Source organism: Callospermophilus lateralis, chromosome 1, assembly GCF_048772815.1.
Source record: "Callospermophilus lateralis isolate mCalLat2 chromosome 1, mCalLat2.hap1, whole genome shotgun sequence".
Taxonomy (NCBI): Eukaryota; Metazoa; Chordata; class Mammalia; order Rodentia; family Sciuridae; genus Callospermophilus; species Callospermophilus lateralis.
Window position 1 is genome coordinate 196,058,319 of NC_135305.1, and position 144,179 is coordinate 196,202,497.

General features: G+C 38.4%; 2 protein-coding genes across 2 annotated transcripts; both read right to left on the bottom strand.

Annotated features, from left to right (window-relative positions):
* Positions 1-10,007: 10,007 nt before the first annotated feature.
* Positions 10,008-32,061, bottom strand: Cmtm6 (CKLF like MARVEL transmembrane domain containing 6). The gene is made up of 4 exons (XM_076868798.1): positions 31,872-32,061; positions 21,015-21,191; positions 17,606-17,704; positions 10,008-13,101 (listed from the first exon to the last, which is right to left on the bottom strand). Exons 1-4 carry the CDS (start codon positions 32,007-32,009, stop codon positions 12,964-12,966), a joined length of 552 nt encoding a protein of 183 aa, XP_076724913.1. The 5' UTR covers positions 32,010-32,061; the 3' UTR covers positions 10,008-12,963.
* Positions 32,062-48,537: 16,476 nt separating this feature from the next.
* On the bottom strand, positions 48,538-81,974 carry Dync1li1 (dynein cytoplasmic 1 light intermediate chain 1). Its single transcript, XM_076868809.1, has 13 exons — positions 81,778-81,974; positions 81,495-81,568; positions 66,737-66,853; positions 65,513-65,743; positions 62,627-62,796; positions 59,600-59,693; positions 56,156-56,291; positions 55,521-55,632; positions 52,907-52,966; positions 52,734-52,778; positions 51,911-52,031; positions 50,890-51,042; positions 48,538-49,439 (listed from the first exon to the last, which is right to left on the bottom strand). The coding sequence occupies exons 1-13, from the start codon at positions 81,921-81,923 to the stop codon at positions 49,327-49,329; spliced, it is 1,572 nt and encodes a 523-aa protein (XP_076724924.1). The 5' UTR covers positions 81,924-81,974; the 3' UTR covers positions 48,538-49,326.
* Between the last annotated feature and the right edge of the window lie 62,205 nt (positions 81,975-144,179).

The following is a 144,179-nucleotide window of genomic DNA, read 5'->3' on the forward strand; positions in this document are numbered from 1 at the left end:
TGCCATTTTTTTTTTTTAATCACCCTGGGGAATGAGAAATTAGTTTGGCACAGCCTACTAAGTACACTCTTATTATCCTAAATTCTCCAGTGACAACAGCATCAATGGGCAGGGCAAACCTAGCACAAGGTGAACTATTGGTGGAAGTGCAGGCATTTACACAATGGTTGCACCCAGAATGCAGCCTCCACAGTGTCACTCAAGCATAGCTAATGACAGATGACCCTGAACAAGGACAAAATCTCAGTGTCCTGCCTTCCAAGTGACCATCTTGGGAGCTATGCCACAGCTCAAAGAGATATTTCATAATCAAATGAGGTAAAACTCGGTAGTACCATCAACTATAGAAAACGTGGTCCCACAGCAAAACTGGCTGCTACTGAACATAGTATACCCCAAACCTGGGACTATCCACACAGCCTCCACCCCAACTAATCAGACATGGTCAACCTGAGTGAGGGCCATAATCACAAATTATCTTATCAGTAGTCCAGGCAGCGTAAACAGCCTTGCTCTAGACCTTCTATTTCCTTCAGGTGTCTGTGACTGGTTGCATAGCTCATTAGGGTCTGGCAGAAGGTCTTTCTGGGTCCTTGAGCCATTGCCTCTCCTGTCCTGAGAGGCAACTGCTAACAAACTAAGTCCAAATCTAAACAGTTTAACTTGACATCTTCTTGTCCTGACTTCTTTCAGGATATGCCATTTCTCCTGCAATTCGGAACTGAATTCCACAGATGAGACAAGTTCCAGGAAGTCTCATCATGACAGGAAATGGATCTTCCAATGATGGGTTAAACTCAGCCCCTGTGAGTTTAACCTTCTTCACAAACAAGTAGTTAGTTGCCCATACATTAGGCAGAAAAAGAGTCCTTCCCATTGTTTTACCCAAACTATTGGTTTAATAAAGGTCTTACCTGCAAAATAAACCACCTGACAAGAAACTATCAATGAAAAAGCCCACTTCCTCCAAGATGAGAATGTTCTTTGGAAGGCTCCAGCCATCCAGTAATGGTGAACAGCGGGTGGCCCACAGCAGTGAACACTCTGTATGCAAACTGAGCTTCACATAGGATTCCTAGCCAAAGAATGTCTTGCCCTAATATCTACTGAAAAATATCTCATGAGTTGTCACTAATTACCTAGCTGTATGTTCAGCTCTTTGGGCCAACCAGGACTGGACTAGAAGAGACATACCATCTATTAGGTGTCCCTCAATATGGGAACACTTAACGATTTAATTGTAAACTCAGTATCTGTTATATATATGGAAATAGGAAGCAATCTCAATAGATAAAACTATTTAAACTAAAAATTCAATCAAACATATATGGCCTGATTATCTCTACTACAGACAAATGAACCCATGCTCAAATTCACCATAACTGTGAAACCACCATAAAGGATTGAGATGTCCAATGAGAAATTATGGAAGCCACTCTTTTTTTTTTTAATATTTACTTTTAGTTTTAGGTGGATACAATATCTTTATTTTATTTTTACATGGTGCTGAGAAGAGAACCCAGTGCCTCCTGCATGCTAGGCGAGCACACTACCACTTGAGCCACATCCTCAGTCCCATGGAAGCCACTCTTAACTGCAAAGATTGTTATCATCTGCCAGATGTCAGGCTCTTTAATGGTGACTTCTACAGGGCCAGCTGGTTTATCTTCATCTATTTACAAATTGCACAAGCTAATAATCCCCTCTGCTTATCAGAGCTCCTTGGCTTTTGTACCTGCTTTGATATCAACAGATTAACAGATGGATGGTTGATTTTGTTCAGATCTACGTAGATAAACTTGAACACAATTTAGGATGGATGTTGTCTGGACACATTTCTTTGCCTGTGATCTCCTTAGGATGACAAAATGTCAACTCCTGGGTCCAGAAAAAAAAAAAAAAAAAAAAAGGATAATCCAGCTCATTACTAAGGGGATGGCAGATCTCAACTGGTTAGGTATGAACATGTCTGACCCTGAGGAGTGCATGGAGGCCAAGGGGAAGTGAATAACTCTTTTGTTTTATTATAGATATGAACAAGTGGCCCCAAGTGCCCCCTCTTTTTTTTTAATAAGGTCACTTCCCCTACCAGTGCACTTTCATTTTTATAAAGTTGCATGATTACTGTACGGCTTCCTCCAACTTCCCCATAAAACAAGTGTAGTATCCTGGGCCTTCGATCCCTCTCTGCCTGTAGTCCTTTCACATCCAGCACAAATTACAGGATGTTGAAAGTTTAGGGACCTCTGCTTGTTTCTCCCCATTAAATTTTTCCTCTGTACCATGAAGACACAAAGTCCTATTTTTTTAATATTTATTTTTCAGTTTTCTGCAGACACAACATCTTTATTTTTATTTTATGTGGTGCTGAGGATCAAACCCAGGGCCCCGCGCATGCCACGCGAGCGCTTTACCACTTGAGCCACATCCCCAGCCCCACAAAGTCCTATTAAATTGGACAGCTTTCCATATCAACAGAAGACTTCTAGATTCCCCTGTTGATTCATAACTTAGATCAATTAGAAGATGCCCACCGATGGCAGGAGCTACCACTCTTGATTATGACTTGTGCTCAAGGAGGTTGAGGGGTGGGGAGGATGTAAGAATGAGTGCATGGCTGGCCCCAATTCTTCCCCCTGCCCTTTACCATGCTCTTGGCCCAGCAGAGGCACCGCCGTTCTTCTTCCACCTGACTCTGGGTGTGAGAATGCTAGCAAGGGGGATCAAAGAAGCCTGACAAACACTTAGACTTTGGGGGCTTGTCTGTCTTCCTCCTTTGCCACTGCAAAAAAAAAAAAAAAAAAAAAATTCCCGTGCCCATCTGAGAGAGAGGAGAGAGGAAGAGGACCAATTTTCCTAATGACTAAGAGCTTCCAGGCCTTGGCAAGCCTGTGCCCGTAAATATACGCTAGGCCTGCTAAGAGCAGAAGAGCCCTGTGGCCTGAACTCTGACCTTTAGGTTCGAGAGCTAAATAAATAGCCTCATTTAAGCCACTGAGTTTGGGGGTGACTTAGGCATCATTGTTTATGATGACAGACACAGGAGGCACCAAGGCACCAAGGATGGCTTAAAACACCGTCCATCACCTACTGTACAGAGGCTGTTTTTACTAAAAGCTGGTTTCTTCCCCTATTGCCCATGTAGACTTTTGGTTCAGTCCAATTTAAGATGATTCCAAAGACAGGAGCAATGGGTTAACATTGGTTTGTCTGGTGCAAACAGCAGGTCCCAAACTGCTTCTGGGAGAGCGATCTTCCTGCAGGTGCTAAATACAGATAAATGCTCCAAGTACAGATGAGAGGAGGGAATAGGTAGCTGGGTGAGGTGTCCAGACACAAGACCAAATAAAAAAGACTGAGCCATTGGAAACTTAGAGCTCATGCTCACAAATGATAAGATAGAATCACCATGAAGAGGATTCAATAAATGCAAATTCTGTGAATCTCCACAGGAAACTGGCACCCAAACGACTTAAGATTTTAATAGAATATTTGGAAAGAAAATGAGTAAATGAAGTTAGAAACTCAATGGACCTGCTAAAGAGTAAATAAGGGTTAAAGTTCAATAAATTGGTTAAATATGTCTTAAGAAAAATTAGTGCATACCTTCTAGAATGTAGCACCAAGAGACAGAATATAAAGTAGAGGTTAACAGTTCAAAGCCAAGTTGGGCATGGTGGTGCACACCTGTAATTCCAGCAGTTTGGGAGGCTGAGGCAGGAGGATCTCGAGTTCAAAGCAAGCCTCAGTAACTCAAAGAGAGCCCATCTCTAAATAAAAAATATTTTAAAAGGGCTGGGAGGTAGCTCAATGGTTAAGCATCCCTGGGTTCACCTCCAGTTCAAAGGAAGGAAGGAAGGGAGGGAAGAAGGAAGAAAGGAAAAAAGAAAGTAAGTAAGTAGAGGTTAAATCTTACAGAAGATGAAATGAGAAGGTCCCACATACATCTATTAGGGGATCTAGAACTAGAGAGATAATAAGGAAACACAATCTCAAGATGCAAACAGATGAGAATTTTCCAGATATTAAGAACATCAATCCTCAAACGAAAACAGCACTCCACATCCTCGGCAACTTTTTTTTTTTCCCCTCGGCAACTTAAAATAAATTCACCTAGATATTTCTAGTGAAACTCAACACCAAATACAAAGATAAAACCTTAAATAAACATATTACCTACTATAAATGTAAACAGACAGCAACATCAGAGGCCAGATGACAATGGAATAATATCTTTGAAGTTATAAGGAAAAATAATATTAATCTAGAATTCTATACCCTTAGCTGCTTTTAAGAATCCAGGCAAATTAAACTCCTTTCCAAACTCTTGCTGAAAGAACGACCCACACTTGAGTTAGAAGAAAACAATTCCAAAATAAGGAGTAGGTTGGAAAGAAGCAATGGTGAATGAAAATGAAAACATGCTGGTAAATCGAAAACAGCAATGACTGCATAAAAGAACCACACCAATAGATCTTCTGAGGAAGGTATTAAGACAGATTTAAAATAGTGGGCAGTAATAACAGTAGATGGGAAAACTGATGGGCCATTAATTTGTAGGGTCTTAATATTGTCCAAGAGATGGGTAGATGCTGATCATAAGAGCAATATTGAAGAATTCTAGCTAAATAAAGGTGGTAGGGCCGGGCACAGTGGCGCATGCCTATAATCCCAGTGGCTTGGGAGGCCGAGACAGGAGGATCGCGAGTTCAAAGCCAGCCTCTGCAAAATCGACGCACTAAGCAACTCAGTGAGACCCTGTCTCTCTAAATAAAATATAAAATAGGGCTGGGGATGTGACTCAGTGGTTGAGTGCCCCTGAGTTCAATCCCAGGTACCTCTCCCCACCAAGAAAAAGAGTGGTAGGAGTAAGAGAATTGTGAAGTTGCCAATCAGGATCCCTTACAAAATAACAGATTTAGGTAAGAGCTATGGATGGAAGCTTTTAGTTAAAAAGTGGGAACTTTACAGTGGGAGGATCAGATTGCAGTCCCCAAATCTGCTGAACACATGGGCATTAAGTGTGGTATGACCAGAGCACACACCTGCTGATGAAGGATGCCAAATCACATACAGGAAAGACTTGAAAAATGAACTGACTACCCAGAGTTCATGGAGGTCTTCAGAGCTATCTTTTAGTTTACAGGAAATGCTGGGGATAGAGGAACAAGTTAAGTCACCACGTAACATAAACAGATAAACCCAGAATGTGAGGATTCTGACAAGAAGTCACAGAAAAACTATCACAGTAACACAGAAGATGTCAGCAGCGTTATGGAAAACAATTCAATGATCAAAATTCAACTGCATTCCTACTCCAATATACTAATCAGAACATGTAATTTTTTAAATTAAGATTACATTTGGAGTAGCTTCAAAAATAAGGTATCCAGAATAAATCCAACAGATGAATAAGACCTTTATGAAGAAACCCATAAAATCTTCCTGAAAAATAATAAGTTAATTAAATCAGTATTCTATGTTCGTGAAAGTGAAGTTCAAGTAGTCAGATGTTATTTTCTTCCCCAAATTAATCTTTAAATTCAAGGCAATTTTTAAAGAAAATTCTTTAAAGATGGGAACTTATCAAACCCATCCTTAAAATTATAACAAAAAGTAAAGTAGAATAGAACAGAACTATTTTGGGCTGGGGTCATGGCTCAGAGGTAGAGCACTCTCCTAGCTAGTATCTGTGGGACACTGGGTTCGATTCTCAGCACCACATAAAAATAAAGATATGTGTCCACCTATAACTAAAAAATAAATATTAAAAAAAAGAACAGAACAATTTTGAACTTGCCCTCTCAGCTATTAAGATTTTATCAAGGGGCTGGGGATATGGCTCAAGCGGTAGTGCGCTCGCCTGGCATGCGTGCGGCCTGGGTTCGATCCTCAGCACCACATACCAACGAAGATGTTGTGTCTGCAGAGAACTAAAAATAAATAAATAAATATTAAAAAAAAAAAAAGATTTTATCAAATTAATAGTATTTTAAGTTTATCTGATACATAAAACTGCAGTTCTTTTATATTTTTTGCATGCTGGGGAAAGATCTCAGGGCCTCACAAATGCTCTATCACTGAGTCATATCCCCAGCCCTGGTTCATTTTGAAAATGCTATTTGATATTCTTTTGTATGATAATGAAACAATTTACATACCCTCTGTTGCAACTTTTTTTCTTTTTCTGGTACCAGGGATTGAACTCAGGGGCACTCAACCACTGAGCCACATCCCCAGCCCTATTTTGTATTTTATTTAGAGACAGGGTCTCACTGAGTTGCTTAGTGCCTCGATTTTGCTGAGGCTGGCTTTGAACTCATAATCCTCCTGCCTCAGCCTCCTGAGCCGAACCCAGATGAAAGAAAACTTTTAACGTGGTTTTCAGCTTTTGACCATTTCAATATTACAATGAACAAACATACATGAATGTCTCCATGTGAGTTTATATGTGGGGGCAAGGACTTAGAAGCTAAATCTCTGGGGTCAAAGGTATACATCATTTTGGGAACTGGGATATAGCTCAGTGGCAAAGCTCTTGTCTTGCATTTGCAAATCCCTGGGTTCGAACCCCATTTCAAAAAAAAAAAAAAAAAGGATGCATCATTTTAACATGGCTAAATATTTTCAAGTGGGTTCCCCATCAGCAGGGCTAAGGGCGCTGTTTCCCTACTCTTGTTCTGAACTTGATGTTTGTTGAACTAACATTTTTGCTGGTCTGAGACTGAGATGATGCCTCATCCTATCTCATATTTCCAATGAATTTGATCATTTTCATTTGTTTTTGGTTCCACATTTCTGTGAGTTGTTTGTTTACATCCTGTGTCTTCCCTTTGAGTTTTTTCCTTCATTTCAGAGTTCTTGGCATACTTGAATATTATCCTTAGTTAAAAATCTGCCTTGGAGGGCTGGGGTTGTGGCTCAGCAGTAGAGAGCTTGCCTAGCACGCCTAGCACATACGAGGCCCTGGGTTCGATCAGCACCACATAAAAATAAATAATTAAATAGAGTAAAGGTATTGTGTCCACCTACAACTAAAAAAATAATTTTTTTGAAAAAATCTGTCTTGCAAATATTTTCTTACAGTCTATGGTTTATATTTTGTTTCTGTGGTAACCTCAAAGTCATAAATGTTCTCCTTTGTTTCTGAAATGTTTAAAGATTTGCCTTTTATATTTTATACTGATTCTACATTGATTTTTGTGATCTCGTTTATTTAAATGAGCAACTTTCTTTGGTACACAAGATTACCTCTCTTGTTTACCAAATGTTTATATGGGTCTGATGCTGGCTTTCTTGGGCTATTTTTCTATATCCATGTTATTTCAATGTATATTCCTATGCATATTTGGTACAGACAATAAAAACAGAGAAGGATGGAGATCTACCAAATTTAATATAATGTTTACCCTTAAAAAAGGAAGAATAGGGGCTGGGTTGTGGCTCAGTGGTAAAGTGCTCGCCTAGTATGCCTGAAGCACTGGGTTCCATCCTCAGCACCACATAAAAATAAAATAAAGATACTGTGTTCATCTAAATCTAAAAAATAAATATTTCAAAAACAAAAAGGAAGAATATGATTAGAGGTAGTACATATTAATTATATATAATAATGGGCTTCAACGTAGTAGTACTTTACAACTTTTTCACTGGGCATGGTGGCATAGGCCTGCAATTCCAGTGGCTCAGGAGGCTGAGGCAGGAGAATCACAAGTTGAGGACAGCCTCAGCAACTCAGTGAGACCCTCTCTCAAAATAAGAAATAAAAAAAAGGGATAGGGATGTGACTCGGTAGTTAAGCACCTCTAGTTAGGTTCAATTCCTGATACTAAAAACAAAAACAAACAACAACAACAAAACACAATAACAAAAAGCACACACACACACACACACACAAAAAAAAAAAAAAAAAACTTTTCCTTTTTTTGGCAGTACTAGGAAATGAACTCTTGCATGCTAGGCAAACACTCTTCCACTGAGCTACATCACCAACTCCTTAGTTGTTGTTGTTTTGAGACAAGGTCAAACTAAGCTGCCCTTGGATTTGCAATCCTCCTGCCTCAGCTCTGGAGTCACTGGGATTCAGTGTGCACCACCATGCCTGGCTAAAATTCTTTTTTGTTTCAACAAAGGATCTTAGAGCAGATATAGCAAAATGTTAAAATCTACTTAAGCTGGGTATTGTCTCCAAGTGTTATTCTCTGTACATTTTAGTGACTGAAATATTAAAAAAAAAAAAAAAAAAAAAACTAAAAAGTAGGGCATGTACCACCACACCCAGCTGAAAAGAAACATCTTGAGAGATACAGGAGAATAAATAATTCCTTTTCTTCTTAGATACCACTGTGTAGATGTCTTGTTACACCATAAAGGCTCAACCCTGAGCCAGGCCTGTACTCCCAACAACTAGGGAAGCTGAGGGAGGAGGATCTCAAGTTCAAGGTCAGCCTGGTCAATTCAGCAAGACCCCATCTCAAAATTAAATAAAATGGGTAGTGGTAGGGAATGTAGCTCAGTAATAGAACACTTAGTGTTTGCAAAGCCCTGATTTCAACCCCCAGCACTGCCCTCCTCCCCCAAGGTTCAACTTTAAGGACAAAACTCACAGCACAAGATGGATGGTCAGAAAATCACGGAAAAGGACTTGGGTCCATGACGACACAGCTGAAATACTGAATTTACAAGGCTGGTCTCAAACTCCTGTGCTCAAGTGATCCTCCTACCTGTCCCTCCTGTGTAGGTAGCTGAGCCTGCAGGCTACCTACAGGCCTGCACCACCAAGACCTACCCAACTTTCTTGTAAAGTTTTTCTTACCATTTAAGACACATTTGATTATATTTTCTGCTCCTTGCAGCTTACAGCATATTGATAAAATGTTCTTTATCAAAACCAAACAATAAACTTTGAAGAATGTATGAATTCCAGTGAGTTCTTGATGACTATAAAGACCTTGTTATTCTCATACAGACTGGAGGCAGGAATTTTGCAAACTACACAAATAGTTGTAGATTTACCAGAACCACCCTACTTTTCCTTTGCACTTTCCCAATTGTTAAACAGTCACAAACAGAATATGCCTTTTTTTTTTTTTTTTAATTTTTTATTTTTTTTTTTAATTTTTTTAATTTATTTTTTCTTTTCTTATCTACATTTTTATTGGTGCATTTTAGTTGTCTGTAATGATGAGATTTGTTGTTAATTAGCATAGGCACACAGTATAACAATATAAATTGGCCAACTTCGGTCCCGGCACTTCCCCTTCCTTCCTTTCTCCCACTTCCCGGTCACTTTCCCCTATTCTACTGATCTCCCTTTGCTCTTCATGGGATCACCTGCCACCTTTCTTTTCCTTTTTCCTCTTTAGTTTCCATATATGAGAGAAAACATGCAACCCTGACCTTCTGAGTAGGAATTATTTCATTTAACATGATGGTCTCAAGCTCCATCCATTTTATTGCAAATGACATAATTTCATTTTCTTTATGACTGAATAAAACTCTATGGCATATATACAGATCACATTTTCTTTATTCATTTCTCTGTTGATGGGCACCTAAGCTGGTTTCCACAGTTTGGCTGTTATGAACTGTGCTGCTATAAGCATGGGTATGCATGAATCTCCATATGCCTGTCTTTTTAAGCACTGTTAGCCACATCTAGAAATGTGATATAGGGCCCAAATTTGCTTCTATAAAGGCATTTAATCTGTAACACTATTTTATAACTTTTCACCCCTAAAAATGTTTAAATGTGTATTTTAACTTTTCATCAAGAGGAACAGTTCAGGTATAGGAAATGGACTGGCTTCTTTCCTAGCCTCACCTCTTGCCCCTGGATAGTGCACACTCTAGTATTCTACACAGGTACTCAACAAGGTTTGAGCCAACTCCCACAACTAGGGAGAAACCGTTCAACAAACTATCATGCTCCTATAATGAACAACTACAAAGGTGTGAACATTTTAATTAAATGGATTTATTTAAAAAGAAGACTATAAAATTTGACATTGAGAGAGATAAAAAAGACCCACAGGATTTACATTGACAAATACAAAAATGATTGGCTATAAACAATGTAAAAATACATTTCCCAGTCCCCAAATAAAGCATAATTTAATAATTACAAAATTTTTGTACTATAAGTACCTTTCCCTTATAATTCTTAAAAACCATTTTAAACAGTTTTTATAAAATACAAATTTGCCATAGCTGTTAATATAAAATTATTTTAAATTTGAATTTACTGAGGTTGCCCTTTTCTATACATAACAGCAGTTTCTGGTTCCAAGTTCTCCTTGAACTTATTTACTACCATGATCTTTTTACTCGTTTCCTTCCAGGCGAGAGAATCTAACTAATAATGGGTTCCATAAAAAAAATAATGTGAAAGAAGATTCTAAGAGTGGCCAAAAATACAAGTGAACAAATTATCTTTCTGAAAAAGAAAAGATTAAGTGGCCTACTAAGCAGCCCACTTCTGCACCAATGAAACAATGGAGGTAAAACTTCAGAATAAGCAGAGTTACAATCAATCCCAACATGCTGAATGAGTGAAGCCAACTGGGAAGAAGTGTCAATTCTAACTAAGCCCAAAGCATGGTTGGTGCCATAATTTATACCTAGAATGTTCCCCAAAGGCTCAGGCATTGCTGGCTTGTTCTCTAGAATGGCACTATTTAAGAAGTGCTGGAAATTTTAGAGGTTGGGCTTAATGGGAGATTGGGGGGGGGGGGCGGTGCCCTTGAAGAGGACTATAGGACTTCTGTCTTTGCTGCTCTCTTTTTTCCTTTTTGCTTCCCAGCTGCCATAAGGTGAGCAGCTTGTTCTACCATACATTCCTCAGTGCGATGTTCTACCTCACCAGAGACCCCAAAGCAACAGGGTCAACTGACCATGGACTGAAACCTCCAAAACTGTAATCCCAAATAACCATTTCTTCTTTTTCAGTTTATTTTCTCAGGTATTTTGTTATAGTAACAGAAAGATGACTAACACAGGTGGTAAAACTGAGGTAGCCCAGTCAATTTGCTGTGAATTCTATATGGGTACAGATGACATTTAAAATGACAAGAGTACACAGTGTGATCTGAAATTCTACAACTGCCTACCATAAATTTTTTATCTTTGAATCAGTCATCATTCTTGGACCTAAGACCCAGCTATTTCTCCTCTTTTAGATGACATACCCAATAAAAACAGAATCCATGATTGATTTCGTTATCTCCCAAGTAGGTAGTAGTATTATCATCACTAACACTAGCATCTAAAATAGGATACAGATGAATAAGAAACTGACCTTATAACAGAGCAGAGGCTGTATCTGCCCAGTCTAACCAATTTTTGAGAACCACAATAGCCACGTGCATGCAATTAAAACCTATCTACAACATTCAAATGGCAGCTGAGAAACTAAAAAGAATGTGGTCATTAACTGAATCACTGGAAACATGATTCCACTGCTGTAGAGAGAAAACCTAGCCTAGGAATCCTCCACCAAAATATGAAAGGATGTGACTTCTGGGTTCATGACCTTAATACTGGAGTCTCTGGTGGAGAACAAGAAAGGTCTACTCTGTATGACTTGGGCAGAAAGAACTGATCTCAACAAAGTCCTATCTCAAGTGCCCTGTGTGTATGACTATAAGACAGCGAGCAAAAGACAATTCTTTCAAATTATCAGAACCGAAATCTCTTGAGAATGGTTTGACTACTCCCTTACGTCATCGACAGTATTCACCTGGTCAAGTTCCTGGACATTCACTTTCTTAAGATATCTTCTTCTACAAGAAGCTAGAGCAATGCCAGTGTGGGAACGAGGACCCTAAGGCTCCCGCTACACACTTTCACACCTAAAGAAAACTAACAAGGAAGAGGCCCACCTCTGTCAGATGATGAAGCAGCATGTGGACCATTCTGATAAGACAGAAAAGGAAGCATCTCAAACAGATGAAAAATCAAAGGCTGGGGTTTTAAAAAGAAAACTTGCTCAAAGTGATCTTAAAAGGACCCACAGAGCTGCATGAAATAGAAATGATCACATGCCAACAGGGTAACAACCCTTTTTTCTAACCCATAGTATAAATTAACTTCTTCACATACATAGGAAGTGGTTGAAGCCTGTTTTTATAATTATTGTACTAAGTAAAAAATCTACCTTTCTTTTCTTTGGTCCTTAGGTATAATATCAGTTTCTTCAATTTTTCTGTGTTACATAACAATCATTTTTTTTTAAACCTGATCTCAACAAAGTGCAGTTTAAACATGAGGCTGCTGCTGCTTTTACACATAAAATACCAACAGCTCCCAGATATTTTATATTAAGCTATACAAAGGTCTCAGAAAGAGTTAATAATTATCCTAAAATGTTACCATATAATTTTAAGGCTGAGTGAGATAGAGTAAAGCCAAGTATTACATAGTAAAGAAAAAACCTAGACCAACATTTAAAATATTGGTCTATTAAAATATACATTAAATTTCCATTAACAGAACATAATCTAATAAAAATATTAATATCTAAGCAAATTAATTTAAGAATGAAACAATTTCTAAATAAATGAATATAATCATGCTGTTTATACAGCTATAAAGCATAATTTGGAAGCTAAGACTAATAAGAGAATGCCCTGTAACAGAAGGACAGAATCATTTATCCTCAGTTGAGCTGTGTGATTTAAACAACGGTCCTTCTCCTCAAAAAAAAGACAAACTCCATAACACAAGTTTTAAGGTTTTTTTTTTTTTTTTTTTTTTTTTTAACAATTAAAAATAAAAAACCCTCTACTCTAGACTGTGGTGACTGAAAACACAGCCTAATATTGATAAATCTGCCTTCCTGCTATTCCCCCAATTCTCCAAAGAAGTGGTTTAAGCAATTACACAAATTCTACAGGACCTTCTGCCAGAGCTCAGGCATCACCACCAAGAGTCACCATCTTGTGTAACACCTGCTCCCCAGAGTCTTTAGGCATTAAGGGGTTCAGTGAGGGCTTCTGCTCGAGTGGTATTCTCAGGTTTTCTCAGCTGGGACTCCTGTAGCTTTTCAAAAAGCATAGCACCAAAGTCAAACAGAAACATAAAACTTGCTAGAAATCCAAACGCCTGAGGAGAAAAAAGGAGAAAAGGTTATAATAAGAACTTGTGGAATACAATTTCACATTTCCCACATGATTCTGAGAGTGCTTCATATAAGCAAGATGATTTATCAATTTTAATCTTTTTTTTCAATTTTTTCTTATACCTACGACTTTTTAATGATAAAATAACTTTTTAAAGCTAACAAAAAATGGAAAGAATCCAGGCATGGTGGTGCACACCTGTAATCCCAGCAGCTTGGGAGGCTGACAGGACGATCATGAGTTCAAAGCCAGCATCAGCAATTTAGCAAAAGCCTAAGTAACTCAGCCTCTAAACAAAACATAAAAAGGGCTGGGGATGTGGTTCAGTGGTTAAGTGCCCTTGGTTCAATCAATCTGAGGTACCAAAAAAAGGAAAAAAAAAAAAAAAGGAAAGAAGTTACAAAAGAAGAATTTCCAGAATAACAGCTATTAGATAAAGTCCCACAAAATACAAATGCATGTCTTATATATGTATGTATATGGGTGGGGCAACAATCTATTAAACTAAGATGAGTAGAGGAACCCATAAAATAATACAAAATAGAGGATTATTAACAGTGTTTAGACTAACCCACATTCATGATTAGGGAAATATGTGAGTAGACAACTCAACTTAGGTAAAAATGGATAAAGTAATTAATATTAAAACAAATTTCATTTTGAAGATATGAGATTAAATTATCTAACTTCCAGTTAATTGTCCCATCATAAAATGACAACAACACATGATGCCACTACCTACTTCCTCTTCCTTAAAATCACTTCCTCATTGTACTCTTCTAACATATGATCAAACATTCTGAGAATTCTGTCAAGAGTCAGACCATGCTCAAATTTTGCTTCTTCCCTAGCAAAACCCTTATGGAAATAGGGGCCTAAAAGGAAAAGAGAAATTGCATTGGGTGATGGTTAATGTCTCCTGCAACTCTAACATTCCACCTCAGTAATTCTTAACATTTTGTTAACTATATGTTGCCGTCTCCTGACCCTCACCATCCTCAACCCCTCTCCACTCTGAAGAATATGCATTCTGGGCTGGGGTTGTGGCTCAGTGCAGATTGAATGCTTCACACATGTGAGGCACTGGGTTCTATCCATAGCACCACATAAAAATAAAAAATAAATAAATACATTGTGTTCATGTATAACTAAAAAAATTTTTTAAAAAAATGAATATGCATTCTGTCCCATTTCACCATATAGCAAATTATTAAACTCCAAATTAATTCACCTGGATATATCCAACATATTCAACCTAAATCTATTTATCAAAGCCAGGCATGGTGGTGCAAGCCTGTAATTCCAGCAACTCAGAAGGCTGAAGCAGGAGACTCATGTGTTTGAGGCCAGTCTCAAAAACTTATTGAGGCCCTAAACAATTTAGCAAGACCCAGTCTCAAAAAAAAAAAAAAAAAAAAAAAAGGGCTGGGGATGTAGCTCAATGGTTAAGCCCCTCTATTTTCAATTCCCAGTACAAAAAAAAAATTATCAACCCAACCCAACCCTCAATCCCAAGTCTTTCTCACTCTGAAGTCTTCATTTTTATTTCATAACATCTATTCCCTTACTTGCTTAGGAAACTTTTTGAATATTTCAAATGCATAAAGGATGTCCCCTTGTCTGTCAAACTATCTCTGACCACCTCAGAAAGCTCTAGTCCACAGAGGGGCCTCTATATTATGTAATCCAGACAAGTGATCTGCCAGCTCCTTTGTTCACAGAGTTCCCTTTTTTATTTTTAATGTCTCTCTCACTCATTTAAGTCTATTCATAACTTGAATAGTTGCAGAAGGGCCAGGAGATTATAGGAGTGACTACGCACACCTATAATCTTAATGACTTAGGAAGCTGAGGCAGGAGAATCACAAGTTCAAGGCCAGTCTTGGTTAACTGAACCAGACCCTGCCTTGAAAGAAATCAAAAAGAGCTGGAGACGTAGTTCAGTAGTAAAGCATCCCTGGGTTCAATCCTCAGTAACCCCTCCCCAAAATAATTGCAAAAGGTAACTTCAGTTTACTATAAATACTGACTTTTTAAACCAAGAGACACTATTAAATATGCCCAGTGAAATCTAACTACTGTAACATTCTAATGCATTATCTAAATAAAAAATAAACTTTTTTTAACCAGCTGAGGATTTTATGTCATGCTTTTTTTATATTCCCTTAGAACTCAAGTATTCCTCAACTTCATTTCACTTACCCCACAGAATTTTATGATTATATATATATATATATTTTAAATATTTATTTTTTAGTTTTAGTTGGACACAATACCTTTGTTTTATTTATTTATTTTTATGTGGTTCTGAGGATCGAACCCAGGGCCTCACACCTGCTAGGCGAGTATTCCACCGCTGAGCCACAACCTCAGCCGATAATATATTTTTATACTCATAAGTATATTATTAATCACCCTATCACACTCCTCTGCAATAACAATATGTATACAAACTAAAATTAACCATAAGACCCTATTAAAACTTTGGTTTTTCTCTCCAAATGGTTTGTGTATCCTTGGATAGATATTATTAATTGCTAGAATGACTCAAGGTTCAGCAATAATTTTATCTGTTTTGTTTTTATAGGTGTAAAGAGCTAAGAAATTATGATCACATGAACAGGTAGATATAGCCATACAATTCTTTGAAATCCTTTTCTACTGTTCTGTCATAAAAAGTGGTTTTAATGATCTATTAGCTGACAACTACTAATTGCAACTTCAATTTCATTAAAAACAAAGTACTAACTAGAAACTAGATGGCTTGCAAGAGGATTTATTATCCCATCATTAGTTGTTCACATGCACAACACTGGTACCAATTCAGGTCCATGATCCTTGATTTGCAATTCTGAAACCCCAAAAGCTACAAAAACTCAAAGCTTTCATGCTTCACTTGACTCAAAATTGACACATAATAAGATTATTCACAGTCTTTCTTACTCCTTTTATTGTAAATATTTATATTTTGCTTCAGAAATACTAATGTTGGATTATAGAGTGCTGTACTAGGCCCTCTAAAGGGTAACATAGTACAGGAGGAGTATTAACTTTCTAAAATCCAGAATATTCTGAATTCTTTAAACAAACCTACTCCCAATGATTTCAGATAAAAACTGAACCTTGCCAGGTGCAGTGACACCTGCCTGTAATCCCAGCAGCTTGGAAGGCTGAGGCAGGAGGATCCTAAGTTCAAAGCCAGCTTCAGAAACTTAGAGAAGCCCTAGGCAATTTAGTGAGACCCTGTCTTATAACAATTATAATAATAAAATATAAAAAAGGGCTGGGGATGTGGTTCAGTGGTTAAGCATCCCTGGGTTCAATACCCAGTACAAAAAAAAAAAACTAGATCTTTATTTTCAATCATCCCTTTGTTGTTCACAAAGGTTTTTTATTTATTTATTTTTTTGCTTGTTTTACAACTCAGGGCAATGTACCATAGAAACATTGGGGACAAGTACTTTTTTCTTTTGGAGTGGGGATGGTAACTGTAGAAGGGAAGGTAGAAAAGAACTGGGTAGTCTCTTCCAGAGATGAATTCTTATACATATTAGTTTTAAGAAAAATTACATGTGAAGGTTAAAATCCTAGTAACTGATTTCCTCAAAAACTATTCCTAACTTGTACTCCTCAGAAAGTTTTGCTAAATTTTTTTTTTTTTTAAAGAGAGAGTGAGAGAGTGAGAGAGGAGAGAGAGAGAGAATTTTTTTAATATTTATTTTTTAAATTATCGGCGGATACAACATCTTTGTTTGTATGTGGTGCTGAGGATGGAACCCGGGCCGCATGCATGCCAGGCGAGCGCGCTACTGCTTGAGCCACATCCCCAGCCCTGCTAAAATTTTAAGTACAGGCATAGTCCACTGAAGAGTACTGTCTAGATAAACTTCTATTGGTTCATTTAACATATTCTGTCACAATTTGTTTCCCTTTCTATTTCGTTTATTAGGCTGAACCTTTAAGTCATTTCTCCTGAGTGTTTTTCTACACCTAGAACAGCATCTGGAATGTAGTTATGGTTTTTTTAATTTTAATTTTGATTATTTTTTGTGATACTAGGAATTTAACCCAGGAGTACTCTACCACTGGGCTACACCCCCAGTCCTTTTTTATTCTGTATTTTGAGACAGGGTCTAAGGCTGACCTCAGACTTGCAATCCTCCTGCCTTAGCCCCCCAATTCATTTACGCTTCTGAAGAACTAAAGAGAGGTAAAATATGATAAAGTCAATTTTACCACTTCCATTAGCATAATATATTCATATGTGGAGTAGATGGAATTTTTTTTAACAAGACTCAATTAAATTCTAGGTTTTTAGGGCTCTCATGTTTATTTAATTTTAGATCTTCTATTCAAAATTATATTAAAAAATAAAGGACAAATTACTCTCACATATTGTAAAACCTGTCAAGTATTTTTTCAAACTTCTATATTTTTAAGGAAACAAAAAAAAAAAAAAGCAAAGTTAAAAAATACTAAATACTTACAATTGCAGCAATTTCAGCCGAGGTTCTGTCATGGGTAGAAACAAAAATGATAGATGCCAACAAAAATACACATCCTGTTCCCAATGTAATGTAAAAATCCTATGCATAAATATAAAACACATAAGGAAGACAACATAATTAGATTCATAAAAACAAAGTTCCTAAATTTTAATTCTCAAAAACCTGAATGACTTACTTTTTTCTTGACACGACCCAATTTACATACCCTAACTTATAACTTTCCAATAAACCTGGCATTCAAAACACCACCCACACTTTGAACTGGTCATACTGAAAGAGTACAGTAATCTTTTAATAGAAAGTTCCCCCCAAAATATAATCTTTTAACAGAAAGTCCCCCCAAAATAATCCTTTATTAGAAAGTTCCTTCAAAAACAATTATCACAATCAAAGAATTTGTTGCAATTTCATTTCATTTCCAGAAGAAAAAAAAATTCCTTCCTTTTAAAGTATTCTATGCTAGAATGACATCTCTCAAAGAACTTCAGTAACACTCTGGAAAAGAGAAAAATCAAAAGAACCATCTATCATTAATTAGATTTATGTCAATAGTGTTTTAGACACTGGAGCTTTTTGGAATAACATATTATCCTTAACTGTTCCAAGTGGGTAATCCAAAATAAGTGTGTGTGATGAGCTTATCTTCCACCTAAGAGCTTCCATATTTCATCATAACACCGCTTAGAACCATGAGGTGCTTCATGGGTTGCAAGGTGCTCTTTATGGCACTGCCTAAGAAAGCTCTCACTTGCCAACTGAAAACAGTGCTTGACAGAGAGGAAAACTGGTAATATGATAGTCACTCCAAAGGCATACTTTTCTGTAAAAAGGAAGAATTTTCAAAGAAAATTCTTAATTATAAGAATACAATTAGGGGCTGGGGTTGTGGCTCAGCGGTAGAGCGCTCGCCTAGCACGTGCAAGGCCCTGGGTTCAATCCTCAGCACCACATAAAAATAAATAAATAAAATAAAGGTATTGAATCCAACCACAACCAAAAAAATAAAAAAAGATACAATTAGGGCTGGGGCCAAAGCCCAGTGGCAGAGAACTTGCCTAGCATGTGTGAGGAATGGGGGTTCAATCTTTAGCACCACATAAAAATGAAAAAATAAAGACATGCTGTCCATCTACAACTATAAAAACTTTTAAAATAATTAATACAAATAATTATAATGAATACAATTAACAAAAATCCTAAGGTTTTGTCCGAAATTTTTCTTAATATGTATTTCATTTAAAAGTAGGTCTGTTGCCATTGTTATACAGAGATTCCTACAGTGATGGCATTTGCCATGACAGCCCTGAAGTTATCAGGACCTTGGTTCTAATAGGATTCTGCCTAGATCACACGAGAGAATATACAACATGAGAGCTTTCCCTGAGTTCAAATTCACTTCACTCTAGCTGTATTAACTTTAGACAGTTACTTAACCACTCTGAACCTAAATATCCTCAACATAAAAATGGAGCATCAAATAGAAGAATTCTAAATCATAGCACGTCAACTGCTGGACATGATTATAAAACAGTCATATATTGGTCATACCAAGAACTGTTAAGTATGGGTTAATCAAAAACTTGATTCAAAGTTATATTTAACTGTTTGACATCAACTTTTTCTAATTTTTTAACTTAATTTTTTTTTTTAAAAGGTAATGAATTCCTGGGCTGGGGCTGTAGCTCAATGGCAGAACACTTGCCTACCATGTGTAAGCACGGGGCTCAATCCTCAGCACCGCATAAAAATAAACATAAAATAAAGGCACGTGGTCCATCTACAACTACAAAAAGAGAAAAAATTTTTTAAAAAAGGTAACAGATTCCTAAAGCATAAAATTTCTTTATATAAAGGGTATACAAAAACCCCAGCACTGCAAAACAAAAAAGAAAAAAAAAAAGGTAAATATCTTAAGATAACCAATACATAACCCTGTGCTTGCTTCTCATTAATTTAAAACAATAGAATCTTGCTGCTTTCTTTTTACACCATTATCTCTTGACCTTAATAATTTAAAATATACCATAATTTTTAACTTTATCCTCAGAGATACATATCCTTTTATACCTCAACCCTGACATGCACAATTCTTCACAAACCCAAACATACTGAAGAAATAAATTTATCAATGATTTCTTTCTTAAATTCAGAACTTTCTGTAAACTATTTCATCTGTCATCCCACAAATACAAACTATACTCAAATAAAAACAAAGGATTAGTAGAGTGTCTAGAAAGTTAAGCACTTCCAATATTGGAAAACAAGACTTTCCCACTATAATTTTATTGTAAGGGTAATTTCTGAATAATGAATCAGTAAATTCACCCCCCTCTCTAGTGTACTAGAGATTAAACTCAGGGGTGCTCTACCACTGAGCTACATGTTGAGACAGACTCTCATTAAGTTGCCCAAGCTGGCCTCAAACCTGTGAACCTCCTGCCTCAGCCTCCTAAATCACTGGGATTACAGACGTGTGCCACAACACCCACCTTACAAACTCATTCTTAAATTCACTTACAATTTTCTTCATAATAAAATGAAAGCAAAATATAAACAGGATTATACATTAGAATGACAGTTTTAAATAAAATTTTACTTTATTTAAAAGCTCAAGAAATAAATTAGTTCATAACTCTAGCTCCACTGTTAGCATATGTCTGGAACATAACAGGCACACAATTCATAACTGTAAACAAATGAGTGACACTCTGAAATGTGGAAAATAAAGAGTGACAAATCTAGTTTTTTAAAAAAAAAAAGGCTGCCAGGTGTGGTGGCGCATGCCTATAATCCCAACGACTCGGGAAGCTGAGGCAGGAGGATCATGAGTTCAAAGTCAGCCTCAGCAACTTAGCGAAGCTCTAAACAATTTAGAGACCCTGACTCCAAATAAAAAACAAAAAGGGCTGGGGATGTGGCTCAATGGTTAAGCGCACCTGGGCTCAATCCCTGGTACAAAAAAAAAAGTCTACTGTAAATTAGATTAAACCACCAATAACTATAAAATACTGGCAATGTTTGTCACTGTCATTCTAATCCCTCTAATCCCACTTTCACTAACATTCCCTTGGCAGGAAAAATTGAGTTGCTTTAGAGACAGAGAGTTGGAATAATGCATAGTGTCTTTTCTTTTTTTTTTTTTTTTTAATATTTATTTTTTAAGTTTTAGGTGGACACAATATCTTTATTTTACATTTATGTGGTTCTGAGGATCAAACCCAGTGCCTCATGCATGCTAGGCAAGCACTCTACCACTGAGCCACACCCTCAGCCCCACACAGTGTCTTTTCATGGTGCTGAGTTTTAAAAGCACACCTACTTTGAACAACAAAACCAAGATCAAAACAGCTAAGCTCTTAATACAGGGATTTTATTTTTTCACACTTACCGATGATTTTACTTTTGTGTTATCAACTCTGTCATACACTGGAGTACAATACACAATCAGCAGAAGGAGACTCAGAAGGAAGGCACTGCAGCTTACAAATTCAAAAAAGTAAAGTCCTCCACACAATGTGCATTGTGATACAACTTCTTCACAGATGAATGCCAGCAGAGACAGCAACTACAAAAAAAGCAAAACATTCTACTTGTTTTTCAGAGAGCCCACTGCTAGTCAAAAAATACCATCTGTTTACTCAAGTATTTATAGAGACTATGGTAAATAAGATTACTGAGTGAACCTCATCTATACAGAACTTACGGCCTACTTGTCTTAAAGGTAATACAGGCAATTAACTACACTGAGCTAAATGTTAGAACAAGGAAATCAGGATATTGTTTTTATAAAAACACACAGGAAGGGATTCAGGAAAAAATAAGTTCAATTCTGGGTAAAAGATAGGAACTGAAGTTCCTGGCAGAGGAACACTACATAAAGACACAGAGATGAGAAAGCATGGCGCCGCCCCCACCAACACACACACATATCTCACCACCCCAAATGAACTGCGAAAGCCTGTCAACATAACTACAGTGTAGTTTGAGAGAAGGAAATGACAGAACAAAATTATATGAGACTAGAGACATAAGCAGAAACCAGATATAAGTTTCCTTATCAAGTAGTTTAAGGGATCTGGATTTTATGGGGTTTATAGCAAAAGGGTAAAATGATCAAGTTTGTACTTTCAGTGGTTCTTGCTAGCTCCATGGAGAAGGGACTGGAACTAGTGCAAAACTTGGAGCAGACATCCAGCAGGGAAGCTGAAGTAGGAAATCAGAGAACATGGTGACCAGAGGTAGCAGTAATGGAGAAAAGCGGCTAATCACTGAGGGATGCAATAGAAGTCCTTATCAGACAGGGTGAGTACAAATAATGTGAAGGAAATGACAGGCACAGTGGTGCACACCTGTAATCTCAGCAGCTCAGGAGGCTGAGGCGAGAGGATTGAGAGTTCAAATCCAGCCTCAGCAACTTAGTGAGGCCCTAAACAACTCTAAATAAAATATTTAAAAAGGCTAAGGATGTGGCTCAGTGGTTAAGTATCTCTGGGTTTGATTCCCAGTGCCAAAAAATAAAAAGTGTGTGTGTGTGTGTGTGTGTGTATAAAAAGTAGGCACAAGATAATACATATGTACACATTATTTTAATTAAAATAAAACGGCACGTTTATGGACTGGAGTTGTGACTCAGCAGTAGAGCACTCGCTTAGCACATGCAAGGTTCTGGGTTCGATACTCAGCACCACATAAAAATAAATAAAATAAAGGGTTTTATGTACAACTAAAAACTAAGTATTTTTAAAAAGGCACATTTATTCAATAAGACTGAGGGTAACGATCGTGGGGCTGGAATGCCTGGCACAGTGAATGGAGAACGAGTAATTCTGACTGACCCAGCAACTCAATTAAGTGCAGGTGGATTTTAATGGCACTCCCACTGTTGGATTTGTGGTATTAACACTCTGGTACCTCCCTGCAGAAAGAATCAGGATTTTTCTTTTTAAGAGGCAATGGTGCTGGAGAGAATTCCTTTTAAATGTGTTGTGACTGGGGAAGTCTGTAAGAGTTAGGTGGAGATATAATTTGGAAGCAAATGGATATATGCATCTGGAACTCAGAGGAAAGGTCCAGATGTAGATCAAGATGTGGAGGCTGCCAAGTGAAAGGATGAGATCACCCAGGATGAGGGAAGATGGCCTTATGCAGAACCCTGAGAAATCTCAAGATTTAAGGGAGCTGCAAAGGGAAGACCCCAACAAGAACTAGAAGCAGCAGCCCAAGAGACAGCAGGCAAGAAAAAAGTATTTCCACAGACAGTAATCATTAGCACTAAAAGCTACTTAGAGTCCAAGAGAGAACAACACTGAAACGCCTTCATTAGAATGAGTACCAGAAGGTTGCTGGTGACATCAGCAAGGAGATCCCAGTTAGGAAGTCTAGCCAAATAAAGAAGCTAGGTTGTAGCATGGTACATTAGGAAGTAAACAGAAGACAAGGCAGTGGAATAGAGACTGCAGTCAAGAAATATGGCTGGGAAAGAGTGGCCAGATAGGGATTCAATGGATGAGGTAAAAGGAAGAGAATTTTCAAGATTGGAGGGAACACACTGTGCATATTTTAATGCTTAGAAAACAATTATATGAGTCTGAACAGGTAGTGAAACTGGGCTTGATAGTGCATGCCTATAATCCTAGCCAGCTTGGAAGGCTGAGGCAGGAAGATTGAAAGTTCAAAGCCAGTCTCAGCAACTTAGTGAGGCCCTAAGCAACTCAAGCAAGGCCTTGTCTCAAAATATAAAAAGGATGGGGATATGGCTCAGAGGTTAAGCATCCCTGGGTTCAATCCCCAGTATCAAAAAATAAGACAGGGGGCTAGGGTTGTGGCTCAGCAGTTGAGTACTTGCCTAGCATAAGCAAGGTGCTGGATTCGATCCTCAGCACCAAACAAACAAATAAATAAAGGCATTGTGTCCAACTACAACTAAATTTTTTTAAAAAATAAATAAATAAGGGTAATGAAGAAATTCTTTCGAGATAGGATTCAGGGCTCACATCAGGACCAATCCTCAAGAAACTGGAGGGAAGAAAGTAAAGGGAAGTTCATTTGGGCAGTTTATGTGGGTTTTGTGGAAGCTGAGGGAGTTTCTTTCTGAGTGCCAAAACCATCAAAAAGACTCACCAGAGTTGAGCATTTGACTGGGCTCACCCAAGTCAAAGGCTAAAGGGAAATGCCACCTGACTTCAGTGAGGCCAACAGAAACAACCAGATATACTAATGGCAATAAGATTGCTACCAAAAATCAACAGATACACTTCACAGTACATAATAAACATCTTATCTTACATTTTCATTAAAAAGAAGTCAATGGTGCAGCCACTCTGAAAAACAGTTTAGCCATTTCTTCAAAAACTATCCATGAATCTCTTACAACCCAGCAACTGTACTCTTGGGATTTATTCTAGAGAAATGAAAATTTGTTTGTGCAAAAACCACTACATGAATTTTCATGACAATTTTATTCACAATAGCACCAAACTAGAACCAATCCAGATGTTGTCAATAGTTAAACTGTGGTAAATCCAATATTAATAAAAAGGAACAAACAATATACAAAATGACCTGATGTATCTCCAGAGAATAATGCAAAGTAAAAAAAAAAAAATCTAGTCTCAAAAGGTTATACACACTATTTACATAATATTCTTTAAACAATAAAAATTATCGAGAGGCAGAATAAATTAGTGGTAGCCAAGAAAAGGGGGAAGGCATGGCTATAACAGGATAGCCTGGAAGAAGCCCTGTGATGACCAGTTTTGCATCTCGACTAGGTTGATGACTATGGGAAGCTATACATGTGACAACATAGCACAGAACACCCCCATACACATTCACACCCACACATAAACAAGTACATGGGACCTCTCTAAATTTATTTTGTAATTTCTTATGAATGTATAAGTATTTCAAAATAAAAATCGAAAATAAAAAAAGGGGTCCAACCTAAATTAGTATGTAAGCCTCTACAGGATCCCCCCCCCCTTTACTGGCAATACAAAATTTATATATCCCCACAACTAAAAAGAACTTATATAAGGACACAAACAGCTCTCATTGTTCGAATTTACTGTAAATTAGCAAGGCATGAAATAGTCCCATCGCAAACAACTTCCTTGGACAGTAAGGCATTCTCAGTTATCATACAACAGGATTTAAAGTGGCACACACCTGTAATCCCAGCAATTTGGGAAGCTGAGGCAGGAGAATGGCAAGTTCAAGGCCAGCCTGGGAAACTGAGTGAGACTTTAAGCAATTTAGTGAGACTATGTCTCAAAATAAAAAATAAAAAAGAGACTGAGGATATAGCTCAGTGGTAAAGGGCCCTGGGCTCAAACCCAGTATCAAAAGAAAAAAAAAAAATCAAATGGCACAAGGTAAATTCCATGTCATCATGAATGTTATTGCCTTAATCTCCTGTATGTATAATTACAATGAATTTTTACAGGTCTATAGTATAACAATATTCTAAATGTCTAATGTTTTATTTGCTTTATTCTTGCTTCTATGTTAACTTTTTTCCAAGTTTTAAGAGTTTAAATTGGGAGTGGTGGCACATGCCTGTAATCTCAGTGGCTGGGAAGACTGAGGCAGGAGGATTTTGAGTTCAAAACCTGCCTCAGCAACTTAGCAAGACCCTGTCTCTAAGTTTAAAAAAATATATAAAAAAGAATTGGGGATGTGGCTCAGTGGTTAAGTGCCCTTGGGTTCAATCCCTAGTACAAGGAAAAAAAAAAAGTTTATGAGAAATTTGCAAAATATGACTCAGGTGTTTAAAAGTTAACTATTAGAAGACACCAGCCTAAAAAGTAATTGTTCAAGAATAGTTGCATTTATTTATTTATTTGATGGACAGCATGCCTTTATTTGCTTATTTTTATATGCAGTGCTAAGGATTGAACCTAGTGCCTCACACATGCTAGGTAAGCACTCTGCCACTGAGCCCCAGCCCCAGCCCCAACAGTTGCTTTTGAATCATTCTTATTGTAAAAATTAGATTATCAGGACCACTCATTTGTGAAGGCTACATGATAATAAAATCTTACATTTAGCATAGAAATACAGTTCTTATCTACTCTTGGTAAAAAAAAAAAAAAAAAAAAGGGAAGGGGGCAGGAGCCAGGCAGGATGGTGTACCCACCCCTGTAATGCCAACAGCTCAGCAGGCTAAGGCAGCTGCTACCATTAATCTTCCTTTAGAATCACCATAGCACTATTCAGTTTCCTGTACAAAGTGTGAATGAGGATTATGTATCCAATACTGTAACATATACATGAAGATGAAATGATGGAGTGACAAAATCAATGTATAAGAAATAATAAGAAAACAATGTTTTATGCGACATAATTGGGCATTCATTATATGTGAGTTCAGAATAGCAGGAGAAAGACTCAAAACCAAGGTTGAGTGACACAGATTGTGAACAGGAAGAGGATACTCCAGGTTAGAGAATAAAAAAGAACAGATTCATGAAGGCAAGAATTTGCATGGTAAATCCAAAAGGCTAATAAGGCAACTGACCTAACTGGATGTGGATGATGAGGAAAATGGTGAAGGCACGTTGGGTGCGGTCGTGTTATGACTGTGCAAGGGAATATGGATGAAGGCACCAGGGAAGAACTACACTTTACAGGAACCAGGGAACGCCTGCCTGGTTTTTTAGGTTAGTAGACAGGACAGGAGGGCACTGGGTGGGGCCTGAAGGAACTTGACAGTTCAAGAGTAGGAGGGAGGGCTGGAGTTGTGGCTCAGTGGTAGAGCACATGCCTAACATGTGTAAGGCACTGGGTTTGATTCTCAGCACCACATATAAATAAGTGAATAAAATAAAGGTCTATCAACAACTAAAAAAAAATTAAGAAAAAAAAAGAGTAGGAGGGAATACAGCACTGCCAAAAAAAAAAAAAAAAAAGAATAGGAAGGAAAAGAGCAACAGCACAGGATAAGCAAGTCAAGAAATGTTCAAAACAAAACAAAAACTTAGGAAAACTTACATAGCAAGTAAACATCCTCCACACTGTTAATCAAACAGTGATGCCTGTGAGTGTGAGGGGTGAGGGGTTAGGATGTGGATTATTTTTATTTCAATCATATTTTTAGTTGATTTTTTGAATAAGTGGTCCCTTTTTATATTAAAAAATGAAGAAGAAAGTGTAATGGTTTAGAGAAGGAATAATTTCAAGAAATGGTTGGTCAACAGCATTAAATATCAATTGTCAAGAACTAGAAGACAGAAAACATCACTCATATAGACAAGAAGTTAATGATGAAAAAAAAAAAAGTAGTTAATGATGAACATAACCCATAAGTAAAAAGGCTTAATTGCTATTTCATGGTATACAGTCTTGCTCCTAATAGCATGAAATCATAATGCTGAGTGAATATTAAATTAGGAATCTAACAATTATGCCCAATGTAGTTCCTTTTAATGATAAAATTTTACACAAATATAAACACAGGAATTATCAAGCTTTTAGAGTTGGGAGGGCCTCTGGAGAACATATAGTCCCTCAACCTCAAATTTATGATGAAACCAAGCTTCTGTGTTAGCCAGGCACAGACAAGAACCCAGGTCCCTTGGCTCTCACTTTATACTTGTCCCCTACTGCCTCCCCTGCAAAAAAGAAATCTATAAAGTTTATTTTATAATGATGTATGTTTGCATAGGTTTTCTCTAGAAGATTGGGTTTTTTGCTTTTTGCAGTGCTGGGGATTGAATATGTGGCCTCAAGTAGGCTAGGCAAGCACTTTACCATTGCAGCTATATGCCCAACCCTGCAAGACTGGGGTTTTGAAGATACTACCACCAGCTTTGTATATTTCCTTTTTTGCTATTAAATCTTATATTAAAAACAATTGGCCAAGTGTGGTGGCACATAACAATAATCCTAGCAATTCAGAAGGCTGAGGCAAGACGACTGCAAGTTTGAAGCCAGCTTCAGCAATTTAGTAGGCCCTAAACAATATAGGGAGACCCTATCTCTAAATAAAAAATAAAAAGGGCTAGGGATATAGCTCAGTGGTAAATTAGCCCTGGGTTCAATTCCCAGTACCTCCCCATCAAAAAAAAAAAATTGACTAGTCATTTGGGAAGTTTCACTCACTGACTAAAAGATGGTATTAACACAGCTCTGGTGATTTAAACATTCAGAAAATGACTACCCTAGATCTCCATTTCAATTTCACCATCTTTTCTGAAACTGAATCTTCCTTAAAACTCTGTTATTATGTTTAACACTAATTCTCTATCATTTATCTTTAAATTTTTTTTAGTTATAGATGGATATAATACCTGTATTTTATTTTTTATTTTTATGTGGTGCTGAGAATCAAACCCAGGGCTTTACACATGCTAGGCAAGCACTCTACTACTGAGCTACAACCTCAGCTCCTATCATTTATCTTGAACCCCTATTATTTATCTTTAACAGTCTACTAAAATTTTTTTTCTAAAATATTTTTTTGGGGGGAGGGGGTGGCATTATCAGGGATTGAACTCACCACTGAGCCACATCCCCAGCCCTATTTTGTATTTTATTTAGAGACAGGGTCTCACTGAGTTGCTTAGCACTTTGCTTTTGCTGAAGCTGGCTTTGAACTTACAATCCTCCTGTCTCAACCCCCCAAGCCACTGGGATTAAAAGCGTGTACCAATGGCCTGGCTTAAAAAGAACTTTTGAATGTTTTTCATTAATCATAAGACATCATGTATAAAATTCTATGAATTTATGAATTAACAAACATGTTACTAAAAACCTTGTAAGATTCCAATAAGAAATACTGTCAGGTCTCTCTTGCCTTAAGAAATATTTACTTACAAAAGCTTAATGAGTAATTGCTGACATTATAGATCTTCCTTGAGGTAAAAATACAGTATTCCAATTTAATACATATCAATTTTCACATTTAAATAATGAAAAGAACATCAATATAAGAAATTGCTTGTGAGTGATTTGCTTCTTGGTACTGACAGAATAACATTATAATTTAATAAGCTGAAATTACTGGTGAATCCTAAGACAAATTGCTTGCCTGAAGAATGACTATAATCCCAGTACTGTGCAGCCATCAGGATGTTCAACTGGTACCACAGACACAATGTGGAGCTTGTTGAAGAGAGAAAATTATACATATTTAGGTCACTGCACCAGCTAATTAGCAAGTAAGTAGGTTGCCAAAGTCGATTCTCCCCTAAAAAATAAAAACAACTCCCTCAAAAAGTAAAATAAAAAACTCACAAAATATGAGCATAAGAACAAATGTATGCATAAATTTAAGATTCCAGTAACTCCTCACCTTGATATTTCAATGAATCTCTAATTATCTCTGGAAGGGTGTGTGGCAGTTAGAGGATGCTTATGCTTTGGACAATCCTTTGACAAAATTCAGGTCATATCTGAATGACAAACATAGCTAGTTATATGACTCCAAAAGCTAGAAAAGGTATGCTCTTTTATCTCTAATCTCCTCCTACATGTGTGTAGGCTCCACCCTCTGCCCTTCAGAGCTCAGTTCTGTAACAGAAAACTCCATGGAGGCCAAGAGATTTGAAGAAATCTTAAATGTGCAAAGAATCTCAGAGGTAACTGAACTCAACATCCCTAGCACCCCAATGTAAGCATTTCCCAAGTACACAATGTCTAGTTTTTAATTTTAGAACAGGCTTCCTTTCTCTCTTGGGGTCTTTCAAAAACTGATAAGATTTATGGGTCCAGAAAAATGTACTCAAATATATAAATGGACATCATTTTGAAGTTTCCTTTTAAAAATACTGTAATTCCTTTTCTGATTATGGGTTTCTCCATTACAACTGTTTCCTTATGGGAGCTCTGCATTTCTTCCTCTCTCTTTTTTTTTTTTTTAAATAAATCATCAAAATAAGACAATCTAAAGGCAGAGTTTGAATAAAAGCAAAGAAGAATTTGTCTACTGCCCCAGCTAGGTGACAATTTCTACTGACTCCATCTATAACTTCCCTGGGACTTTCTGGGTAACTCCTGTAATACACTGCAATTATGAAGAAATAAAACATTACTGAAACAGACAAAGCAAGAACAAGAAAACAACCATCAAAGTGAAAGGCAATAATGAAACAATATTTTTAAAATCCCATACTAAAGAAAGCATTCTGTAACATTACAAATTCCCCATAAACAAATAAATGAATTCATGAAAAGGTATTAGTTTTTACCTTTCCTCATTTCTCCTTATGAACAGTCTGTTAGACTAACAGAATAGTCTAACAACACTTTCAAGGTAAACTGACCTACTCTTCTCACATCCAAGTAAAAAGTCTACCACCAGCAAAATTTCAAGTTGTGTTCTATTCTGAAGATATGGGATAACAGTTTACTAAACTGTAATAAGGTAATGAGAAATTCTACTTTAGCTCTGCCAGTTCTGATTAAAAAGGAAAACTAAAGGCAAATGAAAAAGATTTAACAGGCAGCAAATTAATATACATTATTTCTTTTGAGCAGCAAGAATGCTTCAGATGAATATCAATTCTCTTCTGAAGAGTTCCATTCACATAGAAACATTTATGCTCTACTGCAGAGAAGCATAGATAATATTTTAAAATCCCATGAGAGCAGATAAGAGAAAGAACAGGAGGAAGCACTTCTAGGCAGCAGGAACACCTAATGAAAAGGAACAGTGGCAAAAGGGAGCCTCTAATACCTGGTAAGAACTTAAAAGTGGCCCTGTGGGAGTACCTAAAGGGAGGCCAGAGAAACAGGATCACAACATCTTGAGTTCCATAGAGCAACATTATCACTTGTCTTCAAGTGATTTCCTAATCATCCACAGATAGTTTATTTTGGTTCTTTATAAAAGCAGTGCCAGAAGAGAATGCTTAAGTCCACACTCTGCTTAGGTAACATAGTAACAGCCTATCTCAAAATAAAAAATAAAAAGGGCTGAGGAATGTAGCTAAGTGGTAGAGCACTTCTGGGTTCAATCCCCAGTCAGAGGAAGAAGGAGAGGGGCACAGACAGACACACAGAGACAAAGACACAAACACACAGAGGCGCTGGGGGTGGGTGGGGAAGAAGCCCTGCCAGTTTCCTAACTGCTGTTTTTCTATTCAACAAAAGTAGGTCATTTGAGTTCTAAGAATTTAAATTCTGGTCATCTGTGTTATAACCCCCCACCAAGGGGGGTTATTTTTACTTGGAACAGTTAAAAATAAAAATAAATGAAACAAAACCCATAAACATTCTAAGCATTCTGATTTTTCCCAAAATGGTCCTGGTGCAGGAAACATAATGCCATTAGTGGTTGAAACAGCACAGGGGAGTTCAATATGAGTGTTAACTGAATTATAATTTAAACTTCAAAGATGCTTTGATATTTTCACTAATAGATCTATGACACTTTAACTGCCTAAAATACTCAATGAAAAACAAAGCATCCCACCTCCCAGTTCTGCTATCTGCATATACTTTTGATTTCCTACCTTGAACACACACATTGCTCGTTCAGAAATAATTATTTTCCAGTCAGTGCAAAATTTCTGGGAGCCTGGCAGGGAGGTAAATGTCTCTAATTCCAGCAACTAGAGAGGCTGAGGCAAGGGGATCCCAAGTTTGAGATCGGCCTCCGCCACTTAGCGAGACCCTGTCTCAAAAAACATGTAAAAATGTCTAGGGATGTAGCTCAGCAGTAAAGAAGAGCATCTGCATTCACTCCCCAGTACTAAATAAATAAATAACAACTTCTGGGAGACAATTTACTGGAGACACACACATCTCAGTGTCACATGCGGTGCCGTCCGACGGTGTTCAACAAGTTCAACTTGCCCCCATGGTCTAGCACCAGGAAAACCACAGGAACCAGAGAAAGATAAGCAGTACTACGTAGTCTAATCACAAGTAAATGGGGTATCCATGGAGTGTAGCAGCTGGGAGGAGAGAGAAAGGCCACCACAGAGGGCAAGTGAAAGACGTCGAAGTGGCTGACTTGGGTCTCCCACGACGCATTTCCTGGGCGCGCGGAACCATTCCGGGCCCGAATGGAGAGAGACTTGGGGATGAAGGATGGCCCCGGAGACAGCAGCGAGAAGCAGAAGGCAACGCCCCCTCCGCCAGGTGGAGAGGGAAGGAACTCAGGGTGTGGAAACGGCTGCTTCCTGAACAACCAGACTGAGCAGTGGCCGCCTGGCAGCCTCCCGCGCCCGCAGGTCATCGACCCCACGGGCCAGCCCCCAGTCCCCAGCCCCGGCTCGCCCTCCGCCGGCAGCGCACTCACCAGCTGCAAGCCTTTGAGAACCCGCCGATACCAAGGGAGCCGGGCCAGGGAGAAGTAGGCAGCGAGGCCGCTCCGGGCGCCCCTGGCGGGACCCGGGTCCTCCTCAGTGGTGGGGCTGTACACTGCTCCGTTCTCCATCGCCCAGAGTCAAGATCGCGGGAGCCGCGGCAGTTGCGTCTGACTCGGCCGGGTCCAGTAAAAGTCCCCGAGTAGCAAGGGGCGTCACTTCCTGGACTTCCACCCACGCTTCCGGCCGACTCCGCCCCGCCGCGACTCCGCCCTCGCCACGCCCCCTTCCCGCCACGCCCCCTCCCGCCCCAGGCCTAACCTTTTGCAAACGTGGTTATTGTTTGTGATTCTGGCTTTTGACCAAGAACTGGTTACTTTCTTTTTCTTCCTTCCTTCCTTCTTCCTTTCTTCCTTTCTTTTTTTTCAAGGATTGCACTCAGGGGCACTCAACCACTGAGCCACATCCGCAGCCCTATTTTGTATTTTATTTAGAGACAGGGTCTCACTGAGTTGCTTAGCACCTCACTTTTGCTGAGGCTGGCTTTGAACTCGTGATCCTCCTGCTTCAACCTCCCCAGCCTCTGGGATGACAGGCCTGCACCACCGCGCGGGCTGGAACTGGTTACTTTCAATGAACTTTTTTTTTTTTAGGTGTTGGGGATCGAACTGAAGGGGACCTCGCAGGTACTAGACAAGTGCTGTACCACTAAGCTACATCCCCAGCTCTTTTGATTGTTTGAGACACGGTCTGGCTAAATTGACGAGGCTGACCTCAAACTTGGAGTAGTTGCGATTACAGGCATGTGTCACATGTACCTACCGTAGATTTTAATACATTTTTCACTTCCCTCTATCTTCCAGACACTTGTTCATTTGTTCCTTCAATCAATACGTTTTGAGTGTGCAATGCACTTGGTTTTAGGTGTTGGGATTACAGCCATGTATCAACAGAAGATGCAAGATCCCTGCCCTATTCCAGTACAAAAGCCAGTAAACAAGTAAACAATACGAATTTCAGATAGTGATAAATGATGTGAAAATACTGATAGTCCTAACTTAATATGAAAGTTCAATTTAGGATATTTTTACCTTACAGTGGTGCAAAATGGATAGCTCTCAGTAGAAACCATACTTTTATTTTGAGTTTTGATCTTTTCAATAAATTATATGAGATATTCAATACTTTATTGTAAAATAGGCTTTATGTTAAATGATATTGCCTGAATGTGAACTAATGGAAGTGTTCTGAGCACGTTTAAGGCAGGCTAGGCTAAGGTATGATGTCTGGTGGGTTAGGTGTACTACAGTACACTAATTTAGTACACTAAATTAAAACCTGTGATATCTTCAGCCTAAAATGGGTTCATTGGAACATAACCCCATTGTAAATTGAGGAGAAACTGTCCTGTGAGGTTTGGGTACTGAACAGTTCAGAACTTAAATGAGTGGTCAGGGAAGGCATTTCATGAGAACCTTCATGTTTGTGCTGAATGAGACCCAATGGTTGAGAAGGAGCCAGGTCAAGATCTGGGGAGAGACTTTCATGCAGAGGGAACAGCAAATACAAGTGTCCTAAGGATCAAATGAGCTTGGCTAGATTTGTAGTTGGTGTGACTAGAAGCAAGTAAGGGAATAAGAGAAGAGATGGAGACAGAGACTAGATAATTTAGGGACCTTATAGATCTTGGAAGAATTTGGATTTCTTTTTCTTTCTTTCTTTCTTTTTTTCTTTCAGGGATTAGAGCTTTACCACTGAACTGCATCCCCAACCCTATTTATCTGTCTTTCTATCTATCTATGTATCTTTTGAGACAGGGTGTCAATAAATTGCTGAGGCTGACCTGGAACTTATGATGCTCCTGTCTCAACCTCCCGAGTAGCTGGGATTACAGGTATGTGCCACTGGGCTGGGGATGTAGCTCAGTAGGAGAGCACTTGCCTAGCATGCGTGTGGCCCTGGGTTCAATCACTAACTGCAAAAAAAAAAAAAAAAAAAAAGCCATAGTATTAGCCAGGTGTGGTGGCACATGTCTGTAATTCCAGTAGCTGGGGACACTGAGGCAGGAGGATCATGAGTTCAAAGCCAGCCTCTTACAACTTAGCTAGACCTTGTATCAAAATAAAATGCAAAAAAGGGGTGGGGATGTGGTTCAGTGTTTAAGTGCCCCTGGGTTCAGTCGTGACCAAACAAACAAATAAACAAACAAACAACAATGACAACAAAAATAGTCATGTGCCACTGTACCTGGCAAAGTTTTGGATTTCTATTTAAATAGAATAGGTTCCCTGGAAAGACTTTCAGGATTTTCCCTTCTTACTTTTCTCTGAATTCCCACTTCAGAATTCAGAATATCAACAGAAGCATTTACTCATTTTGTGTCTTTCTTATGCACCACTGCTGTAGTCACATAGTTTAATTTTGTGTAAAATATCCAGAAACATAATTTAGCAAAGAAAGTTATATTTTAGCAACGAAAGTTGATCTTGTTACATGTCAAGCTCACATATTTTCTCCACAACAATATAAAATAGTTACTATGATTACCTTCATTTTACAAACAAAAAAGCTGAGGTCAAGAGGCTGTGTATCAAATCCAGGGCTAAATAGGCAGGAGCAGCTGAAATGCAGTTCTGACCATTCTGACTTAAAACCTGGCTGCTCACCACTAATCCAGCAAACCACACCCTCTACTTCATCTCCCCGTTAAAGTCTCAAAGCCCACAGATGAGAGGAGGGTTCTGCTGCCATCGCTTCCACACTTATCTCTTATCCATGACCCCAAACCTCCTTTCTCCTTCCAGTAATAAAACAAAAGCTCTCATTCAGATGAATAGGGACACATAGATAGGACTGTGCGGGGATTGTCAGCAAAAAGCTATTCTTCCGTCTTTGATTAAATGTATTCTCCCAAGGCCTTGTCTAGCCAGCAAAAAAAACTATTCTTAACGTCTTTGATTAAATCTATTCTCCCAACCAATCACTAGTTATTTTTTCCCCCTTTGGTGCTGGTATTGAATACAGAGCTTCAGGGATGCTATTAAGTATGTGCTCTACCCCTGAATTTCGCCACCAGCCCATAGCCACTAATTCTATCCAATAAAAGTAGGCCACTGTATTCTCACCAGGATTCATAGCCCTGTTAGTCTTAAGTCTCAATTATCCCAAATTATACCCTATTGATATCTGAAATTTCCTTTGAAATCCATCCAAAAAATGATATGGGTTGATGACTAGAGAGAGATGTAAAAGGACAGACTCATCTTAAAGCAACTGCTGTAACATGTTAATGGTAGAATCTAAGAAAAGTGTTCTGGTATCCACCCTCCAGTGATTTCAACTTTTTTGTACATATGAACATTTTCTAAATAAAATACTGGTGGTGGGGGGAGTTACAGAGAAACAAGGACAGACTGTCTTTATTCTATTGGGTTGGTTAGAATGTACTAGGGATCTCTTTGCATTTAGAAAATAAGAATTTAGCCTGTGATGAGTAAATTTCAGGGTGCATAAGAAACATCTATAAAGTTTTAATCTAAAATAATAATATTGGAGATCCGGAACCAAAGATTCTGAGTTTGAGTGGAACTTGGAAGTATATGTTTGTAACAAGCTCTTCATGCAAATCTGGGAGGAAATCTGCCCACATGGAGGAACACTCCGTGAAAGCCATTATGTACTACAGTAGGTAACTTTGCCCTGATTTGGGGAGTTGCCCATGGTTTAGAGACTAATATCCCTCCCAGTTAGAGGTGTGTATCTTTTTTTTTTTTTTCCCCTAAAAAAACCCATGGGTGCTCTACCATTGAGCTACCTCTCTGGTCTTTTTATTTTATTTTTTTTTATTTTGAGACACGTTCTCCTTAAGTTGCTGAGGCTGACCTCAAACTTGTAATCTTCCTGCCTCAGCCTCTGAAGTAGCTAGGATTAAAGGCACACACCACTATGCCTGATCCTTTGTTTTCTTAATGAATTAGAGACCAATGAACATTTTAGAGTTTCATGAGCAAATTCTGTTTGGGGTCATACCTTTTTGATGGGTGCATCCACACAAAAAAACTCCGTCATTAATTAATAAATAAACACTGAACAGTCAAATGATGGGCCTCACCACAACTAAAGTGAGAAAAAATTATTCATGATGAAACAATACACCATTTAAAAAAATAGAAAAAGAAGACTGGGTGCAGCAGCCCATGCCTATAATCCCAGCAGCCTGGGAGAATGAAGCAGGAGGATCACAAGTTCAAAGCCAGCCTTAGCAAAAGCAAGGCACTAAGCAACTCAGTGAGACCCTGTCTCTAAATAAAATACAAAATAAGGCTGGGGATGTGGCTCAGTGCCCCTGAGTTCAATCCCTGGTACAAAAAAAAAAAAAAAAAAGAACTTAATAATCATTTAAGTGCTGAAGAATATTCAATTTTCTCTTTAATTTAATATTAAATATTTACTAAAAATTTTTGGCAGATTTTTTTGGAGAGGAAGGGAATGATGTCTTTCTCTGTCTCCCAGGCTCATTTCCAGTGTATAGACTCAAGTGATCTGCCTCAGCCTCTCAAGGAGCCAGGACTATAGACATGAGCCACCACACCCAGTTTCAGTATTTTTTTTTTTAAATGAAAGGAAACCATTCACAGAAGAGATAGATTGAGGAAACATGATTTGATGGAATGCTAGACACTCAAAAACTAATTTGGTATTACTTTTCTACTTGAGATTTTTTTTTTTTTTTCCCATAGCTCCTACTCAAAAAAAATGTCACCAGCTCTTTCATTTCTCTTAGCAGTTAGGCAATCCCATGGATACAAAGTTGAATAACAGATGCTGTTCTAACATGAGGCCATAGAAATAAATGTCCATAAAGGGCCAAGTAACAAAATAAGAATTCAGTATGTGCCATGAAAAAAAATTTTTTAAAAAAGATAAAAAGTAAACATGTTGGGAATTTGGAGCAGAGAGAAGTGAACTTCAACTAACAGAACCAGTACAGTGGAGCTTCAAACTGGGGTCAGACAACCTTGAGGTGAAAACATAGGACACCAGTGACATGGAAGACAGCAAAGAAAGTGCACATGGCCACCACGAGTGGAGGGGAAGAAAGAGGGAAGATACAGTTGAGGTCAAATTTGGCCACACAACTGGGCCTTCCCATTTTGGCCACTTCCCTGGGAAATGAGGACCCACCAAAGGATTTCGGTTAAGGGAGTGAAATGGCTGAAGCTTGTCTTTGGGGATATTTTTCTAGTTGCCTTGAGCAGATTAGATTGGTTATGAAGATCTGGTAGGGGCGATTGTACAAGTTCAAAACAGAGGGGACAGGGACTTTAACTCTAGTGGTAGTCATGGAAATCTTAGAGTGGATGGCTCCAAGAGAATGGAGGAGATGAAACCAGGGACATTTGGAGACAATTTTGTTTGGAAAATAAGATTTGGAACAAGGGCTGGGGATGTGGCTCAAGCGGTAGCGCGCTCACCTGGCATGCGTGCGGCCCGGGTTCGATCCTCAGCACCACATACCAACAAAGATGTTGTGTCTGCCAATAACTAAAAATAAATAAATAAAAAAAAAAAAAAAAAAAAAGATTTGGAACAAGTGCTAAGGTTTTAAGCTCATGAAACCAGGAGATAGAAGGAGGGTAATGGCAGAGACAAGTTTAGAAATCTCAGTATTTTATAATAAAACGGAAATGAACTTTTCATGACTTTGTGATGAGATGGCTCCCAATCTTAAAATGGAATTAGGCTGCGTTCATCAGAGGCCAGTGTCAGCAACTTAGCAAAGTCCTAAGCAACCTGTCTCAAAAATAAAAAGGGTTAGAGGTGATGTGGTTCAGTGGTAAAGTGCCCCTAGGTTCAATCTGTGGTTAAAAAAAAAAAAAAAAACTACACTGAGATTTCATCTCACTTCAGTTAGAATGGCAGCTATTAAGAGTATAAACAATAATGAATGCTAGAGAGAATGTGGAGAAAAGGGCACACTATTATACTATTGGTGGGGTCATAAATTAGTATAACTACAATGGAAATCAGCATGGAAGTTCCTCAAAAGACTAGGCATGGAACCACCATATGACTCAGCTATACCACTCCTTGGTATTTATTCTAAAGAATTAAAGTCAGCATACTATAGTGACACATGCTTACCCATGTTTATAGCAGCACAATTCACAATAACCAAACTATGGAACCAGCCCAGGTATATATGAATGGATGAATGGATAAAGAAAATGTGGTATATATACACAATGGAGTTTTATTCAGCCATTAAAAAAAATGAAATAATGTCATTTGCAGGAAAATAAATGGAACTTGAGAACATTATGCTGGTTGAAATAAACCAAACTCAGAAAATCAAGGATCATATGTTTTCTCTCACATGTGGAAGTTAGAGAGGAAAAAGGAAAAGAAAGGTGTGTGTGTGTGGGGGGGGTCTCATGAAAATTGAAGGGAGATCGATAGTGTAGAGAAAGACACAGGGGGAGGGAGGAGGGGAAGGAAAGGGCAAATGTTGGGGAATGATATTGGCCAAATTATATTGTTATCTTGTGTGCATGCACAAATGTGTAACAACAAATTCCACCATTATTTTCAACTATAATGCACCAATTTTTAAAAAGGAAGAAAAAAAATTAGATGACTTTCATACAAGCATATAATAAGCATACTTCAATATTTTATCTGCTTATTAGTAAAGGGAATATAAAACTGATTTAAAGAAGGATATGAGAGATAGGGCTGGGGTTGTGGCTCAGTGGTAGAGCACTCGCCTGGCACATCTGAGGCCCTGGGTTCAAACCTGAGCACCACATATAAATAAATAAAATAGACATATTGTGTCCAACTACACTAAAAAATAAATATTTTTTAAAAAAAGAAGGATATGAGAGAACATGGTATATGTGTGCATGCCTGCATGCTTATGTGTGTGACAGAATAAGAATGTTAGGTTAAATCCAAAGCTGGTTAATGGTCTACAGGACAATGAAATTGTTATTTTTCAAAAGAAATCATTTTTTAAATTTATTAAACAAAACTCACTTGCAATTTATCAGTCTTCTATAATTAATAACTATAGAATCTAGGCTCGACTTGATAATAAATAGTAACTCCCATAAAATTACCATTCCCTGAATCATCAGAGGACCTTAAGAAAGGTTTGGTAGATTATATCTAGTTCAGGGGCCTGCAAACTCTTTCTGTAAAGGGCCAGATACCATTTTTAAATACTTTAGGCTATGAGAATCATATGGTCTCTGTTATAATTTCTCATTTGTGTTGAGGAAAGCAGCCCTAGTTAATACATAAATGTTTGTGGTTGTGTTCCAATAAAACTTTATTTATTTATTTAGTTTTTGGTACCAGGGATTAAACCCAGGGGTGCTTAACCATTGAGCTACATCCCCAACCTTTTTAAAATATTTTCTTTAAAGACAGGATCTCTCTGAATTGCTTAGGGCCTCACTAAATTGCTGAGGTTGGCTTTGAACTCACAATCCTCCTGCCTCAGGCCTCAGAGCTGCTGGGATTACAGGTGTTCTCCCAACTCAATAAAATTTTATAAAAAATAGGCAGTGGGCTGGATTGACAAACCATACTTTGCTGACCACTCCCTGCTCTGGGTTCAGTAGTTTTCAAACATGAATGATCATCAGAATCACCTGGAAGTCTTATTACACCACAGATTTCTGTCCCACACCCCCAAGTTGCTGACTTAGCAGATCTTGGGTGGAACCTGAGAATCTATCTACATTTCTAACAAGTTCCCCCATGCTGCTGCTGCTGCTGATCTAGGAACTTTAACTTTGAGGACAACTGTTCTAGTGTGACATTGAAAATATACTCAGTAATCCTTTTGACTTATTTTCAGGGGTCCTCTGTTTCAATGAAGGGAGGATGAGAAATTCAGATTAGGGTGCACTGAGATGGAGGTGCCAGAGGGGCATCAAATGGAATTTGTAGTAGTTTCAAATATGAATCTGGAGCATTAGAGGAAATAAACCATATGAGGAATGCCCATAGAACTAAACAGTAGAGCCATAAAAATGTTAAAAGGATGAACGTATAGAAAGAGTTTTAGAGGGAGAGAAGGTAAAGAGGAGCCAGGGAAATAAAGGAGTGATTAGGGACCAGGGTAAGAACATAGGAAGAAGTGTCATGAAAGGTAAAGTCTGACATTTAATATTTGCCAATTCCACAACCTGGACAAGAAATTCAATTAAGCAAAAAAAAACTTGAATCTGAGATCTTCGAGAGATGATAGCATCAAAACTCTCCTAAAATAACCAGACTAGAGGATAAACATGCGGCATCCTCAACTGCCACATTTCATCTACACCAGCAGAGGGCCACAAAGGCACGGGAATGCTAATGATGCCTTTTGTTTTAAGGCTTCTACACTCACCAGTGCAGGAAGCTAAATCCTAAGTGATTTGGGGGGCTTTAGGGGGTGCCGCTGTATGTCCCTCAGCCTCCTTGCCCCCGTGACCATTCGGGAAACTTTAGTCCTGATCAGTTTAATCGTGTGAGTGGGAAATGTAATAGAGGTGGAAGCTTCTGAATATTCAGGGGGAAGGGAGAGGGAGGGGGTGGGTTCAGTTTTGGAATTTGGATTTGAGGGAGCGCCTGTTATTGCTAGGCAACCCAAGGCCTTGCCTCCAACTGAGTATTATTATAGATAGAAATCAGTCTTAGAGTTTTTCCTTATTACTGCTTAAATTTTATTTTTTTTTAATGTGAACCACTGATTAAGATTCCAGAAATAAAAACCTACAAAAAGATCCATTAGAGAAGTGTCAGTCAGCCTCTATTTGTTCCACCTCATTCCTGCCCAACCCTCCTTTTTTATGGGTGACAGATTTTGATAGTTTCTGGTTATCTTACCTGTGCTTCCTCAGTGGAGACAAATGCATATGTGTATGTGTCAGAGTGTATTATATATTTGTGTATATATATATATATATGTGTGTGTGTATAATAATGCATATATATATACACACACATACATGTGCACACACATATATTCTAGTACTTTTTATTTGCATTTATCAACATATCCTAGAAAATACACATATCAGTTCATAAAAATCAATTTCATTTTTTTAAAAATTGCATAGAGGACTGGGGTTTGTGGCTCAGTGTTAGAGCACTTGCCTGGTATGTGTGAGGCCCTAGGTTCGATCCTCAGCACCACATATAAATAAACAAATAAAGTGAAAAATCTATTGTCAACTAAAAAAATTTGAAAAAAATTGGATAGTACTACATTGTGTAGCTGCAGTTTATTCATTTTTCTGCATACAGGCATTTAAGTTTGTTCTCAATATTTTGAAATTACAAAATAATGCCACAACGTACAACTGTGTGGCTCTTATTTTCAGATTCTCAGATGCATATGTATCTTTGTTTTAGAGGGGGACAAGTTTATCTGGGGTCTCATGGTGTCAGAGGTCTCAGTCCATAGATGGCCAACTCCATAGCTCTGGGCCCCAGGTGAGGCAGAACATCAGGGCAGAAGGACATGGTGAAGGATAGCGGCTCAGGAAATGACCATCAAGAAGCAGAGAGAATGTATGTATCTTTAGGGTAAAGATACATGGTATGCGAATTTGTGGATGCAGTTTTGTTAAACATGGCAAAATTCCCTCACTAGCGGTTGTATTCTCATACAATCCCAGGAGCTGTGAATAAATGCCCCTATTTCTCCACCACCTGTCCAACAAGCTTTTGAATTTTTTTGTCAAGCTTTTGAATTTTTTTAATTTTGTATTTCAATACAGTATTAATTTGCATTTGTTTTGGGAGGAAAGCTGAATATATTTCAGCCGTCCATAGTATTTTTTACCTATATACATCTTTTGCTTATTTATCTATATTCTTTATAAGGGTCTTGGGTTTTCTACTTTTCTATTTTTGAGCATTCTTCATATATTAAGAAAATTAGCCCTTTATCTGTAACATCTTATAGTTGTCTTTTGACTTTGCTTTTGGTGCCTTTTGCCATCATGTTTCTTTCAACTTCGGGGTGGTTGGGTAGTAGGAATTAAGCCAAGGGCCTCATACATACTAGGCAAGTGGTAGAGGTACCACTGAACTATACCCCAAATTCTTTTTCATTTGTTTTTGAAACAGGATCTTGCTAAGTTGCAAAGGCTAATTTGGAACTTGTGATCCTACTGCCGCAGCCTCTGGAGTAGCTGGGATCACAGTGGGCACCCCCAGTTTCAACTATTTTTGTTAGTTGGATTTGCTGGGGATTGAACTCAAGAGCTTTGCGCATGCTAGGCAAGTGCTTTATCACTCAGTCATATCCCTGGCTGGTAGTTGAATTTAAATTCTTTCTTTTGTTGCATGTGGATTGAATTAAATTTAGAAAGTCTTTCTTGTTAAGGTATAAAATAATTTACTTTGTTTTTAGTACTTGTATGATTTCATATTTTACATTTAGTTCGGATATATTTGAAGTTTATTCTTGTGATTTTTGTCAGGTACAGATCCAGTTTTATCTGTACAAATAGCTAGCAATCGGTATAATAGTAACGTAAATATAACTTTTTCTCTATTTTTTTTTTTTTTTTGGTACTAAGGATTGAACCCAGGGTTTCTTAACCACTGAACCATCCTCAATCCTTTTTTAAATTTTTTATCTTGACACAAGGTCTCACTTAGTTGTTTAGGAGTTTGTTAAGTTACTAAGGCTGGCCTTGAATTTGCAATCCTCCTGCCTCAGCCTCCCAAGTTGCTCGCATTATAGGCAGGCACCACCATGCCCAGATACAACTTTTCTTTCTAGAAATAAGAATTAAGGGTAATAGGCTTTTCAGAAGTGGCCTGATTACAACAAAACATTTAGAGTAGATAGATAAACATGTGTGCTGAAATAATTTCTTCATGGCATGAGTATTTAAAAAACTTCTGAAAATTAAGATTCCTTCTGTGGTAGCTATAAAAGCTTGCATTTGCATAACACTTTATAGTTTAGGAAGCGCCCCCACATCCTCCATCTCACTTATCCTCATTTATCCTCTACACGTGTGCAGGTTATCTTCAGCACAGTGAAGATGATGAAACTTGGGAAATCACCAATTAATTTTAAAAAGATTGTGGTTATACAATGGGACAGGGCACTACTCTGCCCCAAACATATGTATTTATATTTCTCTCTCTCTCTCTCTCTCTCTCTCTCTCTCTCTCTCCCCCTTCCTGCATACACACATACACACACACATACAGTGTTCCACTTATAATCAGATGACTGTAGATGAGTCATACTTAATGGTGAAATATTAAAAGTTTTCCCTCTGAGATGGGAATAATTAACCATGTTTCTTCTCACCAGTTTTATACTTTTCTGTACTGGAGTACAGGCATAATAAAGCAAAGCATTAGAAAGAGGTAAAACTCAATGTTTGCATATGACACAACTATATGTAGAAAAATCCAAAATAAATTACAGATGAACTATGATGTTGGAACCTTCATATGTTACTGGTAGTGATGGAAATTCTGTTTGCTTTTGCTTATTTATTGATTGATACTGGGGATTGAACCCAGGATCAATAAATACTGGGTTCAATCCCCAGTATCAAAAAATTGAACCCAGGGGTGCTTTACCACTGAACCACATCCCAGCCCTTTTTATCTTTATCTTTGGAGACAGACCTGGCTAAGTGGCTTAGACCCTTTGCTAAGTTTCTAAGGCTGGCCTTGAATTTGGGATCCTTTTGCCTCAGCCTCCTGAATTGCTGGGATTACAGGCATGTGCTATATGGATGCCTGGCATCAAATTGTTTTCCAAAGCAGTTGTACCATTTTGCATTCCCATCAGCAATGTATGGGATCTAATTTCTCCATATCCTCACCAAACTTCCCATTTGTAATTTTAGCAATACTAGTGGCTGTTAATTGGTAACTCTTTGTGGGTTTTATTTACATAAACCCAATGACTAAAACTGTCAGACTTCATGTTCTTGTTTACCACTTACATAATTTCTTTGAAAAAAATATTTCTTCAAATCCTTTGCCCATTTAAAAATTTTTCAGTTGTTGATGAACCTTTATTTTATTCATTTATTTGTATGTGGTGGTGAGAATCGAACCAGTGCCTCACCCATGCCACCCCAGCCCTCCTTTGCCCATTTCTAATTTGAGTTATTTGTCTTATTGTTATACTCTTAAGAGTTTTTAAATGTATTCTGTATAGTAGGCCTTATCAGATGTTACTTGAAAATGTTTTCTCAAGAATATGAATTCTCATAACCACTCTGGAAAAACCTTTTAGCTTTATCTGCTAAAGCTGAATACACAATACCCTGTGGACCCAACAATCCACTCTACCATATACTGGTTGAGTATCTTTTATCCAAAATTCTTGGCACCAGAGGCATTTGAGATTTCAGATATTTTTAAAATGTTTACCAATACAATAATAAAATATCTTTGGGGTAGGACCAAGTTTAAACATAAAATTCATTTATGTTTTTCATATATACATTATACACAAAACCTGAATTTTTTTTTTTTTTGGCCAACCTTTTTAAAATTTTTTTATTTATTTTTCTATCTATCTATTTATTTATTGATTGATTGGCGCTGGGGATTGAACTCACAGCCTTGTGCATGCAAGCACTCTACCAACTGAGCTATATCCCCAGCCTGTTTTTTTAAAATATTTATTTTTTTAGTTATAGGTGGACACAATATTTTATTTTTATGTGGTGCTGAGGATCGAACCTGGTGTTCCACGCATGGTAGGCGAGCACTGTACCTCTAAACCACAACCCCAGCCCCGTTTTTTTTCGTTGTTGTTGTTCTTCTTTTTAGTTATACATGACAGTAGTCTATTTTGACATACTTATACAAACATGGTTTTTTTAAAATTTTGAGTTGCAGATAGATATAATACCTTTATTTATTTATTTATTTTATGTGATGCTGAAGTCTTAACCCAGTGCCTCATTCCATGTTAAGTGAGCACTATACCATTGAGCTACAAGACAAGGATTTAAAAAAAAATTTTTTTTTTTAGTTTTAGGTGGACACAATATTTTACATTTATGTGGTGTTAAGAATCGAATCCAGTGCTTCATGCATGGTAGGCGAGCACTCTACCACTGAGCCACAACCCCAGCCCCCAAGACAGGGTTTTGCTAAATTGCTTAAGTAGCTGAGGTTAGCTCTGAACTTGTGATTCTCCTGCCTCAGCCTCCCAAGTTGCTGGGATTCTAGGTGTGCACCACTACACTGGCCTGAAGGTAATCTTATACAGTATTTGAATATATTTGTTCATAAAATAAAGTTTCAGGGTGTGGAATTTTCCACTTGTAGTGTCTTATTGGTATGCAAAAAAATTCAGATTTGGCAGCACTTCAGATTTTGGATTTTCAGATTAAGGATGCTCAACCTGTGCACCCAAAAGAAATGAAAACATATTTTTCACAAGATATATTTAAGAGCATTCACAATAGCACTACTCTTTTTTCTTATTCTTTTTAAAAAATATTTTTAGTTGTAAATGGATGAAATGCCTTTACTTTATTTTTATGTGATGCTGAGGATCGAACCAATGTGCCTTATACCACTGAGCAAGCACTCTACCACTGAGCCACAACCAGCCCGCACTACTCTTAATAGCAACTTAAAAACTGAAAATTACCCAAACACCCTGTGGTAGGCTGAGAAACAGATCCCCAAAGCTATCCACATCCTAAAACCTTTGTCTGTTACCTGACTTAAAACCAAGGGACTTTGCAAATGTGATGAAGGATTTTGAGAGGTAGAGATAATCGGTCCACCCTAACAAGTATGGAGCTCAACAAACAGGAAGGACACAAACAACTCTTCTTAGGTCTTTCAAAGAAATCACAAGTACAGTCCTCCCAATCAGAGACAGGTACACAATCACAATTTACCAAAGACACTCCAAGGCAGAGGCCTTGATGGGAACCAGCGCAGGAATAAGAAATTTGAACATAACTGATGAATTGCTAGAGGCTCTATGTGACCAAGCCCAGTCATAAAGAGGGTCCCCAGAACCCTGTGGGTTCTACTCCAGGAGCTCTAGAAGGTTCACATAAGGAAAAACAGGGAAAATCCCCACCACTCTGATAGGAAGGGGAAAAGTACCCATTTTGAAATTCGCCAGAGCATTCTATTCCTCTTAACAAGGACTGCCTGCAGGAGAAACTATTTTACCAGAGCCTAACCAACCTGGTAACCAACCCCTCCAGCCATTACAAAGGGGTCGGGTAACAGAAGTTACTAAAACTGAGATCTAATCACAGGACTGTAGCATGAGTTCCTTTGCCCCCACATCTTACCACCACATCACTAAAGGCTTATTTACCAGAGTTCCTTTCACTATACATCATCTTCAGTTATTAATTTAAAAGCTGCAAGGCATACTAAAGGTGTAAAAAAAAAAAAAAAGTTTGAAGAAACAGAGCAAACATCAGACCTAGACTCAGATATGCAAAGGATGTTGGAATTCTCAGAACAAGTATTTAAAACAACTATGACTAATATGCTGACAAAAATGGAAAAAGTAAACATACAAGAATAGATGGATAATGCAAGCAGAGGTGGAAATTCTAAAAAAGCTTTAACATAAATGCTAGAGATAAGGAAAGAACAAAGAATGCCTTTGGTGGGCTCATTAGTAGATCAGACTGAGACTGAGGACATTTCTGAACTGGAGCATTTAACAATAGACACTTCCAAAACTGAAAGCAAAAAAAAATATTCAAACTGTGGGACGACTACAAAAGATATGGGTAATGGGTCTATCAGAAGAAAGAGAAAGAAACAGAATATCTGAAGCAGTGACTGAGAATTTCCCCAAATCACTGGACACCAAACGAAGAGATCTGGCATATTCAGAAAACATAAAGCAAAATTAATGCCCCCAAACTACACACAGGCATATATCACATGCAAACTGCAGAAAATAAAAAAATTAAATCCTCAAAGCAGTTAGAGGAACAAAGAATTTTATCTGACTTCTCTTCAGAAACCACACACACGAGTGAAGTGTACAGCGTTGGCCAGGCACAATGGCACACATCTGTAAGCCCAGCCACTCAGGAGGCTGAGGCAGGAAAATCCCCAGTTCAATACCAGCTTCAGCAATTTTGAGAGGCTCTAAGCAACTCAGAGTGGGTCTGTACCAAAATAAAAAGTGCTGGGGATGATGCTCAATGATAAGGTGTCCCTGGGTTCAATCCACAGTACCCAAATCAAAAACAAACAAAAAAATCTGTTAAAAGCACATTACAAATGTACGTTATATATGTAGACCCACTTGAAGAACTTGGGCCCTTATAAGAGAGAGGCAGAAGGGTTAGAGTTGAAAGAAATGTGGTGGCTGCCGACAGGTGAAGACACTATAGCTGATCCAGGAGTGATGGTGCATGCCTGTAATCCTGGCAATTTGGGAGACTAAAGCAGGAGAATCACAAGTTTGAGGCCAGCCTCAGCAATTTAACAAGACCCTGTCTCAAAAAGGACTGGGGAAGTAGCTCAGTGCTCCTGGGTTCAATCTCCAGTACCCTCTGCACCCTCCAAAAATTATTGCTGGCTTTGAAGATGGAGAAGGGGCCGAGAGCTATGGAATACAGGCTGCCTCTGGAAGCTGGGAAGAAAGGAAACAGATGCTTCTTTGGAGCCTCTAAAAGAAATGAACCCTGCTGACATCTTAACTTAGTGAGACTCATTTTGGACTGCTGACATCCTTTAGCAAGATTAGTTTGTATTAGGGCTGGGAATGTGGCTCAAGAGGTAGCACTCTCATCTGGGTGTGTGCAGCCCGGGTTCGATCCTCAGCACCACATACAAAGATGTGTGTCCGCTGAAAACTAAAAAAATAAATATTGAAATTCTCTCTCTCTTAAAAAAAAAAAAAAAAAAGATTAGCTTGTATTATTTTAAGCCACTAAATTTGGGGTAACTTTTTGTAGTAGCAATAAAAAAATAGTGCATACTCATTGATATAGCATAATAGACATATTTGGACAATGGACTATTATGCTGCAATGAGAATTTTTACCACTGCATGCACCAAAAAGAATGAATCACAGGGGCTATAGTTGTGGCTCAGTGGTAGAGCACTTGCCTAGCATGTGTGAGCACCACATATAAATAAATGAATAAAATATCTAAAAATATATATATTTTTTGTACCAGAGATTGAATCCAGAGGCGCTTAACTACTGAGCCACATCCCCAGCCTTTTTAAAAAATTTTATTTAGAGACAGGGTCTCTTTGAGTTGCTTAGGGCCTTGTTAAGTTGCTGAGGCTGGCTGTGAACAAGCAATCCTCTTGCCTCAGCCTCCTGTGCCACTGAGATTACAGGCTTGCAACACCGTGCCCAGCACATTTGCCAAATTTTTCTTCCCACTAAATAATGACAATGGTTGTATTTTCAGTCCCTGGGAATGTTGGCATAAGATTCTGTAGTTCAAAATGTATCTGTGGGACAAGATGTGTTGATCAAGGTAAAATCCCAAATTAAGGAAACTTAAAGGAGAATGAATCTCATATTAATTTATCTCTCAGAAAGATCAGAATACTCAGTAATTCTATAAGCCAAACATTTCAAATTACTAATGAATCTTATTCATTAGCTGACAAATTATATAAGAAAATACAAGTTATTTGAACACAAATGCAGAGAATAAATACTTTATTAACTGATTACAGTTGAAAGTCACAAACAAAAAAGGAGTATATTAAGGCAGAGCCATATATATATATATATGTATAGACAAATCCAAAGACTGTTACCTCTTTACATTTTCATAACCTCTGCATTTTTCTTTTACACATTTAGGCAGTGTGCTTTCTTTCCTTCTCAGTTTCAGAACATATCTTGGCCAATATCTAAATCATATTTTGATGACAACTTATAGGATCACTGATTTGAGTGATGACTAGTGTATCAAATGCTATCTGTTTTCTCAGCATATCCCAGGTGTTGGTACATTTATGTGATGTGCAAAATCTGACAATTTTCTTTTTCAGCAAAACACACAAATTTTTTAAAAATGATTTTAAATAGTCTTAACTAAAATAAGTTTGGACTTCCAAGTCAGTTAAATGTCCATATTGCATACTGTCTGCCCTTCTCTAAACCCTCCTATATAATAATTTAGCCTTTAAAATAAGATCACATGGTTGTATTTCAGATTTATAAATTTTGAGATTTTCAAAATCCAAAATTACTTCCCTATGCAAAATGGCAATGCAAACAGCAATTCTACATAATGTAGAATACTTTTTTTCTTCTGTATAGCTCCTTTTATAAAAATGGGCAGTCACAAAGAAAAAAAAAAAAAGACATAAATTTAGTCCATCAGTAAAAGCACTCCAGCTCCCTAATTCCACCTTCGAAGGAAAAGGCAGAGGCAAGTTTACATTATCCCAGAAAACTGAATAAATGGCTTTATTTGGTATCTTCAAGAAGCTTCTCCTTCCGTAGGAGATGTAGGTGTTGGAGGAGAAACTGAAACTGGTTTCCGGGTAATTCTGTCTAGTTCTGCATGAACATCTGACAGGACAGGCTTCTGGCCTACATTGAAGGAAAAGGAAAGAAATAAGATTTAGATACAGTTAAAGTATCTACACCAATGTCTCTTCACTTAAAATTGCCAACTCCTTCACTAATTTTATCAAACATGCTGAAGTTAAACATCCTTAATTTAAAAATAAATTATCTCATTTTAAATTGTGAGATCTGTTACTAAATGGAGGTAAAACTGGCACCTATGATTTAATCTCATAAAAGTTTTAAAAATATTAGGACAAAAAGAATAACAGCAAAAAATAAGAAAGTTATGCAGTCAGAAAGTACAAACTTAAAACAATAATAAAACAGCAACAAAATTTTGGAATCTGGAAGCAAGACGAATGAATTGTAACTATAAATGAACAATAACAAATGCTGAAGAGGGTATGAGAAACTGGAATCCTCATAACCTTTTGATGGGAGTGTAAAATGATGCAGCATTTTGAAAAACTTCATAGCAGGCCTTAAAAATTTTAAATAGAGTTGCTGCACCCACTGGCACTTGCCTGTAATTCCAGCAACTTGGGAGGCTGAGGCAGAAGGATTCCAAGTTTGAGACCAGCCTTAGCAACTTAGCAAGACTGTCTCAAAATAAAAGGGCTGGGGATATAACTCGGGGTAGAGAGCCCCTGGTTCAATCCCTAGTACCACAAAACAAAACAACAGAGTTACCATGTAACCTAGAATTCATAAGTATTTACCCAAGAGAATTAAAAATTTATGATCACATAAAAATGAATGCTCACAGTAGCATTATTCATAGTAGGTTTTTTTTTTTTAAAGGAAATAATCCAAAGATCTACCAACCAATGAATAGATAAAAAAAAAAGTGTGGCATATGTACACAATGGAATGTTATTCAGCAATAAAAAGAAATGAATTAATGATGCATGCTGGATGAACCTCAAAATATTATGTTAGCCAGGCGTGATGGCACATGCCTGTAATCCCAGCGACTCTGGAGGCTGAGGCAGGAGGATAACAAGTTCAAGGGCAGCCCCAGCAACTTAATGAGACCCTCAGCAACTTAGCAAGACTCTGTCTCAAAATAAAAAATAGAAAAAGGATGGGGATATAGTTCAGTGGTAAAGCATCCCTGGTTTCAATCCCCGGTACCAAATAACAACGACAACAAAAATTATGTTAAACAAGACATAATGTGTGTATGATTCCCATTTATGTGAAATGTCCAGACAGGGAAAACCATTGACACAGAAAACAGATAAGTGACTGCCTAGGACTAAGAAGCTAAGAGACAGGGAAGGTTTGAAGTTTCTTTTGGGGGAAATGAAAAATGTTCTAAAATGAAGTTATGGAGATGGTTTCCACAACTTTGTAAAAATACTAAAAATCAATGATCTGTACACTTTAAATGTGTGAATTTCATTGTAGGTAAATTATACCTCCATAAAGCTGTTTTCAAAGAAAAGTGACTTGCTCTAAGTAACTGTACCTGACTTTTTGGCAGACGGTGGTAAAACACTGCTTCCACCTCCAGCCCCACCTCCAGGGCTACCACTACCAGCAGGGCCTCCAGGAGAGCCAGTCTTTTTACTCAACAAACTATTGAAGAAATTTGCCAGGACACCTTCACTTGTAGCTCCAGCTATAAAACACAAATACATACCAAAAAATTTCAAAAAAGCTACTCAAAACATTAGATTTTTCCCATAAATTATTAGAGTAATCACACATAGAAAACAAATGAGACTTAAAAGTTTAAGAGCTATACTCAGGATATATTAGTTTGAGTTTTAGCTGAATAACTACTCATACTCTCCTCTCTAATACACTAATACATAAAACAAATGAGTAAACTGCAAGTGTAAGATAATTTAAGAATTAGAATGTTATTAAAAGGTCAAAAGCATTTCAAGTAACATTGAGAAATATTTGTCTTAGTATTACAAAAAGCTCCTCAATCCTATATGAAAACTAGAAGTTCTAAGAGATAAATGGGCAAAGGTTAGTAATAAGTGATTTCACAGAATAGAAATACCACTAGATGAGAAATGGTTCTTAGTATTTAAAATATAACAATTAGGTTGTGGTAAAACTGGAACACTGAATATTGATATAACATTAAATACTCCATTTGAAAGACATCAAAAGGTACGACCTACTAATCCCATTTATCACAATTATTCCTACACGAACAACTATTTTGCATATTTTTTCCTTATGGTAATTCAGATTACCAATTATAGTATAAAAATGAATTTCTCCAATGACCTACCATAGGAAAATGATTAAACATAATAAAAGTTTCATCATGTGCATAGTGATACACTAAAAATATACTGTAAATATACTGTAATGGTTTAGAATCTGATTAACTATGAGATTATGTTTACAGAGAGATTAGAGGGTATTGCACAAGAATGAAAATAAGTTATATTTAGGTGTGATGCTAAGTACATTTTTTTCCCCACTGTACAATGTATTGTGTTATTTACTCTAAGAAAGAGATATACCTTTCATGTTTGGATCAATTTTTTTTGACCCAGCAGGGATGGGTGACACACTGGCAACATTGGATGACACAGATCTGTTTGGTGTTCTAGGCGAGCCTCCAGGGACTCTTGGTGAGGCATCCTAGGTAAAAATAGGAAAACCATAAATACTAAAACCTAAAACTTTCAAATTCACAAATTACTTGCCATGATCCCCCATCTATTCTACTGCCTTTTATACTATCATCCATCAACAAAAACATTAGTAATCTTGTCCTCATTATTATAGAATATCAAAGGCCCACCACATTTTAGTATACTAATTTTTCCTTCAGTGGATAAGGGAGAATGTATAAAGAAATAAGGTGTGGTTATGAGATTAAGCCTGGAGTCAGTTCTGGGTTTCAATCTGGATTTATATCCTACCAGCTAAATAATCTCAGGCAAGCCACAATGTTCTCTAAAGCCCCTGATTCCCCATCAGCAAAATGGGGCTAATGAACAGTACCTGCTTCTCAAGGTTGTTGTGAGAATTTAGTAATGGACACGTAATAAAACATTGCAAAATACATCTTTATATGATTCGGATATTTTGAAAAAGACTTAAAGAAAGAACATTTCTTGGGCTGGGGTTGTAGTTCAGTGGTAGAGTGCTCGCCTAGGACGTGTGAGGCACTGGGTTCAATCCTCAGCACCATATAAAAATAAAGAAAAAACATTTTTTAAAAAATTTCACAACCAGAAGAATTATATTAAAGTAAACCCATCAGATGTGAATACAATTTAAAAAAGAAACAATAATGCACTGAATTTTAATAATTATGTCAAAATTTATAATACTGACCACAGGCCTTCCAGCTGCAGTTGGTGGCTGCTTTGCTAAAAGGGACTGAAAAACAAAAAACAAAAGAATCCTAGTTTAGACATTCATAGCATGTATCACTCTATTTTTAAAATACATAAAAGAATAGTTTATTCATTAACTATATTAAGTCTGCTTCTGATACAATTTCATACCTGTAACTTCATAAGAAATACTTGATCATCTTCTGCCATAATTTCCTTCTCATGCACAAACTGAAATGACAATACATAAATGAGCAAGTTTAATATATTTTGCTAAGACCATTAATAACTTATTCTCTGGGTACTATATTTACATTTACATGAGTGACCCTTATAGTAGGGCTGACCAATAACTATCTGTAATGATATATGTTCTATATCTGTGAAATTTCATACAGCAGTCACTAGCCACTAGTGGCTATTAAATACTTGAAATTGGCTAGTATGAGCAAGGAAGTGAGTTTTTTGATCTTTCTTTACATTTGAAAGCTACATGTGACTAATGACTACTATATTTTAACAGCACAGCCCTAGAGCCACATTCATGCTTATACAATTTATTGAATAACTGCTGGGTGTTTAAAAAGGGTCAGTAATATCCCAGTTGGGTTAAATGCAACTTGTCTCTGGTTTCCCTACAATTAAAAAAAAAGAAATAGATATATATGCTCTTCTATCTGCTGAATCATTAGAAATTAGAAATAAAATTGCAAAAGTCTCCTGCTTCTACTCTTGCTGTATAACACAGGCCCAGTCTATTTTCTTCTCAAGAGTCAAAAGGGTTCAATTAGATTACATCATGCCTCTGCTCAAACGCTCTCAACACTTTGCATCCTACTCAGAGTAAAATCCAAAGTCTTTACCACGGCCTAATGATAAAGTCCCAAAAGATCCTAACTCTGCCTTTCATCTCCCACCAGGTCTGTCCACCTCACAGCTCTTTGAGGTCTATCTTGCCCTCATATTTTTCCCTGGGAACACTTGTACTTTCATATTCCTCTTGCCTTCAACATTCTGCCCTTTTACAAGGGGGACCTTCTCTAAAACAGCATCCCTCAAGGCCCAGTCCCCTTATTCTCTGCACACCCTGCTTTATCTTCATAACCCTTATTCCCAACTCAATGGACGACCAATGAGTTAAGTTTATTGTTTGCATTCTCCTCCTTCCCAGTTAGTACCTAAACAGTGCCTGAGTTGGTGCTCAATAAGTATTTGAGGAATTAATAAAATAAAAAGAAATCTTAAAAAGTATAATTTGTTGGTAAGAGAATGGAAAACATTTTTGCTGGGTTATTTAATTCTGATGTATGCATTTCTTTTAATAGCTATCTAAACCTATTTAAAAATGTGTCAATTGAATTTTCATTTCAGCTCACTTTTCTTATTACTAATAACCCCAAAACAAAAGATAGATGCTCTACTTTGTGAATATTTGGATTTTTTTGTGGGGAGGAGGTACTAGGGATTGAACCCAGGGGTGCTTAACCACTGAGCCATATCCCCAGCCCTTTTTTAAATTTTGAGACAAGGTCTTGTTAATTTGCTTAGGGCCTCATTAAGTTGCTAAGGCTGGCTTTAAACTTGCAATCTCAGTTTAATCTGGCTTTAAACTTTAAACTGCCTCAGTCTCCTGAGCCACTTGGATTACAGGCGTGTGCCACTATGCCCAACAAATGTTTAGATTCTTAAGAACATTTTTTTCATATTTTTTATTGGTGCATTATACTTACACATGATGGTGAGATCTGTTGCTAAATATGCATACATACACATGATGTATAGCAATATAATCTGTCCAGTATCATTCCCCATTATTTAAATAGACAAATCTATATACCAACATTTCACCTTTCCCTCCCCTCCTTTAATAATCCTAATATGTACTGAATCAAAATAATTTTCCTCTAAAATACATGTCTAAATCAAAAGGAAGTCGGAGAAAAGTACTATATGTAAACATTGATTTTTTATACTTTTGAGAAACACCTACATCTGTATCTATCATGTATTGTTTAACATGAAATCAAGATGTATATGTGAGAACATTACCTGATTTAATAGCTATAGAATAACATGGTAGTCAAAATAAAATACAGAAAACTGGAAACTCTTGGATAGCTGTGGGTTAATGTAACTAGTAACTGTGGAAAAGATCTGAGATCTGTCTCAATAGGTAAAACTAAGAAAACTATCCTAGCAACCTTTTCTTGGCTTTTGGCTCAGCTGTAGACTGTAAAGTTCACAGATTCTACCTATTTAAAAAAAAAATTATGGGGGTGGGTATCAGGGAATGAACTTGGGCACTCAACCACAGAGCCACATCCCCAGTCCTATTTTTTGTATCTTATTTAGAGACAGGGTCTGAGTTATTTAGTGCCTCTCTTTTTGCTGAAACTGCTTTTAACTCAGATTCTCCTGTCTCAGTGTTGGTAGCTGCTGGGATTACAGGTATGTGCCTCTGCGCCCAGCTATTTAAATTATTTCAAGATCCACATATTCACTGTGCCACCCTTTGATTTCCAAAGCACTATATTAATATATTCAGCAATAATATTTGCTTATATAAATATGCCAAAGGCTAACAAGATTCAGTGACTGAATAGTTGATTCATACTTTGCTAAAACAAATCCTTATATGAACTGTACATTAGAAACACGCAAATTACACTTTGAAACTCCCCTGATTGTACAGGACATTCTTGCTTTTCTACCTACAACCTTAAAGTTATGGCCTACCTCTCAGTTTAAAAGCCGAAATATGGAAACTGTTTACTAAAATTGTTACCTTTCGGACAGGTGGTTTAGTTATGATGTCTTCAAAATTATCTTCTGCTTTCAATGTTTGAAAGTTTTCATGTAATATTCCTATTTTCTTATCATTATCCCACCCTGCTGGACTGTAAAAAAATGGATATGTAAATTCTCAAACATTTATAACAAATTTTTTTTCATTCAATCCACAATAATGCAAAAGGAGTATTTTAATGAAGTCAATTTGACCAATATGGAAAACTAATTAATTTTTATTATAATGTTCAATTTTTATTTCACTAATTTCTACTTAAAATGATTACCAAATTCCTTTTTTTTCTGGGGGAGAGGGAAATAATTATTACCTCTCAATTTTATTCAGGTTAACTCTCTAAAAGTATGTCAGATTACATATTTGGTCAATATGTATCATAATCAATTAAAAAAATAGTAGATATACTAATATAGGTACCCAATAGAAAGTTCAGCTAAATAGCAAAGGCCTTTCAAAACAACCAGCAATAAAACTAAGGCCAGGAAATAAATAAATAATCAAGGAACAGATTCTCACCTACTCATCATGGAGAAGTCTACTGGTCCCATCTCAAAACTGAAAATGGTGGCTCATCAAGTAGTAGCAATAATGCACACATTTAACAGTATACTTACATAAATACTGCATCCTTTTCCACAACAATAGCAGGAATCTTATAAGGAAATCCATATAGTTTCTGAACGATGTATTTATATACTAAGTCTATATTTTTATTTTCTTTTACTGAAGTGTAAATAAGTGCTGCACCATCTGAATAATACCATTAAAGAAAATTTTGGACAAATTCTATGAATAGTTTCCATAAAACTGTGCATTCTCAGCTTAACCTTTACATCTATATGCCTGTTAGTTTAAAAAAATAAATTCCAGGGACTGGGGTTGTGGCTTGGGAGTAGAGTGTTCACCTAGCACATCTGGGGCCCTGGGTCCGATCCTCAGCATCACATAAAAATAAATAAAATAAAGGTATTGTGTCCATATACAACTAAAAAATAAATATTTAAAAATAAATAAATAAATAAATTCCAAAGGTATTGGCATTCAAAAGGCCTGGGTTCGATCCCAGCACTGACAAAACAATATAAAATACTTACAAATGGGCTAGAATCTAAATAAAATGTTTACATAATTAATTTAATTTAGAAGGATAGAAGCCTCATTAAGCCAAGAAGTAAAGGTAAATTTAGTAATATGCATACAACTATTTAAAGGACATAAAGAGAGAATTTTGATTTTAACCTTCTTTAAACTTCATGAAGGAGGGGATATTTTTGTCAATAATTCTTTTGCCTTTTCAAAAAAATATTTCTTACAGTTTTTACTAATCCTAGGAATTAAGACTTGCAGAACAAAGCTCATGAGACTCAGCTCAAAGAGGACTCAGACAACCGAATATTGAGAAAAGGTGGAGTCAATTGTTACCAATGAAAAGTTTTCAAGATGACCCAAGGAAAACAGTAGATTTCATGGCTGTTATGGTTTGGATGTGAGGTGTCCCCCTAAAGCTCACGTGTGAGACAATGCAAGAAGGTTCAGAGGAGAAATAATTGGGTTGTGAAAGTCTTAACCCATTCAGTGAATTAATCCCAATAGGGATTAATTGAGTGTAACTGAAATGGTAGGGTGTGGCTGGAGGTGGGCATTGGGGGTGTGGCTTTGGGATATATATTTGCATCCATCAAGTGGAGATCGCTGTGTTTCCTGATCGTCATATGAGCTGCTTCTGCCATGATATTCTGCCACACTCTTCTGCCCTGATATTCTGCCTCACTTTGATCCTAAGGAACGGAGAAAGCCTTCGATGGACTAGGAATTCTGAAACCGTTAAGCCTCCAAATAAACTTTTACTCCTCTACAATTGTTCTGGTCAGATCTTTTAGTCACAGTAGGGAAAAAACTGACTACACAATGGCCCACACTTCAAACAATACCAATACACACAAGGATATATTAATCAAAGCAGATTCTATCTTTGATCTTTTTCTTAAAAAAAAATTTTTTTTAGTTGTAGGTAGACATAATACCTTTATTTAATTTATTTATTTTTAATGTGGTGCTGAGGATCGAACCCAGTGCCTCACATGTGCAAGGCAAGTGCTCAACCACCGAGCTACAATCCCAGACTACCTTTGACCTTTTATCTAAAAAAAAGACCAAGCAGCCTATAGAAAAAGATGCAATGTGACTATCGACAAATGATATATTCATAATGGCTAACATAAATTCTATAACTAACCCTTAGGATCACAATTTAGCACTGATCATTGTGTTCCCTAGAAAGAGATGGTGACTTAAGCCAACATGAAATGCTGGGAGTGGTCTAACTTCTGAACTGGTTACTCACATTTTCTAGGACATAGCCTGAAGTTTATGAATCTAAAAGTAGTACTGCTTAATTTAACTTATTAGAAAAAAAAACATTAAAACTTTAAGCAGAAGCTTAATTGTGTGAACTTTATATTAATGATCTTGTCCGTATTAAGAACTGAGATTTCTGCCAAGCACAGTGGCACACACCTGTAATCCCAACAGCTCAGGATGCTAAGGCAGGAGAATCAAAGTTGACACCAGCTTCAGCAACTTAGAGAAGCCCTAAGCAACTCAAGGAGACCCTGTCTCTAAATAAAATATAAAAAAGAGCAGGGGATATGGCTCAGTGGTTAAGCATCCCTGGGTTCAATCCCAGGTACCAAAAAAAAACCCCCTCAAAATTTCTATCTTAGACAAATCTGCATTGCAACTAAAAATTTTTAAATAAAAATGATTTTGAACAGTCACCTTCACTCATTGATAAACATATACCTCACTAACTTGAAGTGACTTCTCACATTTTGTATTCTTTTAAAAATCAAGTGGCTCTAAAAGTCTATTTTAGTGGACAGTTTCCCTCTTGATTACATTTTTACATTTACATTTTCAAGTACAGCATTAAAAAGTGTTTAAAGAGACTATTCTCAAATTTTCTATTTTTCAAAGATAATCAAAAGTCTCTAAGTGTCTATTTCAATTACTCCCATTTCTTGATAGTATGTAGACAAGCGCTATTTAATGCAATGCAACTCAACCATTAGGTGACATAAAAAAGAAAGGCCAATGAAGAGAGAAAGATCTGAAGAAAGAGGAAAGAGAAGCTGCCAGTGTCAGGTCATCTATCCAGCTAAGCTTTCTCTAAGTGCCTTCTAAACTAACTGTCCATTAATAAAATGATTTATAAACTGCACACATTTGGAACATGTGTGTATTGCTTATTATTATCTATCCCTAATAAAATTTCATTGCTTGTTACTATTCCTAATGTTATAATTTCATTACTCTTACACTCAAAAGATTTGGCTGTGGAATATAATTGTAAATATCTGATCCAACAGGGGCAGGAGGGAATAGCTAGCTCTCTTCAGTGTACTCAAGGTGTGACTGAGTTTCCAACTGTGAATTCTCTTGAAAACATTCACTGTAACTCTCATTTCCTCTTTCTCTTAGTAGTAAATGTTACTCACTGGCTCACTTAATCCCTACAATCTAGATTAAAAAGGCTCCCTATGACAGGTTTTCCAATCTTGTGGTCATAAATATAACACTTTAAAAAAGTACAGATTCTCCATTTACATTTTGTACTATTCCAATCCAATAGGTCTTAGCTAAACATATAGCCATATTTTGAAGCCCATAATTTAGACTCTTTATGGAGAAGATAACATATTAAACAAACTAAAAAAGAAAATACACAAACTTGAAGATTGATCTTGCCTCACACCACCCATCCCCAATAAGCAAATAGTTTTTAATCAGATATGTACACAATGCCTTTGCATTAGAATTTTCCATTAATTTTTCTTAAGAATAGTATTTTAAAAGTAGCATATCAAACTTACATATTAACACTTGTTTTCATACCTAAAAATGTTCACATATAAATGACTTGGGAACTAAAATTAAATTTCCAACCACATACAAGAAAAATAACATTTACAGAATTTCTAAAGCACATCAATTTCCTTTATTTTTAAAAACAAAATAGATAGGGTACACTGCATCCATAAATGTTATTAAAAGGATACACTGTAAACAAAACTTCCGGATGTGTGACTGGATAAAATCGAAATGTTCGTCTCTGTAGTCATGTTCTTTCTCCAATACACTAATGGCATCACACTGTTGAGTTAAAATTATTTAATCAAAATTAAATGTAATAATTTAAACAGTTCAATTCTGGATGAGGAACATCACAAACCTACCACTCTGCTACTGTGACTGAATAAAATAAACACGAGAATATAAGTTAATACTTTAAGCTGGAGTTTTAGTAACTTTCTTTAAAAAGCACTGACTTCTATGTTATGTTGCATCTGATCAGAACACCAAAGAGAAAGTTCTAGAACATGAAAGAATGAAGAATAACAAGCTGAGCTTATACTAAGTGGTCATGAAATAGGATAGGAAAGAAAAAATACAGAAGAAAGAGACAAAAGAAAAGACAAAAATGTAACTTTAATCTAAAAGCTTAAGTCCCACATACCTTTCCTCCCCAAGCCAATTTCTCTCCCAGGTCTGATACTCCCAAATTTCACTTATGAAAACTGTACTATTAATTACTCTATGTAATAAATAAAGCAAAGAGAGATATACTATTTCAAGAAACCTATAATATAGGGTACTTTCCAACTGACCAGATAATGAAGACCTTGTTAGCTTAAGGATTCCGAGAATGTCAGGCCACCATAAATCAGCTTGTGATCATCAGACTGATGTCATCCCCATACACCTTCCCATGCCCACTTTCTACCATTTTCCTTTTGAAAAAGAGCCTGAGAACCTAAAAGTGTCTCTTACTCTGAAGATGGCCGACATTCTCCCTTGAATGTGTCTTTGGTTTCCTAAATAAATCTGTCTGTGCCTTTAACTTATTTCTGCCACATCTGTCAAGAACCCCACTCTACCTTGAGTTGAGGTACCCCTCTCTAGAAACTCAAACCTGGTCCAATATCAGTCATACTTGCTAACTCGACTTTGAATTCTATAATAATTTTTTAATCTAAAATCTAATCCAGTTCTTTAAAACACATCAGTATAACCAGGGAGTCTTCACCTCTCACCAGTTCCTCTTTCATCCTATAATTCCCAACTGATTTTCATTTCTTTTCTGATGTTTTTATTCATGCTCACTACAATCTCACCAATAACAAAGGGAATTTCAGTTTATTTTTGAAATGCTACCTGTACAATTAGTGAAACAATTCTAAATTCAAATATTTTTTCCAAACCCTTCTGAAAGGTATGAAGTTTAAAAACTAAACTTTTAATAATGTTCACTATATCTTAGTTTGGGTTCAAATTTTATATGTAACTTCTTTGCTATACATATAAACATTATAGGACAGAATCTTCTTGCATCAGGTTTTTTTTTTGTTTTTTTTTGTTTTTTTTTTTTTTAAAAGATACTGGGGTTTGAACCCAGGTTGCTCTACCTCTAAGCTATATCCCCTCATCTTTTTTTATTTTTAATTTTGAGACTGGGTTTTGCTAAGTTACCAAAAGTGACTTCAAACTTGCAATCCTCCTGCTTTACTGTCCCAGGTTGCTGTGATTACAGGTGTCTACCAAAACACCCATTCCTTGTCTAATTGACTAGCACTTGTTAAGCTATTGAGAGTGATTTCAAATAATTAAAGATACTTTAATCTGTTGACTTAATGACACTTTTGCTGAAACATGGCAGTTTAATAAAGAGACTTAAACTGTAGCAATTGTAGAACACTTCTTTAGCATGCATGAGGCCCTGAGTTCAACAAAAACAAAAAGTTAACTAAATCAGAGCATGTGGACTTAAAACAAGAAACGTCGTCTCCCTGAATATCCATTTCCAGTCTTTTAAATGGAAGAAGCTGAACCACACACTTCCACACACATTCTCTGGTCCCGTTACACATTTAAAAGCTCATAAACTTAAGTATATCTAATGGTGTTTGAAGATTTTATAAAACACAGTAGATGCTATCTTCAGGCAAGAAAATTTTATGAATCATTCTATGGCTCTTTTGATAATGATTCAGGACCCTTTAAACTCAACATTTTTCTTTGGAAAATAAGACTGCTTTTTATGAGAAAAGTTGAGGCATAGAACAGGGAAATGTGCCAACAAATAGCTTGTTTGCTAAACAATACAAAAACAGACCACTGAGTCACTGGGATTATAGGCATGTGCCACTGTGCCTGGCTCTATCATCACCTTTTTAATATTTATTTTTTAGTTGTAGATGGTCACAATATCTTTATTTTATTTTTATGTGGTGCTGAGGATCGAACCCGGGGCCTCACATGTGCTGGGTGAGTGCTCTACCACTGAACCACAATCCCAGCCCCAATCACCTTTTTTTTAATAAGTAAGAAACCCTAGATAATTGCCTACCAACTTTATATCATAATAGGTGCTTCAAGATGTTTATAAGTCCATTTTAAGTATATTAATGTATCAAAATGTAATGTTTAAAAAAATTTTACAAAATTAATAAACTATCATTTCACCTGTAATTATGTATACTATACTGACTGTACAATGAAGTTTAATTGAAATTATGAAAATGAAATTCAATCACTAAGTATCTTAAGTAACACTTTCTTGAAAACAATTATGATCATGATCACAGAAGCTATAGCCAAGAAAAGGAAAAATGCATAACACTGAAGCAGCATAATGACTCTGTACCTTCCTTCCCTTCACACTGTCATCTGCTACACCAGAATTTTCTGGTGTGTGGGGATTAGAACTGAAAGATTTACTTTTACCTCTGCCCACTTTTTGCTATGGCCCTGAAAGCTACACTTCATCTTCTATTGACACAAGCAACTTAACTCTAGGGCAACATTTTTACAAGTGAAATGTCTAGAAAGACAATGAAATAATTTTTTTTTTTAAGTCACAAATTAACAAACATTTAAGCACCATTAAATATTTTAAAACTATTATTTCTATGTGATAAAAAAATTATCTACAAAAACGAATATAACTCCAAAACAACATGGAAAACAAAGTAGTTGTTTATTGTTTGGTGAGTATCAGTAGTAAAATCTGTAAGAAGCAAACTAACCTTTGTGCAAACAACAAGGACTGGAATGCCCAAGTTATGTGTAAGTGTATCTGCACCCAGAGGTAAAACTACACTGTCGTCTTTGTCTTCCTGCAATGCCGTGTTTCTTCTCTGAGGAGAGGCTGGGAAGTCTTCTCCTGGCTCTACATATTCTTGGAAGTCTCTAATCACTGAAAATAAAAGTAAACATAGTTATTTCTGCCATAGTTTAAATATATAGTTTAGTCGGGTTTATACTTAATTTTTATGTAAGAGAAAAAACAAAAAATTGTTTGAGAAATCTATTCTGGGCCCAGCATGGTGGCGCATGCCTGTAATCTTAGAGACTAGGGGGGCTAAGGCAGAAGGATTGCAAGTTCAAGGGCAGCCTGGGGAACTCAGCAATACCCTGTCTCAAAGAAATAAAAATAAAAAAGGCTAAGGGTATAGTTCATGACTCTGCACCTTCATCTGGCGAAGTGCCCCTGGATTTAATCCTCAGTATCAAAATTTAAAAAAAAAAATCTGTTTCATAGAAGAGTATGCAGGCACTGGAACCACAGTAATAATTTTGAGCCACAATACTGCACTGATAATTCCAAAGAGTAGAGCTCAATGTAGGTCTGATTCAGTCTGTGAAAAAAAGACTTTAGACAAGTTATACTATACCTTTGACTCTTTACCTTCTCTGAAAGGAAGAGTACTACAGAATAAAAAATAAATAAATGTGGGAGAAAAAACATCCTACAACTTAAAACACAGGATAAGTTGAACAGTGATGCACATCTGTAATCCAAGCAACTTGAGGCTGAGGCAAGAGGATCACAAGTTCAAGGCCAGCCTTGGTAACAGTGAGACCGTGTCTCAAAATAAAAAATGAAAAGGACTGGAGATGTAGCTCAGTAATAGAGCACCCTGGATTCAATCCCTGGTATTGCAATAAAATAAAAATTTAAATTTAAAAAAACCCACATTGCTAGATAACTTTTCTTTTTGTGGTAGCAGGAATTGAACTCAGGGGCACTTGGCCACTGAGCCACATCTCCAGCCCTATTTTGTGTTTTATTTAGAGACAGTATCTCAATGAATTTCTTAGCACCTTGCTGTTGCTGAGGCTGGCTTTGGACTCTAGATCCTCCTGTCTCAGCCTCCCGAGAGGCTAGGATTACAGGCATGAGTGCCCAGCTGCTAGATAACTTTTTCTAATATTATTTTTCTATATTTCTTTTTCTAAGCCCTTTATTCAGGTTTCCTTTTACATAAGCTCAATCTTGTACCAAGTTCATTCTTTAAACCTGATAAAAATTAATGAGCTATTACCAATGCAGATAAACTTTTTGAAATCATTTGCAAGACTGTCAAAATCATTTAAAAAATAAAGTAAATTAAAAAAAAAGTGAATATGTTGAAAGTCTTAATAATGTATGCTTGACTCAGTAATTTCCTTTCTAGGAATTCTCAAGGACACAATCAGGGAAGTACAAACACAGGAATTTCCATTTAACATTGTTTTTCATGTTTAAAAGCAAAACAACGTATCTGGAAAGAAATTTATCCACTACACAGAATTAAAAACAGAATGTGAGGAAATACTGTGCAGACCCATAAAATGTCAAGTTTTTAAATACTTAATGCTGTAAGAAAATAACATTAAGCGAGAGATAATGAAGAAAATCAAAAACTTCAGCTTAGAAATAAAAAGAATATCAGAAAAAATATACAAAGGCATATTTTGTGAAATCTAATACATGTAAGTATATCACTTACATAATTAGAGAAAAAAAGTTATTTTTTAAAGCAACTACGAGCTAGATTCTTTTTGGATTATGAATATTGACTCCTATGGAGGAAAACTTCTGAAATTACATGAGATTAAGGAATAGGGAATCCTGAACAGCTGAGTAGGAGTCCCCAGGAACACAGGGTCATGTTACATACCACTAGCAGCTCTTGTGGCTATTATCTTTAATAAAGATCAAAGGTTGAAATCTAACAGTTACTCTCAAATTTTATCATGTACTAGAATCACCCAAAGAGCTTGTTAAATCACAGATCACTGGATCCACCTTCAAGAGTTTCTCGTTCAGTACTCTGAGGTGAAAATTTCTTTCAGGTTCCCAGCTATACTGATATTGATGCTGTTGGTTCAGGGACCACAGGCTGAGCACTACTGCTCTAGTATAAATTAGATTCAGGGGTGGGGATGGGGTGGCAATGCCATAGGCCAAGGTCAACAGGGGAGGAAAAGTACAGATTAAAAGCATTAGACATCCTTTTCAATGACTTGACAAAAATTCCCTTTAAGTTTCTTCCCTTACATTTAAATTTACCCCTAAAAGTTATCACTGGCTAATGGACAATTTCATCTACATCTACATATTTCCTTAGGCAAAGTTCAACACTGGCAACTGAAGAACTCTCAGGTTTACAACCTGTTAGAAATAATCCTGTTTCATTTTCATAATCTCTATGAAAATTTCCAATTCATAAGAGCATGTGCAAAATGTATTATGTACTTTATAAATAATTCAATCATCTTAACATCTTTTTATTTATGTCATTAACATTTTTTCAAGCATATTTCATTTGAACAAAGTTAGTGAGATTACTATCAAGAAATAAAACTTCTGAAAATGAGCAGCTGAAGAAAGATTCCTATTTCTCCCCCTAAAAAATTACTTCTCAAAGTGAACACTCACAATCTTTTGGCAAGAAGAAAAGGCACCTTAGTCAAAGTTTACCATCATGTATGTCTCCAATTTAAAACTATATTAAAACCTAGCATGTCACCCAAATTAAATTTCAAAAACAGTAGTCAATTTTGTTTCCTTCATTAAACCTCATTCACAGTATAACATTTTAATTAACATATTTGGTATATGAAACCTATATTTCTAGATTACTCACGCTTTTGTTCCATTTCTTTCATCTCTTCAGGAGGGATTTTCAATTTGTCAACATGTTCTCTAACAACACTTGCCCACTTCTGTAAAGAATCCAAAGCAGTCCAAGGCTTTGACATATCAACGACAAACATAACTAGAGTGTCCTTCAGAGACATGGCATCCAGTGAAAATTTAAGGAGCCCTTTGTGATAAAGGTCTCCATCTAAGATCCATACATTACATCTTGTTTGATCTATAACAGAAAAAAGAAAGTTACCAAGGCAACAGTATTAAATCACTTCATCTAACTAACAATACTACTTGATATTTTAGGGCATCTCCACAGGAGATATCAACTAGCTTTGATAAAGTTCAACAAAATATTTAGGTCACATCTACAAATTTAGTAAAGGCCTAAAATGATTTAATGGCCCACCAGAGCACCAAAGCAACCTCTACTTCATGAATCTTAACCCAAAGCCAAGAGAGTACATAATGTGTTTTATTTATGTATATATATACATACGTGGTGCCGGGGATTGAACCCAGGGTCTCATACTCAGCAAAGGGCTCTACATTGTGGGCTGGTGAGCAATATAACCAGCCCAACATGTTAATATTTTTACTAAGAGCAGATAAAGCCATGAATACTAAAGATATCATATACAAAAATGAGAAGGCTAATGATTGATATAAGAAAAAAAAAGATTGACTAGATGAAAAAATCTAGAGAATAGATTATGTTATTATTAGAAAATGGGGAAAAGTGAAAAGGGAATCAGCAAAACAATCACTACCTGGGGGAAGATAAACTGAGAAATTAAAATTCTTCATGGACAGCCAGAAGGCTAACATCTATATATCAGAAAACCCTAAACTATTTAAAAATATCATTACATGACCCCCATTATACCCTAAGAGGCTTTAAAGTATCACTATGTGAACCCCAATCCCAGATCAATAAAGTATGCATAAACATAAGTACTTAACTGACCCGCATGATATCGCAGAGTCTAGTAAAAAATGATACACTAAGAAAAGTCAAGGGCTAGGGTGAGCAACAAAATGCCTCAGAACAGACTTCAGTAAACATATATTAAGAAATAAATTGGGCTGGGGCTGTAGTTCAGCAGTAGTGCACTTGCCTGGCATGTGTGAGGCACTGGGTTTGATTCTCAGCACCACATATAAATAAAGGTATATCAACAACTAAAAAAAATTTAAAAATAAATAAATTGACTCTCACCATCCCTGTCTTCATCATGTACATTTAAGTACAAATATTCCAATCCTCTTCCTTTCTTGTACTCCTCTATTCCCTGAATTTTTCTTATTAAGCTTGTTTTTCCAGCTCCATCTTCACCTAAATACATATTAAAAAAAAAAAGACATGGATTATTTAAAGACGCTTTCTGGTGCCATGTGAAAAGCCCAGCTGGAACTAGCTTCAACCAAAAAGGTAATCTGATAGAAGAAAACTGGGTAGCTACAGAATCAAAGATACAAACTCCATCACCACCAGGATTCTCTCTCCCAGTATTGCTGCTGCTCTTGTTAAGTCTTGTTATATCCTGTAACAAATGACATCGTCTGTAAGTAATTTTTCCAGGGGATGGGGAGACAATATAGAACACCACAGCTTCACATGCTAGGCAAGTATTCTACTACTGAGCTACACCCCCAGGCTTTTTATTTTTATTTTATTTTACTTTTTCTGTACTGAGGATTGAACCCTGGGGTTCTTAACCACTGAACTATATCTAGTCCTTTTTTATATTTTATTTAGAGACAGGGTCTCACTGAGTTGTTGCTAAGTGCCTCACTAAGTTGCTGAGGCTAGCTTTAAAATCACGATCCTCCTCCTCAGCCTCCCAAGGTGCTGAGATTACAGCATGTGCCACCATGCCTGGCCCTTTTAATTTTGAGACAGTGTTTCCCTACATCATCGAGGCTGTCCTGGAACTTATGATCCTTCTGCTTCAGCCTACTCAGTTGTCAGGTAGTGTGTCAGTACAAGCCAGCAATAACTAAGAGATAGGTTGATATTCCTTTTCTCTTGATTCTCTCTGAAAATACCATTCTGAGATTCTCTCTTCTGGAATTTAAATGATGTCAGTTATATTTAGCATTCAGCACCTTATAAATTCTTTTTTTAAAAATAAACTTTACAAAATAAAATTTGAAAAATAAAATATGTGGTCAAATAAATGTAATATGTTAAACATTAGTTTGAGACTTTTTCCCCCCCTTATGATTTCAAAATTCTTCATTTCTGTTAAAAAAATCAGAAGTGATCACATTGAGAATAAAGATTTCATAAACACAGCATCTGGGGTTATCAAAGACTTGAGCAAAATCTGATCTTCTTATAGATGAGGAAATTGAGGCCATGGCCACAAAGATTGGTAGAATGGTAAGAATTCAAGCCTCCCCAAAGCCAAGTCAACTTCCTTGGGAATGTAATTCCCTTGACTCCCTAATCCCAAGAATTTTCTAACAACCTAACCAGTGCTTGGCAAAGAGAAAGTTTCTCAAAATGTTTGAAGAAGCACTTTGCTTTAGTGAAACAAAATATGAGAGCAAAATTTTTAAGAACTACTTTTCTCTCATCTATCATCTGTCGACTCTAATAATACCTGGAAATTAGATGAAATCTACACTCATATTTTACAGATATTTTAAGCTCATTTCTTCTTTTCATAAGTCTTATGCCTCAATTATGATGACTTTTTTACAACTTTCACTTTATACCTAAATGCACTCTGACATGATTATCTTGATGGAAAATGTGTACACCTAAGAATAGAACTATTTCATGAAAAATCGAAAAAACCAATGAAGACAAAGATTCTTCAAAATCTTGGGTTTTTTATCTGAAATATCTGCAAAGATATCTTGTTCTACTATTTTATATAGCTTTCAATGATATTATTTGTCTTCTTTGTTGTCTTTAAGCAAAAAGCTTATTAACTCCTGGCCACCTCCCAGTTGTCTTCTCACTCTGTAAATATATCACTCAAAAGTAAGCATTAGCCTGGCACAGGGGTGCACACCAATAATCCCATCTACTCAGGAGGCTGAGGCAGGATTTCAAGTTTGAGGCCTGGCTGGGCAACTTAGCAAAACTGTGTCTCAAAAAGGGGAAGTGGGGAGAGCTAGAAGTATAAGTTCAGTGGTAGACTGCTTGCCTGACATGTGTGAGGCCCTAGGTTCAATCCCCAGTACCAAAACCAGAAACAAACCAAACAAAACAAATAAGCATTAAGTGTATGCCACACTTCATTTCCTGTCCTACAGGTAAGAGGTCTTCTCAAAGCAATCTTATCAGGCCATTCTCTCTTAAGATTGTTCAGGAATTCTGGTTAATGATATGTATGCAGAAGTATTTAGAGGGAAACCTCCTGATATTTACAACATATTTTGAAATAAATCAGGACACCTCTGATAAAGCAAATGTAGTTAAATGTTAATGGCAGAATCTAAGTTGGGATTAATTATAAAATTCCTTCTACTTTCTATGTTTGGAATTTTCATAAGATGTGAGAAAAACCCTTCAGGGTTTTCCCACGGCTCTTGCAGGTAAAAGACAAGACATAAAAGTCAACACTTCTTACAAAGTCCCCTTTACCTCTCCTGCCCACCTCTATCATATCCACCACCCCACCTGCAACATTAAGCTCTAGACATCTAGTTTCCAGCAACTTCTTCCAGTGCAGCAGAGAAGCATCACTCACTCCCAACTCTAAATCTTCACATAGGGTGTCACTTCTCTTTAGAATATTCTTCCTTTCCCCTCACTTGAGAAAACCCAAGCTTATCCTTCAGGTCTCTAGGAAGCTTTCTTTCTTTGACTCCTAAGTTTGGTTAAGCGCCCTCCTTTGTACTCCCAATAGCAGCCTGCACACTAAGGATATCACATAACGTCATGTGTTTCCTGCAGAGAATATCAAGTCTATCCCCTCATTCAACAAATAGTTTTTGGGCAGGTTCTCTTAACCATAGCAGGATATAAAGACCTAGCTTTTAAGAAGATTAAAGAGAAGAAAAACTGTCCTATTATTTCTTTTCTGTCCACTCCCCCCCCCCACCCCGTATTGGGAATTGAACCCAGGGACTCTGGGAATGTGAGTTACATTCCCAGACCTTTTTATTCTTTGAGACAGAGTCTCATTAAGTTGCTTAGGGCCTTGCTTATTTGCTGAGGCTGGCCTCAAACTCCTGTCTTCGACTCTGAATCGCTTAGAAGATGTCATATTATTTCCTAACAGACATTTCCTGCTTGCTCATCAAAAACAGAAATGTGTCCCATGTATAGACAATCCCTTACATTCTATTAAAATCCTTCATTATCCATACATACAAAACTCAATGGGTTATCTCATTCAGTAACCAGTCAATTAATAGTATAAGCTCATAATACATTCTTCCTTCACTAAATGTAGGAAAAAACTTCTCTCAGTCATTGTTGCTGGTTGGAAGCTACTTTGCCACAGCCAAGTTGGACTATGTTTAAAGATACTAAAAAGTCCATCCTGGGCTGGGGGTGTAGCTCTGTAGTACAGCACTTCCTAGCACACTTGAGACCCTGGGTTCAATCCCCAGTACCTCCAAAACAAAAATAATAAGCGTGAACCTTCTCCCTTTATTCTACTATGCAATTGCAACATTAAAAAAAAAAAAGTTAAAATTCAGGATGCCTATCCTTTGAAACTGATAGACACTTAAAATTATTATTAATTTTTATTTTTAGTTATACATGACAGTAGAATGTATTTTGGCAGAATATACATACATAAAGTATAACTTGTTCTATTAGGTTCTCACTCTTGTGAGGAGTTACCCTGGTTGTATAAAATACAAGGCTAGGAAAGTTATCTCCAATTAATTCTACTGTCTTTCCTATTCACCTCCCCTCCCCTTCCCTTCCCTTCCCTTCGTTACCCTTTGTCTAGACCAATCTATTTCTTATTATTCCCCTCCCCAACCTCCCTTGTTTTGGGTTAGCATCCACAAATCAGAGAGAACATTTGGACTTTAGTTTTTTGGGACTGGCTTATTTCACTTAGCATGATATTCTCTAGTTCCATCTACTTACTGGCAAATGCCATAATTTAATTCTTCTTTATGGCTGAGTAATATTCTACTGTATATATATATATACCACATTTTCTTTATCCATTCATCCATTGAAGGACAAACATGGATGTGACTGCATCACTGTAGTATGCTGATTTTAAGTCCTGTGGGTATAGACCAAGGAATGGGATAGCTGGGTCAAATGGTGGTTCCATTTCAAGTTTTCTAAGGAATCTACATACTGCTTTACATGGTGGCTGCATCAATTTGCAGTCCCACTGGCAATGTATGAGGGTACTTTTCTCCCCACATCCTCACCAACATTTATTGTTACTTGTATTCTTGATAATTGCCATTCTGACTGTAGTGAGATGAAATCTCAGTACACTTTTAGTTTGCATGTCTCTAATTTCTAGTGACACTGAACATTTTTCATATATATTTTGACCATTCCTATTTCTTCTTCTGTGGAAGTGTCTGTTCTGTTCCTTTGCCTATTTCTTGATTGGGTTATTAAAAATTATTTTTAAGGGCAAACTATTCAAAAAACATAAGTCTCTAAATTACAATATATTTTTGGAGAATATTTTATAGACTATTAGTTTGAGGAGTAAAATAAACAAAGTAGAAATAACTGCATATGTATTTTTTTCTTCATAAGTAATACTCTTTAAAAAAAATTTAATTGTACATGGATACAATTTATGTGGTGCTGAGGATCAAACCCAGTGGCTCACACATGGTAGGTGAGTACTCTGCCACTGAGCCACAACCCCAGCCCCCAAATAATATACTTTTAAAGTGGCAAGTACAGCAATGGGGCCTATGTAACTTCAGACAATGCTGAAAAATTAACCTATCTTCAGGTCCTTGGCCAGCAGCAGGCAGTGAAACAGACACACCAACTTTAAGTCTGCCAGCCAAATACTGATCTATACATACACTTATAAAAGCAGAGAGTTTCTGTTTAAACAGCACATATGAAAGCCCTCCTATAAAGTACAGAACATTTTACCTAAATTTTCATTTTGTATACTAGATTTTCTGTTGGAGGGCATATTTTGTTTTTTACTGGTGCATTATAGTTATACATGATGGTGGGATTTGTTGTTACATATTCATACAAGCACACAATATAATTTGGCCAATATTATTCCCCAGCACTTCTTCCTTTCTTTCCCTTGAAGAGCCTATGTTAAAGGTATTTTAAAAACCAAAACAATTCACAGATTAATATTATTATAATGGAGCTATTTTCATGTCCACAGGCAGAAGATTTTGTGTAAAGGACTAGACACTAAATATTTTAACAGGCCACTTGAGGTCTCTGTCATATATTTTCCTCCCATACTGCTTTAAAAATTGGTAAAACAAAAAGCCATCCTTAGCTTGCTGACCACTCAAACACAGACCATGGTCCAAACCCCATGGGACCATGGATGGACCAAAGGAGGACAGGTTTATTGATCGGACTAAAATGAAATTCTCCACAGCAAATAAGCCTGCATTACAAATTATTTGTCTATCTCCCATAAAAATAAGTTATTCTCTGTAAGTCAAGTATAAGATCCAAGCACTTTTACCACAAAGAAAACATGGCCATCAGTTCTCACTTCAGCTCAAATTTGAAAACCAAATTGACTACAAATCTCAAAATTCATACAAAGTTGCCCAAACCATAGAGATTTAAAGCCATGCTTATGACACTGTTTTACTTCCCTGACAGATCTCTAACAGGTAATGGATTAAACATCATTACTGTCATCCATTACTATTCTTTTTTTTTTTTTTTTTTTTTTTTAACAGTACTGGGGATTAAGCCAGGGCACTCTATCACGAAGCCACACCCATCCCTTTTTATTTTATTTTGAGACAAAGTCTAAGTTGCCAGGCTGACCTCAAAGTTTCAGTCCTCCAGTCATAGTCTTTCAAGTCACTCACTCATTCATTGCTTCTTGATCAGAGAGACACTAGAAATATAACTTCTTTGTAAGATACCAGCAGTGCATTAAAAAGATAACATGAAAATGAGTCATGTGAAAATGAGTAGTCATGCAAAACACTTAAGAACACATAACCCATTGACAACTGCTAACCTGAATACTTCCAAAGGATGCCACTGTTTGAAGTGATTTACCAACACTGCATATAATCCTTCCAATAATCCTAAAAGGTAAAGCAGTACTAGCTGAAGGATAAAAAGGGATGACAGAGGGTGAAATTAAGCAGTACACTGCCTCTTCTTTCTGAGTTTCCTCCCCTGGTGTAGACTGAAGCACTGTAATCTTTCTGAGTTGTGCCCGCTCATGTGCCAGACACCTGCTATCTCTGTAGAGATTTGATTCACATTTCCACACTGCTGTTAGAAGACACATTATGGTCCACAGCATCTTGATAATCAGTAGAGAAGGAATTTCAACCTATCGTATATCTGATTTGTCATATGTAAGAGAAAGTAACACTGGAAAATTGATATTTTTTTAAAAAATTGGCTTTGTGTGATATAAAATAAATCATCTGAAAACTCTGGTGACAAGAACTATGAGGGACCTCACTGAACTACTTTGGGTTCAGCTCTTCTGATATGGCCTTCTCTAGGTTATTTGGAGGACCCAGATGGGTGGGAGCTTTTAGTCTGCTCTCCATTTCACAGAGGGCATCTTTTCCCTCACCTCAGTGAATAAAAGCAGGGAGTCTACTCCCCACCTGCAGGACCTGGTGATTACAAGTTAACTTTTATGCATGTCTATTCAAGACTACACCTCTACAAAATACCAAGGAGTGAGCTATATAATAGAAAGACAACCCGATTTTGAAACCTAGCTAAGCCGGGGTTTAAAACTCTCTTTGGTAAAACAGTAAACATATTATATAATAAATTACCTAGCAGAACACCCAACACAAGTAACAGGCACAATACCTGATGGCTCCTATCCTTAAGCTGGCCAAGCCCTACCTTTGATTTCATCACTCAGCAATCCATGTTACATTAAAAATATAATTTATTCTTAATCATTTACCTTACTCCTGCTACTTATGAATTAAAATTATTTAGTTTGGGGCTGGGGTTATAGCTCAGTGGTACAGCGCTTGCCTCGCACTTGTGAGGTACTGGGTTTGATCCTCAGCACCACATATAAAATAAATAAAGATATTGTGTCCATCTTTTAAAAAATATCTTTAAAAAATCATTTAGTTTAATTCAATAAACATTTACTAAGACCAATAAATACTCAATGCTTATTAAAAGTTCTTCTGCTCCAGAAGACAAAATCCTACTAAAGCAATGGTTTTTATCAATAAATATGGTATACACAAGCAAAGATTAAAATAATAGTGTTGGCAATTATCCTGAACAAATACCCATATACCCATATACTGATGGTGGAAACGTAAAATGGTATAGCTTTCCTAGAAGACTGTTTGGCAATATATATAAAGATTTAAAAGATATGTACTTTTGACCTAACAATTCTGCTTCTAGCAACTGATCCCCAAGATAATACTGGGAAAAGTGGAAAATAAGGTCTAATAATAATGATCTATCAATCAGTTATAATTACAGTACAGTCACACATACTACTCAGTCAACAAAAGGGATAAATCCATATTTATTAACATGAAAATAAAATCATGTTTCTGGACTTCCAAGCTATCCTATGGATGTGGGCAGGAGGCCTCAGCAGAGACTCCATTCCACACCACTGGGCCTCTCCACAGGCTGCATGTCCCCATTCATGGCAGCTGGCCTTCTCCAAGTGCTGATTCAGGGTAGAGCGAGGACCCAAGGAAGAAACCAGAATCTCTCATAGCCCATACCATCCCCTATTAGTAACAGCCCAACCCTGTGGGCCCCACTCTGTGGGCAGGATTGCCCAAGGGTGTACATAGCAGGAGGGGGATTCCAAGGTCAAAGTTCTAGCAAGGAAAGGTAAGTGTTGTGAGAGACTGTGCCCATTTACAACATTCTCAGTATACCTGACTTTTTTTGAAAGCCTTGCAGAGTGTGACAGGGGCTGTGAAAATAGTGAACAGGGATGAAAGGATCCTATTCCACTTGTTCACTGAGTACAGCTTGGGGAAGACTTGCACCAGAAGTAATAATAGTGATTATCCTCAGGGATGGGAGAACAACTTTGTAATTGGGAGCTGTGTTTATGTGTATTGTTGTTGTTGTTATTACTGATGTTTTTCAAGCTGACTTTTTTGAGCATGTATAATTTTTAAAGTTAAAACAAAAACAACCACATTTCATGAAGCGAACCATAGTACATGAGGTGAAAAAAAATCTTGTTAGAAAATGATATATAAAGTATAAATCTATTTTTAAGAAAATAAATATACACATAGAAAAAATACTGATTGTCTCCAGGTGGTAGAATCATGGATTATTTTCATTTTTTATCTTCTATTTTTCTCTTTCTCTGATAAGAAACATGCATTATGTTTATAATTTAAGTAATGACTTCCAACTTTGAGATGTGTTACAGTTAATATCTTTTGGTTTCTTTAATCCAAGGAAGTATGAAATAATCTCACAGCTTCCAAAGACAGGAAGGGCTGAACTCCAGATCCTGGGCCTCTGGGTCCTTCTACCATGTCTGAACTGCCTCCGCCTTTTGCAGTATGAATTGGGTCCTTTTCACATGTTTCCTCAACCCAGTGTTTTCCTTCCCACCCTGCTTAACAAAATTTTACTCAGATATATATCACCTTTTCCATTCATAGTGACATATTTGGTTTTTACTACTTTGAATTTTTTTTCCCCAGTTTATAGGTTCTGGAGGGCAGGGACCAAGTCAGCCCTGTTTTCCACAGATGGCCCAGGAAAATGTTTTCTGCACAGCATACTTCTAATAAATGTTTGGTGAACAAATGAATATAGAGACAATCTGTGAGGTTTAACAGTCACTGCCCAGATATTACAAATAAAGTAAATAGATTATCCCATTTTTATTCCTTCATTAGTGACGGGATCCTATGTTGAATTTTGGAATTTTTTCCTAATTCAAGCTTTTTTTCTGTTTTTGCATATTCAAAGTGCTTTTGCTGACATTCTCTCTCATATGGACTTCACATCAGCTGAATAACCATTCTAGCAATCTTCATGTGTGATTCTTCCAGCTATTTTCTGTTTTTGTTTTGTTTTGTTTGGTACCAGGAATTGAACCCAGGGGTGCTTAATCACTGAACTACATCCCTAGCCCTTTTTTGTATTTATTTTGAGACAGGGTCTCACTGAGTTGCTTAGGGCCTTGCCAAGTTTCTGAGGCTAGCTTTGAACTCACGATCCTCCTGACTCAGTGTCCCAAACTGCTGGGAATATAAGTGTGCACCACTGCACCTGGCCAGTTTCTGGGTTTAAAAAAATATATATATTTTTTTGTAGTTATAGATGGACAAATACCTTTATGTTATTTGTCTATTTTTTTAATGCGGTCTAAGGATCAAACCCAGTGCCTCAAACATGCTAGGCAAGCGCTCTGCCACTGAGCTACAGCCCCAGACGGCCCCTCTTTTTTCTGTTTTCAACAACAGCACTGTGGGAAATATTTTATGAACTCCCCCTCAGTTCTTAAATCTATATTCAACTGTATCTCCACCTAGAATAACAATGATTCTTTAAGTAAAACCTTTTCATCATTCATCCAGTACATATTCACTGAGCACCTAATATGTACCAACTACCATATCCTACTAACCAGGAACCTCTATTAAGTGGCATCTTTGCTTATTGATAAAATTGATGACCACAATAACCTAAAGCAAAGATTCAGACTTCAGGCCCAAACTAATCTGCTGCTTGTTTCTGTAGTTAAAGTTTTATTGAAACACTGAAATGAATGCTCATTTCATTTATATGTCTGTGGCTGTTTGGGAACTACCAGAACAGAACTGAACACTTGCAACAGACACCATATGACTTTAAGAGCCTGCACTATTATCTGGCCCTGTACAGAAAAGTTTGCTGACACTAACCACTAAAATATGTCACCTGACTCTCACTTTATGTTTGCTATTTTAGTGGCAGTAACACATGATAAACACATAGAAATTTTATGTAATTCTTTGAAAATCACCAATTCAGTATTATATGAGAAATTCTATTCCTTACATTATATTCCCATAACCAATTATGCCAGAAAATACCATTAACGTACTTCAACTAATAAAAATCCATTTTTCCCACAAGTCATGGAATTTTGGTGATCTTTAATTCTATCTCTGCACAAGATTAATAGTTTCAGACTAAACATTCTTTATTACTTTTAAAATCAGTCCTCACATATTAAGCCTTGCACTCCCTCCATGGTTACAAGTTACTTCGTTACTTCTGAACAGCTCTTTAGCTCCACTGTGTATACCCTGAGATTTCCTACTTGCAGTAATTCAAGCATAATATAGGCTAGTTTTCTTCCTTATTTATGTTTAAAAAAAAAATTTCAAATATAATCCTTAATGATACTCAACATTTTGAGATTTTTTTTTTTTTTTTTGGGCTGCACAGCACCCTGGACTAATGCCTTCAAGAAACAATATAGAGACTCTAAACAACTTCTCTGAATAAAATTAAACAGTCCAATCTGCAAAGGAATACTTTTACTGATTTAAACCCAACTGTAATAGGCTTTAGAATACTTCTTTAAAAATAAACACAAGACTCAGAATTAAGAAAAAAAAATGTCAGACAAGTCTAAGGCTTTGGAGATCCCTAAATCCTAAGAGTTTAAAACTTGCAGATGAGAAAAATGAGGCTTAAATGACTTGCCAAAGGGCCAGGTAGCTCTTGGTAATTCACACTACCTACAAATCAAAAAAGTGATACAAATAACTAATAATAATAAAAAAAAAACCCAATAGATAAATTTTTTTAAAAAAGTGATACAGATCTCCTATCTATAAAGCCAGGCATTATAGATAGATATGGATATGGATACAGAATGTACAATTTCAAATCCTGATTTTTTGCCTTTCTGTGTTACCTTCTAGCAAGTTACTTAACAGATTTGTGTCTGTTTTCTGATCTTCATGGTGATAGAGAGTATGTAAACAATCCTTACAGGACTAGTACATTTAAGTGCCCCATGTTAGGTATTACTGTTATTTTCCTTAGGGAGTTTTCTTACTAAAATGTTGAGAACCATGATTACATATATATCTTGGTTGACAATGGTTTCAATGAATCTAAATCAATGAGACACTTTTGTGCTGAAACAGACACACTGAGGAATAGCAGATAAAATTTCTTTACTACTAAATACCCGCTTGCTTTTCCCACAAAGAAAGCTCTTTTCCTTTAGGGAGATAGGTTAGCATACAGATTAGCATTTTCAAACAAATCTCAATTTACCAAATTAGGAGTACTGGCTCTGGATCCATAATGTACAATTTCAAATCCTGACTTTTGCCTTTCTTTGTTACCTTCTAGCAAGTTACTTAATGGATTGTGTCTGTTTCCTGATCTTCATGGTGATAGAGTAAACAACCCTTACATGACTAGTACATTTAAGTGCTCCAAGTTAGGTATACTGCTATTTTCCTTAGGGAGTTTTCTTACTAAAACATGGGAAAGTAATCAAGATGTCGAGAAAATGCACTTAAAGTTAGCTAGAAAAATATAATTAATTATAGTAAAATTGATTAAATGTAAAACAAAGAGGAAAAATGGTTCTTAAATGGCAATTTATAACGAGTTAAACCTATTTAAAACACATACACAAGAAGTCCTACCTTTAATATTGACAATTTAGGGGCTGGGGATGTAGCTCAGTGGTAGATCACTTGCCTACATTCAACAGGCCCTGAGTTCAATCCCCAGCACTGTAAAAAAAAAAAATAAAAAAATAATAATAAAAAAATAAGCCAGGCCTGGTGGTACATGCCTGTAAAGTTACTAGGAAGACTGAGGCAGGAGGATACCACCTTCCAGGTCAGCCTGAGCAATTTAGTGAGACCCTGTCTCAAAATGGCTGCTGGGGATATAGCTCAGTAGTGAAACACCCCTGGATTCAATATCCAGTATGAAAGAAGAGAAAGAGATTAAACATAAATGTTAGTCTTCCTGGATTTTGGCGGGAATCAGGCCTAGGTAGATTGAATGACACTTAAACACAAGAGTCATGGCCATAGTTATTTTCTTCAGTAAGTTACATATATTTGGTCCAGCAGCTGGGGTTGTAAGCTCAGAGTTAGAGTACTTGCCTAGCACAAGTGAGGCGCTTGGTTTGGTCCTCAGCACCACATAAAAATAAATTTAAAAAAAGGTATCGTGACCATCTACAACTAAAAAAAAAAAAAAAAAGGATCTAAATATTTGGCTTTTCCATGACAATAATTACCAGTACTTTTGGTCAAGGATAGCAATACAGTAAGAAGAGTTTTGTACCTGGCACTCTCCCTGCAGACTTCTATCAAGCTGGAAAGTCATGCTAGAGTCACAAAACATATGAATTTTACAGCTGTATGATCTTGGAGAACCCTCTTACAAGTTATTATCTCATCTATAAACTGGTGATTACATTCACCTCCCAGATTGGGGAGGGGTAAGAGGGTAAATAGAGATTCATATGAAAATGTTTTGAGAATAGTTACGTACATACACATATTCTTAGTCTTGACTCCATTCTCCCCTTGGGAAGGGAGGTCATTTAGCAATCTAAGATAACTGCAACTTCTATGTGTGTGTGCGTGTACACATATGTGTGTATGTGTCTGTGTGCAAGGGGTGTTACATAGGCCTATATCATCTTTCCTACACTGGGCTACTTCTGGAAATGTAAAGTCTTATTATGGTCTCAGGTTGGATTTTTTATATATGGGACTCCAGAGTATGATCATTCATGAAAGACATATTAGGTCCAAGCATCTCCCTAATACCCTCAAACTCATTATAAAGAAAACTACAATCTCTACTTGCATATTTCTTTTCTCTATTACAACACCCTGAACACTGCCGTAAAGAGATTGTAAAATTTCTCTAAGAAATCTTGAGAGGTACTCTAGAAAACTAATGCTATTTGTGTAAACAGTTACTAGTGTCTTTCAAAGCTAAAAGGACTTTATGAAAATCCCAATGGTACTAGAAGAAAAATATTAAATTTCCAGTTCATATAACTTGATACAAGATGGAGCTTTCTGAACTATTTAGTTCATAAAAAGGAAATTTAATCTGTTCTAAGTATGGAGGAGTGGAGGAGGCTAGGACCTTTAAGTACACTAGGTCTTATGTATTGATTCAGTGTCAAAAGGGTCTTAGGGGAAGAAAGAAAAAAGAATAAAACCTCAGTGCAAATTAAGGGCACCAAGAAAACTGCTACTTTTGTTTCACCAAAAATAGAATCATCCCAGCCACCCTGTAATATCTAACATACAAGAATAACTAGAGGGAATTTATAAAATGAAAACAAAATTCTGGAATCTTATCTCTACAATGGCAGTATTTGAAAAGAAGTCTTATTTAACCTAAAGTAATTAAAATAAATTTCAATGAGGTCATCTGGTCTAAAATCTTTTAGTAATTAGTAATTTGTTTAAATTAGTAAACTTAAAATATTTTCTCATTTTTTTAAACTTTTGATCCTATCTCTGCCCTGTCAATATCACTTCATGTAGGCACCAATTAAGTTTTTGAAGAGTTCAAACAAATGTTTTCTAATTCAGTTAAAATAAGTCCATTACATTGGCATTGTGCTATCTTCACTTTACAAACATTATCTCATTTAATCCTCCCCACAATCCCAGGAGACAGACATTATTATTTCTACAACATCCATTTTAAAGATGAATAAACTGAGGTTTATAGGTAAGCAACCTGCTTAAAATCAAAGGACTTGTATATAATAAGGCCTTTATTCAATCCATGTCAATGTAACCTATGTGCTTTCAATCACATTAAAAACACAGGTAAAAAGATAATTTTTCAACTTGTATGTATTCTACATTGTAGTATTCATGAAAAATAAATCATTCTTTTCCTATCTAACAATTCATTAAACTGTGGACCCTGTCAAATAGCATTTCTTTGTTTCCTTTCCTGTTTTTAGATTTACATGACAAAAAGTATTGAGACACCAATACCAAAGTTTTAAAATTTAACCATCATCTTATAAACCAAACTTCAATACCTTTATTTTTAAAATATAGAAGAAATCTCTCCTGTAAAGGATGCAGGAGCTGAACCTGCAAAAATGTGAAACTGAGAATTGTTCTCCCTCAGTACTCTACCTCCACCCCCATTCAGTAAGGATGAAAATACATAACTCCAGAGAGCCAACGAGATACAGAACAATCAAGAAAATTGAGACATTGGGTCATTTCTCCTTAGTATATCCATTTAGCGGAAGGGACCGAACTGGAAAGGTGTTCTACTGCCCTTCGCTTATTTCAGCATTATTAAGTGACGGTTAAAAAAGCAACTGCAACACAAGCACACTGTACCCGAGAACGCTGAATCAAATAAGATCATTTATCACGACTACCAGTCTTAGTTCTAGCTTCTCTGTCAATTATACAAAGAATCGCCTATTAAATATTAATTGCATGCCATTTGCACTGGAGCTCTCACGGACAGCTTCCTGTTACCTACTTTTGTTAAGAAAGAAAAACTGTCTCTGTATACTAGGTAAACCCCACGCCACTAGAATCCCTCAGATGGGCGATCCATTCTCTTCCTCCCCGAGGAAGCTGACAGGGCCACCCCTACATCCCAGGGAGGAGGAGGGAGGGACTTGAGGGAGGGCGGGTCCCCGCGGGTCCTGGGCTGAGGACAGGGTTCCCCTACTTCCCAGCCGTCAGCGACAGGTCGGGAGGCGGGGCGCGGTCGATCTGAGCTGTCCGCACAAAGACAGTGAGCGAGCGGGTCCGCGCACTGGGACCCCGGCCGGGACGGGGTGGACCCTGAGGGGTGCGACGAGGCAGGGGACACTTACCTAGCAGCAGCACGTTCTTCCCGGCCGGGAGCTTGGAGCGCGAGCGGGTGGAGACCTCGCTGAGGATGCAGGACCTAACGGGAAGCAAGGCGCAGGCTGAGGCCAGGGACGAGGGGCCGGAGCCGCACCACCGGAGGGACGGCCGGGCCTCGGCGCGCCGGGGCGCGCTCCTCCGAAAGCTCAGTGGCCGGGGCCGGCGCCGAGCTCCGGCGGGCACGGGACCCCAAGGCGTCTGCCAGGCCGGGAAAGCCCGCGGGGACCCAGGGAGGGGTGGGATCGTTACCAAAGATTCTGCCCGTCCTCGTCGTCGCCGGCTGCAGCGCCGCCGTTGCCCGACGCGAGCTCGTTGGCCAAGGGGCCGCCGGTATAAGCCGAGGCTAATCCCGGTGGAGAGGAACCGAACGAGCCGACTCGCCCCACGGTCGCCATTTTGGTCGGGAACCACACCACTCCCGGTCAGGCTGAATGAGCGGGGCGGCAGCGGCGGGAACCCGGATATGGGGTGTTCAGCTCACGGGAGCGGGGCGGGGCCTGCGGGGGCGGGGCTCGGGCCGGGCCGCGACTGACCTAGAGTTAGGATGGACTGCGCGTGCGCCGCGGGCTGGCGGTTACCAAGGGGCTGCGCGTGCGTGTTGGGCCGGACCGATGTCCGCCGCAGTCTGTATTCCGCTGATTTCGCGGTGCTGAAGCGTATCCCGCGCGGAAAAGTGGGTTGGGTGTGTCAAATGAGCAGCGCTCCTTTCCACCCTTCAGTCGGGTCCATAAATCTCGCAACCGGGGCGGAATTCCACCAAAGTCATTAAGAGCCCATCGTTCATTCAGGCTCAGCTCCAGTTCCCAGCCTATACCTGTGCCAAGATAGAAATGGGCCGCCCTGCTGTTGCTGCAGCCGGGATTTGGAGTATTCCTGGGATCCTGGGTTTCTTCCCTCTCAAGTAGCAAGGAGTTCCTCAAACCGGACCCACATCAGGAGCAGATTCTCCCAGCCTCCAAGCCCCTGAGTGACAGAAAACTGTTTTGGAAAGGTCCTGATGTTTTGCGAGATTGTCCGCGTGAGATTGGAAAAGCTCCATTATATGAGTCATCTATCCAGTCACCACACGTTTATCCCACACTTAATGCAGTAGGCACAGAATAACTAAAGCAGCCCCCAAATAACTCCCTTTCTGTTAGAACTTTTACCGATTAAGTGTATTTGAATGTCTGAGCCCCACTTCCAAAAGAGATAATGGTTTTAAAGCTCTTGTAAGAGCAGTTGCTTAAAATAACCTGGCCTTTGTACACTTTCCATATCATTTAATATTTGAAGATGCTAACAACTTCACTTGCTAAAGTATGACCTGAACAAAGCTGTTATGCAAGTGAGAAAATTCACAGCTAAAGACGCTTTTTGCTATGTGTTGACATTGCACTTAGAAGTCTGGAAGGCTCCGGAGGCTGGCTAATCAAAGTTCAGGTCTAGTTTCACCAGTTTATTGGCTGTGTAACTTTAAACAACTCACTTAGCCTTTCTGAGTCTCTTTTATCTGTAAGAAGGTGTTAAAAAGGACCTAGAGTTATTATGAAGATTAAATGGGATGATTCATGTAAAATGGCTTAGAATAGTGACTAGAATAAATTTTACGTGCAGAATGTATGTTAATTATTGTTAATGACTAGTTTTTCCTTTATTTTTCAAACCATTACTATCTGGCCAACCCCTGGAATTGATGTACCTACTGAACTGCAGCTAAAATTCCTTATTTTGTTATGATTTGAGAAAGCACCAGAACACAATGCCAGTAGCAAGCACCAACACAATCCTATAGTAGCAAGCTGGATAGTGACTCCCAGTTGAAATTGAGTCTTTAGGTTACTGTTGTTTTTTAATATATATAAATTTTTTTGATATTTATTTTTTGGTTTTAGGTGTACACAATATCTTTATTTTTATGTGGAGCTGAGGATCGAACCCAGTGCCTCATGCATGCTAGGCAAGCACTGTACCACTGAGCCACATCCCCAGCCCTATTTTATACTTTATTTAGAGACAGGGTCTCACTGAGTTTGCTTAGTGCCTTACTGTTGCTGAGGTTGGCTTGAACTCATGATCCTCCTGCCTCAACCTCCTGAGCCACTGGAATTACAAGCGTGTTCCACCAAGCTGGTCTCCCCCTCAATTTTGTTTATGAATGCCTACTGTATGCCAGGCATTCAAGGTGTTGTGATTTGCCATCCTCATACTTTGAAATGGATAGAAAAATTAGGTAATAAATTTACCAGGTCACACAAATCAAAGGTTAATTGGTTATTTGAGATTTTGAATTTCTACCTTTCCACTCTGTCAAATGACCATAGTCAAATCATGTTAAAATAAATATCCTGACAACTCTAGATGCTGTTATGAAAAATACCTTCCATGAAAATCTCTACATTACAAACATAGGAAACTTACATATTATAAGAAAGTCTGTAAAAGAGAAGATTCAGCACTCCCTTGAAATTTTTGTTGCATAAATGCTGTGTATAATTAAGCTACTTTTTTGGGGGGGCAGAGTAACTGGGGATTGGACCCACGGGCACTTAACTACTGAGTTACATCCTCAGCCATTTTTTTTTTTTTAATTTTTTAATTTGACACAGGGTCTCACTAAGTTGTTTAGGGCCTCACTAATTTGCTGAGGCTGGCTCTGAACTTGTGATCCTCCTGCCTCTGCCTCCTGAGCTGCTGGGATTATAAGTGTGTGCCACCACGTCCGGCAAGCTCTTCTTATGCTACAATTATTTTTTCTTACATCTAAAATTAACAACCATCTTGGTTTTCTTTTACTTTGATTTCTATGCCCTTAACTCTAATTTAGTGTCAAATTCTTGTCCAAGTTGTACAAAATCCTTATTGGGTTTTCTAACAATTTCATCTTCTTGGGGCTATCTTTAAGAGCTTTCTGGCCTGCCCTAATATGAATTGGTTGTTCTGTATGTCAAGCTGTCATCCTATGGTCTCCTTTCACCATTACTCTAGGTTTTCCCTTTGCCTCAATCCCATGTCTTCTTTCTTAATTCCTTATTTCAGGAGAGAACTAAATTTTACACTTTGAATGCTAATGTAAATTTTTGGAGATGTGTTAGTAAAGGGATAGAGCACTGATCTCCCTTTTGCTACCCCTGGTCTTCTGCCAGTTTCTCCCACTTTGACAAAATCCAATCAGAAGATAGAGGACAAGAGAATCCAAGTAAGGTAATTCACACAGGTATGAATACCTTCCAGAGCACAAAGTGGGATAGAGAAGAATCTGGAGGGGCAAACAATATCCAGCACATTTTGTACATTTGAAAATGCACTTATGGGCTGCGGTTACAGCTCAGTGGTAGAGCGCTTGCCTTGCATGCGTGAGGCCCTGGGTTCAATCCTCAGCACCACATAAAAATAAAGATATTAAAAAAAAAAAAAAGAAAATGTATTTACTCTATCTTCACTAAATGTAGATTTTTAGGTTGCAAATGATCATCCCTTAGGTTTTTAAAGGCCTTGATTCCTTGTCTGTTGGATTGTAATACTGCCATGGAGAAATTCAAAGCCATTTTGATTCCTAATATTTTGTTTTATATTCTTTTTCTTTTTTTTCCCCCTTCCTCAGAAGACTTTACAACTTCTACAGATTCCCACTAGTGTATCTACTTAAGTAGTCTCCAGTTTCTGCACTTTTTTACTCTTCAGAAAGATAATCCATACTTTTGTACTAAAGCAATCTATGCAGTAGATCCAATCTCCTGTGCACAACTCAAGGATATTGTTCTGACAATGCTCCCCCCTTTCTCTATATAATCATTTTCTGATAATTGGATCATCCATGTTAGCATTACACATACTATTAATTCTATCTTAAAAAGAAATTTCTCTGAACCCCATTCCTTTACCAACTGTTGCTACATTTCTCTTTTCTCCTTAACAGCAAAACTCTTAAAGATTTTTTTATTTCCTGTCTTAAAAAGCCTCTTCCCTCTTACTCTTTTGATCTACTTTGATGAGATTTTAACCCCCGAGACTCCACAGAAACTGTTCTTCCTTTGTCAGTGACCTCCTTGTTGATCAGTGCAGTGGTGATTCTGCACCCTTGCCTCTCTGGACCCAGCAACAGCACGTGATACAACTGAGCATTCCTTCTAGATAGCCTTCGTAGTGTGGGTTCCAGGTCACCACATTCTCTTGGGTGGTATCCCCCTCACTAGTTGTTTCTTCTTGGTCTCCACTGTTACTTCCTCATTTTCCTGACTGCTAATGTTGGAGGACCCCACGGCTCAGTCTTTGTTCCTCTTCTCTATTTACACTCACTCCATTGGTGATACCATCCAGTCCCATTACTTTAAATTCCATCCCCAGTCACCCTCCATAGTTTCAGGGTCTGCTTCTGCAAATTTTCTTCCCCAAATTCAACTAACCACAGATCAAAAATATTTTTTAATTGCATCTGTACTAAACATACACAGATTTGTTTCTCTGTGTGTGTGTGTGTGTGTGTGTGTGTGATTATTCCCTAAACAATACAGTTGCCAACTTTATGTATGGCATTTACTGGGCCTTAGAAGCATACCTAGAGATGTTTAAAGTATATGGGAGGATGTGCATAGGTTTTATGCAAATACGGCACCATTTTATATAAGGGACTTGAGCATTCTCCGATATTGGATTCCAAAGGGGTCCTAGAACCTATCTCTCTGTACTGCTCCCCAACAATACTGAAAGATGTTTGTATATGGTAAAGACTTCTAAATTATCTTTCCAGCCCAGAACTCCATTTGGAACTCCAAATTAATACATTCAATTGCCTTTTCCACATCTCCACTTAGATGTTTAATAGGCCTCTCAAACTCAACATGCCCCAAAATAAATCTAATCTTTCCTTACAAAAGTTCCAGTACCCGTCTTCTTCATTAGGTAGCAACTCCTTTTTTCTCAGGCCAAAAACCTGAGTCATTCTTGACTTCTATGTCTCTCATACCACACATGGAATCCATGAGGAATCCTGTTGTCTCTACCTTCCCACATACCCATAATCCAACTTCTTATCACTCATCCACTGGTATCCCCTTAGTCTGAGCTATCATCAATTGACTGAATTACTGTTAAAGGTCTTAAATATGGCATCTAAAGTGATTCTTCAAAAATATGTCAGACTATGTCATCTTCTACCCCAAACCCCACAGTGACTCCTCATTTTAATCAGACTAAAAGTCAAATATTTTACAAGGACCCATAAGGCTATATAGGATCTGGCCCCCATTGCTTCTCTGACCCCCCATTCTGCCCTCCTCCTTAATTCCTCCTATCCACTCAGCTCGGCTGCTGTTCCTTGAACATGACACTCATCCCTTTGCTTTGAGGCCTGTATTCTACATGTTCTGTCTGCCTTAAAGTACCCACTTAATCTAACACAGCCCATATTCATTTTATAGAGGAGGAAAGAGGACAGACAGTGGGGAATGGTGGCACACACCTCTAATCCTAGCAGCTGGGGAGGTTGGGGATATGGCTCTGTGGTCCAATACCCCTGAGTTCAATCCCCAGTACCAAAAAAAAAAAAAAAAGAGGTGGGGAGCTATCCAAGCCAGAGCTTCCCCCAGAGAGTCATTTGGATAAGTTCCTCTCTTCCTGCCATGTGTTTGCTCAGTTCTCAACTTGATGAAGAGGTCTGCCCTGACCACAACATTCGGCATGGCAACCTGGCTTTCACCCCTGGAATTCCAGACTACCTTACTTGCCTTTTTTTTGTTGTTGTTGTTTTGTTTTGGGGGGTACTGAGGATTGAACTCAGGGGCACTCGACCACTGAGCCACATCCCAGCCCTATTTAGAGACAGGGTCTCACTGAGCTGCTTAGCACCTCACTTTTGCTGAGGCTGTCTTTGAACTCATGATCCTCCTGCCTCTGCCTCCCAAGCTGCTGGAAATACAGGCATGCACCACCTCGCCCGGCGCCATTTTGTTTTTTATAGCCCTCATTTTCCTCTAATATAAAGCCAAATTTACTTATCTACTGGAACTTGACCTCTGATTACAAGGAACTTTGTCTTGTTTTTCAGTTATAAACCCTAAGCACTTAGCACCTGGAAGAGGGCAAGCATTTGGTGAAGATTTGGTGAAGATATGAATAAAGGAACTAATCCACTGGTCATCAGGGTTCTAACATTTCAGGGTGTGTGTGTGGGGGGGTGGGTGTGTATGTGTGTGTGTGTGTGAGAGAGAGAGAGGAGAGATAAGAAAATGGGAGTAGAAATCCTTCATTCCAACACCTGAAAACAAGAGCTCTAATAATAATATCTTAACCACTTAAAAGATATATAAATCTGGGCTGGGGCTGAGGCTGGTAGAGCACTTGCCTAGCATGTGTGAGAGGCACTGGGTTCTATTCTTAGCACTGCATATAAATAAATAAATAAAGATCCATTGACAGCTTATATATATATATGGCAATGGAGTGGAGTGTATAGGGCCTTTTAAAAGAAAATATATTATACATTCCACTCCATTGCTATTCTAGGTTATAGGAACACAGATTTACTGAGCATTACGTTAGGCTCTGGGCTTCCTTAGACTCATCAGTACTGGTACACTGTGGTTGTATTGGGGATGTTCTCAGATCATCCTGGGATAGCCAGAGTGTATCCCAGGTGGTTCAGCTTCTTTAGTGGATTTTCTGATTCATCTGAGTCTCAGGGCCTGGAAGTGGGAATTGGAACACTAAACAGAAGAGGACAGCTCCTTCCCCCCAGCTCTTTCCACTGGGAGCTGTGCATCTCTGCTCTCTGCTTGTCTCTTTTTCCTCTTCTTTCTCTGTTGAGCAGCATCCTCTGCTTACTCATCAGCTTCCTCAGGGCCACAACGTGGACATTTTGCTACCTCCAGAAAAGTGATCATTTGGCAGGCACAAGAGCTCTGCAGAAAACTAGTTTGATTGGAGGGGAACCTTCTGTAGGTCTGGGATGCGGGGATAGAGAACCACTTCCTCTCTGTTGGGGATGCCTCCCTCTGTGTTTGGGAATTGGAACAAAGCAGCCACCATTCTGAGCTGCTTCCTGTTGTATCAGCTCACACAGGCTGCCACAGGCAGGTTTTCACATAAGACTTGCTTCCCCTACTGTGCCAAATGCTGGCAGTCACAGTTGATACAAATGCCTACTGAAAAGCCAAAACCACAAGAAAAAAGAAGTAAGAAAGCTGAGTGGACTCATAAGGTCTGACTCTATGAGCAACTCAAATACTAAAACAGTATTAGAATTTGAACAGCTCTATTCCTGACATTTGAGACAAAAAGGTAATGCTCAAAAATAAAGTCCTAAAAAATAAAATAATAATAAAGACCTTACTTGCATTTTCTCCCACAAGATCCAAGTAGGGACCCAACGAGAGGGAAAGCAGACACCCAAAGTACTGATTTTTTCCCCCTTTGAATCATGCTTATCTTACTCTAAGTACTCCTTAGAATGAATGCAATGATCAATATTGAATTTATTTATTTATGTTGTAACTAGTTCCTCTAATTACAGATCTACAATTAGGAATTTTTATCAGATAAGCCCTCACATAACACCAAATCTTAGCACAAATAGGTAAGGAACTATATAAAAAGAAAAAGTAGAACTAAACTTTCTGGGTAGGTTTTTTTCCCCTCATACAAATCACTAAATAGAGAATTTCCTCTATTATGGAAGCAAAATTGCCCCACTGTATTTTAAGCCCTTGGGTATGCGTATATGTACGTATGCATGTTTGTATGCAAGAATACTTTTAGGATTAAATTTTTCAAAGAAGAATTATTTGTTGGTTTAGAAATGAATCACTGAAAAATAATTCCCAGCCAAACATAGTGGCATCCCATATGATCCCAGTAACTCAGGAGGCTGGGGCAGGAGGATCACCAATTCAAGGCCAGCCTAATCAACTTAGCAAGACCATGTCTCAAAATAAAAAATAACAAGGGCTGGGCATGTAGGGGATCTATGTAGCTCAGTGGTAAAACACCCCTGAGGTTCAATTCCCAGAAACAAAAAAACAAAAAGGAAAATCCTACAGATTTTTTTCTTTCTTTTGTTTTTAGTCCTGGGCATCAAACCCACAGCCTCACACATTCTAGGCAAGCACTCTACCACTAGTCTACATTCCCAACCCCTGAGTATTTTTTTTTTTTTTTAAGTCCAGTATAAAAATCATTGGAGTTGTCTTTCACTTCAAATTGAGCTCCTCAACACAATATCCATATGCATTCCTGGAAAATGGGGGAATGAATGAAAGGGTAACAACCTGTAAAATCAATTCACATTCACAGCAGCTTGAACAATCAGTGAAACACACCGAGAGCGAAGAGACTTGTCTTTTAGTCTAGAAGAGTGTTCTTCTTCATCAACATATTTTAAGTATCCAGTTACACGTTTTTCAATACAGCCCAGGTAGGCTTTTTAGGATGCTTAGCTATCACTGTTGTTTTAATCTGTTCTTTTAACCCCTGGTGGGGGGGGGGAGAAAGAAAAATATTCGTTGATTCATGTATTGTTAGCTGGGTACATATTATGTATATTTTTGAAAGCTCTTCTTTCCTTGTAATCAAATACTCTGAAGTTCAAGTGCATTATCCTTTTTTAATGCTACTTACTTCTTAGATTTCCAGTGTTAACACTCTGCTACTTTCTTTGCTTCCTAAAGGAGAAGGTATCTAATAATTAATCTTAGAGATTTACCAATACTGGATCACAAAGGTAATTAAGTTTTTTTAACTGTGGGGGCTTGATGTTAGGTAAAATGGAAAAAAAGTATGAAATTCCATAGTATTTTTAGAAATGTGCTATCTTTTGTAGCTGCAGATGATTTCATATTCATACCAACTTGGTCTACTTTAGTCTAGAGATAGTTATGATTTGTATTTGCAATGGCTGACAGTCCAGGTTCCAGAATCAGACTATTTTGAGTTCAACTGAGTAGCTTACTACCTGTATGACCTCCGAGTTATTTAAACTATGAAGCCTGTTTTCTCAACTCTAGTAAAAAAGTTATTGTGAGGAATAAACAATCAAGCAAACAAATCTGTCTTATTATAATGACAGTGTTAATAGAAATGTTTATTGTTATTTTTATTTGAGATCAATTCATAAGATTGTTTTGTAGAGCAGTTTCTTAAAGTTTGAACGATTTAAATTTGCCCATGAACAGGGTGTGCTGGTGCACACTTGTAATCCCAGCAGCTTAGAAGGCTGAGGCAGGAGGATCACGAGTTCAAAGTCAGCCTCAGCAAAAGCAAGGTGCCAAGCAACTCAGTGAGACACTGACTCTAAATAAAATACAAAATAGGGCTTGAGGATGTGGCTCAGAGGTAGAATGCCCCCAGTTCAATACTAGGTACTCCCCAAAAATGTAAATAAATAAACAAATATGCACTGAGTGCCCTTGGAACCTCATTAAAATGCAGATTCTGCCTCAGTAGGACTGGAGTAGTGCCTGCAATTGATACATCATCTCTAACAAACTTCCAGATGGATATCCATACACTGGACCACAAACTAAGATTGTGCAATAGAAAGAAACAGGCTTTGGATTTATCCATCTGTGAACTGGTATCCTATCTCCAAACATATTAGCTACATGATTTTGCCAAAGTCAAACTTTATCATCTCTAAGATGATGATAATAATATTGATATCTAATTAAACCAATTTTCATTAAAAAAAAAACTAGTGTACTCAAACAGAAGTTGGGATATTATAGGTGCTTAACACATCTAAGTTCAGCTTTTCTTTAAGAAGTACTTTGTTGGACAAGGCAGTGGCACTTGCCTGTAACCCCAACAACTGGGAAGGCTGAGGCAAGAGGATCACAAGTTCAAGTCTAGCCTGCACAATTTATCAGAGACCTTATCCCAATATAAAAACAAAAAGGGCTGGAGATGTAGCTCAATTGTAGAGTGCATCTGGGATCAATCCACAGTCCGCAGGGTGGGGGTGGGGGAGTTTTACTGGTGTCTGATGGGAACTGTGATAGTTTTCATTCCCCAAAGACCTGAGATTTCCTTTGAAAACTTCTTAGAATTCTGTCATAAATCAACTTCCACATTGGTTTAAAAGTCTTTTGTTGCCTGGCAAGCAAATCACTTCATACCAGACACCACATAGATTGGGAAAATGTCCCGGGCAAGCAGTGGAGTCTGGAGTCAGTGGGCACAATTTCTACAAACATGGGTGACTGAGAACAGAAGCTGTGTCATACAGCATTTGCTTTACTTTTTATTTTTTCTTACCTTTGTTTTATGGGAAATTTCAAACATATGTCAAGGTAGAAAGAGTGGTATAATGAACCCTATCTACCAGCATATGACCAATCTTATTTTACCTTGACTCCGACCCTCCTCCTGCATCTCTGAGTTATTTTAAAGCCAATGCAAGGCATTGAATTGCTTTTTTTTTTTTTTTTGTACTGAGGATTGAACCCACGGGTGTTTAACCATTGAACCACATCCCCAGCCCTTTTAATTTTTCATTTTGAGTCAAGGGTCTTGCTAAGTTGCTTAGGGCCTCACTAAGTTGCTGAGGCTTGCCTTGAACTTGCCGTTCATAAATATTTCAGTACATATCTTTAAAAAATAAGACTACTTTCCTTTAAAAAAAAAACATAACCATAATGCTGTTACAATTGATTTCAAACAAAATGTAACTATTGAATTTATAATACATATTTTAATTACCCAACTTTTACTACAGGCCATGAGCCATATGTTAAAATAGAATTCAAAATAGCCTAACACTTAAGAAAAAAGTGCATGCACTTGTTCTCTAAACACTGCTGTTATCAGAGGGGATGGAACTATCCTCTCAGCTTTGTAGGTCTAACATTCTCTGTGTCCCTCCAGTCATGACTCCAGCTGGTTCCTAAGTGGTCGGTCACTCTAGGTGTCAATTGCATCCCCAAACATTGTCCTCTGCATTTGGAGCCTTTTCTGCTTATCTATAACTTAACTTTCGCCAGGAGCAGTCCCTTCTTGCAAGCTGATCTGAGTTCTAAGCTCATCTCACAGAGAGCTCATGTATACCTCACAGAGAGCTCTGAGTTCATAAAACAGAGCTGGAAGGGAGGTCACGCTCAACCACTAGGGGGAAAACTGCGGGTGCAGTTAAGTGACTTGCCCTGTCTCAAGATTGACTAAGTTTCTCTTAAAACCAGGCAAATTATTACAAGTCAAATTTGACTCTTCTGTGTGGTAAAATCTCAATCATGGAGTTCCATCTCATTTTACATTTGGTTATCCTCGCTGATTTCCTGTTAAGAATCAAACTTTTTCTTCTTTGACATTTAGAAATATACATGTAACTCAGTGGTAGGACATTTGTTTAACATACACAAGCACAAGGCCCTCAGTTTGGTCACCAACACCACAAAAAAGAAAGAAAAGAAGGAAGGAAGGAAGGAAGGAAGGAAGGAAGGAAGGAAGGAAGGAAGGAAGGAAGGAAGGAAAAAGAAATATAATCCTTCTCAAAGCCAGCATGATGACACATGCATGTAATTCCAGTGACTTCAGAGGCTGAAGCAGCAGATTTACAATTTCAAGTCCAACCTCAGCAACTTAGCAAGGCCCTAAGTGACTTAACAAGACCCTGTCTCAAAATAAAAGATAAAAAGGGCTCAGGAAAGAACTCAGGGGTAAAGCACCCCTGGGTTCAATCCCCAGTACCAAAAAGAAAGAAAAAAAAAAAAAAGAAATCTTTCTTGAACCCATACAAAATTTTCATTATAATTTTTAATTTTAAAAGATTTTAAGGTTGGGGATGTAGCTCAGTGGTACAGTGCTTGCTTGGCGTGCACAAGACACACACAGACAAGAAAAGATTTTTTTTTTCTTGTGGTGCTGGGATTGAACCCAGGGCCTTGTGCATGTGCAGCAAACACTCTACCAACTGAGTTATATCCCCAGCCCCTAAGGAAAAAAATATTTCCAAGGAATCTCCATACTGCTTTCCAGATTGGTTGCACCAATTTGCAGTCCTGCTAGCAATGTGAGTGTGCCTTTTCCCCCACATCCTCACCAACATTTGTTGTTGTCTGTATTTTTTTTAAATATTTTTTTTTTAGTTGTTGATGGACCTTTACTTTATTTATTTGTATGTAGTGCTGAGGATCAAACCCAGTGCCTCACACATGCTGGGCAAGTGCTCTACCACAGAGCCACAACCCCAGCCCTGTTGTCTGTATTGTTGATAGCTGCCATTCTGACTTGAGTGAGATGAAATCTTAGAGTAGTTTTGATTTGTATTTCTCTAATTGCTAGAGATATTTAACATTTTTTCATGTATTTGTTGATCGGATTGGGTTGTTCGCTTTTTTGGTGTTAAGTTTTTTGAGTTCTTCATATATCTATGAGATTAGTGCTCTGACGTGCGTGTGGCAAAAATTTGCTCCTTGGGCTGAAGATGTGGCTCAAGTGGTAGCGCGCTCGCCTGGCATGCGTGCGGCCCAGGTTCGATCCTCAGCACCACATACAAACAAAGATGTTGTATCTGCCGAGAACTAAAAAATAAATATTAAAAAATTCTCTCTCTCTCTCTCTCTCTCTCTCTTTAAAAAAAAAATTTTTGCTCTCAAATGTAGGCTCCCTTTTCACCTCATTGTTTCTTTTGCTGAGAGAAACTTTTTGAGTACATTCAATTTATTAATTCTTGATTTTATTTCTTGTGCTTTAGGAATCTTGTTAAGGAAATCAGGGCCTAATCTGGCATGATGAAGATTTGGGCCTACTTTTTCCTCTATGAGACGAAGGGTCTCTGGTCTAATTCCTAGGTCGTTGATCCACTTTGAGTTGAGTTTTGTGCATGATGAGAGGAGATTCCTTAGAAAACTTGGAATGGAACCACCATTTGACCAGCTATCCCACTCCTCCGTCTATATCAAAAGGACTTAAAATCAGCATACTATAGTAACAGCCACATCAATGTTTATAGCAATTCACAATAGCTAAACTGTGGAAACAACCTAGATACCCTTCAATAGATGAATGGATATAGAGACTGTGGTATGTATACACAATGGAATATTACACAGCATTAAAAGAGAATAAAATTATGGCATTTGCATGTAAATGGAGTTGGAGAATATCATGCTAAGCGAAATAAGCCAATCCCCCCAAAAAACCAAAAGCTGAATGTTCTCTCTGATAAGTGGATGCTGATCCATAAGGGGGAGGGCATGGGAAAAATGGAGGAACTTTGATGGGGCAAGGTGGGGGAGCAGGAAAGACGGTGGAATGAGATGGACATCATTACCTTAGGTACATGTAAAACTGTACATATGGTGCGATGCCGTGTGTAAAACCAGAGAATTGAAACGGTGTGCTGCAATTGTGTACAATGAATCAAAATGCATTCTGCTATATATATATACCTAATTAAAATAAATGAATTAATTTTTTAAAAGCCAATCATAAAATTACATAGTTTTTGTTTTAAATAAATAACCTAAATGTCAAAAAAAAAAAGATTTCAAATATTGGCTGAGCCTGGTGATGCACACTGGCCTTGGTGATGCACACATGCCTATAATTTCAGATACTCAAAGAGAATGAGGCAGGGGGATAACAAATTCAAGGCCAGCCTGAGCCACTTACTAAGACCCTGCCTCAAAATGAAATAAAAAGAACTGGGGATGTGATTCAGTGGCAGAACACTTGCCTAATATGTGTTCAAACCCTGGGTTCAAACTCCTATGCCACCTCTCCAAAAAAGATTTCAAATATATAAATACCAAAAATAAGGTAATATACACCTGTTAATTTATTAATATATGCATTATACATAATAAATTTAATGTCACCATAGAAGATCTTTTCCTTTGGAGTTTTTTAAAAAAAGAAAATTCTCTCTTTTTTAAAAAGAAAATTATCTTGTGCTTTAGGAGTCTTGTTAAGGAAATCAGAGCCTAATCCGGCATGATGAAGATTTGGGCCTACTTTTTCCTCTATGAGGCACAGAGTCTCTGGTCTAATTCCTAGGTCATTGATCCACTTTGAGTTGAGTCTTGTGCATGGTGAGAGGAGATTCCTTAGAAAACTTGGAATGGAACCACCATTTGACCCAGTCCCTTCTTGTTTATAGGTAGTCTTTATTTTTAAAATAGGCAGATTTCATTCTCATGCACGTGTATATTCCTACATTCAATTGTTTTGTATGTTTTTAATTTTTACCTGATTTACTGTATGTGCCCTTTACAAATTGTTTTTTCACTCAATATTATGTTTTTAGGATTAAGACCATATGGGTTGGGGTTGTAGCCACTGAATCACATCCCCAGTTCTTTTTATTTTATTTTAGCACATGTGAGGCACTGAGTTCAATCCTCAGCACCACATAACAATAAAATAAAAGGCCAGGCTCCGTGATGCGTGCCTGTAATCCCAGTGGCTCAGGAGGCTGAAGCAGGGGGATCGCAAGTTCAAAGCCAGCCTCAGCAAAAGCGAGGCACTAAGCAACTCAGTGAGATCCTGTCTCTAAATTGGGCTGGGGATGTGGCTCAGTGACTGAGTGCTCTGAGGTACTGCTTCTATCTACAACTAAAAAAACATAAAATTAAAAAATAAAAAAAAGGATTGAGACACGGATATATAGGTAAATCTTGGGTCATTTATTTTAACTGCTATAGAGAATTATGCTTTGGGGGTAAACCATAGTTTATTTAATCCACTTTCCTTCATTGAAACAGTTAATTTGCACTATTAGACAATTCTGTGAACTTATCACTAGATATCCTGTAGTTTTTGCAATTAGACAAAAGCTCATTTTTAAATACCACATTCTTCTTGTTGTTATTGCTAGTGGACATGCTACCAATATTTGTATATCAATCTTCCATCTGTCAATTTTGCTGAACGCCTTTATTCATTGTGGTAGTTTATCCACAAGGAGGTCTTCTTGTGGGGGAATGGTAATCATGTTATTGATCTCCCTATTTTCTGAATTTTTTTTTTTTTTTTTACCATCACAAGACAGAGAAATTTGGATTTATGAGAATTCTAGGGGAAGACATGGCTGAAAACTAGAGTAACAGATGGTCTAGTAGGATTGTTCCTCTTGAAAGATGCAGCCAGAGCTGGAGGACTGCCCACCAAAAGATTCATGTAAAGAAGGTAAAAGGGCTTTTGAAAGGGTTTAACACGAGGAATTAGTTGGAGACGCCATGATATAGTGGGTGGCTGCATAATCTGTGATGTGTGCCCTCCTCTATGTCTTCGAATGTCTTCAGTAAAATGAAAAACAGTCACCTGCCTTGTCTTCGTGTTATTTTTCTAGGAGCCATGAGAAGGTGCAGCTTTGAATATGACTCACATGGTGATGCAGGGACCACAGAACTGGAGCAGCCAGTGTCCTCTGGGGCCAGGATCCACGTAAGCACAAGGAAGAAGAGTTGAAGCCAAACTTCATCTCCAGGTTGAAGTGCTGGAGCTGCCCAGACTTGGGAAGCAGGATGTATGCTCGGTTTCCTCAACCTTGAGGGCAAGAAAGCCCCCAAGTAAAACTTGAGTTTTCAGCGGGGCTGGGTTGTGGCTCAGTGGTAGAGTGCTTGCCTTGAATGTGTGAGGCACTGGGTTTGATTCTCAGCACCACATATAAATTAAAAATAAAGGCCCTTCAACAACCAAAATGAATAAAATAAAAATTAAAAAAAAACTTGAGTTTTCATCATCAGTCATCCAATTAGTATTTTCCCCAACTCTTTTGCTAAAATTATTCTTCTAAGATTTGACTTTGCTCATTTCTTCAGCCTTCCTAGAAATTAGAGTACCTGTAATCTGAAGGACATGAAAAGAAATATCACCTTCAAATTATCTCTGGTGGTTTGTCATAAGGGCACAATCTCATAATTAGATTTATTTCCTCTGAGCCTTCTGCATATACAATGAGCTAGGACCTTATGTTATCCTAGGGAATAATAAACTAATATTGGATAATAAATTATTGTTAATGTAGATTACTTTATCCATTTAACCCTTTGGTGTCAAGGGAAGAGCTTGGCATCTAGGGTCAGTTCTACCAAGGTTGAATTCCCACTCAGCTACTTATTACTTCTGTGTCATTTGAGGCCATCATGTTACTTCTGTGTGTTCAGTTTCCGTAAAATGGGCACATTAGTGGTGCTTCTCACAGTAGGTGGCTGCAAAGATAATTGAGTTAAACTTTGTCAAGCACTTAAAACAGTGTCTGCCATAGAGAAAGTGTTATTTAGTAATAGTCTTACTGTTAAAGAGATAGAAAACCCCAATAGACGTCTCATTTTAAGGGAATAATGAGGTAGGAAAAATCTATACCTGAAGCCCAGCAATGGAGGCCGTGGAAAGAAGAGACAGCTAGAATAAGAATGAGGGCTTTAATGAAGAGATGCTAAATACAAATATTCCCTTTCTTGAAGTTTTGCTGGAACAACATCTAGAACTCTGGTTCTGCCATTTAGAGAAGTAGAGCTCTTTGTTGTATATTAGAGAATTTCTTCACATAGTTTCCAGAGCTCTCGCTTCAATAGTGCCACATAACAAGGCACCCCAAAATGCAGTGGCATGAACACTCAGCATGTATCTATTTCTGTGGGACCACAGGCCAGATAGAATTGACTGCATACTATGGATCTGCGCCATAGGGTTCCTTCTGTGGTCCCCACTGAAGGTCATGGACCACAAGGGACATATTCTTCTCTTAGTGATGATCAAGAGACCTGACACACTGTCATTTCCTCCTACATTCATTAGCCAAGTAGCCACATGGCCAACCTAACCCCCAGGGGAAGAAGTACTGTTCTCCCATGGAGGTCTGGTAGGAAAGGGACAAGTATGTACTGAACAGAAGCCTCACTTTCTATACCTTCTGTCTAAGATTTTAGAGTTTGGATCATGTCTCCTCTCAGCATTTTTTTTTTAGAGTGAGTATTCCAGTCCCTACCCACTTGATTTTCTCCCTGGTCTCCTTACCTTGTTAGATGTGACCCTTATGTTGGCCTTCTTACTTATATGTCTTTCCACATTGAATTTTGGGGCTTCAGGGTAAAGCTGGGAAGTGATTTCAGTATCCTTTCCTGGGATCAAGATGAATAAAAAGTGAAAGGAAATTAGCATTTCAGGCCATATCAGGCCAAGCACCAAACTAGGAAATTATTTCTACCATGTTAAATATTTTTCATGCATTGTCTCTTTCAATCCCCACAATCTCAAAAGCCTGTAGGAAGTCAGCAGGCAAATGAGTGAATTGAGTAGGCTATAGATTTCTCACTTCATAGATGACTACATTTCACGACAGCACCATTTATTTTAATTTACCGTCAAAGGAACCGCTGTTGAAATTTAAGCCCCATTTTCCAAGTAATAAGTTTTACACAGGCATCCCTTCTCTAAACCCATTATAGTTCTTCCTATGGGCCACTTCAGAACAGCACGTTACATTATCTGCTTCTGACACAGACCCGCTTTGCACATTAAACATTTAGGATTCTATTTTCCAGGAAGAACACTGTTCTCTTTTAATTTTCTTTAGGATCACAGCTTTCAAGATCTATATTTAATTTTCCCACTTTTGTGAGAGATATTCATACAGAGATATTTTACTTTCCTCTTGACTATAGGAAAACAATGGCTGGGGATGTAGCTCATTGGTAGGGTACTTGCCTAGCATGTGCAAGGTCCTGGATTCAATCCCCAGCACTGCAAAAATATTAAAGAGAGAGAGAGAGAGAGAGAGAGAGAGAGAGAGAGAGAGAGAGAGAATAAAAAGACTACACAACAGTGATGACAAAAAAAACATCTGCCTCAGGGCTGGGGTTGTGGCTTAGTAGTAAAGTGCTTGCCTAACACATGTGAAGCACTGGGTGCGATCCTCAGCACCACATAAAAATAAATAAATAAAGGTATCATGTCCATCTACAACTAAAAAAAAATTAAAAAAAAAAAAAAAAAAGCATCTGGGGGCTGGGGATGTGGCTCAAGCGGTAGCGCCCTCGCCTGGCATGCGTGCGGCCCGGGTTTGATCCTCAGCACCACATACAGACAAAGATGTTGTGTCCGCCGAGAACTAAAAAATAAATATTAAAAAATTCTCTCTCTCTCTCTCTTAAAAAAAAAAAAGCATCTGCCTCTCAGCTGTCTTGTTCAGGATCTATACTGGGAGTGTTGGGGACTGAGGTGAAATCCAGAATGTCTGCCCACCCTAAAGGGGTATCACTCATCTCCAGAAGATTATTGCTGGTGAGGAATCCAAGCCCAGCGTTGCTAGATCTTCTCCTTCTGAAGACGTCAGGAGTTCAGATTTTTTCCAACTGTATTAACCAGGACAGACTAACCAGGCTATGTTGTAGTAACAAATAGACCACAAAATATCACTGGTTTAGCACGACATACAAAGTGCATCATACTGGTGCCAATCAGCAGGGATCTCTTCCAACTGGCAATTCAGGGAACCAAGATTCCTTTATCCTGTGATACTGCCACCTCAACATGTGGTTTCCAAATCACCAATGAAGGGGAAGGGGAAGAAAGAGTTAGAAGATGTACACCAGGCATTAAGTGCCTTGGCCAGGAAACGATAATTCCAACTCACTGTCCATTTGACAGTGTCCAGATCCCTCATAGACCCTCAGATAGATCTTGGGTGGGACCTCAGATTCTGTCTAACAAGCTACCGAGTACTTCTATTACTTCTTGTCCATGGACTCAACCTTTTAAGTACCCATAGAGCTGAGATATTCAAGTTGCGTCCTGGATTTGTCTCTAATGCTATGGTCTTGAGCAAGCTGCTCCACAGTTCTGAGACTGAGTTTCCTCACATACAAAATAAGATGAGTTTGAAGGTCGCTTCCTACTTTAACTCTATGATTCCAGGACCTCATTACCATATGCAGGTAATGTCTTCTCTCATTCTTTCTTTCTTCAGCCAACATTTTTATGTATCCATCACATGCAAGGGACCCAAGCTAGAAAGTTGAGTGCCTATTTTTGTGCTCAGAGTTGGGCAAATTAAGATCAGTAGAAGCTGTGCCAGAGGTACAAGTTCCAATGGTGCTGGGCAAGTCAGCTGCCTCCTTGAGTTCTTAGGTTCAATGACCAAATAACCAAACCCAGGCCTTATGAAAGTGAAGGGGGGGTGCTATTAATACTGGAATGACCAGGATGATCCTTTTCTTAGGGCCTCACAAATCCCCAGTTCTTTCTAGACTTTTGTTTTAATTTGAATTTCTCACAACTTTATTGATTTTTTTTTTTCTTTTTGGTGTAAGGATTGAACCCAGGGGTGCTTAACCATTGAGTCACATCCCAGCCCTTTTTTATTTTTTTCATTTTGAGACAAGGGTCTCACTAAGTTGTTTAGGGCCTCACTAAATTGCTGAGGCTGATCTCCAACTTGCAATCTTCCTGCCTCAGCCTCCCAAGTTGCTGGGTTTATAGGCATGCGCCATCATACCCAGCAAATTGATGTTATAGGACAGATACAAATAGCAAAATGGTAACTATCGTGAAGCCAATTAATAGATCTCATTTAGTTACCTTTTTGTGGCAAAAAAAAATCTGTCTTATTTAACAAAGACCTTTACTATAACCCAATTTTATTAACTATTGTTGTAATTAGATCTCAAGACTTGCTCATCCTACATCCTTCCAGACTTCAAGTCCTCCTTATTTTCCCCACTCTTCACCTTCTTCCTGTCCTCCTTGATTATGTCCTCAAGTGTCCCCTTGCATTACCTTGAAAGCCCATCACAGGAGAACAATGGTTTGTGTTGCCAAGGCGAAGATGGCACCAAGTAGTTGCGTAATCTCTGCTCACATTCACAGTTCCTGAGCAGCTTCTCTGGAGGTGGATGAAAATAACACACCATTTCAGCTTTTATAACCCATTCAGGAGTGAGAATGTTATTTTTAGGGCACAATAATGTAAAAGCTCTTGCCTGCCTAGGAGAGAAATGTCTTCAACCCTTTTGGGAAATGAAGTGGGTTATCTTTTCTTTTCCAGCCAGTGTCCAGAATGAGTCCTTTCTTTGTAGTAATAGGACATGATTCATTGCTTATTTCTACCAAAGGTTTTAACTGGAGCTAAACACACTCAACTCAGAGAGTTTTAAACCATTAGAATATAGGGCATTGTCCTACTTCATCACCTTTGTGTTAAGATAAAATTAATATCCCTGATTCTACCTTGGTATTGGAGATAAAGGTGACGTCCTTCATTCCAAATGCCCCAGAGCATCACCAAATACAAGCAAATGGGGTCTTCTTAGCTTGTATTACCACCCCAAAATTATCCTGAGGCAAGGATTTTGGTGTAAGTGGTTTATTCAGCACCACAGCGAGAGAGTGAATAAGACACACAGGGAAGGGGAAAGCCAAGAAACCATAAGCTAATGAGCAGATATCTGTTGTGGGTAACCGGGGCTTACTCCTGCTGGGGAACCTCAGAGAGCCTGCTGGAACATGCTTCAAAATTGTCCCACAGAGAGGAAAAGGGTACACTCATACATTGTTGGTGGGACTGAAAATTGGTGCAACCACTATGGAAAGCAGTATGGAGATTCTTAAAAAAAAAAAAGGAATGGAAACACCATTTGAGCCAGTTATCCCACTCCTTGGTATATACCCAAAGGATTTAAAATCAGCATACTACAGTGACGCAGCCACATCAGTGATTATAGCAGCTCAATTCACAATAGCTAAGCTATGAAACCAACCTACATGCCCTTCAAGAAATGAGTGGATAAAGAAAATGTGGTATATATACACAATGGAATAATACTCAGTCATAAGAAAGAATGACTTTTCCTGGTAAATGGATGGATCCGGAGACTATCATGCTAAGTGAAATAAGCCAATTTCAAAAAATTAAAGGTTGAATGATTTCTCTGATATATGGAAGCTAACACATAAAAAGAGGGGTGCATGAAGAATAGAAAATAGAAGTTCACGGAGTAGACAAAGGGGAATGAAGGGAAAGGAGAAAGGATAGGAAAAGGAAAGATAGTAGAATGACTTTGACATAACTTTCATACACACACACACACACAAATATACCACAATGAATCTCATCATAGTGTACATCCATAAGAAATTAATTTTTAAAAAATGACTATGGGTAAGTGGCAGAAAGATCAAAAGGATTTGAAGGGAGTAGGAGGTACGGGAAGGGAAGGGGAAGGAGAGGTATTGGGGACTGAATTAGAACAAGATATATTCCATGCTTTTATAATTATGTCAAAAAGGATTCTACTGTCATGAATAACTAAAATAAAAACCCCATATTAAAAGAAAATTGTCCAACAGGGGGCAAGAGAGTTGGGGTATTAACACACCAACTCCCATCTCAGTGATTGAGGGTTGCTCTTGGGCCATTAACTATCTTGACACTTTTGGCCTACTCTGGAGTGAATTAAACCACCGCCACACCAAGGTCAGAGAATGTCCTAAGATAAAAAGACTTAGGAGGTCCTCAGTGAGGCAGTGACAGCATGCACCACAAGGGTCACACTCAGGTTCATAAACAAACTGCCGCAGCCTCAGTCTAGGATTACAGGCGTACACCACCGCACCAACTGGTAGGTCTTTTGAAAGACCATTTCTGCCTTGCAGGTATTATTTGACTGTAAGTAAAGCAACAGAAATAGCTATTGGCTATTGACCGTGGAGCAAAAGCCATTTGGAACTGAAACCTTTACAATTTGCAATTCCCATCCCCCAACTCCAACTATACTCAGAGTAAATGAGGTCATCCCTTTCTGTAGAGTCAGCACAAGTCTGGGCAGAAGATGACACCATTGACACTCAGTTGAAAACTGAGACAGCAGCATTTAAAGTCACAGGAAGGAACAAAGGCTCAGGCTCCATCATATACTGTCTATTCAGGTAGCAATCATAATTACACATGATAGCCCTGGCAATCAAGTCCAGTGAATAGAGGAAATCCATCATAGTACCTGGCACCCACAAGAGATTTGCAGATAAATAAGAAGGCCCAAATACTGTTTTGATTCTTCTTATGGGAAAACAAAACAAAACAAAAAAACGTTTTTTAAAAAATTTCTGTTTATTAAAATAATACATATTTCTGGTAATTATAGAAAACTCATCATGTACAGAAAACGATAAAGAAGGAAAAAAGCTAGAACTTCATTTTATGATCTTCTATAAATATGTAAACAAAATTTGCAAATTTTTAAATATGTAAATTTCAAGTCTTTTATAATGTAGTCATATATAGGAGCCAGTTGGGATCCTTATACGTATATGGTTTTATATCCTATTTTCCATGTAGCACACGTAGGTTATGTGATTCTGTATATCACTGGAAATTCTTTCAAAAATTTCTGTCATCTCAATCTTATTCCATTACCTGAATGTGCCACAAACCATTTGGCAATTCTTCCATGAATGCTCATTTACACTAACTGTGGTAAATATTTCTGTGCTGGGCATTTGACATCTGGGTATTTTGTTGGGGTACTCTCACATGTGGGATAAGAGAGTCAAAATAGTCAAAAGACAATGAGTCCCGAAGTCTGGGGACTTAGTTATAACACCTTCCTTCTACCAGTGGTCTTCAGTGGAAATCTGTGACATACACACATGGCTTTCCCTGACTGGAGTTGTGGGCCAGGCCTGTCAACATACAGGATTAGAATCCTCCAGCAGAAGCCCCAGAGAAGAGCTCTTCCCACATTCTCTTTGTTTTTCAGATAAGAAAACTGAATCTCAAAGTGGTTATGTCACTTGCCTGTTTGGGCAACTATCTACCACTTCTCCTGGGCACACGTGAAAGCCCTGGACAGGGCTCTCTGAGAGCAGAACCAATGAACTAGACTTGGCCAGGCCATTGGACTCCAGGCTTGGGTTGTTTTTAGAAATTAAATTACATCATGACACAGAAGATAGACGGGCCAGACAGCCGGCTACCCAGCCAGAACGGAGCCTTATCAGCTGACAACACATAAGATAGACTATCTCTTCCCACACTGGGAGGGACCACGGGCTTTGGCAGTGTGCCTAGAAGCAAAAATAAACCTTTGGGGGACACAGTCCACTGGGTCAGACCAAGTCAATAAAACCCAGAGGGCAAAAGGCAACAAAAGCACTTTTTTTTTTTTTTTTTTTTTGCATGTATGCACGTTTGTGTGTTTGTAATACTGGGGACTGAACCCAGAGGTACTCTACCACTGAGCTACACATCTAGCCCTTTTTATTTTTATTTTTAATATATTTTTTAGTTGTCAGTGGACCTTTATTTTATTTACATGAGGTACTGAGGATCAAACCCAGTGCCTCACACATGCTAGGCAAGCACTCTACCACTAAGCTATGACCCTAGCCCCTTATTTTTTTTTATTTTGAGACAGGGTTTCACTAAGTTGCCAAGGTCAGCCTTGAACTTGTGATCCTCCTGCCTCCACCTCCGAGTCACTGGGATTACAGGTTTGCACCACTGTACCTGGCCCAAGAAAGCACTTGCCTAATTGAGCACGAGCTTGCCTCATTTCCTTTTTTACTTGTTGAACAAAGACCTGAACTCCCAGGTATAGGGTGAATTTTACAGACAGTGTCAGGGCTCTGCTGAGACCCCTCAGCTTGTGAGTCAATTCTATTTAAGTAGTCTTTGTGGAAATCTCACAGAACTCTTCCATTTAGATCTCATTCTCTCAAAGTTTTTCATGTTCTATCCCCTAGCTACAAAAGAGGCTTAGAAATAGACTATTTTTGTTGGATACATTGCTAAAATCAGAGTTGTTTTACTAAGTGGGGAAGAGAGAGAATGGCTGTTGGGTTAGGTCACCAGCAGTCTGCCTTACCAGGAAAGATTCAAGGCTAACAGATGTCTGGTGCAGAAGCCTGGAGCGAGGACAAGAAACAGGGGTGAGCTGAATCTCCGCTTTCAAAACTGCTGAATCAGTTCTCTCCTTCACACCTGCCTTACCCATGCAGAACGTAGACAATCAGAATAAAAACAAAATTCAGAACGCTTAGTATCCATTGCCTACGACTGCATAACAAGCGACGGCAGACTTTTACAGTGTCAAATTACAAGGATTTATTATTTCTTGTCATTTTCTGGGTTGACTGGGCTCAACTGTGTGGCCCTACTGGTCTTATTTGGAGTTTGTTATGCAATCACTGGAAGCTCCCTCTGATGAGGGTCTAAGATGGTTTTACTGCTGGCTGTGAAGCTTGCCCCTCTCCACAAAGTCTCTCATCAGTCAGTGGTCTCCATGCCTTGAGGTTGAGAACATTCCAAGAGGGGGAAGGTGGAAGCTACAAGGTCTCTTGGGACCTGGAATTTGCAGAATGTCACTTCCACTGCCTTCAGTTAGCCAAAGCAAGTCACACCGCTAGACCAGACTTAAGAGCAACGAGCTGTAGAAACTAGACCTCATCTTTGGATGGAGGAGCTCCAAAGCCATGCTATAGAAGGAGCATGGACACAGGGAGGTGGGATTCATTGGGAATCATATCCTTGACAATCTGCCATAGACCTTTTCCAGTTAAACTGCCTAGAGCTGCTGGGGGGAAGCGTTCCCCATTCTGGAATGTTAGGATCTTAAAACCCCGAGGCCTATTCTCTTTTTGTTTATTCTAAATCAGTCCTATAATAACTAAGTACTGCCCACATAAGTAGTACTCCCAGTTAAAAGAGAGGCCAAGTAGAAAGACCAGAGAGAGGAAATCAGCATCAATGACTTTGAAAAATCTACCCAGGCTCCTTTTTTTTTTTTTTTTTTTTAAACTGGGGATTGAATACAGAGGCACTTAAGCACCGAGCTATATCCCCAACCCTTTTTATTTAGAGACAGGGTCTCACTAATTATCTCAGGCCTCCTAAGTTGCTGAGGCTGGCTTTAAATTCAGGATCCTCCTGCTTCAGCCTCCCTAGCAGCACCCAGCTATTATGTTACATTTATGAGATAAAAACAGGAGGAAAAATCTTTGAAAGTATAATGGCAGATATAAATAATTCAGTAGAGTGGGGAAAAGAATGAAAGAAATCTTCCCAAAAAATGGAACAAAGCTAAAGACATAGAAAAGAGAATGAACACTGAAAACCACCCAAGGAGGGGTGACATCCAAATAACAGGAGAGTGAAGAGATAATGTGGAAACCAAAGAAAGGAAATGATTAAATGCAGAACACAATATTTCCTACAAAGACCAAAGTCCTTAGTTTGAATCTTCTGAGTGCCTGGTGTAATATTTTTTTTTTTTTCCTAAAAGGAGAACCAAATCTAAAGGTGCCAAAATGAAACTTCAGAACATTATGGATTAAGGGGGCTTGGCTCTAAAAGCTTCCTAGAAAGGTCAGAAACAACAGGTCACCAATAAGGAGCAAGAACTATACTGGGATCAAACTTATCATGAGACTTGAAATGTCCTGGAAGTTTAGCCTCCTATAGTTTCTATAGAAGGAAGATATGGCACAAAGGAATCAGTGGCTCTCCCCAGGGAGTGCTATGAGACTCTAGGGCACCAGCTCTTTTTTAGGGGGGTGGGGGCACTGGGGGATTGAATCCAGGGGCACTCAGCCGCTGAGCCACATCCCCAGCCCTATTTTGTATTTTATTTAGAGACAGGGTCTCACTGAGTTGCTTAGCACCTTGTTTTCACTGAAGCTGGCTTTGAACTCAAGATCCTCCTGCCTCAGCCTCTGGAGCCACTGGGATCATAGGCATGTGCCACCGTGCCTGACAGGGTATCAGCTCTTCAAGCAACCCAAACACACTTGTTCAAAACCCCAGAGAGCTCCCACAAGCATGCTTTTAAGGGCTGGGGCTGGGGCTCAGCGGTAGCACACTTGCCTGGCATGTGTGAGGCACTGGGTTTGAGTCTCAGCACCACATATAATTAAATATAGTAAAGGTCTATCAACAACTGAAGAAATATATTTTAAATAAAGAATGCTTTCAAGAAGCATGGGGTAAATTCCAAACAACAGGGAAAAAAAGGGATAAGTAGTCATGTAGTGAAGAAAGTATGTGTTCCTTCTCTCAACAGCCAAAAAAAAAAAAGGCCAATTAGAAACACCAGGAAATAAATAATAAATGTACAAGAAATATCAAACAAAGAAAAATGTATAATTTTGAAAATTTGATAGTTTAAGTATAGTACACTGATAGCATTAATGGTAGCCCTGTCTCCACATCCTTTGGTAGACTCCCCACCAACACCTCAATTGTATTTGGCCGTGAGACTTGATTCAGCCAATAACACAGTGGCAAGTTATGCAAGAGGAAAACATGAAAAGAGGCTTGCAAAATTTCTACTTTCTCTCAAAGCTTTGCTGCCCCCATGAGAACAAATGTTGGTTAACCTTCTAGAAGGAGTTGAATGGGCTGGCACATACCTGTAATCCCAGTGGCTCAGGAGGCTGAGGCAGGAGGATCACGGGTTCAAAGCCAGCCTCAGCAATGGTGAGGCACTAAGCAACTCAGTGAGACCCTGTCTCTAAATAAAATATAAAATTTAGGTCTGGGGATGTGACTCAGTGGTTGAGTGCCCCTGAGTTCAATCCCTGGTACCTCCCTGCCAAAAAAGCTAGAATGATATGAAAAACAACAGAGGAAAAGTAAGCCAGTTACCACGAGACAATCTGAGATTGGCTGGTGTTTAACAGAGTCCAGCAGACATAGGAGTGGACGTAGAGCTCAGTCACATTCAGAGCCACAGAACTACTCAGCTGACTGGTGAGAAATACCAAATTGTTTGTTTTTTTTTAAACCATCAAATTTGGGGGTGATTTGTTACACTTCAATAGCTGACTGATGCAGAAACAAAGGGCATATTTTATTTGAATGCTAAAAATATTCTTCTTTCAGTGTTAAAGAAAAGTTTGACCTATTGTAAAGGAAATGTAGTTTTGGCATTCCATTTGAGTCTAGTCAGGGGCAATATTTATATCATTGTCATAATGTGGACTCTGTTTTTTGAATTTTAATATTGAGGAATAAATTAAAAATAAAACCCAGGCCAAGCATGATGGTGCACACCTGTAACCCCAGCTACTCAGGAGGCTGAGGAAGAAGGATCACAAGTTCAAGATCAGCCTGGGAAACTTAGCAAGACCCTGCTGGGGATGTAGTTCAGTGGTAGAGTGCTCCTGACTTCAATCACTAGTACAGAAAAAAAAAAAATTAAATACCCAGAAGACTTCATTATGTATACAAAACAGAATGTAAGTATTATCAACCTAAGAAATGAAAAAGTCAAAGGACAGCTGAGAAAACTTGAAAGGGGAGCAGGGGTCTTGAGAAAAGGGAGAAGAAGACTTAGCAGCACTGTGTGTTCGTCTTTGGTAGGATCAGGAGTGTTGTCAGAAGTTGATGGAACAAGCTCAGAAGTAAGTAAATGATGGAAGGCTGAAAGGTAACCAACTAGTGCAGGAGGAGATAGAAAAGCCAAACCAAATGAATACTCCCTGTGTTTTTTTTTTAATTGAGATATAGAATATAGACAATGATATGCATGCATTGCATAATCTTAAGTAAACAGCTTGATGAATTTTTACATGTGTGTATATCAGAGCAACCATCACCCAGATTGAGGTGTAGAACGTTGCCAGCATCACAAAAATTTCCCTCATGCTTCTTTCCCATCAATCCACTTCCTCTTAGAAGTAGCTTCTGTTCTGACTTCTACATCATCCATCTGTTTTGTCTGTTTTTGATCTTCAAGTAAGCGAAATTTAAAAGTATGTACTACAGATGGATATTATTCCCCTTTGTACATGTATGATTGCACAAATGGTGTGACTCTGCCTCATGAACAACCAGAGAAATGAAAAACTGTGCTCCATTTGCATACAATGAGTTGAAATGCATTCCATTGGAATAAATTTTTTAAAAAGTTTATACTAGTATGCCGCAGTCTGACTGGGCACAAATCACGAGCCACTCAAGTAGGAACAAACTTTATTTCCGAACTCCACCAGCACACTCCCCACACGCTCCCCGGGAACTCTCCCCAACGCCACGCAGCTCCTCCAGGAACCACCAACCGGAAATCCCTCCTCCGGCACTTCCCCAACCAATGCGAACTTTTCAGGAATCCCCGCGAGAGCTCAACCAAAACTCAACGGGAACTCCGCGAGAACTCAAAAGTCATCATCTTAATGGCTTGCTGGCATCACCTCTCAACCACTACTTCTGGCAAAAATGCCATGCGTCATCCCGACTCGGCTGTGACCCTCAACACTAGTACGTTTGTCTCCTTTCACCAAACATAATGAAATTCACTTACATTGCTGCACATCTTTGTAGTTAATATTTTGTTTGCTTATTTTCATTGTACCCAGGATTGAACCCAGGGGCACTGTATCACCGAGCTACATCCTCAGCAATTTTTTTTTTTTAACAGATTCTCTCTAAATTACCCAGGCTGGCCTTGAACTTGCAATCCTCCTTCCCCAGACTCTCAAATTGCTGGAATTACAAGTATGCACCACTGCGTCAAGCAGTTCATTCTTCTTCTTTTTTTTTTTAATCAATGTAATATCCCAAATTCTTTTTTTCCCATATTTTTATTGGTGCATTATAATTAGTTAATTTTTTTATTGCAATGTGATTGTCCATTGTATGACTAAATCAGAGTTTATCCATTTTTCTGTTGATGCACATTTGGGTTGTTCCTGGTTTGGGACTATTATGAATGAAACTGCTTTGGGCTTTCCTGTATTTGTCTATCTTGTCTATTGGTGTAAAGTTCATTTTTTTTTTTCTGGTGGTATTGGGGATTGAACCCGGGAGCACTCTACCACTGAGCTACATCCCCTCTACCACAGCCCTTTTAATTTTATTTTGTGACAGGGTCTCACTAAGTTGCTCAGACTAGAGTGAACTTGAATTCTCTGACCTTAGCCTCCGAAGTCACTGAGATTACAAGTGTGTACCACCATGACCAGCATGAAGTTCATTCTTAACTCAGGTCTTTTTTTACTTGCAGTTTCCTCTGCTTGGACCATGTTATCTCCAAATCCTTATATGGCAGGCTTCTTTTCACCATTGAGGTCTCAGTTGTCTGATGGTGGCTGAGAGGAACAGCATGGGGCTGGATCCCTTGGGGACTGGCTGGGAACCTCTTGTAGTTTCAGGGCCTCTCCTGTGGTTTGTTTAGGTGTTAGTTTGAGTTTCCGCACAGCATTGCAGCCTCAGGGCAGCTGGACCATTTACGTGGCCACTGAAAGTTTCAAGAGGGTTAGGGTTAGGGTTCCAACAACTAAGGAAAGCTCCGTTGCCTTTTATGGCCTGGCCTTGGAGTTCATACAGCATTGCTTCTGCCATGTTCTACTGGTTACAGGTAAGTCATCAAACCACCCAAAATCAAGGGTAAGGAAAATAAGCTCCACATCTTTTTTTTCCCCTTGGTGCTAGGGATCAAACCAGGGCCTTATACATGTGAGGCAAGCCCTCTACCAACAGAGCTACATCCCTACCACTAAGCTCCATCTCTTGATAGACAAGTGGTAATATTCTAGATGAGCACATGAGATGGGAGATGCTGTTACAGCCAATTTTAGGGTGATACACTCCATCCTTCTGTCCTAAACCGTATTTTATTTTCTTCATAGTACTTTTTACTGTTGGACATTATCTTATTTATTTCTTTGTTTTCCACCAGTTATCTTCCTTTACTAGAACATATGCTCTAAAATGGCAGGAACTCTTATTATTCTCTACCTTTTCACTAGTACCTGAATAGTGCCTGCACATTGTAGGTGTTAAACACATTTTTGAATAAATAATAAGAATTTTGTAGCAGAGGATCAATAGCTGCCCCAGGATTATAAAACAAGTAATGAAGGGGTGGAGTTGTAGAGTGCTTGCCTGGCATGTGTGAGGCCCTGGGTTTGATCATCAGCACTGCATATAAATAAATAAAATAAAATATCCATTGACAACTTCAAGATATTTTTTAAAAACTAGTAATGGAAGTATAAGCACATTTTTAGAGATGTATACTTAACTAAAAAAAGAACTAAAGCCAGAAATAGTTGAAAGTGGTTTACCTGTAGGGTACAAGATGAGGAGAGGAAAGGTGGACGGAGGATTAGAGATTTTCTGTGCCACTTGTACACATGAGACTTTTTTTTAAGGTTCTTTTTTCTAAAACTCTTTTTTTTTAATATTTATTTTTTAGGTGTAGATGGACACAACACAATGCCTTTATTTTTATGTGGTGCTGAGGATCGAACCTGGGCCCCACCCGTGCTAGACGAGCGCACTACTGCTGAGCCACAATCCCAGCCCCAGACTTTTAAAATTCTATGCAGTTTTATTTTAATATTAAAATTTTGAAAAATTAAAAAGTTAATTGTAGAGCTGGATGTGGTATCGCACACCTGTAATCCCAGTAGCTCAGGAAGCTGAGGCAGGAGGATCATGAGTTCAAAGCCAGCCTCAGCAAAATCGAGGCACTAAGCAACTCAGTGAGACCCTGTCTCTAAATAAAATACAAAATAGGGCTGGGGATGTGGTTCAGTGGTTGGGCATCCCTGAGTTCAATCCCCAGTACAAAAAAAAACAAAACAAAAAACCTCATTATAGAAAATACAGTAAAATTGGAAGAGAATTCAAAACTAACAAAACATGATTTGTAATCCCACCACCTAGAGATTGCCACTGGAAACATCTTGGCCTTTTACCTTCTTGTTCAAATTATTTAAAACAACCACTTTCTATCTTTCCTTTTCCATTTCTTTGTATTAATTATATTGTAAAGATTTGCTCTGGGCCAGAAATGCTACTTGGCAAAAGTGTTTGCATAAGGTTTAAAATTCTGTTATTTCCTGTCTACCTTACTTAGAGGTCTGTATACTTACTCCTTTTTTTTTTCCTCTCTCTATCCTTATAGTCCACCCCAAACAATCCTCTTTAACCCACTCTAACCCCCACTTTCTTTCTCCTCTGTTCAGGGACTTTATAAACTCATCATTTATTCTTTTTCCTCAGTCACAGAACAATAGTATGTGGGTTATTGTTGTTGTTCTTTTCTTTTTTTATATATAGCTATTACTGCTTCATCAAAACTTGATGGTTTAAAACTAAAACCATCAATTTATTATTTTCAACAATTCCATGGGCAGGAATATGAAGAGGGTACAGGTCCCCAATCTCCGTTCTAAGTAATGTATGCTGGAATATAATGTCCAACAGATCTGATGCCTTAGAATGACTGCAAAGAGTGAGACTGATTACACTGGGGTCATGTGTCTTGGGCTTCAGCCTAAGTTGTCAATCAGATGCCAGGTCTCTGTGTGGTTTCCTTTCCCTCCCTGTGAGGTCCTTCTGGTGGAATAGTCTGCCTTCTTGCAAAGCAGCTCTGGAAGGGCTAGGGATGTAGCTCACTGATAGAACACTTGCCTAGTATGTGCAAGGCCCTGAGTTCAATCTTCAGCACCACAAAAAACAAAACCCACACGCAAAGCAGCTCTGGACTCCCAGTTAGACTTGGAACTCAAGGGCATTTCTTGAAAGTCACAGGGATAGACTAGATTCAGGGGTAGGAACACAGGGGCATCAGCACTAATAGGAGCAGGTCACTGGGAGCCACCACTGTAACAAACCTCCCTTGCACCAGGCAGAAGTGAATTCAAATCCTCTCTTCTTGGTTTACTGGCTATCTGGCCTTGGCCTAATTCTTAACTTCTCTGAACCATTATTTCCTTGCTTATCTATAAAATTAGCAGGATGTAATTCCTCCCAGGTAGGATCAGTCTGTGCTTTGAATTGTAAATTGTGCTGGCACCACTACTGCATGGAGTTTCATAGAAAACTCAACACTAGAAAGACATGTAAACTGTAAACCTAACAAAAGTAAACTCCTCGAAACCTGAAAAAATCTTCAGGAGGACTTTATTTATTTAGTTATTGAACCCAGGGCCTCATATATGCTAAACAAGCATTCTACTACTTCATCCTCAGTCCTTTTTTTTTTTTTTTTTTTTGAGGGGGGGGGGGTGTGGATTTAGACTTCCAAGGAACCAAAAGTTGGACCCAAAGGTATTTGTTTATTTTTAATTAATTAATTAATTAATTAATTAATTTACAGTAGAATGCTTTTTGACATATTGTATGCAAATGGAGCACAACTTCTCAATCCTCTGGCTGTACATGGTTCAGAGTCACTCCAGTAGTGTAATCATACATGTAAATAGGATAATAATGTCTATCTCTTTCTACCATCTTTCCCATCCCACAATTCCACCCCCCCCCCACTCTCTCTACACAAACCAAAGTTCCTTCATTCTTCTCTATCCTCCAGCTCCACTATGGAACAGAGAAAACATTGGGCTTATTTGGTGGGGGGGATTTGGCTTATTTTACTTAGCATGATTTCTCTAGTTCCATCCATTTATCTGCAAATGTCATAATTTCATTCTTCTTTAAGGCTGAGTAATATTCCATTGTTATATGTGCCACATTTTCTTTATCCATTTTGAAAGGCATCTAGGTTGGTCCCATAGTTTAGCTATCATGCATTGAGCTGTTATAAACATTGATGTGGCTGCATCACTGTAGTATGATGATTTGACCTAACAGAAGTATTTAAATCTGAAGTAAACGACAAAAAAAAAAAAAAATGCACTCCCAATGGAAAAAAAAATTGATATTGTTGACACTGTTGTATGGTTGTGGGCATGCAGAATTGCTTCTATTTTCCCCCCTCCGTCTTGGCTTATTTTTTTCCTGTTACCAACCTGATTTTAAGTTTACTCTTTCTCTTCTTAACTCTCATTTCGTAGTTTCCTCTCTTAGTAACTTTTTATTCTCTCCAAAAACTTGGAGCTTCAAGAAACCCTCCCCATGTTCATCCAGCTTCCCCTTGTGAAAATTCTTTGTACAAAATGGACTGGGGGGGCGGGTGGGAGCTGTGGCTGTAGCTCAGTGGTAAAGCACTTGCCCAGCATGTGTGAGGCACTGGGTTTGATTCTCAGCACCACATAAAAATAAACAAAGGTAGTGTGCCAGCCTACAACTAAGAAATTAAAACAAAACAAAATGAACTCAGGCCTCTCACAGCCCGCTTGAGTGGGGACGAGGGACCGTGGGAAAAAAAGAGGAAATACTCAGATCTCCGACACCTGCTCCAAGAACTCTCACAGAACCAACCTCCAAAAACAGCCTGCCCTACCTTAAGACTCTTTTAAGACTGGGATCCTAATTAGGATCAGTCATACTCCATGTATGTATCATAAGTGAGAATACACTCTATTGTCATGGATACCTAAGAAGAATAATTTTTTTAAAAAGACTTTTTACTTAGGAACTGATGACAGAACTGCCAACTCTGACCTCAAGACTCACTTTGAATTGTCATGACACTAGTCAGGGCTTGCCAGATCCTTCAAGCAACAAAAGCTCTAGTTGAACTTTCGTTCCCAACAACTTGTGCAGACTTCTCGGTCACGATAAAGCCCTCAACCTCTCCTTTGCTCTCCCTGTATCCCAGAGGCCACCCTGGCCTGTCCATGTGTGTCCTGGATTGCAATCCTAGTCTTTGTTCCCAAATAAAAGTTCCTTTGCTGGAGACGCCTGTGTACGTTTCTTGTTTGACTTTGACACTCTCTAGAAACCTCCCAAAGCCTAGTTCCCAGAGCTGGTTACCTCTTAAGGCAGAAAAAACAGAACTCACACCCCATAAGAGGTCCTCACAACTGTGCCCTTCTTCCTGGCCTCCTGCCCGGTCCCTTTCACTATTAGGCCCCTCCTCACAGACTGTTTGAGGCTCCGTGAACTAAAGAGATTTGTGAGTAAGTGACCTTTAACCCAATGAGAATCCTCCACCCACAATCTGGGCTAATCTTCTTAGGTGTTAATATTTAGCATTACCTTGTACTACTCAGCTCCCTGAACCCTACTCAGCAAAACCTTTTAAAACGCTTCCTTACTTCTTCTCCCTACTTTTTGTCTCGGTTGCTGTTGTTTTCAGCTGGGGTTTCACTATGTTGCCCAGACAGGCCTTGAGCTCCTAGGTTTAAGTGATCCTTCTGCCTCAGCCTCCCACATAGCCAGGACTACAGTACCTACCATTGAGCTTGGCTCCCCAACTCTTTTAATGGGAATTTCTGGTGTAGCAAAGGGCTGTTAGAGATGACTATTCCTCTGAAAACCAAGCATTTGATGACAGGCACAAGAATGATTTCCCAGAGTTGCTATCAGCCACAGCGTAATTTGCACATTATTAAAAATCTGTAATAAATGTACCAGTGAAGAAGGTGATCGGTGCTTTTGAAGCTTGGAAGAGCCGATTCTGGTTCTGCAGGTCCAGGGTGGTATCTCAGCTTCTGCATGTCTAAGGAAGCTCCCAGGAGACATTGCTACCACTGCTCCTGCTGCTGCTGCTGCTGCTGCTGCTGCTGCTGCTGCTGCTGCTGCTATTGCTGGTGTAAGAGCCATGGTCAGAGTGTTATTTATGGTTCTCCAGAAAAACAGAACCAACAGGATATGGACATACACACACACACACACACACACACACACACACTGGCCAAGTTATTATATAATTGTGTATAGATATTTATTATGAAAATTGGCTCACAAATTATGAAAACCAAAAAAAAAAAAAAGCCCCACAATCTTGTACTGTCAGAAAAGGTTAATGTTGTAATTCAGTCTGAGTCTGAAGTCCCCAAAACCAGGCACTCTGATGTCTGAGGACAGGAGACGGATGACTCAGGTCAAGGAGAGAGAGATTATCTTCCTTCTACCCTTTGGTTCTATTCAGATCCTCAGTGGATTGGATAATGCCTGCCTACGTTTGTGGGGTGGATCTTCTTTATGTGATTTACTGACCCAAATGTTAATATCTTCTGGAAACACCCTCCCAAACACACTCAGAAATAGGGTCTCATCAGCCATCGGGACATCCCTTAGCCCAGTCAAGTGGACACACAAAAATTAACCGTCACACTTAGCAAGGAAATGCTATTAAGTAGTATGGGAAGGAAACGACAGGTGAAGGTCATCTTCCTGCAGCTCAGAGCCAGCAGACAGACATCTCCATTTTTCCAGGCATCCCTGAACAGTCAAGAGCCTGGGTGTGGGGTCAGAGAGAGCTGTGTCCAACTCTGCTTTCCATTTACTGTGTGGGCTCTGCCAAGTCATTTAACTTGTCTGTGACCCAGTTTCCACATGTAAAAACGGGGGTGGAGATCATATCTGCTTCACTGAACTGCCAAGGAGATTTTATGCCACCGTGAGTCTGATGGCTTAGCAGAGTGTCTGGTACAGAGTTGGCCTCTAAAAGCAGCGCAGAGCCTTGCTGTTGCAGGGACGGAATCCGGGGACTAAGCAGACTACGCAAGATTCAGCTAAGCGAGGGCCTGCTGGCTTCAGCTTTTCCATACTCCCAGTGAGGATGTGGCTGTGTTTTCACAATTCCAGATTTAATAACAGCCGTGTCAGTGGATGTGCTCCCAGTGTTCTCTGATTAAATGGACATACTTGAGTCACCCCAGGCAAAATGAGGTCATGCATCAGAAGCATGAAAAGAAAGCTTCTTTCTCATTCCCTGTCACACCCTCTGATGTTGAGGTGTCTTTCACCAGTTTTGTTTTCTGTTTTTAAGTTCATGTGACACCGTTGCCACAGATTCTTCTCAAATAGCAGAAAAAAGAAAACATTGCAGAGTTCTTATGAATTTTCTTCTCCTACACACACACACACACACACACACACACACACACACACACACACGGCTATTCTTTGGGTCCCTGTACTCCCTTCCTAAGCTTCTGGCTTTTCCAGACCTCCTAATTAAACTGCAATAGCTGCATATCCTTTTAAAGGATTTATTCTGGGCCAAGTATGGTGGTATTTGCCTGTAATTTCAGAAACTCTAGAGGCTGAGGTAGGAAGATCACAGGTTCCAAGTCAGCCTGGACAACTTAGCAAGATCCTGTCTCAAAATAAAATAAAAAGGGCTGAGAATATAATTCAGTGGTACAGCGTCCCTGGGTTCAATCCCCTAAACCACAAATTAATTAATTAATTAAGGATTTACTCTGTTTTGCTTGAACTCTTAAACCACTTGAAAATAACTACAGAGGGGCGCGGTGGCACACGCCTGTAATCCTAGTGGCTCCAGAGGCTGAGAAGAAGGATCCCGAGTTCAAAGCCCGCCTCAGCAAAAGTGAGGCGCTAAGCAACTCAGTGAGACCCTGTCTCTAAATAAAATACAAAATAGGGCTGGGAAGGCTCAGCAGTAGAGTGCTCGCCTGGCACGTGCGGGACCCTGGGTTCGATCCTCAGCACCCAATTAAAAAAAAAAAAAGTGAAATAAAGGTATTCAGTGCAACTACAATTAAAAAATAAATATCTTAAAAAAATAGAGCTGGGGATGTGGCTCAGTGACCGATGGTACTCCCCCCCAGCCAAAAAAAAAATACAGATAGCTCTGCCAACAACCAGAAAACAGAACTTTCCAAACTTTTTCTCTGGGTTTCTGTCTGTTTTGATTCTTACAAGTTACACCCACATGTTGTTTAAATTTTACTGATGATTCAGCAGAAGCTGCCACCAGCAAAACCAGTTGTTTTACGGGCTGAGAACACCCTTGCTGCTGGCCTGATTTTCTGTGATGATGGCAACAACCTGATTCCTGGAGGTAAAACTCGACTCTCTCTCTCAAGATGCTTGGGAAGAATTGTGGCGACAGCACGTATGACTAATTCATTAACTTAGATCCTCAAATGTACTTCTTACTTATAAGACTGGTTCCTTTTAGTTGTGTAAAAAAGAACTATGTCTTGAGCAAAGTCCTCCTCTTTTTGTTTTGCCAAATGAAGGAAAATTCCCAAGTTGCAGTTGCTCCAATTCTTAACCTAAAAGACCCCAATTGGGCAGTGGGAAGTGCAAAGTATAGCTCTGCTAAGAAATTAAAGCAAAGGGCTGGTGCTGGAGCCCAGGGGCAGAGCATTGCCTAGCATGCGTGAGGCACTGAGTTCAATCCTTTGCACCACATAAAAACGAAACAAATAAAATAAAGGCATGCTGTCCACCTACAACTATAAAAATTTAAAAAAAGGAAATAAATGAAGGAATGATTATAGTGATGGGGGAAATCAAAGCTGATGCCCAAATAGTTCATTTCATTAGCTCAGAATGTGTATTTTTACCAACATGGTACGAATTTCAGAGGCGTCCTAAATTTCATTTTGTTTGTTTTTGTATTTTAGGGTTTCACTTACTCCTTTGTTTTATTTTTTACCTTAAAGCTACTTAACACTAATTAGTATATTGAATGTTTTATATTTCTAAAACAAACGTATGCCATGAGATAAATGAGCTAAGGAGAAAATTTGATAAAGAAAAAAATATAAACAGAAGCAGGAAAAGTGGAAGTTTGGTCTTTCTGCAGAGTCCACATACTCAGGCAATGTTGAAATTCAGCACAATGGGGACAGAAAAGGAAGACATGATTCCACTGGATTCTTGGAGGCCTTCATTCTCAATTGAAAGCTCCCAAGCAGTCCTCCAAATTCCATTTTTTATGATCCCTTAGATCAATTTGTTAAAGGGCGTAAATGTTAATCGTTAATGTCTGATTATTTATCTTGTTTTCTTTAAGCATTACCTGTTTCCATGGGCATAAGAAGAGTCTCTGGCTTGGATATCATGGAAGAAGTTTCTGAACTGGTAGACTTCTGACAAGATTAACACTCCCAGGTTTTTTCCTAATTTCAAGATTCAACAAAAGTTCTAGAATGTTCTTGGGTTGCTTTTGTTTTGTTTTGTTTTAATCCCACAGCCTTTGGCATTCCAGTTCAGAGGACAACCCTGGGTAGTCTGATAGTCTCCGTTCCTTTCTTTTCTTTTTTTTTTTTTTTTTATCAACTCTTAACAAAAGCTACTAGGCTCAGGCCAAAGGGGTGCTTTGACATGAACAATGCTTCTCAGGAAAAGAAGTGCCCGAATTTTTATCCTATTATTGAGTGCAAGTTCTAAGTCCTTCCCTGATGTTCCCTGGAATTGTGATTTAATGACTAGTCACACAGAAGGGAACACATGCTTCTACTTGCAAGATTATTAAGTACGTTACACAGTTTCATTATTGTCTTCCTGAGTCACCCTACATGTACTAGTGTCTACATAGATTGTTTTTCAAAGGGTTTAATAGAGAAAAGTGTTAGAATATGTGTAATTAAATTCACTTATTTTTACTTTAGCTTTTATTTTTAATGTATTGACCACAGAGTAAGGAGAAAGTATAGTAAAGAAAAAACAATATCAGCACTTAATGTGGAAGGTTATTGTTATTGTTTTACTAATAGCATTTTGAGTTCCATAAGTGAACCGGATATAGCATCAATCAACAATTTTCTCTAACAGGGATTTTTACTTTTTGAAGTATTTACCTTTAGAAAAGTATCTGTTTCAATAAGAATGATTCCTGGGGCTGAGGCTATGGCTCAGTGGTAGAATGCTTGCCTAGCATGTGTGAGGCACTGGGTTCGATTCTAAGCACCACATATAAATAAACAAAGGTCCATCAACAACTAATAAAATATTTTTTAAAAAAACAGAATTATTCCCATAAAAATTCTATGTGTTCTAGAATTTTATATTGAAAGCTCCTCTTAGGCAATCCCAATAAGTATACTGGAAATTAATTTTGACATTCAACTTCTAAGAATTTAAAACGTCTCTAAGATGATGTACAAAATCAACAAATACATGAAAAAATGTTCATCATCACTAGCAATTAGAGAAATGCAAATCAAAACCACTGTAAGATTTCATCTCACTCTAGTCAGAATGGCAGCTATTATGCCATTCAAAAAAGTGTTGGCGAGGATGTGGGGAAAAAGGCACACTCATACACTGCTGGTGGGACTGCAAATTGGTGCAGCCAATATGGAAAGCAGTATGAAGATTTCTTGGATTGAGAATGGAACCACCATTGACCCAGCTATTCCTCTCCTCAGTCTATGCCCTAAGGACTTAAAAACAATATACTACAGGGACACAGTCACAACAATGTTTATAGCAGCACAATTCACAATAGCTAAACTGTGGAACCAACCTAGATGCCCTTCAGTAGATGAATGGATAAAAAAAAAAAAGTGGCATATATACACAATGGAATATTACTCAGCAATAAAAGAGAATAAAATCATGGTCCTTGCAGGTAAATGGATGGAATTAGAGAAGATAATGCTAAGTGAATTTAGCCAATCCCAAAAAACTAAATGCCAAATGTTTTCTTTGGTATAAGGAGGCTGATTCGTAGTGGGGTAGGGAGAGGGAGCACGGGAGGAATAGACGAACTCTAGATAGGGCAGAGGGGTTGGAGGGAAAGGGAGGGGGCATGGGGTTATTAATGATGGGAGAATGTGATGATCATTATTATCCAAAGTACAGGTATGAAGACACAAAATGATGTGAATATACTGTGTATACAACCATAAACATGAAAAATTGTGCTCTATATGTGTAATAAGAATGGTAATACATTCCACTGTCATATCTAAATAATAAATAAATAAAAATAAAATGTCTCTAATTGTAGCCCTGAAACCAGATTACTCTGGTGGAAAAAAATCCTCCAAAAAAATTCTATTACACATTTTAAGATTAAAATAACAATACATGTACATGGTAAAAAGAGATCAGAAAGAGATAAAATAAAGCATAAGACACTTCCTCTGCCCTCTCTCTCAGTCTTTCTCCCCATAGGGAACTGAGTTTCTTCTCTATACTTTTGAAATATTGGGAGCAGGGTCAGTTAAGGTCCCTGACCTCAGGGGGACTACACCCTAGTGGAAGAGCAATTATTAAGGAAGTGATCAGACAAGCAATGATACCATTGCAATGTGGCAACTGTCTGCAAAGGAAATATTATGGTTTGAATTTTAAATGCTCCCACAAGACCCATGTGTTGAAGCTTGGACACCAGCAGATGGCGCTGCTGGGAGGTGGTGGGATCTTTAGGAGGTGTGGCCTAGTGGTAGGAAGTTAGGTCATTGGGAATGTGCCCTTAAAGAGGATAGTAGGACCTTGGCCCCTTCTTCTCTCTTTCAGCTTCCCAGCCACCATCAAGTATACAAGAGTGCTCTACCATTTGCTTCTGCCATGATGGGGCCAACCAACCAGGAACCCCTAAAACCATGAACCAAAATAAATCTTTCATCATTATAAGTTGATTTTTCTCAGGTGTTTTGTTACACTAATGGAAAGCTGACTAAAACAGGAAAGCTATAAGATGCTATGAGATCCTACAGCTAGGATGCCTGACCAGCAGGTGAGGAGCATAAAAAGGTTTCCAAATTAAGTAACATTGGGGTTGAAAGCCAAAGGCAAGAGAAGAATAAAGTAGGTCAAGAGGATCAGGTAGGGTGAATGATATTTCATGATGAAAATGGCAGGCACAAAGGCCACATGGTGGAAGGCTGGCACATATGAAAGACTGAAAGACAGAAAAGAGGTCCTGGGGAGAAATAAGGTCAAGAGGTAGATAGAGCCAGACTAGGAAAAGATTTACAAACCATGTCAAAGTTGTGCTTCTAAGAGCAACAGAATGACTGAACAATACCTAACATCCATTTTATTCTTGAGTGTGACTATCTCAAGACTGGAAAACTAAAAACTGTATTCATTGACACAATTGCAGCTAGGGAATTGGATGCAATCAAAGTGCAGGCAGTCAGATTCACTCACATGAGATCTGGAAGATGAAGATGAGGCAAAGTCAGGTCTAACTGCTTCGGCAGTTTCTGCAGCTGAGCATGGTCAGGAGAATGACTAGAAAGTGCTTTGGTGTCCATAGGTCTAGTGGTCTAACAGGATGCAGAGTTTTAAAATTCAATTTATTTATTTTAGCTACGCAGATCTAGGAGGAGCAGCACCACTCTGGAGCCAACAAGTGTGGCAGTAGCAACACCCTCATACTTGGGCTGCTTCTAAGGTAAGTTATGAGCCCAAAGTTCCAGTGGCAGCTCCCTGTTTCCCCCCTTTGTGATGGAGATAACTGTTCCCTTAGTAGATCAGTCCTATCATGTTCTTTGAGTCATTTCTGGAGATGCAATCTAGCACCTATTCCCCATGTCTCCTAATAGAGTTTTAAGCACTGAATTCCCTGTATTGAAGCATATTTTGCTTAAAAGAGTCATAGTTTAAAGTTTTCTGATCTCCAATTACCCGGTCATATCCTTTATAGTAACCTCCCTTTATAATCTGATCCACAATCACACATCTTAGTCTCCTTTAATCTGTAACAATCCCTCAGCTACTTTTCTTTTTAAAATCTTTTATGACCTTAACATTTTTTAAATATACAGGCCAGTTGTCTTGTTCCTTGTCAAAAGGAACACAGTCTTAATGCCATCGATCTACTGTCTTTATTTCCTCATTTTCAACCCCATATATGGACCTGAATCATGTGTATTCTGCCATGTACTCTTCTGTTTCCTCCACAGAGCTGTTTATTAAGGCAGCAAATATCTAATTGCTGTCTAATCCATTCCAGGCACTGTGTTAGGTGCAGAAGACTGTGAGCAAAACAGACAAATAGTGCTCAGTTACAGATGTTAATATAGGCACTTTAACCAAGGGTCTTTGTGCTATAAAAAATGAGAAGCTAGCCAGGCATGGTGGCACAAACCTGTAATCCCAGTAGCTCAGGAGGCTAAAGCAGGCAGATGGCGAGTTCAAAGCCAGCCTCAAAAACAGGAGGTGCTAAGCAACTGAATGAGACCCTGTCTCTAAATAAAATATAAAATAGGGCTGGGGATGTGGCTCAGTGGTTGAATGCCCCTGAGTTCAATTCCCAGTACACCCTCCCCTGCAAAATGAGAAGCTACTCTTGAAAATATAAACAAAAACAGAAATTTATTGGAAAGCTACAACTGGAAGAGTTAAACACCCAAGCCCTAGATAGAGCAGGATCAGGCATTTGTGAACTTTTTAGGGTGATAACACCATTCTGGTGACTCAGCCTCAACAAGTCCCAACTACTGTGTTCCATACACAATTCATGCCTAAAGTTACTGGGGAAGAGAACCTCATCAGCCTGAGATAAAGAATCTATCCCTGCCTCGTCCAATTAACTATGGCCAGAGTAACAGGTTCCTGTGGCTCAAATATGCCCGAGGGGAGCCTGCCCCTATATATCTGAGTCTTCCCAGAAACTATGCAATTTTGGTGAAGGGACCAGAGTGGACACTCCAGCTAGTTTCTACATTATACAGTTCTAACACTTACAATAGGTTCAGGTTTGATATTGGAAATATTTACATGACTGAAGGTATAGCTCAGTAGTAGAATGCTTTCCTAGCATGCACGAGGCCGTTGGTTGAATCTCCAGCCCCACCAAAAAAAAAAGAGAGAGAGAGTATAAAATTAAGACTCGCTGTGGCATGGGCACTGACTATTCAAAATAAATGATGGCAGTATCCCAGGGACAGGCTCTAGGAAAACACTTGCTAGACTAGGCATTAACATTTTTTGTTTGTTTGTTTTGTTTTGTTTTTGAGACAAGATCTTGCTTAGTTGCTTAGGGCCTCGCTAAATTGCTGAAGCTGGCTTTGAACTTGTGAACCTCCTGCTTCAGCCTCCCAAGCCCCTGGGATTACAGGCCTGTGCCACTATGCCTAGCTACATTAACCCTTTAGCTATTACATCATGAGATTTGGGGAATCCCGTAGAGAGGCTGAGAAGAGATGGAGTTTGGGGGAATTTTCCTATATGCTCAGGCGCCCTAGAGGGAAACTCTCAGATGAATATTCATGCAGAAGTGGTTTATTAAGGAAGTGTTCCCAACAAAGTCTGTTAAAATAAACAAAGCAGTCAGTGAGGGGAGGGAAGTCAAGCAAGGATGCCATAATAGAGTTTGCCAAAGAAACAGAACCAATAAGATATATAGGTATAGATAGATACAGAGAGAGAGAGAGAGAGAGAGATGGAGATGTAGGAAGATTTATCGTAGGGGAATTGTAAGTGCCCTTACAGAAGATGAGAAGTCTTATGATCTGCTATCTGTAAGCTGAGGACCAAGGACAGCCAGTGACATAGACCAAGTCCAAAGGTCTAAGAACCAGGAGAGCTGATGGTGTGATACAAGTCCAAGGGCAAAGACCAATGTCCCCATTCAAACAGGCAGGCAGGAAGCAAAAGGGGAAAATTCCTTCTTCCTCTGTATCTTTTTTCTCTCCATACTCTCAAAGGATTTGATGATCCCCCACCCACAGCCTGGGAGAGCCATCTGCTTTACTCCGTCTACAAATTCAAATGCTAGTCTTATTCAGAAACATCCTCACAGACACACACCAAATAATACCAAATATCTGGGCACCCCGTGTCCTAGTCAAGTCAACACAGGAAACCATCACAGACGCCAGCTCAGGTGAAGCCCCACAGATGCCAGCTCTAGCTTGATCCTGTGGGGTGTTCCGGAGCACACGCTATTATGCCACAGAGTTCTCTCAGCCAGAGAAAGGAGTCCAGTCACCAGACCTGTCAATCATTGTTCAAGGACTCTAGAGGACAGGGATAAAATCCCCAAGCACTTCTGATGTTCTGTGCCTGTGGTTAGCTAAAGGGCAGCCCTCCTGAGATGAACTGCCAAAGAGCTACAGATGCTGGCTGCTGGGAGGATGGGAAATGGAATCCTGACTTCGTCTGTGCCCGTGGGATTAGGGCAGTGGCTACTTACCAGATGGTTGATAAGGGCTTGAACACTTTAACAATCATTATAGCCAAACCAGGTCTGACAGCTGAATGTCACATAATGTCACATGAATATGAGGCATAAACCACAGAGCAAGACAAGCCAAACAGTGATCCCGTCTCTTTGCCCAACTAGCTGGAGGATGGTAAAAAGTCACAGCCAGCTGGGCACGGTGTCACACACCAATAATCCCAGCAGCTAGGGAGGCTGAGGCAGGAGGATCGTGAGTTTAAAGCCAGCCTCAGCAAAAGCCAGGTGCTAAGCAACTGAGACCCTGTCTCTAAATAAAATATGAAATAGGGCTGGGGATGTGGTTCCATCGTTGAGTGCCCCTGAGTTCAATCCCTGTACCAAAAAAAAAAAAAAAAAAAAAAAAATCACAGCCATCCAAGGCATTAGTTTCCCTCACTATAAAACCAAGGGTTGGAGGTAGATGATTTATTTAATCTCCAATCTTTGTAGATAATTCCCCCTCTAATTACATTGAAAATTATCTTCATTGTGTCAAGTTCATGCCTAGATTTTTATATTCAAAGGGAAATAATGCACATAGTGGACCCTTGGCTTTCCTTGTTTTTTTTTAGAATCTAGCCTCATTGGGCTGGGTTTGTGGCTCAGTGGTAGAGCGTTTGCCTAGCATGTGCGAGGCACTGGTTCAATTCTCAGCACCATATATAAATAAATAAATAAGTTAATAAATAAATAGAATAAAGGTCCATCAACAATTAAAAGAAGAAGAAGAAGAATCTAGCCTCACCTTCCTATTCCCTGGTCTCTATTTAGGGAATAGAGATCCCCATATGTAACATATCATGATACAGTCAAAAAGAAAATAGAAAATCAGCATGCAATTTTTCTGTAATTCTGAGACTTAATGCACAAGAACCGAAATACATAACTGTTCATGCAAGAAATTTTAAACAAATATTGATAAAACACTCTTCCACGTACCTTTTCTTGGTCCAGTTCTTTAACTTCCTGACAATAGTTTGCTTAATTATGTGCAATGACTTTGTTTCTAAGCATAAGACTGAGTTTCCCATCACTGTTGTTTTGGAATGTGGAATTTTTTTCTTTTGCTCCTTGTAGATGGAATATCTTAATAACCATAAGGTCAGAAGCTAAAGCAGCTAGAAATCAATGCCCTAAGTGGTTCCCCATCCCTTCCCATTCTCATCAGGATCCAATAAAAACACTCCAAGCAAATGAGAACTTATTTGCTTTAAGACATGCAACAAAGATACCGTAAAAGAAAGAAAAAAAAAACAAAAAACAGTGATATGAGTATTCCCAGCAAGGGAGAAATTTCTGTTTATACTTCGATATGATTTATAAAAGATGAATTCATTATCACCCAAGACATCCTGAGTCAGAAATTCAGGCAACTGATTATTTTGTAAAATCAAAATGATAGCATCCTTGGAGAGACAGTTGCCTGGTAACTCAGACCAGAAGGTGGTCTTTAGATTTCTCTTGGATCATGTGTATCTATTTTGGTTTTTCTGTTGAGCTCATTTTCTTCCCTATGATCCAAACACTGAACAATTTTTGGAGAAAATTTTTACTCAGAAGAAAGCTTTTTTCCTCCAGAAGATATTTTTATTAGGAAGTGCAGCTGTCTCCATGCAGTTGAATCGCTCTATTTTCAGGCTATTGCAGGAACATAGAAGAAAGCGGTAGTGGGGAAGCCAGCGGAGGGGAGATTTCAGATGGAGAAGTATATTTTGAAACTGAAAGCCAGACACTGGCTTTCTAAGAAAAGAAACTGGCTCAGCATCTCACGTAAGATCAAAGTATAGCTTACTCAGGTAAGAAGCTCTATGACAGCCCAGCCAATGGCACACACCTGTAATCCCAGTGGCTCAGGAGGCTGAGGGAGGAGGATCATGAGTTCAAGGCCATCCTCAACAACAGTGAGATGCTAAGCAACTCAGTGAGACCCTGTCTCTAAATAAAATCCAAAATAGGGCTGGGGATGTGGCTCAGTGGTCAAGTGCCCCCAAGCTCAATCCCCAGTAGAAGGAGGAGGAGAAGGAGGAGGAGGAGAAGGAGGAGGAGGAGGAGGAGGAGGAGGAGGAGGAGGAAGAGGTGGTGTATGACTTCTCACCCCTTCGCTGGAGCAAGAAAAGCTGAGCAAGTAGGCTCCTCCTTACCAGAATCAGAAGCCCTGAGTCTACACTCTTCTGAATTAGTTGTCTAGTCCCAGATGTTTTATTTTTTTCCCCAGAAAGTTAGTTAACTCTGTCACTTCTGATTCTATAAGCAGGAGAACTTGAGTTTCCTCTCAAGTTTTCTTATGCAAAAGAAGATTTACTGAAGACTTGGGGGCCTTTGCAAAAGGCTAGCCAGCCAAATAACTTGGAAATGCATAGGAACCAAGGCTTTAGAAGTTAAGAGACAGGGATGCCAGCTGCTCAGAGGCTGAGGCAGGAGGATCACAAGCTGAAGGTCAGCCTGGCCAATTTAGCAAGAAATAACATATAAAAAGGGGGGCTTTGAGAGGTAGAGGAGGAGGAAGAGCAGAAGAGAAAGGAGAAGAGGCAGGAAGAATAGAAAGATTCAGGAGGAGTCTGTCCTGAAATCAATGAATTTTAATGAACCATTCTTTGTATCACTCCTGAAAGATTCATAATCCCAGGAGAGAGTGTCAAATTGGCTGAGATGAGGTCACATGCCTGGGCCTGCTGTACCTGGGCAGTAAGAGGAAGGATCTCATGCAAGCAGTCTCCAGGAACCCCTACAGCTTCCATGATGCAAAGGCAGGTACCTAAATTTACAGTCACATCAAGACTGTCTACAGGGGAGTTATTATTCAAAAAGAAATTCATGCTTCTGTTTTTTCACTGATATGATTTTGAGTTTCTGTTTTCATGGTTTTCAGAGACTGGCTGAAATACTAATTGTGTTTGTTGTAATTGTTTACCAAAAAATAATGCTTTGCTGTCTTGTTTATTGCTGACTTAGCCCAATCCTTGCCCTATGTATGCCTTGTCCGGTCACCTGCCTTCCACCTCTGTGGACCTCTGGACTGCTCGGTTGCCAAACACTCTTAACTGTCCACACCCCACATGATAGAGAACAGGAACTTTGGGTTACTTCCCCCAGCTTTGTCCTCTTTCAACAGGAAGCAGCCTGGAGATGTCATTGCCCATTTTTCCATAGAAATGGAATGTAGAAATTAACAGTAGGGAAATGTAACACAAATCCAATTTATGTTTTGTTTGTCCCCTCAAAGGGGAAACCTCTGGTGTCATTCACACTCCAGAACTTTCCAGGGAATCAGGCCATGAAACCCCATCTTTCTTTAGCCTCTTCCCCTGCTCTGTTCTGCTTCCCTCACCTCCTTACAGATTTTTCCTGAAAGCACAATGTCAACATGTCTTTAGACAAGACAGGGGCCTCAGTTTCTGCTCTGGGAATTCAACCTAAAACAATGATGAACATTTGATATTTTTTGGCCGCCTAACATTATTCTCTCTTTCTAATAGCACGAGTTTCTTTTCTTTTTTTACTTTTTGAGAGAAAGAAAGAAGAAGGTTTATTGCTTTGCTAGAAAAGGAGAAACACAGGAGACTCCTGTCCCAGAGACTGTGATTCTGCCCATCAGCAGGAACAGGGGGCTTTTAAACAGATGAGTCAAAGGCGACCTCCATGTGTTCTCTGTCAGAGTTGTGATTCACTTGTTAATTGGGGAGATAGAAATTTCTGAGATTTTTCTGGTACCATCTTCAAAGTCTGAATTAGTACCATTCCCATGGTGGGTGTGTACTCAAGCACAGATAAACCTGCCTAAAATGTGGAAGAAAGGTAATATTGTTTCCCTTGAGATTAGAGCAGAGGAAGAGATCAGACAGGACCAGGGAGAGAGGAATAGAAAGAAATATGTCCATTTTAAAAATAAGTTGCAGTGGCAGAGCCTAAAGGAAAAAGGGTTCTAGGAAGGAGATTACCAAAAGAACTAACAGACTTTCTAATGCATTTGATGAAATGCACCAGAAAAAAACAGTATTGAAGAAGTTTCATAGATATAACGGGCAACTTGGAAATAACTAGTAATATACACACAGAAAATGAAGCTTCCTTGCTTCATTTTCTGAAGCTATTGTTATTCATTTTCAAGATAAGCTATTATTATTAAGTTATTGTTATTCATTTTCAAGAAGCTATTGTTAACTACAAGAAAAGCAAAATGACATATAAGAAAGGGAGTATTATTATGATTAACAACACTTACAACATGGATAAACAATGTTTATCCATGTTGTAAGTTATTTAATATATTATGGTTAGAAACTTTAAATATACCATTTTGTACCTCATAATGACTTTTTTTTTTTTTTTTTTTTTGAGAGAGTCTCATTAATTTCCCTAGAGCCTCTCTAATTGCTTAGGCTGGTTTTGAACTTGAGATCCCCCTGCCTCAGCCTTCTGAGATACTGAGATTACAGGTGTGCACTATTGCACCCAGCTTCGTAATGACATTTTGGTCAACAACAGATCATATATAGAACAGTGGTCCCATAAAATTATAATAGAACTGAAAAATTTCCATGGCCTATTATTCTTACTTTACTTTTTCTGTGTTTAGATACACAAATACTTGCCATTTTGTTACAATTGCCTGTGATATTCTGCAAAGTAACACGTTGTACAAGTTTTTAGGGTAGGCCATATCTAGGCTACCATCTAGGTTTGTATAAGCACATTCTGAGAAGTTCACGCAATGATAAAATTGCCTAATGATTCTTTTACCAGATTGTATTTTCATTGTTAAATAGTACCTGACTTTATAATATGGAAAAGGAAGGCTATCAACTAAAATTTGATTCTTTTTAATTTTTTTTTAGTTGTAGATGGACCCAATACCTTTATTTTATTTATTTATTTTTATGTAGTGCTGAGGATCAAACCCAAGACCTCACATGTGCTCGACAAGTATTCTACCACTGAGCCACAACCCCAGCCCTTTAAAATTTGATTCTTATCTTTGGTAATGAGAGAGTGTGCTGGGTATTTACCTGTTTGCTCTCAAATTCATTCCCTGTCTTTTCCCTCCTGGGATCATATTACTCACAGCTACTTCTGTAAAATTTACTTCCCAGACCCTGATGACTAGATTTGGGTGAGTTCAGCCAATGGGATGTAGTCGGTGAAGACAGGAGAATTGGACGGAAGGACAAACCAGGAGATTCTCTGTCCTGCTCTGTCTTGGGTAACTGCTTCTCCTCTATGGCTCCCAATTTTCTGGTCCTGCCAAGCCATCCCACCTGGGCTGTGGAGGTGGTAGTGGTTTCCTGCAATTTCTAATCTGAGGGCTGCCTCACCTTCCCCTGGTTAGCCTTCTAAGATCTTGTAACCCAGGGGTTCTAAACTTCAACACTATTGACATTTTGGGTTGGATAATTTGTTGGGGTTGGAAGGTTTAACCACGTATTATGAGATGATTGGCAGCATCTCTAAATAGACTTCACCCATGAGATATCAATAGGTCACCCAGTTGTGACAACTTTGTCTCTAGATATTACCAAATGTTCCTTGGATGGCAAAAGCACCCTTGTGAAAAGTACAGTTTCAACCTGTCAATAACTTATAGTAATTTAAGTAATCTGATGAGAGTTTTACTTCTAACTTGAAGTTGATTGATTCACAAGGTTATAAACAATATCTAAGTTTGATAAATAAGAAATTAATATAGTAAGCATATTATTTAGAAATATGTAACTAATAAAAGAAATAATAAACACAAGTATTGAATGCCATTGCTCCTAAAGAGTAGGATTAGAAGGCAAGGAAAGGTGCACTTGAACTTTTGATATTATTTTGTTTTTTTTTTAATTTACATGTATATCACTCGTAAAAATAAAATATTAGGAAAAGGAAACATGGACTATTAAACATCTTATTACTAAATAGAAAGTTCCCAGGAGAGGCTCACAATTTTTATTCTCAGAAGAGATTAAAGAAGTGTTTATTCAGAGGCTAGGGCAGTGGCTCAGAGTTAAAGTGCTCAACTAGCATGCATGAGGCACTGGGTTTGATTCTGAGCACTACATAAATATAAAATAAAGATATTGTGTCCACCTATAACTAAAAAGTAAACATTATAAAAAGAAATGTTTATTCAGATTTTTTCTTAATCCCCTCTAAGTCATATTCTCTTATATTTGAACCACAAGAGAGTTTGGCAGGCATCTAGGTTGATTGACATTTATTCATGTTCCAAAATAAAACCAGGATGCTTCCTCCCTAATGGTTCCAGTTCCAGGTGGAGAACTGGCTTGCTTGGTTGTAATGGTGTAGAATCTAGGGAAGGTAGGTGAAAACACTATGGTAAATTAGACATGAACATTTAGAGTTCCTGGGTCGGCCTGGTTTGTCTACCTCCAAAAACAAAGTAGAAGAAGAAGAGTTCAGATCTAGATTTGATGAGTGTGTCAGTGTTCCTTATTTCACTAGTCTTTCCCCAGTCTCCATTCACCCCAGCTCCTACACACTGTAATCTCCATCCCTACCTCTAATTTATCTTTGCTTCCCGGTACCATAGCAACTGAAACAAAGTCTTGGGATTGAATTATTGATTCGCTTGATTGACTAGTCATGACTGGATCCCAATTAATTTGGAAATGTATCCAGCAAGTTCAAAGCCAGCCTCAGAATTTAGTGAGACCCTCTCTCAAAATAAAAAGTAAAAAAGGGTTGGAGGTACAGATCAGTGGTAAAAGCACCCTTGGGTTCAATCCCCAGTACCAAAGATAAAAATAAATAATCACTGTCTATTGGTGATAAACTCAATTTCCTATTCCTCTACTGTCCCAGAGTGGGGGTGGGCGTCAAAGGTGGGGCTGAGGGCTGGGGTTATGGCTCAGTGGTAGAATGCTTGCCTAGCATGTGTGAGGCACTGGGTTCAATTCTCAGCACTGCATATAAATAAATGAATAAAATAAAGGTCCGTCAACAACTAAAAAAAATATTAAAAAATGAAATTTGGGCTGAAACTTCCAACCCTTTAATTGTACCTTCATCTTTCTGGTTACCAGTCCCCCTCCTGAAGTTATCTAGGGGCTCCCAGCCACCATACTCTACCACTGAGTCTTTTTTTTTTTTTTTTTTTTTAATACTAGGGATTGGACCCAGGGATGTTCTACCACTGAGTTATATCCCCATCTCTTCATTGGTATGAAAAAAGACATCCTCAACACTCTAGAAATTCCAAGAGTTTTAGGAACTATGTGCTAGTAACGGATATAACTTATTTTGTCTTATATTCCTTGTGAGTTTTTTGTAACTAGCCTCTTTTACTTTCACCTTAATGCTTTCATAGTTTATGTTGTACATTGTATCTCTATTTCATTCTTTTTTATAGCCAAATCATATTTTATTATACAGGTAGACCACATTTTATTTATCAACTCATCAGTCCAATACTTTTGATTACTATGAATAATGTTGCTATGAACCTTTTTTTTCTAGTACCAGAGATTGAACCCACACATGTGCTGTACTACTCAGCTACAATCTCAACACTGCTATAAACATTTGTGAGTGTGAACACATTTCTTTTTTTCTTTTTTCTTTTTTTTTTTTTTTTTTTGGTAAGGGGGATTGAACTCAGGGGCACTTAACCACTGAGCCACATTCCCAGCCCTTTTTCATATTTTATTTAGAGACAGGGTCTTACTAAGTTGCTGAGGCTGGGTTTGAACTCAAGATCCTCCTACCTCATCCTTCCGAGCCGCTGAGATTACAGGTGTGTGCCATCACACCCAGCAAGTGTGAACACATTTCAATTATTTTTGTTATGTGTATCCAGGAGTAGACTTACTGGGTCGAATGACAACCCTATGTCAACCTTTTGAAGAACCGCCAGACTTTTGTAAAGTGGTTAAACCATTTTACATTCCCACTAACAGTGTGTGAGCCTGTTTGCATCCATTTTATATCCTTGCTAACTCGTCTGTACCTATTTCTTTGTTTTGTTTTGTTTATTTATTTATTTATTTATTTATTTTTTGTAGTTGTAGATGGACAGCGTGCCTTTACTTTATTTATTTATTTTATGTGGTGCTGAGGATCAAACCCAGTGCCTCACACTTGCCAGGCAAGCACTCTGCCACTGAGCTACAGCCCCAGCCCTGTACCTGTTTCTTTGTTTATTTATTTATTTTGCAATGCTGAGGACTGCAAACCCAGGATCTTGCACATGATAGAAAAATACTCTACCACTGAGTCTTTTTTTTTTTTTTTTTTTTTTTTAATACTAGGGATCGGATCCAGGGACGTTCTACCACTGAGCTACATCCCCATCTCTTCATTTTTTGTTTTGAGATAGGGTCTCATTAAATTTCCCAGACTGGCCTTAAATTTGTGATTCTCCTGCCTCAGCCTCCTGAGTTTCTGAGATTACAGGCATGAGCCACAGATCCTGGCACTTTTATTATAGTCTTCCTAGAGAATATAAAGTGGTATTTCCCTGTGGTTTTATGTTCCCTCATGGAAAATGATATCGAGCATCTTTTCCTATGCTTAGTTTCTATTCATATATCTTCCCCCAATTGTTTTTTTATGTTTTCTTTATCATACCTATATATTCTATGCCATTTAATTGTTTTATTATTTCAGCAGAGCCACAGCTTCTTATCTTTCGTGTGTTTTAATATCTGATAGGACTGTTCCCTGAACTTCACGCTCTTCACAATTCCTATGTTTTCTGAAATATCTTAGACATTCTCTCTCTCTCTCTCTCTCTCTCTCTCTCTCCCCCTCCCTCCCTCCCTCCCTCCCCCTCTATTTATCTCTCTCTCTCTCTCTCTCTCTCTCTCTCCCTCCCTCCCTCCCTCCCTCCCCCTCTATTTATCTATCTCTCTATCTTTATCTCTATCTCTTTCTCTTTTTGGTACCGGGGATTGAACTCAGAGACACTTGACCACTGAGCTACATCCCCAGCCCTGTTTTGTATTTTATTTAGAGACAGGGTCTCATTGAGTTGCTTAGGGCCTCACTCTTCTGAGATTGACTTTGAATTTGAGATTCTCCTGCCTCAGCGTTCTGAGCTGATGGGATTACAGACATGCACCACCACACCCAGCAGATATTGGAACCAATTAGAACTTTAGAAATTGTCACCTTGCCATTTTAATAAAACAGAGACATTATTGTTTATAATCATTCCTTATTTACTCCTTATAGTATTGGGATATAGTTCTTATTAAATAGGATGCAGAACATACTACCCCAAAATATGTCCCCTTGGCTTACTGAGTGGTTTGTTTGTGTACTGGGGATTGAACCCAAGGGAGTTTAACCACTAAACTACAATCCAGCCCTTTTTATTTTTTATTTTGAGACAGGGTCTCACTAAGTTGCTTAGGGACTTGCTAAATTGCTGAGGCTGGCCTCCAACTTGTTATTCTCCTGCCTCAGCCTCCTAAATCCATCCTGAGTGTTTTAAGATGAAGGAAACTCAGAAAACCACAGAAGCAGGAAGCTCTCACTGAACTTCTCCTGTCCCCTCTCCTGAAGAGGGCATGGAAATTAGAATCCATATGTCCCCCTTTTGTCTGAAGCCAACCTTAAACTTAATAAAGGCTGGGTGTGGTAGTGCATACATGTAATCCCAGCAATTTAGTAAACTGAGGCAGGAAGATTGCAAGCTCAAAGCCAGTCTCAGCAGTTTAACAAAACCCTAAGCAACCTAGTGAGAACCTGTCTCAAAATAAAATATAAAAATGTCTGGGGATGTGGCTCAGTGGTTAGATGCCCCTGGATCCAATCCCCAGTACAAAAAAAAAAAAAAATTTAATTAATACCACTTTCTGACCCTCTCTTCAGAAGCCTTGAAAACTTCATGCAACAGGTATCTGCTTTATCCCAAGAGGGAAAGAATGTCACAGAGAAACCAAGAAGAATCTGAACAAAAAATGAGGAAAAATTATAACTTTTTCTCCTTATAATGCACACCCTAAATATCCAGCAGCGATTTCTACTGGAAATGGTGTGCTTATCACTTGTGGTTTTAATAAAATAATGTTGCATTAAAATTAGAAAAGTAGCTGGGTGCAGTGGCATGCACCTATAATCTCAGCTACTCTGGAGACTGAGGTAGGAGGATCACAAGCTGAGAGTTAGCCAGGTTTGTGGTTTAGTGGTAGAGCACTTGCCTAACACTCATGAGGCACTGGGTTCGACCCCCAGCACCACATAAACAAATTAAATAAACAAAATAAAGGTATTGTGTCTATCTACAATTAAAAAAAATTTTTTTTAATGAAAAAAAAAAAAAGTCAGCCAGGGTAATTTTTTTTTCTTTTTTTGGTACCAGGGATTAAACTCAGGGACATCCCCATCCCCACATCCCCAGCCTTATTTTATATTTTATTTAAGGGCAGAGTCTCACTGAGTTGCTTAGCACCTTGCTGTTGCTGAGGTTGGCTTTGAACTTGAAATCCTCCTGTCTCAGCCTTCTCAGCTCCCGGGTTTACAGGCGTGTGCCACTGTGCTGTACTGATTTTGTAAAACCCCTTCTCAAAATAAAATAAAAAGATGTAGGAATGCAGTTCAGTGGCAGAGCACTTGTCTCACATGCACAGAGTCCTGGGTTCACTCTCCGTGTCTTACACACACACACATAAATTAGAAAAGCAGTTAGTTGATACACAGAAAAGATTTGACCTGAGGCAATGCCATGGGATAATGCTTGATTTGTGGTAGAAGGTTCAATCTAACTATTTCTCCCAGTTGTCCTCTTGCTTAGGTAATTGCTTACTAAAGCTAGTCTCTTTGCTTTGATTTCAATTTTGTAGCATTCAATTAATCTCAATAATTGGGATTCTCCATGGAAACTGTGGAGCAAGATACTTACTACACCTTCCAAAAAACATAAAAATAATGCTCTCCTTTTATTTGTTGCCTGGCAACAATACTTTTGTTTTTATTCAGAGGGAAATTTCAGAGATGTTTGCTGATCAGCATAACGTTGGCTGGGAAAGGAAAAGAAAAAAAATTTTTTTCAACACTCAAAAATATATAGGACAGGGCTGGGGTTGTAGCTCAGTGGTAGAGCACTCATTTCGCTCGTGGAAGGCACTGAGTTCGATCCTCAGCACCACATAAAAACAAAATAAAGGTATTGTGTTCATCTACAACTAAAAAAAATATTTGTAAAAATGTATAGGGCAGTTTAAACTTTTTGTTTTTAAATACCCATATGGGGTCTTCATAACGGTAAAGAGCATAAAGCATACACAGTATAATGACAGAATAAGACAGATCAGAAAGGAGCCTTCATCAAGGATCTTTAGGGATATACTAAATGAAACTATTGGGGCTCTTGAGAGGCATGAGTCCAAATTGCATTTATCAGCCTCAACAACAGGACTGAACCTAAATTTTATGTTATTTTCCATCCCAAGTGGTCCCTGTAGCACATACTATTTTTGTCTTACATTTTTTTTTCTTCCTTTTCCACCATTACTGTGGCTTATTAGGAGTAGAGTATGCTTCTCCACCATATTCCCTCCAGGCTTGGTCAATAGAATTTGGATGGGTGTGACTGTCTACCCAGAGGCTTTATATGAATTGGTGAAATTTGGCATGACCTCTTACATTTCTGCCTTATGCCATGAGGAAAGAATGTCCCAGGCAGCCTTTGCCTCTGCAGCCTGGGTCCTGGAATAAGAAATTCATGGAGCAGACTCAAATCCAAGCCCAGACAAGCCTGGCCAATGTGCAATGCAGTGCAGAGAGCAGGGAGAGTAAAATAAATATTTGTTTTTATAAATCACTGAGATTGGGGGTGGTTTGCTATGCAACATGATGGCAGCAATAATTGAGAAAGGAATTCTTCCCCACAATGCCTACCATGAGCAATCCCACAGACTTTAGAATGTGCACAGTGGGTTGCAATCAGCTAGTCTGTCTTCTCAGTCATCAGTCAGATGGAGCAAAGTCTGTTTAAGAGACTGGAGCAAAGTCTGTTTAAGAGACTAACTAGCTTGTCTTGAAGATGCTGAAGATGTTCTTAAAGGTGAGATTTGTTTGTTGTTTTTTTAAGTATTTACTTATAAGCTAAGGACAGATATTCTAAAATATTATTGGTGGAAAACTTAAGTTATCATGCAATTTCTATGTTCTCTTTCATGAAAATTTCAAACATGCACTCTGGCTACTCCAGAATATATATCTCAATGGGCGGGGTGTGTAAATAGCAATCTGAATGAAACTGATTTGGGGTGAGCATTTGCCTGGCACTTTAATATGATCTAAAAATCTCTAGATTAGCCATATTGAAGAGGTGGTTGGAGGTAAACTGATGAGGATTATGTGGGAACCCCAAAACCCCACACTCCTGGGTATTCCCTGGCCCAGATCATGCTTTATTAAGTTTATCTATATATACACAGAGTAGGGCAGAAAGGATGTATACCAAAATGTTAATGGAAGTTATAAATAAAAAGTTGAATTTGGGAATCTTTACCCCCTTCTTTGTACTTTTCTGTATTGTTTTAATCTTTAGTACTTGAACATATATCATTCTCCTCACAAATGTGTGTGTATGTGTGTTTGTGTGTGTGTTTGTATATATATATATATATATATATATATATATATATATACCTGAATTTATATATATATGTATATATAAAATTTATATATATACAAGTTATATATATAAATTATACATATATAAATTATACATATATTTTTTTCACAAAGAAAAGTGGACCTACAAATTCCATTTTCATCCATATCTTACTTTTGTAACCTAAATGGTCCCTAAAACTCTCCAAGTATCTCTCCCATGTCTTATCTGTTAGTTTTTGTTTTGTTTACTTATTTTTGTTGTTGTTTTTGTAGTACTAGGAGTTGAATTCAGGGTCTCTCTCATGCTAGGCAACACTCTACCACTGACCTACATCCCTGACCCTATTTATTTATTTAGATAAAGTCTTACTAGAGATTATTTAAAAAATATTTTTAATTGTAGATAGACACAATACCTGTATTTATTTTTATGTGGTGCTGAAGATTGAACCTAGTGCTTCACATGTGCTAGGCAAGTGCTCCACCACTGAACTACCAGCCCCTCACTAGAGACTTTTAAGATAAAGTTTTATTAGAGATTCATGAGGCTGGTCTTGAACTTGTGATTCTCCTGCCTCAGTCTTCTGAATAGTTGGGCTTACAGGCGTGTGCCACAGTGCTCTTATGTTTTACACATTTTTTCAGCTATAATCCTTCTCTGAAAAAAACTAAATGTGTAAGAAACGACATAAGATATGTATGAGAGTCCTGCTGTGAGAAGCAATATTGCAGTTCCAGCCCTGTGCTCTTCTGTAAAACCTCAGCCTTCACATCCAAAAAGGAAAGGATGGGACCAAGTAGGAGTTACACAACCTAGAAGATTACAGGAACCAAAGGGGAACAAACAGGAGAAGCAGGAGGTCCTGTGAGCAGTGAGGTTATATTGCTCTGGAGATCAATAGCTCTGTGGAAGGGGGCTCTGCACCCCAAAAGGTTGTTCTCCTAGACTGCTGGTCCAGGGTTGCAAGATCTTGCAATTTATTAAGAGACTGTAAATCAAGTTTTTGTAATGCAATCTCATGATTTTTTAAAATGTTGTTAAGTAAAGATTTAAAACATTTTGTGAATTCCTTGCAGGCCAAATTAATCTCATTTACCAATCCATCTGACAGCAAGCAACACTGAATCAGATGTCTTTCAGGCTCCCTGTTTTCCTCTCCTGGAGCCCACCCAGGCGCCACCTAGTGACCAGACCAGCAGAGCTCCCAAGAAAGCCTCCTTAAAAGAAAGGCCTAAATGGACTGCAGGTGCAGCTCAGTGGCAGTGCACTGGGTTTGATCTTCAGCACTGCAAGTTAAAAAAAAAAAAAAAGGTGGAGTTAGGGATATAGCTCAGTTGGTAGAGTGCTTGCCTCATATGTACAAGGCCCTGTGTTCAATTCCCACACACAAAAAAAGTGGGTGGATTTTTTTCTTTCTCAAAATAAACAACTAAAAGTTTAACAGATAATTTTTTCTGCTGTGTGCTTTACTATGCTAACAAGGTAAAAGTAACAGGCTTATTTTAATGATATATTTGCATATATTCTACACAAGTGTTTGTCCCTGACCACCTAGAATTTGCCCTTAGATCTGAGAAACTCTCTAAGATTATTTTCATAATATGGCAGGCCCTGCATGTCTAGCTTTGGTTGGCTTAGGTTTTTCTTTTTTATTCCTTTTTTTTTTTTTTTTTTTGTACTGGGGATTGAACCCAGGGGTGCTCTACCACTGAGCTACATTCCCTAGCCCTTAAATGTTTTATTTCGAGACACAGTCTTAGTAAATTGCCCAGGCTGGCCTTGCACTCTCAATCCTCCAGGCTCGGCCTCATGTATGGTATGTGTTTGCCACCACACCTGGCAAACCCAGGCATGTTGGTGTGATGGCCAGACCTTTAGCCATCCTTCTACGGCTAAGTGTTCTGCTGCCTACACCCCTGTCGCTTCCAGGCAGGTCAGGACAGTCAGCACATCCTCAAACCATTTGTTCTCTCTCTCTTTTTTTTGGGGGGGGGGGGCATTGTTATAATAAAGGCCATTTGTCTTCCAATTGGCAACATCTGAAGCTAGAATGTCATTCACAGTGGAAAGGGATCAGGTTACACTGAGAGAATAGGCAATAGGATCACAATTTCAGACCTGAGCATTTTGGCTGTTGTAAGCTTTCTCCTAACAACCTTGTCACTGCAGTCCTGGGGACACAGTTCAGAGGTAGAACAGTTGTCTAGCTTAGGAGAGACGCTGGGTCCAATCTCAAGCACTGGAAAACAATTTGTCATTGCAATAAACCTACCCCAATTAAGACCACTCAGGTATCATGATGATAATAACAAACATTGCCGAGTTCTTAGGAGAAGCCAAACTCTTCAAATATCTCAGTGTGTTTAACAATAGGTTGAATTGGGCATGGTGGTGCATGCCTGTAATCCCAGCTGCTCTGGAGGCTGAAGAAGGAGGATCACATGTTCAAGGTTGGCCTCTGCAATTTAGTGAGACCCTGTCTCAAAATAAAAAGTAAAAAGGGCTGGAGATGTAGCTCAGTGGTAGAGAATCCCTGGGTTCAATACCCAATACCAAAAAAAAAAAAAAAAGGATTGAGTAATATAATTACCCCCATTTTTCATATAAGAAAAGCTAAAAAGAAGAAGCTTAGAAAGGTAAAGTTAGTAGTGCATGTAGCCAAGAAGCTGTGCTGCTATGTTGTCAAAGAAGCACAATCACTTTCTTCTGTAGCATTTTATTTTCAGTAGGTCTCCTCAGCCAATAAAAAACACCACCATGAATCCACACCCACTATCACCAGCACCACAATGAAAGGAAATCAAATGACGGGCTTTAATGAAGGCCTTGAAAACATTATTTTACGTGTCCAAAGCTGTGTTTTTTCCAATCTGTGCTTGAGTGGGAAGGAGGAAATACTGTTAACCTCTTCATTAATCAATCCTCCCCCACCAGACTGATTCATCCCCATAAACAATAGAAATAATTACAATGAACAATTGTGTGTTTAGTTCCATGTCTAGACACAGCTTTAATTTGAAAACAGAAAAGAACAGAAAGAAGAGGCACCCTGCTATTTTTTAATTCTGTGTGTCAAATTTTTTCTTAGCCTGAATGCTTCTCTTATGATCAGGAGGTATATACTCAGAATATCAGTAGTTTCTTCAAAAAAAAAAAAAAAAGGAACCAGTGTCTACTTAGGAGTAAGATAAGAATATATTAGGATTCAGAAAATCATAAATGAATACTAAAACTAGTGAATGAAAGTTGGATTGTTACAGAGGAAGTCTGAGTAGTTCCCAAAGAAGACTTGAACTAAGAACAGATGTCTCCTGAAAGCTTATGTGTGAAAAATTCAAGAATTTCAAAGGTGAAATGATCATATTATGAGAGGTATAACCTAATCAGTGCATTAATTAACTTATAGGGATTAACTGGGTGGTAACTATAGACAGGTAGGATGTGGCTGGAAGAAGAAGAACACTGGGAGTATGTGTTGGGAGTGTATATTTTGTCCTTGCTGAGAAGAGTTCTCTCGTTCTCTCTCTCTCTCTCTCTCTCTCTCTCTCTCTCTCTCTCTCTCTCTCTCTCTCCTCTCTCTCTTTCTCTCTCTCCTCTTCTTGGTTGCCAAGTCCTGACCTGTTTGCCTCTTCCATGCCCTTTCACCATGTGTTCTACTTCACTCAGGCCCAGAAATATGGACTTAGTCAATCACGAACTGAACCTCTGAAACTTTGAGCCAAAATAAGCTTTTCCTCACCTACATTGTTCATTGTCAGGTCTTTGGTCCGAGCAGCACAAAGGTGACTAAAACAGAAATTGGGACCCGGAATGGGGTCACTGCTGTGACTAACCTGAACATGTGGTTCAGAAGCCTTTGGAGCTGGTTGGAGGGGGGATACATTTTGAAAAGTTTAGAAATGCAGGCTGGAAAGGCTTTAGAATGTTGTAAGCAGAGTTTAATGGGCAATTCTGGTAAGAACACAGAAAACCAGAATGTCAATCAGACTGTAGACAGTAAAGCCTGGGCTCGTGAGGTTTCAGAGAACTTTATTAGAAAATTTTCTAGAGGGCTGGGGTTGTGGCTCAGCGGTAGAATGCTTGCCTAGCACAGGAGGGACCTGGGTTCGATCCTCAGCACCACATAAAAAAAAAAAAAAATAAACGCATTGTGTTGTGTCCATCTACACCTAAAAAATAAAAAAAAAAAAAGAAATTTGTCTAGAGGCAATTCATATTATGTTCTGACAAAGATGTCATCTACATTTTGCCCTTGCCTGAGACTTTTGTGAGGCTAAATTTAAAAGTGATATACTAATTAATTTGGTGGAGGAAACTTTAAAGCAACACAGCATTCAGGCAGTGGCATGGATATTGCTCGTGGCTTTAACCCAAGTTTACCATGACAATCTGGAGTAGAGAGCAAAGCAGAAATATCTGAAAAACTTGAAGTTTGGCCAAAAAACTTGAGTAAAACTGGGGCTAAGTAAGTTGTGGTTCTGTGTGTGTGTATGTGTGTGTGTGTGTGTGTGTGTGTGTGTGGTGCTGAGGATTGAGCCCAGGGCCTTGTGCATGCAAGGCAAACACTCTACCAACTGAGCTACCTCCCCAGCCCTTGAAGTTGTGTTTCTTAAGGACATTACACTAAAGATATGCTGAGTACTTTGCACAGTAACAATAGAAAAGATAGCTTAAGAGCTATCTTTAGATATATTTAACTTGTATTTTTAGATATATTTAACTTGTTTTTAATTTTTTTTTAAATTTCTTGTAGTTGTAGATGGACAGAATGCCTTTATTTGATCTGTTTATTTTTATGTGTTGCTGAGGATCAAACCCAGTGCCTCACACATGCTAAACAAGCGCTGTGCCACTGAACTACAGCCCCAGCCCTTAATCTGCTTTTGATATTACTCTCACAGCTAAGAATTTCCCTTGAGTTTCAGATGAGATTTTAGATTTGAGCTTTTGGGTAATTCTGGAACTGTTAAGACTAGATAACAGTCAAAATGTTAAGACTAGACTAGTAATATGCTAAACAAATTTTGCATTTTGAGATGGATATGAGCTTTGGGGAGCCAGGGGTGCAATGTTATGATTTAGATATGAGGTATCCCAAAAAAAACTTACATGTGAGAAAATGCAAGCATTTTCAAAGGTGAAATCATTATGAGAGGTGTAACCTATTTTGTGGATTAATCCACTAATATGGATTAACTGAACAGTAACAATAGGCAGGTAGGATCTGACTGGAGGAAGTAGGTCACTGGGAGTGTGCCTTTTGAGTATGTATTTTGTCTCTGATGAGCAGAGCTCTCTCTCTTTGATGGGAAAAATATCTAGTTGCCAAACCCTGAACTTCTGTATCTACCATTCCCTTCTACCATGATGTCCTGCCTTATCTTAGGCCTAAAACAATGGACTGAATCTCTGAAACCATGAGTCAAAATTGACCTTTTCTCCTCTACATTGTTCTTGTCAGATCTTTTGGTCACAGATGCAAAAACCTGACTAAAACAATTGGGCTCTGTTAAGGGCCACAGCCAAGTGGGGATGATGCATGGCATTTTTGCCAGAAGTAGTGGTTGAGAGGTGACACCAGCAAGTTCTCACGGAGTTCTCATTGAGTTCCAGTTGAGCTCTTGCGGGGATTCCAGGAGAGTTCCCATTGGTTGGGGAAAGGCCGGAAGAGGGATATTTCCGGTTGCTGGTTCCTGGAAGAGCCGCCTGGCGTTCGGCAGAATTCCCGGGGAGCGTGTATGGAGTGTGGTGGTGGAGTTCAGAAATAAAGTTTGTTCCTGCTTCAATGGCTCGTGATTTGTGCCCAGCCAGACTGCGGCATTTGGCGGCCCGTGCGGGGAACGCCTGAAGCTTGGGGGTAAGTGAAATTGCTCTCCCCTAAGGGAAGGCAAGAGAATGGGTGACCATTTCAAAAAACAATGTGTTCTTGTTTTGATTTGTTTTGTTTTTGTTTCAAGCTGCCTATCCCTAGAAATTTCTCAGGCAAACTGGGAAAAATGGTTGGCTCAAGGTTTGAAGTTGTTCGCCCCTGAGGAAGAGATAGAAATAGACCACAAATGCACATGTCAAGAAAATAGGAAAATTGATACAATGATTTTTTGTTCCGTTTTTGTTTCATTCTGTTTCAGTTTTGTTTTGTGTTATCTTATTGGGTTGTGTTATCTTTATAGTAGATTAGAAATTAGTAAAAAACAAACCAAAAGAGTGCTAAGTAAATTGTTAGAGGTCCAGACTATGGTAGAAAACATGTTAGATCAAGCAAAAGAGGTCTCTCGAGCTAGTCAGACAGAGGAAGAAAATTTAAAGGAAGAAAGCTTAGAGGAGAAACAGCTATTAGGGAAAAAGCTACATCAGAAGGCTGCTACTAACACCATTCTATCACCAGAGGGCGTAATTCAACCAACAGCTCCACCTATAGAGACAGTGAGTGGCCCTCAACC

What these genes read in the sequence shown, in the direction of transcription:
- Cmtm6 (XM_076868798.1), bottom strand. Translation starts at nt 32,009, where the DNA reads ATGGAGAACGGAGCAGTGTACAGCCCCACCACTGAGGAGGACCCGGGT. An exon ending in ACACAAAAGTAAAATCATCG is followed by an intron (nt 17,705 to 21,014) that starts GTAAGTGTGAAA and finishes ATTTATGCATAG; the next exon opens with GATTTTTACATTACATTGGG. An exon ending in CGGCTGAAATTGCTGCAATT is followed by an intron (nt 13,102 to 17,605) that starts GTAAGTATTTAG and finishes TTTTCTCCTCAG; the next exon opens with GCGTTTGGATTTCTAGCAAG.
- Dync1li1 (XM_076868809.1), bottom strand. Translation starts at nt 81,923, where the DNA reads ATGGCGACCGTGGGGCGAGTCGGCTCGTTCGGTTCCTCTCCACCGGGA. An exon ending in ACATGATGAAGACAGGGATG is followed by an intron (nt 65,744 to 66,736) that starts GTGAGAGTCAAT and finishes TTTCTGTTATAG; the next exon opens with ATCAAACAAGATGTAATGTA. An exon ending in AATTGATCCAAACATGAAAG is followed by an intron (nt 51,043 to 51,910) that starts GTATATCTCTTT and finishes TGTGTTTTATAG; the next exon opens with CTGGAGCTACAAGTGAAGGT.